General features: G+C 48.4%; 3 protein-coding genes across 12 annotated transcripts; 1 reads left to right on the top strand and 2 right to left on the bottom strand.

Annotated features, from left to right (window-relative positions):
- Positions 1-248: 248 nt before the first annotated feature.
- On the bottom strand, positions 249-31037 carry SLC25A42 (solute carrier family 25 member 42). The gene is made up of 8 exons (XM_045853370.1): positions 30949-31037; positions 9948-10060; positions 7035-7140; positions 5660-5685; positions 4895-5061; positions 4271-4387; positions 3584-3735; positions 249-2348 (listed from the first exon to the last, which is right to left on the bottom strand). The coding sequence occupies exons 2-8, from the start codon at positions 10026-10028 to the stop codon at positions 2041-2043; spliced, it is 957 nt and encodes a 318-aa protein (XP_045709326.1). The 5' UTR covers positions 10029-10060; positions 30949-31037; the 3' UTR covers positions 249-2040.
- A 155-nt stretch (positions 31038-31192) lies between these two features.
- SUGP2 (SURP and G-patch domain containing 2) lies at positions 31193-92720 on the top strand. 8 transcript variants are annotated; one of them, XR_006787467.1, is made up of 12 exons: positions 56544-56629; positions 58254-58385; positions 62484-64088; positions 67837-67957; positions 68729-69216; positions 70233-70344; positions 77461-77957; positions 79912-79973; positions 82426-82562; positions 83492-83612; positions 91890-91997; positions 92360-92720. XR_006787467.1 is itself a non-coding variant. In XM_045853507.1 (11 exons), the coding sequence occupies exons 2-10, from the start codon at positions 58265-58267 to the stop codon at positions 83610-83612; spliced, it is 3264 nt and encodes a 1087-aa protein (XP_045709463.1). In that variant the 5' UTR covers positions 31193-31680; positions 58254-58264; the 3' UTR covers positions 84163-86388. The 8 variants fall into 8 exon arrangements, 6 of the variants coding, with proteins under 6 accessions (XP_045709463.1, XP_045709465.1, XP_045709461.1 ...); XR_006787466.1 differs by lacking the exons at positions 91890-91997; positions 92360-92720 and adding exons at positions 84163-84265; positions 86138-86388; XM_045853507.1 differs by lacking the exons at positions 56544-56629; positions 91890-91997; positions 92360-92720 and adding exons at positions 31193-31680; positions 84163-86388.
- On the bottom strand, positions 34398-56595 carry ARMC6 (armadillo repeat containing 6). 3 transcript variants are annotated; one of them, XM_045853512.1, is made up of 9 exons: positions 56457-56595; positions 55431-55562; positions 49707-49872; positions 48501-48583; positions 40947-41520; positions 39162-39307; positions 38143-38274; positions 37659-37796; positions 34398-36754 (listed from the first exon to the last, which is right to left on the bottom strand). In XM_045853512.1, exons 3-9 carry the CDS (start codon positions 49831-49833, stop codon positions 36542-36544), a joined length of 1413 nt encoding a protein of 470 aa, XP_045709468.1. In that variant the 5' UTR covers positions 49834-49872; positions 55431-55562; positions 56457-56595; the 3' UTR covers positions 34398-36541. The 3 variants fall into 3 exon arrangements, with proteins under 3 accessions (XP_045709468.1, XP_045709467.1, XP_045709469.1); XM_045853511.1 differs by having other exon boundaries at positions 55431-55700; positions 56324-56462; XM_045853513.1 differs by having other exon boundaries at positions 56324-56460.
- Positions 92721-104672: the final 11952 nt, after the last annotated feature.

The following is a 104672-nucleotide window of genomic DNA, read 5'->3' as shown; positions in this document are numbered from 1 at the left end:
GGTCTCTGGAAGGACACGTGATGAACCGATAGCAGGGACGACCTTGCAGGCGGGCCTGGGAGACCCACTTACTCGGTAAAGGCTTTCATGCAGTTTTCGTGTTCCGGAAAACTGTAGTAGAATTAACAATTCAAACAATTGCATTTTTAAAAAGTTTTATTCACGACTTTATTCAAAAATCTGTCAAAATAAATTCAACCCTGTTTTTGGTGCCTGGTGGAGCCTAAGAAAAGAGACATGGGCAGGAGGAAAAGTCATTTTAATTTTTATTAAATATACTCTCTTGGCACAAATCTTTAAAATATATAAACATTATTTATAAACAAAGTGTCTTCATGGCATCAAAATAACTCCAGACCGGGACAGGCAGCCGGTGGGGAGGGGTATGACCATGGAGGGTGCCAGCCAGGCCCTGTGTGGGGGCTGGGGGAGTGGTGGTGGCGCTAGTGAGGCCCAGGGGCTGGGAGCCACCTTGGGGAGGCACATGGGAGACAGCAGGACCTGGAGGGCCGTCCTACTGCTGCCCACCCTGCAGCTCAAAGGAGGGTGCCGCCTAACCAGCCACCTGGTCTCACTTGCCTGGGGTGGACCCCCAGTTCCTGATGCTCTCTCTGGCCCAGGGCCCTTGGGCCTCCATCCTGTCTCCCTGTGAAGTGTGCCCCTGCCTCTCCTGAGCACTGGGCAAGACTGGGAGTGGTGAGACACCCAACAGGACAGGATCACAGGCTGCTTGGGCCCCTGGGGACAAGAGTCTGGGAATGATACTAGGGCTGGCCAGCGAACACATGCAAGAAAAGGCACCTCACAGGTCCAAGGCAAGAACAGACATGGAACAGAACGAAGAAGTCACAGTCACGACTGGAAATGCACGTGAGGCAAGCACACAGACCATTTCTCACATTGTGGGCTGGGCCAGCCTTGTCCTGACACCAGACTGGGCTGGTTAGGCACAGGGTCGGCCAAATTTTAAAACCAAAGTCAAGAATCTCCAAACATCATTAGGAAATGGGTGTTTCTGAGTCCCTGTGACACAGAGGGGGCCCAGGAACTTCTCTGCAAGACCAGATACTTGGGGGTGTCCTATGGTACCTCGAATCTCCTGAGCTTCCTACCACAGGCCACACACTGACATGGGCTTTCATTTGGGGAGGATTGCAGCTGCCAGCCACCACCATTCATTCCATTCATGGAAATCAGACAGCCCCGTAGTCCTTAAATTTCCCCATAACCAGGCCAAGCACCCGCTCAAGTGGGGAGCCAAGGATGTACCAGATGCTACAGGTCCCCCCAGACGCCCACGGGTGCTTATGGGCTGAGGGTCAGGGCCCGAGGCTCTGCCTCTGTGAGTGCAACTGTGGGGCATCCTACAGAGGGGAGGACTGGCCCCAGGGCCCACCACGGTGTGGAGTGAGGATCAGGGTAACACTCAGAGAAGGCTCCAAAGCAGAAGGCTGTGGGAAGTGGGGAGTCATGTCACCGGGGAAATAAAGGCAAGACAGTGGTGGGGAGGGGCAGGGCAGGCAACAGGCTGCATTTGTAGCCCACGCTGAGTAGGAGACTGGTCCCATCATGGACAGGCAAGGCAGACTCTCCCACATTCTCCAGCTCCTCTGCTCTGAGCACGGACGGGGCCAATGGGCAGGAGTCTGGCTTTGGGCCCAGGGGGCACAGGCTCACAAGAACCAGGAGCATGTCCAAGAGCACAGAATGCCAGGAGGCGGCACTGGTCACTCTGGTATCAGGGTGTTGGGGAGGCAACTCTGGGAGGCAGGGCCAGCCCCACAGGAGGAGGGAAGAGGAAAGGGGGGTGCTCACTTGTTCCAATACTGCACTTCAAGGGCCCCTGGCTTTCCTTGAGGACCCATGGGCGCTGATCCCAGGCCCCCTGGCCCACCTGCTTGTTCCACAAGGCGCTCCCATGTGGCTCTGGGTCAGAGCCAAGGGTTCCCTCACTCCCCAGTCTCCCAAACATTAGGGGTCAGCAGTCCTCTGTGTGCTGGAGCTTGGCTCCCTGACTCAAGAGCCGCCAAGTGTGAGTCCCTAGCTCTGCAGGCGCCGCAGCAGGATCTGCATGAGGTCAAAGGTGGTGAAGCTGATGCCCACGGCGATGGGGCCCTTGAGCCAGTTCATGCTCAGGCCCTTGTAGAGGCCACGCACCAAACCCTCCTCCTGCACGATGGCACGCAGAGTGCAGGCGATGGAGGTGCGCGGGTGGCCTGTGACGCCGGCTGTCTGCATGCGCCTCCGCACCACGTCCAGCGGATACGAGGCTGACTGCCCTATGATGCCTGCGCAGGCCCCGAAGATCATGCGCTCGAAGGGGTAGGGCTGCCGGTGGCCACTGTATTCTGTGGGGAGGGCCAGGGGGGTGCTGTGAGGGTGCCGCGGGACCGTATCCCACACCCACAGGCACACCCGGCACCAACACACACTGCTACTGTGTTCCCCCTGCACCTTCCCACTTGGCTGCTTCCTTACCTTCTGGTCATTTTGTTTTTTAAGTTGAAAAATATCAGTTGTTTTTTTTAAGACAGAAAAGCACAATGAATCATATAACCAAGTCCAAAGCCCCAGAACGAGCTCCCAACGAATCACTCTAGTTCCCCGATAGTGAAGACATCGTCCACCACCCTGCCGCTCCCGCCCTCCCCAGCACTCCCCGCGCAGGCCCCTGAGAACAAACCCAGGATGCTGAACACCCAGCACCGCCTCCTGGGCCCAAAGGCTCAGAGGATGTGAAACCTACCAACGGGATTTATCCAAACATGTGTTGTAAATTTATAACTAGGAATTAATATCAGAGAGACCCCATCGTTCACTCGCCACTTTGGAAAACCATTAAGCGCCCTGACGGTACCACCTGAGGTGAACATGGGGACAGGGCCCCAGGGCAAGAGCAGCGCCCAAAAGAATAAAACCAAAAATGGGGTCTTACACTCCCCACAAGGAGACACTTCTGCATGTCCACCGATAACAGAAAATCTGCCAACGGCCTAAATGCCCCTCCTTTACCTTGGAGTGCGGGGGGGAGGCCGACCCAGGGCTAAAGGGGGAGCCACAGGCCAGCGGACCTCCCACAGGATGGACTCAGTACCAGCAGAGGCAGAGCTGCACTACCCAGAGGTGTGGGAGGTGGCTCAGCTCTTTACTTTTTACAACCAGGAAACAAGAGGAGGCCTTGCTCCTGCCACGCAGAAGCGCCCAAGTATTGGTAACCACAGAGAGGAAGCAGGTGGGATGGGGGCAGTGGTTACAGTGCTCTCTCTAGTTTTCAAATCCCTCCGAATTATCAAAACACAAGAGGGCACTCCCATTGCACCTTGGTCCCCACAGGCTTTGTGCAGGTGTCTGTGCTTGCACAGGGGGCCGCCAACGCTCTGGACAGCACACTGGACTTTGCAAGGCTGCTCTTAAAACTCAGCATTAAAGGTCATGAGTCTGGGTTGCTCGGGTATGGTGTGACGTCATGTGTCTTCTCTTGATTTGGACCCTGAGCTGGTGTCCAGGTCCACATGACCCATGCCTCACCCTGTGTCTGGTGTGCGGGTCCATGTGACCCATGGTGCTGCCTGCCCCTCCTCACCTCTGTGCAGGCTCTTGAGTGTCTCATATGTGAAGAAGCTCAGCCCAGCATAGGGGATGACCCCCAGCACGGTGGGCGTGAAGCCATGGTAGAGGGTCTTCAGCCCCTCTTCCCGGGAGATGCGGATGAAGACTTGAAAGATGTTGCTGTACCTGCCAGGAGAGAGGGACGGTGGGTAGGCGGCAGACTCTGCCCAGGGAGCAGCTGCCAGCCTCAGTCACGAATTCTCTGCTCCTCCTTCTCGGGCGGCATGGGTGGGCAGGGTATGGGCACTGGTGAGTTCCTTCTTCGAGGAACATAACTGCCTCGGGAAAACTTTGGCATTAGAGGGGAAATGGGTGCCCAGGGCCATACTCTGCCATCACCACTGGGATCATCTGAGTGTTCAGCTCTCGCCTATTGTTTCTGTGTGTTTTTAACCCATCTATGACCAATTCAAAATGAAGACTCTAGTTTGATGGAAGCAGAACAGACACCCTGGCTTAGAGAACTTCTTGGACCAGCTACAGAACAGCATGCCTGGTACAGCAGGGTCCACATGGCAGGGGTTGACAATACAGCTTCCTTTGCAGGCTAGACACTGAGGCCCAGACCCAAACCTGGGGGCCTGACAGATGGATTCAACCTGCGGGCCCCACTGGCCACAGAGCCCCTAGTGCTGGTGAAGGTCACCATGGTAGGACTCACATTTCCTTTGGGGTCACGGCCATGCGGGCTCGGACCAGATCCAGGGGGTAAGTAATTGAAGCAGCTGTGGTTCCAGCGAGTGCCCCTGCGAGGAGGCGAGGCCAAGGGGGCAGGGCTCTGAAAGAGGGAAAGGGGTTAGGAGAGATGGTGAGACCTCAAGGCCCGAAGAAGGGAGGCCCAGCCCAAGGCCCACAGGTCTCAGTGTGGTAGAACCAAGGACAGGTGGGTTGGCTTCCTGGTAGCTGAGCTAGTGGGGCCTCTCGGACAATTTAATCAGTGAATGATAGGGACTTTCCCTTGCAGCCCTCCTGGGTTCAGACATGGTGAGCATGTGAAAAGAAGACAGGTGAGCAGGCCCTGACTAGTGTGGCTCAGTTGGTTGGTCACTATCCTGCAAAATGAAAGGTTGCCAGTTCGATGCCTAGTCAGGGCACGTGCCTAGGCTGTGGGCCAGGTCCCCAGTCAGGACACAAGAGGTAACCAATTGATGTTTCTCTCCCTCTCCTCTCTTTCTCCCTCCCTTCCCCTTTCTCTAAGAATAAATAAATAAATAAAGTAAAAAGACAGGAGAGCAGGGTGACAGGAGAGAGTTGAGAGAGTTGGGGGGTGGGTATACGTGCTCACTCTCCATGGAAGCCATAGTAGCGGCCCAGGACTCGCTTGTACTCTTCATGTGCGCTGAACTGGATGGCAGCGTAGGGCACCACGCGCACCATGGTGGCCGAGTTCCCACGCCACAGGCTGAGGAAGCCCTCGTGGAGGTAGGTGAAATAGAGCAGCCGGAGGGCCTCCTGGAGCGGGGGGGGGCGCAAGGTCAACGCCTCCACCTGCCTCTTTCCCACTCTGCCTGCCCTTTCCCCTCCCCACTCCGTGAACACCTGGCCTTATTTTGTCCAGCTTGTGTCTGGGAGCCCCACCTCACCCCCCACCTTCTCTGCCCATGCCCAGGCCCCCGGTTCTGGGAACTGTAAAGTAACCAGATTTGCAAAACAGGCTCAGAGTCCCACACAAAGGGTGTCTAGTTGATGTCTGTCTGGTAGCCTAGCTTTGAAAAATATTCTTTTCTTTATTAAGTAACACTTGCTCTGTGTTCAAATATAAATCAAACATGAAAACATTGGTTTAAAACGTCAAGTCCCCTCACCACCGCCCCAAGGGTAGGTGCTCTCCTGTCGGTTCCCAGGGTGGGCTTCATCCAGGCGGAGCTCGGAGTGCCAGGGCTGAGGGGGAGGCCTCGGTAGCCCAGGCTCCTGGGAACCAGCCTGGGGAGGACCAAAGGGGAAAAGCCTCTCCCAACTTCCCAACCCCGAGCCGCCACAGACACCTGCCAGCCCAGCAGGGCAGCTGCTGCCAGCCCCAGAGAGAAGAGTTGGTGACCTAGTGGCTCACCTTGGCAGAAAATCTTTTTGAAGACACTGGAAAAAATACAAAGGCACACACACACAACACAGACCATTAGATGCGAAGGATGCGACTCCCCCCGCCCCCGCCCCAAGTCTGGGTAATCCCATTGTAGGAAATTGGTCTGAGCTGGGCAGTGACCACAGCCCCCTGAGAATGCCCGCCCCACCAAAGAGCTGAGTGAACAGTGTCCTGAGCGGGGTCACTCCCCTCCCAGGAACCTCCTTGCCCTCTGTGCCTGGCCCCTCTGCTTGCCCACTCGGCCCCAGGAAGGGGGATGAGCCACCATCTCCTACCCTCCCAAGCTGCCTGGCTGCACTGTCACCAAGGGCCGGAGCTACGGTGGCCGCAAGGATCCAGAGACACAGGCCATGAGGGTGTTGGTCTTGCAGCCTCCCCCTCCTCACTTCCTGAGCCTCTGCTGTGTTCCCGGGACACCTCTGCACTTGCGTGTGCGCAGACGTGTGTGCACCTGTACTGCCTTTAGAGTTACACGCAGCTCCCCGCAGGGTGCTACACTTCAAGTTTGCCAGGTAAAGATGCACCCAACATGGGGGAACGAACATGGAACGAACACAGGGGGGCGCAGCCTCATGCTTGCCCTTCCCACAGCCCTTGAGTTGATGTTACTGTCCTCGTTGTATAGAAGGAAACTGAGGCACAGAGAGCTAGGGGCCAGCTCAAGGAACAGGGGAGGTCTTCTCTTCCCAAAGAGCTGAGAGAGGGGCCCAGGTGGTGACCATGCTCATGCCCGGCATGGAGCAGGGACTGGCCACCATCTGCAGGATGGAAAGGCCTCATTTTCAGGGCACCCTGGGCCTGCTTAACCCCAAGGACAGAGAGAGATGGTTTCTTCAACTGTGTTCCCCAAAAACACATATTCATATCTTTACTTCCAGTACCCACAACTGGCCTTAGGCAGAAACGGGGCCTTTGCAGATATCATTAAATTAAACTGAGGTTGTACTGGAGTGGGGTCAGCCCTCATCTAACGGGTGTCCTTGGAAGACGAGGAGAGGACCCGGGCATAGAGGGGAAGGCAGAGACTGGGGTGACACAGCCACAGCCAGGGATGCCTGGGGCCTCCAAAGCTGGACAAGGCAGGAAAGCTCTCGTCCTGACCTCCAGGGGGATCCAACCCTGCCAGCACCTTGAGTTCAGACTGCCGGCCTCTGGAAGTGTGAGAATAAACTCCTGGTAGGAGGTGCCTGGTGTGATGGCCACCCCAGGATGCCAACAGGGTTTCTAAGTGGATTTAGGAAGCACTTTAAAAACCAACTTGCAGTACAGTTTGGGGGTGCTGTGGAGGAGGAGGGTGACCGCCTGGCTGTATCTCTATCACAGATGGACAGACAGCATTTACCTTGAAAGATGATTTTGGTTCGGTCCAAGGGAGCTACTGCCGTTTTGGCAAGAGCGCCAGCCAGGGCCCCGGACAAGAGGGAGCTGAGCACTTGCCTGTGATCACTCTGCAAGAAACACACACACACGGTCTGTTGTGAGAGAGGGAGGGAGGGAGGATCTGTTCCACAGAGTCAGCACTGGGAGGCTCCCTTGCCTCGCCTCTCCACCACCCCCTACCCTGGTCCAGAGCTGACAAGTGTCCAGCAGCTTGAGTATCATGGCCCTACTGGGCCCCACACAATCTGTGGCCCTTGGACACCGTGAAAGCCTCCCAGATGACAGGGACCACCCACGTGAGAAGCAATACCCCGCCTGGGCCATCCAGTGAGGTCCTGCGTTCCCAGGGGCAGCCCACAATGAGAATAACTCCAAACACAAGAGTCACCCCTGACCCGGTCCACTTACAAACCTTGGTCCTGCCCACCCGGGTGTGCTGGACCCTTGCATCGCAGTGTTTCGGGACAAAGTCTCGAGGACCCTTGTGGTGGTGGGGGGACTGGCAGGGGTATTGGGCAAGAGGATGCCGCCTGTGTCAGGACTTCAGGAACCAGTGTCTGTGGCTATTCGGCCAAGGCTAGGGTGACGATGCCAGTGGCCAACCCATATCACATGCTCCCACAACCGCCTTGGGGCCAGCACTTCCCTTGCTTCTTTTCTTCCCTCACATGTCCATCTGCGCCCTAAGCATCTCATCGGGTTGGAGTCTCCATTCCTCCAGCTGATTCTCACAAGCAACCACAGGGAGCATCCTGGAACATTCCAGACTGGAGATGCCCCTATCTTGCCTCAGCCCACAATGAGCGAGAATGGCAAGGGTCAGGTCATTCAGTGATCCCAGGAATCCATGAAGTCCCATGCAGACCAGGTGCCCTGGGGACATGCAGTATAGGGTGGGGGTAGGCATGAGCCCCTTGGCCCGCATGGGGCCACCAGTCTACGGAGAGAGCAAGACATGAACTAAATCTCCGACAAAGGCACACAGTCACCAGTCCAGGTAGCAGCTCTGCAAGGAGGCTGGCTTCTGCCCAAAGAGACATGGGGAGCCCCCATAGTGAACAGGCCATTTCCACTGTGACCAGAGAAGAGGCGGCTCCTGTGGCAACCAGGATGGAGTGGCGAGGCTGAGACCAGAGAGGGTGCAGCCAGGGGAGACTGCCAGGCATTTGGGGGTAAAACTGGCAGCTAGCTCAGGGCAACCCTTCGCCAAGTTTGCTCAGCTCAGTGGTGGCCCAGGGGTGCGGGGCTGGGCCCTGAGTCTGTCTGCACTCCTAGCCTGATTCTGACTGCAGTGACCAAAGGATGGCCTCTCTGGCCTCCCCTTTGTCCTCTCTGACACACTGAGAGCTGTCTCCTGGTCCAGGAGACACCCACTCCCAGATCCTCTCCCCTGTGTCCCAGCTGCTCCCAAGGGATGTGTACCCTGCAACCTGGCCTCCACCCTGCATGGCTCCAGCTCCTTCCCGTCAACACCCTAGCATGCCTTCTGCCTGCCTAGCCCACCCCTCCCTAAAAGAACAACTTCTAGAGCGGCATTCTTCCTCCTGTTTCTGAGGCAGAGCTTCACCAGAGGTTCCACCTGCTCCTTGCTTGACATGGGCATCACTGGGGACTCCAGCCTTTCCTGGGTCACACAGCAAGGTCCTGCTCATTGGTCCCATTGGTTTTAAGAGATGTGGATGTCAGAAGGATCAGTGGTACTCCTAGCACCAGTTCCCTGGCTCAGTTTCCTCTCTGTGAACCAGTGAGCAATGCTCACCCCTACTGTGAGCAAAGGGAATAGCCCACAGCAGCCCACATGCCTGCCCGCACTGGAGGCAAAGCCAGCGTGTCCTTTTCGCCTCTTTCAGCGGGTTACTCCCGGTACAGTCTGAGGGTCTCACAACTCCAAGGCCAGCTCTGCGAGTCTGGAACATGTGTCCTTAAACCCTACTCTCAGGGTGGCTCTGGGATGCTCTGAATTCACTTCCTGGCTCAGCATAGAGGGCTCTTACTGCCCACAGTAGTTTATTCTTTGAAGAGCTCAGGATGGGCATCACAAAGTGGTCAGTGTGCCTGTGTCCTGCATGGAGGGATCCTGCAAATGAAGTACGAGGCAGATGGTCCGATGGAGAGAACGGGGCCATCACGGCCTGGCCGTGAGCTCCACGAGAAGACTCTGGGCTTCTTAAGCAAAGAAATAGGATTTCCAGGGTGAGCTCCCACGTCAGGTTGGCCAAGAGGATCAAGACTGATGTCAGGTGGGTGGCGGGCACAGAGGAGGATGTGCACTGGGTGTCCAGGCATGTGATGGAATGGACAGATCTCTTGCTGGCCAGCCGAGGGGATGTCTCCCTCATGCTCTGCTGGGAAGTTCACACAACTGGGAGGGACACGCACATCTACTGCAGGCTCACCCTCACTGCCCCACATGGTGTGGTGATGGTGGCCCGACCCACTGGCCCCTGAACCAGTCCTCCCACCTGCCTGACTCTTTGCAGGGCCGTCTGGCACCTGGGAAAGGTCGGGAAGGTCGGGAATATTCTGCTGCACTGCCCAACCTCTGAGCTGGTGGACTCTCAGACCTGCTTGAAAGCACCTGAGCTGCACCCAGAGCTGGGGTGGCCCATCCTCACGGCAGACCCTGAGTTGGCCGAATCTTTTGTGTGCACAGATCTGAATGAGAAGAGGGCTTCTGGGCATCTTCTGATGTCTCAGCTGGTTTGGGGCAAGGCTTTGGCTTCTGGCCCAGTGCTCAGGGGGGCTGAATTCACATCAAAAGTGGGACTGTCAGCATCCCCCCCCACCAGTGTGTGTGTGGGGCCTGATATGTGATGGGTGCATATGCACAGAAGAGGGACCCATGAGGACACACACGAGGAGGCCAGGTACTTGCCTTTGAAGAGATAGGTGGGGACAGGATGGCCTCGGCATCCTCCTGCAATCGCACCGCGCCTTCCTTCACACCATTACCCATTCCAGGCTTCTGGGGACAATGGAGACTTGGTCCTGTGGAGTGAGGTGGACACGAGACGTGGTGAGAAAGGGCCTCCCCCATCTGCCTCACGCCCTGGTCACTCGAAACCAGAACCATCTGAGTGTGATTTTCCTAACCTGGTGTCTGTCTCCCTACAGGGAAAAGATGCTGCACCAGCATCCAGATGCCACAGTCCCCTCCACTGATGGCACAATCATTTACAAAAGCCTTTCTATTTGATCATCACAAAAGGCCTCTGAGTCATCTGCCATTTTAATCTCACACATTGCAATGGGGCAGGTGGGCTCAGAGAAGTCAAGTGCTCCTGGGGAGGTCACACAGCAGGAGGCAGGGGCACGGAAGGCTGAGAGGCAGAGCAGTGGGACAGCCAAACACCCACCGGGCTCCAGACAGCTCAGACCCGAGCCTCTGCCCACAGAAACAATTTTAGAAAGTGAATCTTTTCTTACTGTATGGCTGCCTCTTCTTTGTAGCCGATTTATAGCAAAGGGCCCTAATGCTTGAGGATTCCTTGCTGGGAACCTACATTTATCCTCTGGGTGGAAGCACACACAAAGCTCAGCCAACCGCAGTGAGGGGACCCAGAGGACAAAAGGGTAAAGGACAGGTGACATCAAGAGGCTACCATGCACCAGTGTCCTTTGAGGTCTCTGTTCCTATGCTTTAAAATGATCCAATGAATCAATACATTTTCCTGTATAATGATGCAAATGATGCAGATGTGCCCTGAGCAGGCCGGGGAAGTCCCTCTTGCCTCTGGGTCCTTCCAGTGCCAGTGTGGAAGGTTCTAGAAAGCACAAGTGGGATTCTACTTCACTGACCCTCTGCCATTGTTTCCTACTCAAAACAGGCTCTGGAAGGAAGCAGACCCAGCTGCTTTCAGAATGGAGCAGGAAACACAGGGACGGGCCCAGAGCCACCTGAAGTGCCCAGGAGAAACCAACACCCAGGGGGTGTGATTACAGTGCGTGGGGGCCGAGGTGAGTCAGAGACTTCCCAGTGGCCAACTCGGGAACAATCTGAGCAACAGAACCAACAGAGCAGTGCTGGGTTACAGTCCAAAGAATAAAATATCCCCACGAGTCCACACTGGTATAAATGAATGATTGAATGAATGATTGAATAAATAAATAGGGAGACAACTATCCCATCAGAAGAATCCCAAATAATTTGTGCCTATGCCGCACCCTCAAGGAAAGGGAGCAGGACTTCCCACCCTTAGGTGTGTAAGTAGTGACTTCCTCCCAAAGGGACAGGAAAGAGGGAAGAGGGCAGCTTTACAGAGAACCTGACAGACACCACCTCAGTCAGGGGGTCAAGGCCAACATCACAGTGAAGAGCCATGTTGACGGCATGTGCCCTGGTGTCTGTGTGATGAGAAGAGCCCTTCACATCTGTGGTTCCCCTCCCCCCACCTGTCACCCCAGTCCAGCCGTGAGAGAAACACCGCACACATTCCAACTGAGGGCGCCCTACAAAACACCCCACCAGCTTCAACAATGTCAATGTCACCAACCAAGGAAGACTGAGAAATTGTCTCAGCCCAGAGGACCCTATAGCACATTAAGGAGCCATGATGCCTAAATATTGTATGAGCTCCTGGGACAGAAAAGGGACATTAGGGAAAACAAAGAACATCTGAATAAATTATGGACTTTAGTTAACAGTAATGCATCAGCATTTTGAAAAAAATACAAACAGAGCCACTTTAAAATGGACTCGGAGCTGCCATCCCAGAGCACTGCCGTGCATGTCTTATGCCTCAAACCTTTGGAATGTTGACACAGGGCAAAACAGCCCTCAGAAGAACACTGTGTGCCAGACAACTGTTTGCAAGGATACCAACAAAACCAGCTGGACTAAAAATTTAAAACATTGTTTATAATTAGTGTCACTATGTTAGCTTATCTGCACCAATAGAAATGCATTCCTGCTATTGATGTCACGGCTCCCCTTCCTTTCTCATCGATGCCCGTTGCCTTGTCTCCTAATTGGAACATGATTTGCGTTTCTGCCTGAATCAGTGCTTTCCTAATGGCTGTTCCTTTTGATCTTAAATACATGCTTGTTGCCTTTCACTTTGGTGCTTTTTTTTAGATTCACAACTTGTTCATTAGTTTTGATCTACGTACCATACTAAGGTAAGATGTTAAAAGGGAAGAAGCTGCGTGTGTGGGGTGTAGGGCCTGTGTTATGTGTTGTGTAATTTTTCTGTAAATCTGAAGCTGTTCACAAACATAAACCAGGCCTCAGTAGTGTTTTCAAGGCAACTGCTGGGGAGTTGGCCTGTGGGACGCACTGAGACTGCATCACCCCCACTCTAGCACCTCCAGCTGTGGCTCATACCACCTCAATGCTCGAGGCCCTGGGGATCGTCCTTGCGTCTAGGCGCAGATGGTGCTGCAGCTTGTGAGCACGATGAATGTGAACACATTCTGTAGAACCTTCCTGAGGAAGGAGCCAGCCCTTTGCGTACCTGCAGTGGGTGAGGAGCCTGTGGCTGGGCTCCCTCCCCAAGCTCCTGCTCCAAGTTCCCCAGGAAGGTAGGTACTCACGGGCTCAGACCCCTGAGCTGCTCCTGGAGCCCACTGGACCTGATGCAGGACCTGCCCTGGTAACTCAGTACAGACAGCTCATTTGGGCCTCAGTGGGGTGGAAACAGTCAGAAACAAAGTCTGCACACAAACTGGTGCAGACCTGTAAGAGCGTGTCACTGCAGGTGGCAGAGGTTTGAGGTTGGTCACGAGGAAGTCATCTGCAGGGAGCTGAATGGTGGCTTCCAAAAGACATATCCACACAGAACCTACGAATGTGATGTTCTATGGAAAAGGGTCTTTGCAGATGTAATTAAGGTAAGAATCTTGAGATGAGATCATCCTGGATTTAGGATGGGCCCTAAATTCAAGGACAAGTGATCTGTTAAGAGACGGAAAAGAAGCCTGGGTTGAGCCCTGTCCTATGAACCAAACAGTCACTGGTTCGATCCCCAGTCAGGGCACATGCCTGAGTTGTGGGCCAGGTCCCCATTTGGGAGCTTGTGAGGTTTCTATCACGTATCAATGTTCCTTTTCCTCTTTCTCCCTCCATTCCCTTCTCTCCGAAAGTAAATAAAATCTTAAACAAAAAGAAAGAGAGTGACAGAGAGAGAGGGAAAAGGAGACCTAGAAGGTGAGGCTGGAGTGCTGCCTCAAGTCCCTAGCTGCAGAACTCCTGTGGCTCACAGCAGCTGGAGCTGTGAGGGACGATGCTGATGCCACGATATTATTGACTACAGCCCCTCCCTCCCTGAGAGCCTCTGCAGGGAGTGGCCCACACAGACTTTGAACAATTTTGAACATCTAACCTCCAAAACTTAAGCCACACAATTTTGTGGTGATTTGTTATGGCAGCCACTGGAAACTAAGCTAGGGCCCTTGTTAGGAGAGAACCTGGGGGGTGCCAGGGCCCCCTATACCCGCAGAGCAGGCAGTCGCAGCCTGACAGCTACTTCTGCCAGGACCCCTATGCCACCCTGCTCAGCTCCCCAGGATTGCAGGGTAGAGAGAATGTTCTTGCCCTGGAGGATTGCAAAAATGGAGGGAGGGGGTATCTCAGGGTTTCATCCCTCAGGCCAAATGCTAATTTCTCTAAGAAATAAAGAGCTCTTTGCTCTTTCAAAACAGTTTTTAAAAAACAAACAAACAAAAAACAACCAACAAAGACAAAATAAGGCAAAGAAACAGCCAGGTCACCTGAATGAAACAACTTAAAAATATGACAGGTGCCCACCTGTGCATGTGATGGGAAAGGCAGGCGCCACCCTAGGGAGGGCTGTTCGCATGTCCAGGGCCACAGTGCAACCGTGCGGCATGACAGGGTGTGGAAGGAGGGATGCCCAGGGTGGCACCTCTTTGCCTTAGGACATGTGCTGAGCCCCAACACTTGAGTACAAAGACCTGCGAGCCAGTAAGGCCACCACTGGCTGCTGGCCCCAGTGAAGGGGAGGAGGGAGACATCCCTGTCTTGTATGCCCATGGGAGACTGCCACCTAGGTTTTTACTGATGGGCAAACCGACCTGGGTCTGGTGGGGCGCTGCCAAGGGGTGAAGCACAGGAGCAGACCAAGCATTTGCAGTGTGCTGTCAACGGCCATGGGGACGTGCCGGATGTGGCAGGGGCCGAGGTAGAGGGGACTGGACTTTTCCTCAGTTATAGCTGACATATGATATTATATTAGTTTCAGCTGTACAACATATTGATAAGACAGTTATATAATGACAAAATGATCCCCCAATAAGTCTGTGCCCATCTGACACTGCACACAGTTGTTACGATGTTATTGACTATATAGTCCTATGATGTAGTTTACATCCCTGTGACTTTTTATAACTGGCAATTGTACATGCACTCACCAGTAACAGAGAGAGGACATAACCCAGGTGTGACTACCGCCCCCCCCCCCCAGCCATAGTGCCCTTCTGTGGTCAGACCCTCTCCATGCTCTCCACTAGTCTCCCCCCACAAACAGCCACATGATTCTGAATTCACGCACACTGGCCCCAGGGAGGCCTCCCCGCACTGAATTGCACCTCCTACTGCCCTGCATGGCATCCGGGTTCAGGGCAGTCACCAGGTCCCTTTGCCGCTGGTGTGGGGACACCCTGGCTGGGTCTCCTGTGTATATGACCAGCACCCCCAAGTTGGGACCCCTCATCTATGCTCAAGAACGTGGGCTCCTTGGCCATCATTAGCTAAATAGTGACCAATGGCCCACGTGGCCCAGGCTGAGACCTGGAAGGTCTCAGATGACACAAGCAACCCACGTGCCAGAGCCACCTGCTCCTGCTCTGACTTCCTTCAGCCCCTGCAGCACCTGCTACCCTTCCTCTCCCTGGAGCAAAAGGCCAGGGATTTGCACCAAGGGAGGCAACTGGGCAAGGAGGGCTCTTAATGTTCTTTTGTTTCTCTTGTACCTCATTCCTTCTCTTATTGCTAGTAATACCAAATTTCTTTCTTTTGAAAAAATGTTTTCATATGTTTATTAGCTAACTAGTTATTTGTGTTAAGAAATCTTTTTAACAATAACCTACACTAAGAAATACATTTTACATCATGCATTCACTTATATTCACATATACTCATGCATGCATGCCATAAAGAAAACGTTTCAGGAAGTAAAAGATAGCTTTTATTTTGTTTAAAGTGCCATTTGCTCTCCTCTATTTAATTTCAGTAAACCTGATTACAACCAAGTAAATTTACTTCATGAATAATGGGTCTCAACCAGCAAACTCAAACCACTGTGTTACACATTGTGATGTAAGAAGTGATCTTCATCTCTTTGTTGTTAAAAAAAGAAACAATAAGAGACAAGCGACTCATCACATATCTAACTTAATTACAATTTCAGCCAATACCAGGAGTGGAATCTTAAATCAGTCAATCTGGAATCACCTGGTCAACAATGGTAAGATCACCTGCTTGATATACCCCTGCTGTCCTCTAAATGAAGGTGACCTTGCTACACAATCTACTCTTTGCTATTAACCTCCCTGTCCCACCCTTCCACCTATAAAATTATACAGGTTCTCAGAGCTCCTTTCTGTTAGATGGGATGCTGCCTGATTCATGAATCTCTGAATAAAGTCAATAACATCTTTAAAAGTTAGTTGGATTTTGTTTTGTTAACATTATATATTACATTATATATGAGTATACGTGTACACTCAAATACATGCACACATCTGGGAGGTACTGGGCCCAGGCGGTGCCCTCTTGTGTCTCCCATCACAGCAAAAAGGTGCTCTCTGGGGTCACAAGTGCCCTGAGTTCTCCAAGGTTGAGAAGTATGAGAGGGAGAAGCAAATCACAGCCCAGCTGTGGGGGGTGCAGGGTGAGATGGGGTGGCCACCTGCTCAGGGTAACATAGTCTTCCTTGACAAGCACTTGCACACCTGGCCAGGACTTTTAGGGTGAGGCAAAGCCCAGCTGGTACTCGTAGGCACCATTTTGAAGGGGACACAGATTTTGGTTTTGCTTCAAAACCCACAATTGGTCTTTTCAAAACAAGTCACTTGCAAACTCAAAGATGGATTCTTAATAAAGTGGTATCTGGGCAGGGGAGATGGGATGTTAGATCAGGCCAGTTATAAATGTTTGCTCCTAAAAAACGTTAACTCATACAACTCGATACTAAAAAAACAAGCAACCTGATTTAAAAATGGGAAAAGGATCTGAATAGACATTTTTCTAAAGATATACAAATAGCCAGCAGATAATGAGAAAGTGTTCATCACTAATCATCAGGGAAATGCAAATCAAAACCACAGTCAATTATACCTCAATTTAAAATATCAAAATTATAGTGAGATATCACCTCACACTTGTTAGAATGGCTATTATCAAAAAGACAAGAAATGCCCTGGCCAGGTGGCTCAGTTGGCTGGAGCACTGTCCCACGCACCAAAAGGTGGCGGGCAGGCTCACGGCACACACCTTGGTTGTGCACTCGGTCCCCAGTGGGGCCATGCGTGGGAGGCAGCCGATCAATGTTTCTCTCTATCTCTCTCTCTCCCGCCACTCCCCTAAAATCAATAAATGTATCTTAAAATTCTTTTTAAAAAGTTCAACTACACAATCCTGAATTCAGCGTGAAAGCTGAGGAACTTCTGAAGTGAGCCGCCTGCATGGCCTTGGATGGTTCACGGACGTGCAGAACAATGTGGGGGAATTGGGTTTATGTGAGGTTTGTGGTGGGGTCTGGGATTGTTCCTGAAAAGTACCTTTAGTGCAAGAAAAAAAAAAATCTGTAACTATGTGTGGTGATGGCTGTTAACTAGGCCTACTGTAATTATTTCTCAATGTACACAAATATAAAATGATTATGTTGTACACCTAAAAATACTATAATGTTATGTGTCAATTATATCTCAATAAAAATGCAAACCCCACCCCCACCCTTCAGGTAAGAAAGGCAATATACACAGGGACAAAGCACAGACTGCATGACAGCAGGACCTGACCACTACTTCTGCAGCAATCAGTCTAATCCGATGGGGACTTGGTCAGTGACTGCAGCCTTCCTAATTTTTGCTCCTGCTTTTAACTCCAAATATACCGCCCAACCCACAGGCAGCAAACACAAAGCCAAAGGGCCAAATCTGGCCCTCCACCTTGTTTTATCTGGCCCAGCACCTTGTTTCTACCCGGCAGCAGCACCGAGCTCTCGCTTAACAGTTAGGGAGTAGTTACATTTATACAGTGCTAAAACTACATTCGGCCCTTTGAAGGCAACTGAGAAGCTGATGTGGCCCCTGGTGAAATGAGTTTGACACCCCTGCCCTAACCAGTCACATAGGTTTCCCTATGCCAACAGCCTTTGGGGGAGCCCTGGACCCTCCCTTCTCCAGAAAGCCCCTTCTCCCCTGCCTGCCTTGAGTCTCTGCCAAATGCAGGGGTGGCAGCTGGCCCCCTGGCTCTGGCAAGCTCTGAATAGCAGGCTCTGTTCTCAGTTGGGTTGTCTTCCTTTATTTCCACAGGTAACTTATGAACAGGGAAATCCCACAGTAGCATGTTGGGGGCACTGGGAAGGATACAACATCGCTTCTGTGGGGTTCCTGCCAAAAGCACACAGCCTCCCTCTGATCATGAGGAAATACCGGACCACACTGAGGCATGCTACAATGGATTGAGACGTTCTCAGCAAATGTGTGAGGGCTGAGGAAAGACCGGGGAACGGTCACGGATCAGGGACGAAGTAAGAGATGGAGGACTGAGTGGGAGTGTGAGCCTGGACCAGAACGGGAGCATCATGGCAAAAACCGGGCAAATCTGAATTGGCTCTGGAGATGAGTCCGAGCGTTGCATCAGGGCGGATTTCCTGGCTCAGAAACTCATGTGGTGACAGAGATGCTAACACAGGGAGAAGCCAGGTTGAAGGCAATACGAGACTCTCAGTAACTTTTGTCACTCTTCTGTAAGTCTAAAATTTTTTCTGAAAAACCCTACTGGAAACAATGCATTGAGAAATCCAGTAGCTTCTGGGATGTGCCAAAGCATTCAGAGAAACACATTTCAGATGTCTGTGGCTTTTGAAGAGCTGGCCCAGTGACCTGGCTCCTGTCTGTCCACTCTGTGTCCGAGCCAGGGGCTCAGCATTGTGGGCAGGGTAGGGGGCACCAGCAGCTGTGGGAGCCCCTGAGAGCGATTCGAGCTGTGTGGTCTGTGGGGTGACCAGTGCTCTTCCTGGCAGGTACACCCTGACCCTGACGTCTCCTTGGAGGTGGGTGCTGGGGGTCGGCAAGTGCAGGGCCTCAAGCCAAGGCTCTCGCTGGGGCCCAACTCTGGCTCTGCCATGGGGTAAGAATGGGGCAAAGGGAGACGCTCTATACAATGGCAGCTATTGTTTATTAAACCCTTTGCTCTGTGCTCTCTGACCCAGTCGGCATCAACCCAGGCTGCTTCACAGATTGCAGAGGCTGAGGCACTGGGAGTCCTTGCCTGAAACCACTATGGTGGTAACCGCTGCTGCCGACCGCTGGGGCACTGCTGGCTTATCTCCCCACTTTGGCAGTGAGACTTGGAGAAGCATGACCAGAACAAGGGCCGAGGCAACCCCTGTCTTGATGCACATGTAAAACAAACACAAAAACAAAAACAAAAAACAAACAAAACCAAGCTTCAAAGCCACAGGGAGCCCAGCTCCCAAGCAGTCTCAATACTATTTCATCCTGAACAATTCCCGTTCTCCCGAAGGAGCTCCAGTGCAGGGGAGGCAGACAGGAGGCTCTGGTTGCACCCCGAGGGCCCCTGAAAGCACAGACAAAGCCCAAAGCACAGATCCCGACAGCTGCAGGAGCCAATCTGGTGAGCTTAAGGGATAGACATCAACGTGTGCCTGTGGGTCTGAAACCCCACTGTGTAGACAGAGGTGTAGAGTTGGTGCAGGGCACAGGGCCGTGGCAGTATGGGGCGGGGCGCCTGCTCTGCATCCTGGTCCCTGCAGCCCTCACACCTTCCCTCCACCCCAACGCTCACTGTGCTGCCCTCCCCCTACACCAGCCCAGCCCTCCACAGGGCACTCAGGGCCTGGAGCCTGGCCAGTGGGCACTGAGGGGAATGCACTCCTTCACTCCTGGTAAGAAGACCTGACAGCAGGAATGGTACCACCAGTAGGACCAGGTTGGGAGGCCCATGAGCAGGGGCCGGAGGTCCTACAATCCTCTTATCCTGACACTGAAGGAGATGGTTCTAGAAAGGGGAGCCATAAGGATCACCTTGGTTCAACATTTAAAGGGCTGTGGAGAGCTGAATAAAGGCCCCCAGAGGTGTCTATCTTAACGCCCTGGAACCTGTGAACATGCTACTTTATATGGCAAGGGGACTCTGCAGGTGTGATCAAGTTACGGATCCTGAGGTGGGGAAACCTTCCTGGATTATCAGCATGGCCCCCATGTCATCTCATGAGAGGGAGGCAGAAGGGTTAGAAGAGATGTGACGACTTCAGGAGCTGTGGAGATACTACAGCGCTGGCTCTGAAGTTGGAGGCAGGGCCATCAGCCAGAGCTCGGAGGTGCCTCTGGGAGCCAGAGAAGGCCGGCACAAGCTGCTTCCGAGAGTCTCTAGAAGTGTGGCCCTGCACACTCATTATGGGCTCTGACCTCAGAACTGAAAGACATAGGCCTGTGTGGCTCTCTGCCTCTGTATGTGTGACAGTCTGTTACAGCAGCCACAGGACACTGACACAGGATGTCACAGGAAGAGGTGCAGCTTTTGGGGGGTGGGGACCCTGCGGACAGCTCAAGGGAGTCACAGGGAGGCCGATTCCAGGCCAACGCAAGACAATGAGATACCAGAACAGCCAGCATTGCCTGAAGCCCAATAGCTGCCCAGGAAGATGGTCACTCAGTCTCGGTGCCAGGCCCTGCCAGCCCTGGGGGCATAGCAGTGAACAGGCACTTGGCCTGCCTTCATGAAGCAAGCAAGTCACTCAGGGAGTGACACAACTCTGAAGGAGGCAAGCAAGGAGCTGACCATGTGAAAGGGGCTCAGACTCAAGACTGGGTGGCTGGGCCAGCCTCCCTGAGAGACGGTGTTGGGGCAGAGGCCCCAATAAACAGAGAGTGGGCAGAGAGTTTGGTAGGTGCTGCATTCCAGGCAGTGAGACAGGAGGTACCCAGGCCCTGGGGCTGGAGCTAGCTGACCAGTGAGAGGGAGGGGAAAAGAGTTGGGTTGAGGGAGGCAAGGGTTACTCTGGGCTACAGTTGGGGAGGGCGCAGTGAGGCAGGGAAGCCCAGAGAGGACACCTATGGGGTCACTCAAGTGAGAAGGTAGGGTCTTAAGGAGGGACTCAGGAGCCCACCCAAGCTCTGCCTGAGACCTGGGGTTGGTGGAGCTGTTTTCCAGGAGGGGAAGCTCGGGTGGCACCAACGTGGGGGCAGGAGGCCCCTGTTTGAGGGCCTCACCCTCGACAGCATTGGCATTCACGTCCCTGTAAGGGACAAGTGGCCCTTCCCCACTCCCCCTCTCCAAGCTTCCCCAAGGAGAAGAGGCTGTCAGGATTTCCAGTCCCACCTGGTCCCACCACATCACCGGGGAGGGTATGAGAGAAAATCATACAAAGCACCTAAGTTTAATGAAAAATACTCTAAAAACCACCCATGTGGTCCTGTCCTGGTGTCGCTTCCCTCACCCACTCACCCCTGCTTCATCACCCCCTGATGGGCTGGTCATAATGGTCATCCCTGTGGTCCCCATGGGTCCAGTGGTAGAGGGTTGCACCCTGACCTCCCCCACTCACAGGTCAAGGAAGTATCTCCTTGCGCAATTGGGGAGGCAGAGTCACAGGGTCAAAGCTGGCTCTGCCCTTCACCAGGTAAGTGCCCTTCATCTGCTCCTGGGTGCCTTGTGGCACCATCGGGACCCAAACACAGGACCATGTTCTCTAGACTCATCCTGCCAAGGTCTGCCTGAACCTACCCCAGAGAACCCCGAGTCCTCCTCACACACAGGGAATATAGACGGGGCAGCCACTCTGCAAATCAGTCTGCAGGCTCCTTAACTAGCTGAATTTGGGGTTACCACATGACCCAGCAATTCTGCTGCTGGGCATGTGCAAAAATTGAAGCTAGGTCTTCTGCCAAATCCCTGTACACAAGGTTCACAGCAGCACTAGTGCCAAAAGGTGGAAAGAGTCCAAATGTCCATCAGCAGATAAATTGGTAAACAAAATGTGGTCCACCCATACAGTGGAATATTATTCAGCAATAACAAAGCATGAAGCACTAATCAGGCTGCAATAGAGATGAACCTCGAAAATATCACACTGAGGGCAAGAAGCCAGACACAAAAGACTGTGTGCCAAATGACCCCATCTACACACACAGCAACATGACGTGATCCGGCCACACAGTGGAATGATATTCATTCTTAAAATGGAGTGAAGCACAGACACAGGCTACTACATGGATGAACCTCGTGAGTCAGTCATGAAAGGACAAATACTGTGTGATTCCACTTATGTGAGGTCCCTAGAGTAGTCAGCTCATAGAGACAGAGAGTAGAAGCGTGGGTGCCTGAGGCTAGAGAAGAAGGATGGGGTGTTCGTGTTTAATGGGAACAGGGTTTCGGTTGGGAAGATGAAAAGTCCTGGAGATGGATGGTTGTGGTGGTTGTACAACAATGTGAATGCACTTAATGCCACTGAACTGTGCACTTTAAAATGGTTAAGACAGCCCTGACTGGTGTGGTTCAGTTGGCTGAGAGTCTTCCCCAAAAAGCAAAAGGCTCAGTTTGATTTCTGGTCAGGGCAGATGTTTGGGTTGCAGGGCCTCGTCTGCAACTGATCAGTGTTTCTCTCCCTCTTTCTCCCTCCCTTCTCTCTCTCTAAACGTAAATATAAAATCTTTTTTAAATCTTTAAAAAATAAAATGGTTAAGATGGTACATTTTATATTGTATACATTTCATCACAATTTTAAAAATTCAAGCACAGACAAAACTCTTCGGTGGTGATAAAGATCAGAATGGGGTTGCCTGTGCAGGGTATGACAGGCGGGGCACAGAGGAGCCAGTTGCAGGCTTGAAACGCTCTGTACAGGCAACACTCTGTACATGTGTGAACACATGTGTAACAATTCTTTGAGTTGTACACTCGGGAGTTATTCAGATTACTGTGTAAGTTCTATTACAAATAAAGAGGTTTTTAAACAGTAAATCAAATGAGCAAACAACCAAACACCAGACCTGCCCAGCCCCTTCTAGGCCCACTGAGCACTGTGTTCCTACACACCAGGGGACTCTAATAGGGCCAGAGGGACAGTGTGCCCTACTTGCTATCCTTTCCCTTCCCCTTCCCCTGTGGAGAACACCTGCTGACGACTTTGGCAACGACTGAAAGTCTGGAGAGCATTAAGCTGAAAGGTGGGCCACATGTGCAGTGGATGTCCAGCCCCCTTCTTGGAGACAGCACCCTGGGCAGCCACCCCCTCCACCCCCTGTCACCTTGGACAAGGGGAGCTTACCCTCCTCAACAACCTGAGGGACCCTGGCCAGGTCATGATCTCACACCCCTGGGTTCAAAGTGCAAGATCCAAAGAGATCTTTGAGGGTGTCCCTGGGCCAGGAGGTCCTCTTTCCCAGGGGAGGGGAAGTAGGTTGGCCTGAGGGCAGTGACTCAGAGTCAAAGCCAGGAGTGGGGAGGCAGTGTCTGCACACTGGGGATGTCCAGGGACCCAACGTGTGGGAAGAGCCTGGACTTTTCCAGCCTGGAGCCACAAAGCCCCCTTTCTGGTTCAGCCAGTTTGGGATGGGTTTCCAATCCCTGCATCTCCCAGAGCCCTGACCTGTGTATTTCCCTGACCCCTCCAGCCCTGGGGTGCATCTCCTACCAGACATAGCATCCTGTGGCTCCAGCGGGCCCAGCCTCAGCATGCTCTTCAGGGGCACCTTTAACCAGTACCATGAACTGGGATCAGGTGTGTCTTCCCCTGTAGTGGGGCAAGAACTGGGGCACAGGTGCAGTGGGGCTGACTCCCTCCGACCCCTGCCCGCCACAGGTGGGTGGCATTTCCAGACCAGCCCCAGTGAACAAATGTTCATCTTTTCACACAGTATTTCTGTTCAGGCAATCTTTCCACTTATCAAACAAACAAACAAAAAAAACCAAAGTGAAGTGGGGTGGAGTAGGTGGTCACGTCAGCAATATAACTGACTGAACACCATTGTCTAGAAACTGTGAACCTGGGGTCACAGGATCCTAGGGATCCCAGCCTGTGAGCCCCACACTGCAGCCCCACTCCTTGTGCATGGTTGTCCTAATCCGCAAATGCAAGCAGGTGCACACAAGCATAAATGTGCACACAGCCACACCCAACACCCTTGGAAGCTTCCTGCCCGGGGGACCATTCATGCCAGCACAGACATATTTGCACAAATGGGCAATCTCTTGGTCGATGGAGTGTACAAGCAGCCACAGAACAGATACCATAATGTCTTGGTAAATAGAAACCAATTAACATCCTATCTGGCTGTTGATAAATGTCTCTCCTTTTTCCAGTTAATGAGCATTAACTTCTGCTTAAGAGAACCAAAGCATCTTACATAACCACAGCTCCCTGTTAACCCGAACCCAGCCAGCAGCTGTGTGTTCCTCCCTGCTTCACTCACTTCTGTGTGTGCCTTTCATACAAACTCTGGTAACTACAACCCTGTGCTACAGCCTCTACAGGTCAGACACACAGGCATCCAGTACTGAAAGCTCCGGAACATTCTGTAGTTAATCATTCTCCTTAGTCCTTGCACACAGTGCTGCCACACCTGTTGCCAATTGCACTTGGTGTAACCTAAGACAACTGAGGCCCTCAATGGTACCAAAAGGGTGTACTTGTATAACATCCAAACCCCAAAAGCCTGTGTTCTCACTACACTGAGCCTGGCCTGGCACTGGCACCTACTTAATTATTTGCTGGATGAGTGAATCAATTCCCTGGACATGCTGAGTTCTGCTCTGGCTGCATTCCCTCCATGCCTAGCAAACCCCTTCAAATCCTTCAAAGCCTGTCCTAAACATCCTGGCCTCCCCTCCCCAAAGTTAGCTGTCCTGTCTTTCACTGAACACTCCATGGTTCTCTGCTGTGTTGAGAGGGGCCACTTTCCATTTGCTTCCCCTGCTAGGCTGGGGGTTCCCAGGAAGGTCAGGGCCTGGGTCATGCTCAGTGTTCACACCACTGCAAGGAGGCAGGTGCTTTTGCTCCTGCCTCCACGGTCTCTGCCTCATCCTCCAAGTGGGAACACATACAGGCTTCTTGCCACACCATGCTGGTGTTCTGAGGGTTTAGCATGTGACTTTGGACTAATCTCCCCAGACCTCAGTTTCCTCATCTGTTACTCTCTTCCCTGCCTGGTGCTGCTCAGATGGGTCACCGGTAATGGTTGAATATTGTTCGGCCTAACAAGGAGTCAGACAGGGCTGGGAGAAAGCCCACCTACCACCACTGACCTCCCGGCTCTCACCATTCAGCTGGCCACCTTCCATGCCAGGGCCTCTGAAATGGCTGAGCATGGACTTCTGGAATCCAGCCTCCCCACTCTCCCTCCTCCAGGTTCATGTCCCCACACTGTTGAATAAACTTGGATAGCAGTACCCCACTGCCCATCAAAGGTGGTCATTTAGGAAGCACCTGCCCCCCACCAAGCTCCCCACCACACCATCCTCACTGCCCAGCACAACAGTGGTTCAATCTCCAACTGTCAGGGCTGGCTGAGCATCATTTGGCTCTGGCCAATGTACTCCAGGAAAAGGGGCAATGAGAAGCCCCCCAACTGCCCATTCTTCAAGGCCTGGTTCTTATGCAACCCCTTGCCAGATCAATGATAGACCAGCCACAGGCTGAAGCCTGACCAGTAGTGGGTAGCATTTCCCCATAGTGCTACAAGCCAGGAGTACCACCCTGTCCCCTCCCAAGGCCACAGGGATCTGCCAACAACAGGCCAGGGGGAGAGTCTCACATACTCCCCTAGCTCTGAACTATTCTGACAGGTGTTTTCAGGAGCGCCTATCCCAGAATCTCTGGGGATACTCATGCAGGACTCCTAAGCCCTCACCCAAGACTTCAGTCAGAGCCACTAGAGTGAAGCTCAGGAATCAGCCCTTTAGACAGGACATGCTGCGCTGACAAATACTGGGGACCTTGTGGGTCTTGGGTCAGCATGGCTATAATTGAAATATACAGTCACTTTTCCAATTCATCCCATGGCAAAGGCAAGGGGCCTGGAGAGGAAGCGACAGCTCTGACATCTCCGGGGCACATTTCATCACAGAAGCCTGGAAACCCTTCTCAAGGCCTGTCTCCAGCTCAGGTCCCCATCTCACAGCTGGGAAGGCCACCAGAGGCTCTGAGCCCACGCCTGCTGACCATGCTGGCCCACAATGGCCTCAGTGTGAGCCGTCTCTTCCACTGGCCTTCCTGGAGTCTCTCACCAGTGCTACAGGTCAGGTCTCTTAGTATCCTCTTGGCTTTCTCTTGGGTCTCACATGTCCAGGCTCACTCATTCCCTCTGCTCACAATGCTTTGCCATTGAGCAAACTCCTTAATAGCTTCAGATCTTGGGGAACCTTCCCGGACCCCTGAATTAGCACCCTAGCCTCTGATCAGGACCAATCAATTACAGTGCCCTAATCACTCGGTGAGGGTCTAATCCACATCTGCATACCCTTCCCTTCTGAGCCCCTATGTTTCTGCCTCCTCTGAACCTGTCCCCAGGACTGGCACCCAAATGCTGTATTTAGATTGTAGAATGAGGCTGTGAGTTTATTCCACTCCTGGAGGCCCTACTGATGGGGGCATTCCAGGATGGTTTACAAACATCTGTGTTTAACAGCAACTGAAAGCACAGTGCTACAGCTACTTGTTTGGATTCAGACCAACCTACATTTGTCTGGGTTCCCCCATGTTTTCCTGGTGTGTCTTTGGGCAAAAGCCCCCTTGAGCCTTGGTCTCCTTTCTATAGAACCGGGAGAACCTAGGACCAAGCTCTCAGACCAGTAAGCACTTGCTAAGGGGTGACAAAGAGCAAAATTGACATATACACATTCACTTCTCTGGGTCCTTACTAGCTCAGGGCAGATGTCTCCACCCAAAGAAAGGGAGGCATGTGATCAAGGGAGCCCACAGGGGCTGTCCACGGGGCCATCTGGAGGGGCTGGGAAATGTACTCCATTCCACTGGCCTCATCTTGCCAAAAACAGCGGAGGCAGCTGGACAAGCACTTCTTCAAATAATGCCCTCAGGGGATTCTGGCTTCACAATTGTAGAGGTTAAATTGGGTCCTCCAAAGTTCCTATCTACCCAGAACTTCAGAAGGTGACCTTATTTGGAAATAGGGTCTTTGCCGCTGTAATTAGTTAAGGATATTGAGAAGAGATCCTCCTGGACTTAAGGTGGGCCCTAAATCCAATGACTGGTGTCCTGAGTAGAATATACAAACACAAAGGGAAGAGGGCCCATGGAGACGGAGGCAGAGAGCAAAGCAATGAGGCTGCAAACCAAAAGACCCAAGGGTTGCCAGCAGCCATCACAAGCCAGGATGGATTCTTCCTCAGGACCGTTGGCAGGACCAACCCTACTGCCTTAGTCTGTTCAGGCTGAGGTAACAAAATAGCACAGATGCAGTGGCTTATAGACAACAAAAAATGTATTTCTCATTGCTCTGGAGACTAGAAGTCCAAGATCAAGGCTCTGATAGCGCCTATCTTCTCACCACGTCCTCACATGGTGGAAGGGTCTAGGTAGCTCTCTGGGGTTTCTCTGTAATGGGCACTAATCCCACTCAGGAGAGCTCCACCCTCAAGACCTAATCACCTCCCACAGGGCCCACCTCCTGATAACACTGCATTGGGGATTAGGTTTCAACAGATGAATGTAAGCGTGAGACACAAACTTTCAGTCTACAGCACCTGCCAACACCTTGATTTTGGCCTTCAGTCCTCCACAACTATGACAGAATTTCTGTTGTTTTAAGCCAGCTAGTTTGCTATAATTTGTTACAGCTGCCCCAGGAAGCTAACATAGCAGGAGTCTGAGACCAAACCTGCCAGTGCTGGCCCATCTCTTGGCTAGTGGCCTGGCCTTGAGGTCACTGCTCTCCTTCTGGACTGAAAGGGCACTCTGCTGGCAGAGCTTCCGCAGAAAACCTGGCTTCTGGTGAACTCTGTTGAGACCCCGGAATCCTAGCACTCAGCTGCGGGAAAAGGTACTCAGTGAAGAAAACAAATGTTGACAAGCGCATTTTAAAAATAGCACAGTAACCAGGGAGGGGCTGCGGGAAGGGGAAGGTCGCTCTAATTTTTGAGCTGAGTATGAGTTTCATTATTCCTTCTACTTTGTTCTTTCATGTGCACACTATATACTTTTTGTTAAGCAGTAATAAAACCCAAACAAGCTAACAGCTCTGATCACCGCAGTATTCCTATAATGCCTAACAGCCAAAATAGAAAAGAATGAAAAAATGGGATGGCATGTGGGAAAAGGCCTGATCTCAGTCTGATGACGCCCTCTACCTGGCGCCAATAACAGGAAAACACCAGCGACTAAATCTTGAGATGGCTTCCCAAATTTAACATCTGACTTCTCTCAATCTCATCTGACACCCTCTTTCTTTTGCTAGATCCAAGTGGAAAAAATATTCAGCGGTAGCTGAATGGTTCTTCTAGCCAACTGTTCTTGCCAAGGTACCTTGTGCCAACACCTCAGGACGTGTCCTGGGACTCTGGGCGATGCCCCACCAAACCCAAGGCTTCCTTCAGAGCTTTGCAGAGGAGGAACTCGAATAATTCCTGGATTGAACTTTAATCTAACTTTGGAAGAGAAACAGAAATCTAACATTTAATTACCATCACATGGGCCAGAATCCCTAAGAGATGGACAGGAAGCAGGGAAGTGACATTCAAAAGGATCTCTTGGGTTGTTTTTTAACCTATCAGATTGGAGAGACCAGAATACTTGATTTAAAAAACTATCCTGGCTGCTGGAGGAGGAAACAAACATTCCAACTTCACAGCTGAGAGACACTTGACCACTGAACCTCTCTGGAGGAACATTCATCTTTCTAATAGACACATCCTTTGGCCTGGCCACTCCTAGGAAGTTGCTGCCTTGGATGTAAGCTCCATGAAGTCAGCGAGGTTTCAAAGTGCCTGCACCACACATGCTTACTACATATTCGCTCATGCATGAGTCTATCTATTCAGTACAGCTAAATTTATAAAAGAAAGTATGAGCGACAACTTAGTAAGAGGCTGCATATAAATCAACATATGTACTTGATAAAATCTGATGCAAATTTACCAGTGGTTTAAAAGGGGCAGGGGATATACTTCCCCCCATCTATGTCCCGCATCACCCAGGCACAGTCTATCTCTGAAGGAAACAGAAGAAATTAACCATGGTGCCTCTGAAGGGAGATGGGGAGCAGGTACAGGAACACCCACCTATTTCACTATATGCTTTTACAACTGTCTTTTTGTTTTTTTCATGTACATAAATTACCTTGTCAGTTTATATATAAGTTTATATATTTGCATATGTATATATAAAATATATGCATGCATGTATACATGTATATATAAAATGGGTACACAGTATATGTATGTATAAATCTGTATATATATCTGTATCTGTGTATGACATCTACATATATGCACACAAATACACACACATTTTTTAAATGATTCCTTTTGAATTCAGACAGAAAATTCCAATGGCTTCAGTTTCCATAGGAGAAGCTGAAAGTGACATGACCCTCCACCGTCCGGCACATTCCAGCATCATCTTCACAGGCAGAGATGGGGGCTGGTAGTGGTGGTGGGGTGGTCTTATAAGAGGCACTATGCAATGGGTCCAACCTGTGGCCTGCAGACCATGTGCAGACCAAAATGGCTATGAATGTGGCCCAACACAAAATCATAAATTTACTTAAAACCACTTTTTTGCTCATCAGTTTGCATTAGTGTGTATTTAACGTGGGACCCAAGACAACTCTTCTTCCAGTGTGGTCCAGAGATGCCAAAAGTTTGGACACCCCTGCCAGGAAAGGAAATGTTATTGCTTTTTTTTTTTTTTAAAGATTGTATGTATTTATTTTTAGAGAGAGGAAAAGGGAGGGAGAAAGAGAGGTAGAGAATTATCAGTTGGTTGCCTCTTACACGCCCCCAACTGGGGACCTGGCCCACAACCCAGCCATGTGCCCTGAATGGGAATTGAACAGGTGACCTTTTGGTTTACAGGCTGGTGCTCAATCCACTGAGTCACACCAGCTGGGATACATTATGCTTTTTAACAACAGAGCCACTTGTCTTCTGTGCTGCACACTTGCAAATCATACTCCCAGGATTGAAAAGTTTCAGAAAAAGTAGCTCCAACACCACACCAGGCTCCAGTTTCGCAGTTTAGGTCTAAGTGTCTGTTACATTAACTCCCTCACTCTGACAGTGTGTCCTTACTCTGGGTTCATCAACTTCAAGGGTCCAAGGACCTCCTATGGTTCAGCAAGGAGCCTCAGTCTGTGAGAGTGGGGACCAGAGGTCCCACAACTACCTTCTAAATGACCCTGCTAGGGGCAGCACCCCAGAAGTTAAAGCCCTGCTCTCCCAGCATTCCCACCCCTATCCCAGGGTTCAGAGACTGGTGCTCCAGCAGCAATCAGGGGCTGCCCTTCCAGCTCAATTTTCCCAGACCCAGTCAAAGTCATGATGCCTGAAGAACAGCTGCAAGGATGGCGGGGGTCCCCTACCTTGCCAAACTTTCAGAGATAAACACAACAGATGAGCAAAAATGGGGGTGGTCCACAGAGAAAGATAAGTAATGCTTATGTAAGGGTGAGCTCTGTCTCAATTCAAGTTACTTTAGGCTTGTTAAATTTAAATTAAAATGGAGATAATTCTGGTTTTGTCTGGGATGGGATTATTCTAAGCCCAGAAGGCACTTTATAGACTATTATAAATCAAAAGATAATATTGGGTGGGCTTTTATTTGGCAGGGGTGTTGTGCAGTGATCCTGAGATAGCAAGGTTTGGAATATTGGAGTGCCTTGGGGGCTGTTGAGGATTAAGAGGGCTGTAAGCACAGGTGCATGTAGAAGTACCAGCACATGCACTGATGATGGGATACGTGAGTAACTGGAGTGCTGCTAGGGCCACAGGGCAGGTGGTGGTAGTGGGAAGCACCAGAGGGCCCTGAACCAGGTTGCTGAAGGGAAGGGCAGGGAGAGGGACACAGACCTGGATGTCAGCAAAGTCGGTAAAGTGATATCAACAGGCCCAGATGTGAGTAGAGGGCTGTGAGTTTGGCGTCACAGGCTCAGGTGTTGGTGTGGGAATGCAGGCCCAGTTGGAGAGGCGAGGTGGGGTGAGATGAAGGGGGAGACAGCTCAGGGTGTGGGGTATCATCAAGAGGGACGGTCTCAGGCGATGTGGGGGTGTCCATGAGAGGGGGCGCGGCATCAGGTGTGTGAAGGGGACCATAAGTGGGGACACAGCCTCAGTTGCATGTAGGGGTGCAGATCCAAATGTGCGGGGCATCTAAGAACGTGGCCCTAGGGTATGTCAGCGAGGCGGACAGTCTCAGGTGTGTGTCAAGGAGAACGGACCAGGTGTCAGGTGCGCATGGACTGACAGTGAGAGGCTCAGATTTGGCTACGGTGGCCCCCAAGGAACACCAGACGCAGAGTGTGAGGGTCAGGGTGGGGGGGGAGCTTTGTCCTTTCCCTGCCCCCGAGACGCTGCTGTCATGTCTCGCCTTGTCCGCCCCCGCCCCAGGACCCATGACAGGGCCATGCCTGGTCCTGGCTTGGTCGGAAGGGCACTGGCCCCCCAACGCCTGTGGCTCCCCCCCCCCGCCCCGCCCGCGCCCCCCACGCTTGCTCACCGGCTGGGACTTGTCGCCTCCGCCGCCACAGCCACCTCCTTCAGCCGCCGGGGCTCCACCTCGAGCACCCCCCAGCGCGCGCCACGGGGGGAGGGGTCCATGATGCCCTCCTATTGGCTGAAAGACGACCAATCAGTGCTTGAGATGGCAATGACTGGTGAGCATAAAGAAGACGGGCAGCCCCTAATGCCAATCGCTAAGGGGTAGAGGCGGGGCTGTTGGGAGACATTCTGGGTCCCTGGGGTAGTCCCGCCTGGTGCGAGGTGCTGGAAGGTGAGGATCTGGAGACAAGCGAAAATTGGCAGAAGACAGGCATCACCGATGACCAATCGCTGGAGAACAAGAGTGGGGCTTTGAGGTGGCCGGAGCGACTGGTGCCAGAGGGACGGAGGGAGTCGCCCAGAGGGCGACGAGGACTGGTTGCGAAGCTGAAGATGGGCAGACACGGCGACCAGTCACAAGGGCCGTGGGCGTTATGCCATGGGCGGGGCTTGAATACGCAAGGTGCTGCGCTTGTCCCTGAGCATGGCGGCCAGAGGTGCTCTCTACACCCTCGTCAGGTGCCCTGAAGCTGTGCTGAGTGAACTTGAGCCATCACGGCTGCTGGACTTGTGGATAATGCTGGTCCCCTCCCCGCCATTCCCCTGCAAACAAGGCGGAGAGGGTCAACTCGCTGGAGGTCATTCAGGCTCACCTCTGCAGTTCTGGGTTGGTGTGAAGACGTGGAAAAAGGTGGGACCTTACGCACTTTGAGATCTTTCTGGAAGGGTGTGACTTCTTTGAGTTCCTGCTCTCTGTCCCGGGATCCAATGACACTTCAGTCTGGCCTCTTCCCTGATAAATCTTATTTGAATTGTAAGCCTTTCCTTATTCTTAACCATACTCCCTTTAGTTCAAAGCGAACTTTGACCCTTTTACAGAAACTGAAAGGAGCACAAAGAGGTTAAGCTCCTTGCCTGACATCACAAAGCTTTTCAGTGGCTGGATTTGGGTGTGAACCTAGAACAGTCTGCTTTTTGGAAGGGGGTAAGGCAAATGTCAAAGAACAGCCACTGGAGGCCTAGGAGACTTGGGTTCCAATTTCTGTTCGACCACTGACCCATGGCACAACCCTGGGCACATTGATCCTCCATTTCCTCATAGGACAGTGATTCCTATGCCTGGAGAACTTACATCCCAGCCCTTGCCTTGACCTTGTGGTGAAAGCATTTGACCCACAGCAGGTCACATCAGGTCTGTGAGCCTCAGCCCCTTTGAGATGTGGTTCATGGAATTCTTTGCAAACAGACACCAGCAGTTTAGGGAGCCATCTGTCATCTAGTGCTCTGTCATCACTGGCACCTCCCTCCAGCCTACCCTGTTCTCTGACTCCCTTAATCTCCCGGGCAGAGAGGGTTACAAATGTTCCCAGTTACTGGCTCTTACTACTCCAGGTGCAGACTTGGGGTTGGTGGAAATCCAGTTCACAACCAGAGAGGCCTGGGAAGTTAGCAAGGCTGAGCTAAGCGTTAACAAGGGTTCATATTTCAAGGCTGTACTAGTCCCTGGTAAGTGATTAATCCATGACGTCTCAAAGGGCCCTCTTGGAGGAAATGACTTGGGCTCACACCATGAAAGTCAGTATTCCAAGGCCACCCTGACTCCTGCTGGTCTCATGATATTCTTGCCTCCTCCTCCCATTCCTCCTAGTGTTGTCTTCCCTGAAACTTCAAGGTCCTGGTATCCATGTTCCCATCCAGAGAAGAGGAGGAACCAGAGTCTGCCTACTGACCACCTACTGAAAGTGTCAGTTCCTTGCCAGGCCTTGTGCTTCCCAAACACCCGTGTTATCATGTGACTTCCAGATGGGGGTGACGGTGCCCACTTTGCAGATGAGAAAACCTAGCCTCATGTGACTTCTGTTTCTTCCTGAAATAATCGAGGGCTAGGTTTGAATCCCTGCTCCTTTTGACTTGCTGGTCACAGGGCCTCCAGCAAGGGACTCAAACTCTCTGCCTCAGTTTCTCTAACTACCTCCCAGGATTGATGGAAGCATTAATTAATTGAATGGAAGTAAAACTCACAACTATATTGGTCTGTAACAAGTGCTCTCGAAGTGTCTGATGGACAAATTGTTCTTGGGGCCCTTTTGCAAATAGCACTTTATGGAATGTAGACAGAGACCAACTACGGGTCTGGCCTGTCATCCCAAGAGGGAGATATTAATGCCAGAGGAGGTCCTACTCACAGCACCCACCTGCCAGACACTGAAAGGGAAGCAGCAAGCTCCTGGAAAATCCCACAGTACCCCAAGGAGAGTGCCAACTGAGGCAAGGGTCAGGCAGTGGCCTAGCACCCAGCTGCCTATCCTGACGGTGCCAGAAACACTGGCTGGGCTCTGGATTCTGTGTGCTTATCAGCAGGCTGGTGTGAGCCAACCTTTCTATAGCCTTCCAACAATGTCGGCAAAGCTCCTTGGCATCAGCAAATGACACCCCCCCTCTGGGCACCCTGGATGTGCCTGGCCAGGGTGTGCAGGATCCTAGCTCTTCTGAGCTGGCCTGGCTGGCCCTGGGCAGGAAACTGCCTCTTTGCCCTCTAGTTTCCTCTACCTTTCTGGGTTCCCAGGAATCATCTCACACAACAGCAATGAGCCAGGCCTAGGCACAGTGACAGGGCTTAATCAACCAAGACCAGAGAGCCATTTGCCCAAGGTCAGATTAGCAATGTTGGCAACAGAGGAGGTGACAGAGGCAGAATGAGCTGGGTTCTCATCCTGCTGTGGCCCCACCAAATGTCAGTGAAGTCTATTTCTCATCTGGATGATGAAGTTCACAGGTCCTGCCTCTCTGAAATATGTTTGTAACCCCAGAGCCTAGGCCCTTCCCTGGCTGAAGGGACATATCCTAGATACAACAGGGACTAAGCCAAGCCCAGCTGGTCTCACTCAGTCTCCCAGAGGCTCTGAGAGGCCTGGCCACTCAATCAAGAGTACCCAGCAACAGAGGCACGGCCTGAATGTGCCGGCACCTCCCTTGCAGTGGTGTCCCCCTCATCCCACATTCTGATGTCATCAACAATGTTGATGAGAGCTCCTTACAGGGGTGCTGTGCTGGGCACCCCCCAGCCAGGCCTTGTAGGGAGCTATGGCCCAGTGCAGTGACACACACTTAGCCCATTTTCAGGTGAGGAGGCCAAGGCTAACCTGAGGTGGCAGAGCAGTGACTAGAACTCATACATGGGCAACTTCTATGAAATGTACGGAGTTCAGCTGGGTGTGGGATACCCAGCCTGAGGACATCCAAACAGGCCCTCAGCACACCCACTGAAGATGCCCATTTCTTCAGGCTAAGGTGGGAAGAACTGATAAACAGGAGTCACCCCTCCCTAAAACCCGCAGCTGTAGGAAGGCTGGCCAAGAGCCCAGGGGAGGGCCCTAGGCTGTGGAAGAGGCCTTCTCTCCAACTACCTTGTGTACTTATTAATTTATTCAGGTATACACTCAGAAACGTTTACAGGAAGCTGGAGCAGAATGGGGAGAGAGGAACCTACCCACATGGGCGGGGGGCAGACAAACAGGAAAGCATACAAAGGGACCTCAGATGGTGTCAGAGATCAGAGGCATAGCACAAGGGGTGATGGGATTGTAGTACTGAGGAACAGAAAGGGCAGAGGGAAGGGTGCTCCAAACAGAGGGCATAGCACATGCAAAGGCCCTGAGGCGGGGAGGCTGGTGTGACTGGAATTATGATTAAAGGAGAACACGGGGAAGATGATGGTGGGGAATGGGCAGGGCCTGCAGTCTAGTTTGGTTTTATGAGAAGAGTAACGGGCAGCCACGGGTGAATTGAGAACAGAGCTGGGGCAGGAATCACAGGATAGCACTTCAAGCTTCCTCAGAAACTGCCTGGCAGCATCCATGCCCCCATGTGACAGATGAAAAAAGACAAAGATCACAGGACCTGAGGGCTACCCCATGGTCATAGAACTGTTCCAAGGTTACACATGTTGCCAACCCAGAAGTCAAAGTCAGGACAGCCTAGCGTAAGCAAGGGGTCCTTCTCTGAAACGCTGGCCAAGTCCCTGGTGAGGGGAGTCAGGGCACAGTGAGTGGGGCAGAGGTCCATGTCAGTCCCACTGAGCTGGCAGCACACGCCCAGCTAGAAACAGGGGAGACATGGACACAACAGGGAGGTGGGACCAGGGTGATGCTTCAACAGATATTTGTATCAGCCAATATCCATGAAAACCAGGAACTTTCTGGGAAAGAGGCTTGAGCTGACATGAAGAGTGGAAATGGGGCCTTTCTCAGGCTAGAAGAAGTGAATGACCAGCACAGAAGCGGGGATTCCGAGAGAGGAAAGGGGTCAGATGCGATACCTGGAGCCCAAGGGTCTTGAGGCTGCTCTGACCCTGACTGGGCCATGTGAAATGCATGAGCTGCCAGGTGACCACAAGCTACCCCTGAGTGTGACTGCAGAGAAGGAGAGCTAATTCTGCCAGGCATAGCTGTCTGGGGACCCTAAGAACACTTGGGAAGTAATGTGGGCATCAGGAATAGTAACAGTGATGTTTATCCTACAGATGGGAAACTGAGGTTCAGAGAGAAAAGGCAGGCTGCCCGAGCCACCCAGCAAGCAAGGACCTCAATGTGGTCAGGAGAGAGAGTGCAAGAGGGTCCTCCTGGGGTGACCAACGTGAAACTAAGACAACCAGGCACCTTCCATGTCCTAGCTCTGCTCCAACACTGAGTGGGGCTATCTGTCCCTCCACTCCATTTTACAGATCAAATGGAAGCTCAGAGAGGCTAAGTCACTTACTGAAGGCCACATAGCTGAGTCGGGGCTGGATACTGAGCCCCCCCAGCTCCCCAAGACAATGTATGCTCAGGACAAGTAACAACTCTGGTGCTTGCAGACCCCAGACTCATGCCAACCATGGTCCCAGCCACCTGTCTGTCAGTAATATCAGTTCCTATATCCCAGGCTGTTCTCAAAACCTCTCCACTTTCCTCAGACTCCATGGTTTACCCAAACATCCACCCTTCCTATTCTCTGAGACCACTGGCTGAAGCATCCCCACAGCGCCATGGAAGAGAGCCCTCTATCCTTCAACTAACGGTCTTTTATTACCAGGCACTGTTGGCTGGCCTGGGGCCCCAGAGATGGACCAGCCTCAGTCCCTGCCCTCTGGCCAGGAGAGCAAGGTATCTTTGACCCAGGTCAAAAAGATACAGGTGAGAAAAACAGGAACAGGGAAAGAAATGGACTTGAAGAGGCCAGAGCAGGATCCCTGCCCCACTCTGAGACTGGCCAGTATGGCAGCCAAATTTTAGATAGCACTTTGCCCCAGGCAGTGCAAGGCCCTTCTGGTAGGAAAGAGCTGGAGGGATGGGTAGGATGGGTGATACCAATGCTGTTGGCTGGTGAGGGGAGCACAGGACCCAGTGTAGACACCTTACCATTGCTCCCTCAGCTTGTACCTGGTGCCAGTCAGAAAACACCTCTCGCTGAGTTGGGGGAGGAATCTGCAGGACAGATTGGCAGGACATGGATCTCCCCTTTTCCTGAGTCACATGACTCACCCAGAGTCTCAGGCCCAGACTGTGGCTGGGTCATGGTGCTAGGTTGCCCTTCTGGCCAGTCCACAGCTCTCGGAGCTCTACATGGCAGCCCAGGTCCCGCAGGGCAGCCTTGGCCACATCCTCGCAGTCTCGGTGGGCAACTCGGGCCTGAACAATGAGTGCTTCGGCCCCCAGGTCCAGGATGAGCTGTGAGAAGGCCTGGCTTCGGGCCACTAGGTTTCGGATCAGCATGCAGGCCTGTTTCTGGAAGGAAGAGCAGAAGGTAAAGGCTGTCAGCTGGTCTGTGGGGCCCTAGGGTGGCATCCACTCTGACCTTGAGGTTACTCCCATAACATACTAGTTCAACCATGACCACAGCCAGCATTCAGCAGGTGCTATGCTATGACTCATCAGGCCAAATGCATTCTTTCATTTCATCCTCTCAGCAGCTCAGGAGGCAGGGCAAATCCCCAATTTCCCAGGTGAAGAGACAGAAGTCAAGGGCTCAGTAGGCGGAGCTGACCCCTCAGGTATAGATCCTCAGTCTCAGAGTCTGGCAGGGGCCTCAGGGGAGGAGGCAGCAAGACAGAGAAGAGGGGCTATGCACAGGGCCCATCTGTCAATTACATCGGTACTCCTTCTGCTAACATTTGCACCCTGCATATCTGCTATGCATGGGTGCCTAGAAGTACCCCAATAAGGCTTCCACTACCAGTGGGAGAGCAGATGAGAAGCAGATGAGGTGTGAGGGTCTCCTGGCTAGGGCAGTCAGGAGAGGACAAGGTAATGGGCCAGCCAAGAGCATAGTGTCCTGGAAGAAGGACCAGGAAGGAGAAGCGTGGGTTTCAGCCAGGGCGTGCATATGGCTTTGCCTGCAGTTCAGCCCTGAAGACTCCCCAGTGAGGCATGGAAAGCAGTCCAAGGTAGGTGGAACCACCCCAAATCCTAGCAGAGCCCCATCTGTTCTCTCCCATTACCTCCTCCTCCCCAGAGCATTACAAAGGGCTGTTGGGGAAAATCAAATGCAGGAAGCACAGAGAAACAGGGACAGTATACTATGAAGGATGCTATGTAGCTGCAGGACTATAGGAGATGGGAAAGAATAAGAACCCACAAAGCTTGGGCCATAATGGGGATGGGGACAGGGACAAGGATGTCCAGCTCCCACCTGCACGCCAGCCTCCTTTGGATGTGCCTTCATTGCCTCCAGTGCAGCCAAAGCCCCTCCACCCTTCACGATGACCTGGCTGTTCTCTGGTTTGCGCAGGGCCAGGACACACATGGCTGCACAGCTCTGTTCACACACCTGCAGGGTGGGTCACAAGGATGGCTGAGACCAGGCCAACAGACCCCTGCCATTGCCAACTTCCCAGGTGAATGCCCCAAGGCCTCACCTGGATAGACCACTGTCAGTCCAGGTGTGTATAGGACCAGTAGTAACAGGAACAGTATCAGGGTGACAAAAACCAAGCTCTTCTGCTCCACTTCTACCCTGCTTGCCCAGCCTCTCATTTGCCAGGCCCCTCATCCACCCTCCTTCTCCCTGCTCCTCTCTTATCCCAACTTGAGGAAACAGAAGAGCATCACTCAGATATAGTGACTAAGCTGGGATTCCAGGCACAATGCCCCACCTCGTGTGCCCCGGGTGATACCTGGGGGCTGGTCAGATGCCGGGTCATGGCAGCCACAATGCACTCTGTCCCTCCTGCACGGACAATGGCATCCTTCACATCATCGTTGCCCGCAATGGCTCGTAGGGCACTCAGCACCTGCTTCACAAGGTCCTATATGGAGGGTACAAAGGGGGTCACCCCTGATGCAGCCAGCCTCCTTCCCATAGATCCAGGCCTAACTGTTTGGTAGCTGTATTGTGGAAGGGGTTATTTAATGAAGGTCTGGGGCTGTTCAGCAGTCTGAACAACAGCTGGGGCTGCTCTAGGGCACTCAAGCGGCATGTAATAGCAGGGTTACTACTCACTATATAGGGAAGGCAGCGAATGTGGACCCTGCAGTTACAATGACCTTGACTTCCCCCCACCAAAACACAAACACAAAGCGGGGTCATTGGCTCAGGTCAGCAATCAGAACAACAGGGCCCTCTGGCCTCAGCTGCAAGCTAAGGGTAGGCACTGACTAACCTGACTGGTTGTTGTCACTGGGAGGGGTCAGGGACAGCAGGACCATTGCTGCCAGCAACCAGGATGCCAGGCTCTAGTCTAGGCATGTGGAAAGGGAGTTGGTAAGTGACTGGTATATGAAGTAATGATGGGTCAGAATTCCTGCCCTGTTAAACAGATGGGAAAGGCCAGGTAGTGAGGGACAGGCCTCACTCAAGCATCACACAGTTGAGCTGAAGTCTGGGTCAGCTCCAGTGACACCCACTACTGCTCCTTCTAATCTTGGTAGAAAATATTGAATATAAAGGCGCTAAAGGATAGTTACAGAGGGCGGGGTGGGGAGGTTGTCTGCCCCAAAACTCTAGTTCCCACCTATGGGTCAATGAGAAGTGGAAACCACATTTTGGTTCTAAGATCAGCAGACAAGCCAGGTGACTCAGGCTGGGATGGCTGGCAGGGGCCCAAAAGGGCAGAGTTCCCTGGAAGGCTGGAGCCTTCCCTAAGCGTGGAGAAAAATGTCAAATCTGAATCCTAAGACAGTTCTGGATGCCCACCTGGTGGTCGATGCAGTCAGCCAACAGGGCCATCAGGACACCAAGGCCCCCAAGGTCTACGACCTCCTGGCAGAACTCATTGCGAACAGCCAGACGGGACAAAGTGCTGCAGAGCTCACTCAGGATGCTGGGGTTGTCAGGGAATGCTGCAGAGAGGAAGAGAGGGGAACTGGGAGGTTAGGATGGGGCAGAGGACCAGCCACAGCTCTGAGCTACCGGTCCTGGTTCAAATCCTGTTCCGCCCTCTGCCTGGGAGGGTGGCTGCCTATATCAGGAGAGCCTCAGCAAATACCAGGGGCTCTCTGGACCTGTAGCAGCCCCTGCTGGCTGCTGGAGAAGATACTAGATATCTCACGCCCCCAACCTCCTGCTCCCTCCACCTCCTCACCATGCCCTAGATAAATTCCGGACCAACTGATGGTGTCACCTAAAAAAAGAAAACCATAATAGTGCTATAATAAAACATCCAAGACTATTTTTATGATCTTGGGGTGGGAATGACCTTTCTAAGTGCAACAGGAAACCCAGAAACCATAGAGAGACATATGGATAGAGCTGACAAGGCAGAATTGAACAAAAACATGAAGACTGAGCTCAGAGGCACAGGGAGGAGAGGCTGCACTGAGGCCAATATGGGGTGGGGAAGGGATAGTGAGCCAAAATTTACAGAATTAACGTGATAGTTCGTCAGCTCTTGTGCCCCAGTGACTCCATGAGAGCTAATCTGGGTGTGCCATGGAGGTATTCTCTAAACATGGTGACATCCATCTGCCTTTAAGGAAAGTAAAGAACCCTGGATGGTCTGAGTGGGCCTCATCTAATCAGCTGAAGGCCTTACAGAGAAACTGAAGTCTCCCTGAGGAGAAAGAAGCACTCCTGTGGACTGTGGTGTCAGTTCCTGCCCCACGGATTTGACTTGAAAGCCCTATAACCATGTGAGCAAATTCCTTGGAATAACTGTCATTATATATCCACATATCCTACTGGTTGTGTCTCTCTGATAGAACCCTGACTGAAATGAGCTCCTGTAAATAAACGAGAAAGATGCAAATGACCCCTCGTAAAAGCAGCCTGACTTCCAAGATGATCAGGACCTGTTTCTGCAGTCAGCCAACAGGGCCATCAGGACACCTTCTCCAGGGGTGTGGAGGTGAAACTGAGGCAGGCCCACCTCCCTGGCAGACAGGGACAGAGTCCTGCACACAGACCTGGCTATGATGCCAGAGCCTCAGGCAGTCCAGGAAAGAAAACTCATTCTTCCACTACCTTCAGTACACTAAACCCGTCATGCCTTTTTTGGTGGGTGCACTGGACATGGGGCTGGAGCTTTGGGGTCTGAATGCCAGCTCTGTGACCTCCTGTGGCTTGCTTACTATGGTTACTCTGGAGTCAGGAACACGTACATGCACAAGAATTTGTGGCCAAGTTTGAACCAAAATGTAAAACCACTACCTGGAACCAATCATGGTGAATGCAGCAACACTTCCCCCATCTTTGGGAAACACCCTTGTTTTTCTCTTTGGGGAGCTCTCCCTTTCCCGCTCCCAATTTGGTTAGACAGAGCCAAGCCCCCTCCCCAAATGGCTTTAGACATGTTCATATGACTCAGTCATGGCCAATGAGCACTGGCCTGAAACTTTCCTGGAATAATTGGAAGTAAGGATACTGATCCACAAGGGCTATCATGTGGGTGGGATAGAGCCAAGACATGCAAGGTGAACCTAGATCCACATGCCTGAAGCAGTTCTAAGCCCTGACTCTAACTCTTGCCACATTTGCTCCTACCTTTGGCAGCCTCAATGAGCACCTTCAAGCCTTTGTTCTCCTGCACGATCATCTTGGCATGGTCGTGGGCATGGCCGAAGGGCACGCGAATGTCATCATCAAAAGTCATGATGCGGAGGCCCCAACAGGCCTCCCTGACCACATCAGCACAGTGGCTGTGCCGAGTGATGGCACCAGTCAACAGGGGCAGCACACCAGCCTTCACCAGATTCTGCCGATTCTGTTCGTGTTTCAAGCAGGCATGGCGAATGCAGCGGATCCCAGTGCAAATCAGATCAGTTGCGTCAGCATTCTGGGCCAAAGTAGCCACCAGCAGCTTTAGGCCCTGGGTGTCTAGGAGATCGGGTTGGCCATCGATCAGGGCTGACAGGGCGTTAAGGACCTGGAGCACAAGTCTCTGGTCACCTGCTGCAGCCAGCTTCCAGGCGGCAAGGACGATGGGGTAGGCACCCTTCTGAGCTGCCAGAAAGCGGCAGGCTCTGTGCTGTTTGCACTGCTCACAAAAGCGGGCAAGTTGCACTGACACCTCCTGGGGGCGACAGCAAGCCACGGACTCCTGCAGGTCTTCCAGAGCCTATGAAACACGGGAGAAACCTCAATGTCAGCTCAGCCCAAAGAGGGCCACAGTGATAGTGCTGCACTCCTGCAGGATCCCCTCCCCTGGGGTCTGGGCCTGCACTGGAAGTTCTGTGGGGTCAATTCCAGCCATGTTGGCTTCCACACCTGTGCTTTTAGGAGCCTTGGGCTCCAGCCCTCTCAGTATCCCTGCCAAGGAGCCATATACACAACTGTAGATGTATTAAATATTCTAATGGGAGAGGTTCCAAGCAAGACCAACAGAACTGTCCAGCTGAGCTCATCAACCGAGCAGAATCCTAAGAAACAATAAAATGGCTGTTGTTTGGGGTTGTTTGTTATGCACCCATAACTTAACCAACACACCCTCCAATGGCCAGCTCTCCAACGAAGCTGCAAGCTGCCTTTTCTAGACCTGCTCACACCACATTTCTCCTGTCTCTCTCATTCACTCCACAAATATTTACTGAGGATCTACAAAATAAAACCAGTGTACACATAGCTGATTCACTCAAATTCAGCTCTAAACCCCTCGGGGAAAAATAATAATGAAAGAAAGCAACCTAAACAGGACAGACAAGTCTAGCTGCTATTCAACTCCATGACCTCAATGCCTGCCTGATTAGGAGCGTTAAGATAAACCCATACCCCTGGAGCTTCTGAAATCACTTGTACCCTACCCAGTGAAAGGCAGTTCTATAGATACCATCAGCCCAAAGGGCTTTAATTTTGTTCAACTGTCCTGAAAGTCAAGGATGCCTGTCAGCCAATCTCACTAAACTAGATTTCTGGAGTTAACTGAGTATATGTTGCAATAAAGCAGAATATTAAGATAGGTTAAGATCAGAATAGTGTCTTGAATAGTTATTCCTCCAAAAAAAGATTCATGCATGGCCAAAAAGCACAGGAAAAGGTGCTCCACATCACTAATCACCAGGGAAATGCAAATCAAAACCATGAAATACCATCATACCCTTCAGGATGGCTACTCTCAGATCAACAGAAAAGAGGGGGGCATGACACCCAGAGGTTGGCAAATGCCCAGTTGCCACCAGGTACCCACAGTGGCTTCAGTGGCTCATGTGGAGGCCTGGCTGTGGCCTTGGCAGGAAGGCCTCCCTGATGCCAATTGGGGCTCTGTGGAACAGGAACAGAATAGAGGTTGGGCCCAGGACCATGGGCCAGGTAGTATGCTGATGGGCAGCTTGCCCATGCAGAATGGATGTGGCATTGGTGGAGATGGATGTCCTAGAGCAGCAATTTTCAACCACTGTGCTGCAGCACACTGGTGTGCTATGAAGAATTAAAACACAAGCCCTGGCTGGGCAGCTCAGTTAGTTAGAGCATCGTCCTGAGACGCCAAGGTTGCGGGTTCTATCCTTGGTCAGGATACATAAAAGTATCAACCAATGAATGCATCAATAAGTGAAACAACATATCGATGTTTCTCTCTTTCTCTCAAATCAATAAATAAAAAATAAAAAGATCCGTATTACATTCCTACAGATCATGGTCCATTAACCTATAACTGCTTCTGGAATGTTCTGAGAAGCTTCATCTTCCAGAGTGCTTAGGCTTCTGCTACTGCAAAGAACATTATTAAAAGAAAGAAAAAAGACCCTGGCTGGTGTGGCTCAATGGACTGAGTGCCAGCCTGGGAACCAAAGGGTCACTGGTTTGATTCCCAGTCTAGGGTACACACCTGGCTACAGGCCAGGCCCCCAGTAGGGGGCACATGAGAGGCACCCACACACTGATGTTTCTCTCCCTCTCTTCCCCTCTCTAAAAATACATAAAATCTTTTAAAGAAGAAAAAAAATAATTAAAACATGCAATACTTGAGTATTTAGTCAAGGGTACTGATCTCTTTTCCCTTAGATTGTCAAATAAAAAAATGAAATAAAAATAAAATTTTTAAAAAAGCAAAAAAAAAAAGTATTTAAAATAGGAGCTATTCTGTATGTAAAGAAAGGCAGGGTAATAATAAAAATTTTCAAAATGACAACAGCCAACACAACAATAGCCATCCAGTGTGAATGAATCAAAATTTTACCTATATTTTTGTAAGATCAGCAAAATATATATTTTTTGGTGTGCTGCAGAATTTTAGTATGTTATGTCTGCCATGAGATAAAAAAGGTTGAAAATTGCTACCCTAGAGGAACAGAGTTTCATGCTATTTTCCTCTTCTGCCTCTGATGCAGAATTTAGTACTGTGGTTGGATAATTAGAGAACATTATCATGGGTGAAAGTTTCAGTTATTACAGATAAATTTCATGGACAAGTACTACCAGGAGTTTGAAGACACAGAAGAGCATAAAATCACCTACACACCTATTTTGAACAAATATATTTCTTTAGTAGAAAAGTATATTGAAGAACAGGCAGGAGAGGATTCCTGGATTTAACATGTCAGCCTACACAACAACTTAGCACCATAAAGATGAAGTGGCTGGTGATATATTCAACATGCTGCTCACACTTACCAATTTTCTGGCTTTTAAAGAAATATTTCTGGACTTAAGCAGTGGCTTATTGGTAACTTCATTGAGCAAATCATCTTCTAGGCCAGAAACTCCCTAGCAGAATCTGCAGCACTAGGTTGCACCTCCAGAAAATAACATTTTTCTGGACATCAGTAGCACAGTGTACTGGGAGAGGCTCTGTTCTGCAACTCCTCACTAATGTCAAGTATTGATGGGTCAGAAAAAATTACCTGACCCTCCTGGCATCCATTTCTTCAGAAAACCTTGTGTTCAGTAACCCTTGTGTTCAGTACTCCTCTCTAAATGGACATCTCAGGGGCTTGAATCAGGCTCCTCTGGAGCAAGTCCATATCTAGCATTCCACCTGCAGGGACTTCCCCAGCATACATGTTGGTGTGTCAGCATGAAAGTTTTAGTCCTTCAGCCTCAATGGGGTTTTTACTGTTTGCCACATTTATCTGAAGTATTGCTCAAGCCAGCTGCCTGTCTTGAACTTTCTGGAGCTCCTACTGTTACAGTAAGTCTTAGCTGCAGGAATGAACTAAGAGAGATGTCCTTTACCTAAAAGCTACATGGTAAAGTCAATTATTAGTCTTACCACAGCAGAAGACACAGTGATACAAGGACTGTGTCTTTTGCTGGTTCTGATGTAGTACCACTGTTTCTAGTACTCTCTTTTAAGCATTTTTAAAAAAATATTTTTATAGATGAATATTCAAGCTAACTTGGAACTTCACGATGACCCACTTGAAGATCAAAGTATTATACGCTGTGTGCTTTTTAGTTGTTAGTGCTATGAAAGTGAAAATGCTTTCTGTGTTGGCACTCCTGTTTTACTGGGCACCACTGAATGTGTGCTTACGCTGGAAGTAAACTAAAGGTATCCTTCTCTCCTTTTCTTATAGCATGTTAAATGTGCAGGTTTGCTTAGATTTTTTTGCTTAGTTCATTAGGTTTTATACTGGGGTAGAGGGTCTGCAATTCCTTCTTCCTGTCAAAGCCTTCTTATTAAAACAGTGTTCTACTAGTTTAGCTCAGCAGGAATAGGAGAGGGCTTTACTGCTCATCTGTGTGCTTTGATTTAGTACATTTACTTAGTACAATGTTTGACAGGCTACCACTGACCAGAAAACATGGATCTCACATCCCTAGAAAGAAGAAATATAGTTCAGTTCTTAAGGTATATCTTAGATATTTTTTTTCAAGTAAAAATAAGAATCTGTACAGACTTTTCACTTGGGTGTTCTGGTTCTAAAGGATGAGCTATAGGCTATGTGTTTTCTGTACTGATGTGGCATTTATCGTACACAATACTTTTAATCAAAGTATTCTGTATCATGATTAAAATTTGAGGTGTTTTGCAAGAACCATGGTTCTAAAAAAACAAACAAACAAAGAAAAAAAAAAAGAAAGAAACCCAGAAAATAACAAGTGTTGGTGAGGACATGAGGAACTAGAGCCCTACACATTGGTGGGAATGTGAAATGATGTAGCCACTTTGGAAAACAGTCTAGTGGCTCCTCATAAAATTCAGTATAGAAATACCATATGATCCAGCAATCCCACTTCTGGGTATACACTCAAAAGAATTTACAGCAGGATCTTGAAGAGATGTGTGTATATCCATGTTCATAGCAGCATTACTCATAAGAGCCAAAAGGTGGAAGCAACTCAAGTATCTAGCAATGGATGAAGGAATAAACAAAATGTGGTCCATCCACACAACAGAATATTATTCAATTTTAAAAAGAAAATTCTGACACATGCTACAACATGGATAAACTTGACATTATGCTCTGTGAAATAAGCCAGACACAAAAGGACAAATACTGCAAAATTCCACTTACATGAAGTTCCAAAAGTAGTCAGACTCATAGAGACAGAAAGTAGAATGGTGAGTGCCAAAGGCTGGGGGAGGTGCGAATGGGGAGTTAGTATTTAAGATAGGCAGAGTTTCAGTTTGAGAAGATGAGGAAATTTTGGACATGGATGGTGGTGATGGTACACAATGATGTAAATGCACTTAATGCCACCAAACTATGTACTTGAACAGTTAAGATAATAGAGTTTATGTTGTATATATTTTGCTACAAAAAAACAAAAACAAAAGTTGCAACATTTTAGCAGGAACCCTACAAGAAACTTGAAAAGCATATACTGTGTTAAGTCATTGAGAACACATAACCAGAGTTATACTTACTCTATATTCAGTCTGCTAAGAGAGGAAAAGAAAATGAGCAATACTTGCACACTGGTATCCACCAAATTTATGGGAACTCCCTTCTTGTCCTGGATCTTATCATAATGCCAGGTCTCTGAGTCAACTGGTTAAGGTGGTTGTCTTCATGGTTCCTAGGTGCTGCCTGTGACCCCAAACCCCCACTGGTGGGCTTAGCAGAGGACAGTTGATAATGTGAAGGTGGCAGAGCCAGCTGTGTCCCACCTGTGACAACTCAACATGGTGACAGGGCTTTGTCCACCAACCATGGGGTCATTTTCTCTGTGACTGACGGATTTTATCCTGCAACTTCCCACATATAAAACTAGCCAGGCTCACTTTCTATTCAGAGAGTTCCAAGTTTCATCTTGGTTTTATTTCTACAAGCCTGTTTGCAATACTCCATAATTCTAGCAGATTCATTTCAAAAGGCATCACAAAGGTGACTTTTTCTCATGTATCAGAACCATGACACACAAACAGAGCTCAATGGTGCCATGGTGTAAGAAGGGTTTGGTTCAGCTGCAAGGTGAGAATAAGGGCTGAGAGATGCCAACCTCAATGTGTATGGCACCACCCCCAGGGAAGAGTGAGAAAGAGGCTGGTAAGATGTAAAGGACAGAGACTTTCAGATTTTACTATAAATGCTTGAGTATTGCTTCACTCTTTTATGCCAAGAATATATTCACATTCTTCTTCTGTAATGAATAAAATTTTCAAAGTGAAATTAAGAATAAAAGAGCAAAGGCTGTAAACAAACAAGAATCTCCTATACTGCTGGTAAAAGACCTCCTAGTCATTCTCTGAGCTTGGCTTCCCTGGGAGAGGGACCTGGGTCTGGGTCCCAGCTCTGCCCCTCATTGACTGTGACCATAGGTGAGTCATTTATTCTTGGGAAGCCTCAGATTCCTGATTAGCAAAATGGGCTAATCGCAGATTGTGATAACACGGTTTAAGTATTTAGCACAATGCTGAGCACTTCACAAATGCTGACCGCTAGAGATCATTGTTACTAAGATCCTTCATGTATAAAGGGCATCTACAAATCAATAAGAAAAGAAGATAAACCACTCAAAAGAAAAATTGCCAGAATACAAGCTTATTTTAAAATACATTCATCCTTGCCAGGCCAGTGTGTGGCTCAGTTGTTTGGAGCATCATCCCACAACTGCAAAATCGCAGGTTTGATTACTGTCAGAGCATATACCTAGGTTCCAGGTTCAATCCCCTGTCTGGGTGGGTACAATCCCCAGTCTGGGAGCGTACAGGAGGCAACCAACCGATGTTTCTCTCTTTCCCTGCCTCTCTCACTTTCTCTCTTTCTAAAAAAAGCAATTAAAAAAATTTCTTAAGCTGGGGATAAAAAAATAAAATAAAATACTTTCATCCTTACTAGTGAAGAAAGTCAAAAGAAAACAATAGGATGATTTTCACAAAACTTCTGCAAGGCAGGAGATGGTGAGTACTCTGAGGACAGGAAGAAGTAAGCATCTTGCCTTAGAGCTGGGATCACACCCAGGACTATCTCCTTCAACTTCTTTCATCACTACACTTCCTTGCTGCCAGGAGAGTCATTTTATTCTCTTTGGATCTCAATTTCCCCACCTGTAAAATGGGGATAATAATCCCAACCTTGCAGGTGGTCTTTGGGAGAATAATTGAGATAGCACAAGGAAAGCACCTTGCACAGAACTGAGTCCACTTTTGGTGGAACCTTCTGCTGTTTTATAACAGCCTACCACTGTTTGATGGATGACCTTAGGAAAAGGACTTAACCTCTGTGAGCTATACCTTCCTTGTTTGGATCACTGGAGGGTGAGGGCAGGCTCTGAGCCTTCATTTCCCTATCAGTAATTCTGGGATAACATCGCCTACTCTACAGGCCAGTTTAAGTGCTAAGGGGACAGGCTATAATGTGCTGGTAGATAGTCAATACTCAATAGGCAACAGCCTCACTATGATCTCACTCTCTCTGAGCAAACTTGGTGGTTGGAAAGTCAGAGAGAGGATCCTGCATGGTGCTGTCCACCCTCAAGAGACCTCAGACATGGATTCAGGGAGCCCTAGCTGCAAAGCAAACTCAGGACCACCTTCACATGCTGGGCAGGCCCTGATCTTCAGAGCCTATATCTGCCATCTGGGAACCAGGGAAAAGGTGCCCCTGACAGACCCTTACAAGATGACACATGTAGGACACTGGACAGGCACTAGAGAGGCACCCAGATGTAGGACCACACATGTAAGCCCTGCCCACATGGGTTGCCCCCTCCTACCTGCAGGATGTCATGTGTGAGCTCCTGAGGTCCATCTTCAGAGACTTTGGGTGCCATCTTTATAATGTTGCTCAGTTCAACCCCTGCAGGAGAGTGGAGGAGTTAGGAAGCACAAGTGATAACCATCATCCCTGTGGGCCTGCCAGGGTCACACCTCATGTCCCTTCCACTGGTTCCACTCACTCGGGACTTCTGGGATCTGCCCAGGTCCCCAATTCTCCCCCTCCTCACCCAGGCCAAACTCAGCAGCCAGGGCCACGTGGAGGTGTGGAATGAAGGGGGAGTATTTGCTCCTCAACCCTGTCCAACTGATGGGAGCAGAGCAATACTGAGGTTGCACACCATCACTGCAGTGAGAGGCACATTCTACCTAGTGGGCTGAGAGAGGAGGGGATCCCACAGTTTTCTCCCTTGGGGCTCCTTTTACTCCTCACCCTGCCTGTATCCCTTCCCTCAATGGCACTTCCAAAAGAAGCCCTCACCATGCAGAACACTTCTGGGTACCTCTCTAGTACCTGTCCAGTGTCCATATCCCACTCTATACCTGAGACACTAGCCCCTGACCTCTGAGCTTAAACCCCTGGGCTCCCTTGCCCTCTGGCATCTGATTGGGTTTGGCCAGTGGGAAGCTAGATTCTTGATCTGGAGTGGAAGGGCGGATATTCGTGCCCAACTCCCTGACTCTGCCTTTGTCAGATAATCCTCGTTCCCTCCTGTGGACTGTCCTGGGGTGGGAGAGGTCCCTACTGCTGCCGGCAGGGTCTCCTAACCCTGCCCACACCACTACAAAAAATCCCTTTTTAACCAGTCCTCTCCATGACCTGGAGAGACACCCACTTATGCCTTCTTAAGCTCAAGCCAGGGTATAGGTGGGGCAGGGAGGCAGGTGGTCCTGTTTCTTGGGATGTGGACAGAAAACACCTTTTCACATAAGTGACAATTAAAATGAGACCCAACTCGAAGGATCCAACCCTACAAATGACTGGGTAAGGTCCACACAAGTAGAGGGTGGAAGCCAGCAAAGTGGAAGCAGGTAGCCAGCCTGCCCAAGTCAGAGCATAGAGAGGGTACAGAGCCCAGGGATGCCATTCCAGGTGAGCTGGGGCCATAGCAAGAAAGCACTATCACATGTTAAGAGTGGTAGACTGGAGAGGACTATTCAGCAAAGACCTGGACCAGGCCTGGGATTGAGCCATGCCACCCTACCTTGTGATTCAAACTGTTCCACAGCCTCTTTCACTGCCTCCTCTGGCCCCATCTCAAATTCCTCAATGTTCTCACGAACAGCTGCATCAAAGGTCTCCTGGGTGATGCGCTTGGAGGCCATCTTCATCCCTTCCTGGTGGGGCTGATAGGTGCCCAACAGATGCTCCTGAGATGAGAAGTTAAAGTGAGAAGAAAGCTTCATTAAGAGCAAGAGGGCAGCTGGGAGCCTGCTCACCACTTAAGGAGCATTTACTGGGGCTGGGGCCATATGAACACCCTGGAAAAATTTTTATAACCTGGATCACAGAATAGAATGATATTCCAACATCACTATAGCTTCTAAAAGTGCAGAGTAAAATGGTTTACTACATTTTATAAGAAAAGGGAATATTAACATAGTATATATTCTCATAATAAAAAATAACAATAAGGATAAAATAGCTTAATATGTTAAAGAATTAAAGCATTACATAAAATAATAAAGTAGTATTATTATATGTAGTTATATACAAAAATGCCTTATATTATTACAATATTACATTATATATTATAACTACATATCATTATAGTTATGTCTATATAATCATAACAAGGCAATGTCATGTTATAATAGTATACTGTTATACTAATAAAAGTTTCTTTTTAAGATTTTATGTATTTATTTTAGAGAGAGAGGAAGGGAGGGAAAAAGAAAAGGAGAGAAACATTGATCGGTGCATCTCCTACATGCCCCCAATGGAGGACCTGGTCTGCAACTCAGGCCTGTGCCCTGACCAGGAATCAAACTGGCAACTTTTTGGTTTACAGTTTGACACCCAACCCACTCAGCCACACAAGTCAGGGTTTACTAATAAAAATTTTAAATAAAAATTAATAAAATAGACTAAAAAAGGGTTAAATCAAAAACTAATAGAAATAGTTACTTTGAGGGAAGACAGAGAAAAGAATGCTGAGGACAGGACTAGAAACTGGATTGTTCTCTGTGAACTTACCTTGTTCTCTTGAACTTAATCTTACCTTACAGGTTTGAATTTGGAGCACATGCAAATGCTTGATGTGGTTAGGAAAAGAAATAAACTAATATAAACCAAAATAAAAAAGGAGTCCTTAAAAAGCAAGAGTAAAATGAAGCCCACAAATCTAACAGTATATCTGCCCTGATCAGACCACTTCATGTGATTTTAAAATGCAGCGATATGACTGTACATTCTTACTAAGATATATGTTAAGGATAGTATAAAATACAAAAGAAAATCTTGAACAGTTTTCAGTAATCATGTTATTAAAATTATTATTTTTACCTGAAACTATTATATATGTAGCAAATAAGTAATACTGTTCATGTCTGTTGGGAACTGCCCTACCTGGTTTCAGGAGCTGTAACCCCCTCATGGCTAAGGCTGAGTGAGGGATCTTGGGGCCATAAGCCACTGCAGAGACAAAGCTTATCTCCCAGGCAGGGGCGCTGCCTCTGCTCCTTTTACTTCATGCTGCCTGGCTCCCAGTGCTTGATCTGTTAGTCAATGATGGGTAAGATTCCTCAAGGGAGGAACAATCTAAGACAGGCATAATAATGGGGGCCTCCAGGGAAGAACTTGGGGGGCTACAGCAAAAGGGGGTGAGGGACCCTCACCCCTCGGCTGTGACATAGCCTGAGTCCTCATTCTGTCTGTGAGAAGTCTCCTAATCTCTTGGCTGCCTTACTTCCCCTGCCTGACTTAAGTCTGAAACAATGCTGGAGATGGGTGCAGCCCTGTGCTGGAAAGGGCAGGTTCCCTAAGGTGATCAGGCCTAAGAAAGAATGCATAAAATCCTATGAAACCTACTTTGCTAATACCCTCAATTTAAATAAGGGACCAAGCAGGAAGTGAGTCTGTTCCTCAAAGTTTTATGGCCCTTTAACTATCTGACCCTGACTCAGAATAAGCCCTCTGAGTTCTTTGAATGTTATCTATTGTTTAATCATTTCTGCCTGACAATGATTGATGAGCTTTATTCCTGTGCAAATTGAACTCAATAAAAACCTGTCAAGGCAAGGGTCGGGGCACTCTCCCCTTGAGAGAGTGGCCACACCGTCCCTTTTCCTCCAAAGGACTCAGTAGTCCATGTGAATTTGTCTCATATCTCGTCCACAATGTCGTGGACCCCAGGAGCCGGGGTCCGTGTCAATGTCATTAGGTACCAGCATAAAAGAAAAAGATTCTAATGTAAGAAAACCAAATAAGTAAAAACTCAGAATTCCTAAATTTGAACTGGAAGTATCAATACAAACTTATGATATATATTCTCTGAAGCAAACAACTCCCCCCTCATTTTTATAGTTGTATCAACTGAAAATACCTAGAGGAAATGACACCACAGCAGCAATGAGCACTTCAAACACCAACTGTGGTCTCTAACCAGCATAACCAAAGCTCCTGGAGAACTGGCTGATTCCAGGTCTGAGCAGGAAATAGGCCAGATGAGCCAGGAGCATCTTGTGAGAGCAGAATGTAAGGAAGCTTCTAAAGACATTGAAGTCATGTCAAAGGACTTGAGCGCTCACTAGCTGAAGACGAGATATGGGAACATTAAAAGAAAATCCAATAGATATCAAAATCAAAATCTGCACATTCACAATAGTATTAAAATAAACCTAACTCATTCTTCTGAAAACTGGCAAATAAAGAAATCAGCATTTGCCCTGGAAAGTGTGGTTCAGTTGGCTGGAGCATCATCCCGTAACCGAAAGGCTGCAGGTTCAATTCCCTGTCAGGGCACATAACTAGGTCATAGGTTCAATCCCTAGCCCGGGCATGAGTAGGAGGCAACCAATGTTTCTCTCTTGCATTGATGTTTCCCCCCTGCCCACCTCCCTTCCTCTCTACTTAAAAGCAATGAAAAAATGTCCTTGGGTGAAGGTCAAAAAAAAAAAAAAAGAAAAAGAAAAATTCTGCTTCCCTCACACAAGTGGATGGATACCAGGTTATAATAAAAGGATATGGGTAAGTTCTGCCTTATAGATGAATTTCAGCTAATCGACCAAACAGGATAGATTTAGACAATGATTCTTGCGGGCTGCAAAACTATGAGGTATAAAATTGATGGGGAACCTGACATCAGGTGGACAGTGTGTGTGTCCACTGAATGATTTCCTGTTATCAAAAGAAAATCCCTATACCACTGCTTCCTGGCCAGAACGAAATGCACCTGTGAAGTCATCTCGCCAAAAACCTTGGACCTGAATCTGACCATGCATCCAGTGGAATTTTGTGCAATGACAAAGTGTTATTTATCTGTGTAGTCCATGTGAGGTTGAGCAATTGAAACATAGTGAGTGCAACCGAGGACCATGCACTATTACTTAATTGTAATTGAATTTAATGTAAATAGCTACAAACGATGAAGGAATATCATATTAAATAGCCCAGCTCTAGATCTGATGGTCCCTGATCAAATTCCTCCATTTTCTTAATGTGGTCTTATAATTTTTTTCTCCTGGTCCACACACCACAGAAAGTCTGTTAGGAGGAAAAAGGCACAGGAGTACTAGGACAGCGGTACTGGATTGTGGCAAGAATCCAAGTGCAAATTTGGGCCCTGAGGGAAAGGGATCACTCTAGCACATGCTCCTTTTTGCAGAGGTGGCACAGGGATGTGACTACTCCATCTGTGTTTGGGCACACACTCCAGGAAAGAGGAGGACAGGCTCTGGGGATGACAGGGGAAGCACACAAATCCCAAGCCTTCCACTTAACCTCATTGTTCTTCAACTGCCTCATGGATGACATGGGAATAAACACAGTGGAAATTCAAGTAGTTCATTCCTAAAAAGCACTTAGAACAGGATTTGGCATACATTAGGGGCTTAATAAACATTACTTATTAGTTCCTTTCATTTGTTGCTGTAGAGGTAAAATGTCCAATTTATTTGTGGAAGTGGGGGCATAAGGGCATCAAATGGCCTACTTGGCACCCTTGCAGACAATTGTCCACTCCTTTCTGCCCCAGAAGAGTCTGTTAAGGGGTTGTTAAGGATTCCAAAGTCAGAAGTGAAGGAAAACAATAAGGATTTTCTGTTTTGAGATAGTTTCTCAGCAGAGAGTCCAGGATGGTGATGGTGGGGTGTTCAATGGCCAGCTCCATGGGACAGAAACTTCCAAGCTGGTGCCACTCCTGGCTCTGCCACCTGACACTGCTTCCACCACACTGGCTATGCTTCAGGTCTGAGTGGGGCGACAGTGAGAGTTCACTGTCACAGAGGCAGTCTTGAAAGGGAATGCATACTTTACAGATGAGGAATCTGAAGACTAGAGAGGGAAGAACCCACCAGAGGTCATGCAAGTAGTAAGAGGCCTGGCCATTGTGCAATCCTGCCTCATTAACACCTCTCCTCCACATGGGTTCTCTGAGGAACTTCTAATATAGGAGAGGGGCATGAGAATTACATAAATTAACTAAAGTTAAACAAAGGTAAGGCAGAGGCCTGCTATGTGCTGCCTGACTACATACTGCCTGACACAGAACTCAGCTGCCTGGAGATGCAAGGAGACCACAAGGAGCCTCTGAAACAAAGATTCCTGCAAAGAGTGACTAATACCTGCTCACCCATACCTTATCATTTATCCATACCATTAAAAAAAAAACAAAAAAAAAACAGACCACAAAATATACCTTGTTAGGGTTAAAGTTAATCCCAACATTTTCTTCCCACTCTGTATTTCCCCATACCAGTAATTTTTCCTAGAAACTACAAACAGATATAAGCAACAACCTCTTGAGGCAGTTGGGGTCTCCCTTCTCTTGCAAGGGAAGTCTACCGCTCTGTCTGTGGAGTGGCTTTTCTTGCTTATGCTCTCTGCTCAATAAACTTGCTTCTGCTTTGACCCCTTGCCTGGTTCACATTCTGAATTCTTTCCTGTGAGAAGCCAAGAACCCTCTTGGCTCCGATTTCCCTTGGAGACTCACCCCTCCAGCATCTCTGTTACCAGGGAGGCCCAAGTTAAAGGGCTCCCACTCTTTTGTTCTTGTCTCGATTGCAAGAGATGAATTCAGGTGAAAGACAATATATAGTAGAAATGACATAGCAAGTTTATTTATGGAATACACTAGAGTATGAAGCTGCAAGCTGGCACCCAACTAGTCTAAGGATATCACCTATTGGGGTTTTATGCTTGTAGCCAGTTTTCCCTCTTCTTCCCTTCTCCAGATCTTGGAATTAACATTTTCAAAGGCTTCCTTTCCCAAATAATAGAAAGGACACACAGGGAATTTCAAAGGCTCCCCTCCTGTGCTCTCATGGTCTCTCCTGTGATCTTCGGAACACCTGAGAATCTTATCCGACTGAGCTCTAGACTGCAGAATGGGTGAGACATGTCTCCCTTACCCTTCCTGCCTTGGTTTGTTATCTATTCTGCCTAATATCTCCACCAGCTCTTCCAGGCCACCTACCTCTGGGAGCCTTCCCTAGTCACTTACATAGAGCCTGTGCACTCTGCCTTGCTCTGTACCCCATCCACCCCACCCTAAGAACCTCCCTCTGCCCAGCCTTGAGCTCCCTGAGCTGGGGAGATCAGTGTCTGGCTCTGGGACCACCCCTGGAGTCCTTCAGGATCTCCTTGGTCTGGCACTGGGTGGGAAACAAAAATATCCATCTGGAGCAAATGAGAAAGATGATGCCTGAGGATGGTCATCTGGGAGCTACCTGAGAAGAGCCCAGGCCAGAAGATGGGGGAAACTACTGACCTTCACAATGGGTTCAAGGTGTTAGGAGGAAAGAAGGGGATTAATAAGGCCTCCAAACTGACATCCAAGGTTCATCCACGAAAATGGTGTACTGTGCTCCGGCTGTTGTAGCTCAGTGGATTGAGGGTGCAACTGTAAAAGAAAGGGTCGCAGGTTTGCTTCCCACTCAGGGCACATGCCTGGGTTTCAGGCCAGGACCACAGTAGGGGGTGTTGGAGAGGCAACCACACATGGATGTTTCTCTCCCTCTCTTCTTTCCTTCTTCTTTCTCTAAAAATAAATAAATAAAATATTTAAAGAAAAAATGGTGCATGGAAACATCAGGGACTATGAATGACTCCTCATCTTTCTCCACCTGCCATACCCACTCTGGTTCAGGCACCATCCTCTCCAATAGGTGGCCTCGCTAGCTCCTCTCTGCCACACCCTAAGCATCTATTCTCCACAAAGACCACGTTACTCACCTGCTCAAAATCCTGCAGTGGTTTCCAACCCTCTCAGAACAAAACCTAGTCTCCTAACCAGCTCTTTTCCTACCTCAACCTTCTTACCTGTGTTACCCTACATCTTTCTCATCCTTCCCAGCTAGCAAGCGACAGCTTTCATAATCACTCTGGTTAAAGTAGCTCCCGTCTCCTCTCCCATCTCTCTTTTGTTATTTGGATATTACCTCTACCTAGAGCGACATGGTTCATTTACTTGTTTGTATTGTCTAACCTCTTCCCCAATGAAATTTAATCTCCATGACAGCTGAACCCAGGCCATTTTATTCTCCACCTTCTCCTCATTACCTAGGACGGGGCCGGGCACACAGCAGGCACTCACTACACAGGTAGTGAATGAATAACTGAATGAAAACACGCGAGGGCCAAGAAAGAGGAGGTTTGTATTACCGGGCGGCTTTTGTAAGAGTCTTTCATTCCTCAAAACCAAGTCCTCGAGGGTTGCCCACAGTCACCAGCCCGACCCGGCAGCGCCCGCTCCCCGTACTGCGCGCGAGGGGTTTCGGCGGCTGCAGCCTCTCACCAGGTCTTCACGGCCACGTGAGAAAAGGTGAGGCTCGCGTCTGGCACCCGCGGCACCGCCTCTGGCCCCTTCCGGCTGCCGTACGCGCGCAGGCGCGCCGATGCCGCCCCGCTTCGGCGTCCCACAGCCGGGCGAATCGCTCCGTGAGTGACCAAGGGCGATTGCTAGCGCAGGTAAAGCCGAAAAGGAAAACAGGTGCGCGGCAGTGGCGTCTCTGCTGCCTTTTTCGGGGTGCGGTTATCACCACCCACGGAAGGGAAATTTTTCGCCTTAGGAGCGTTCGCCTGAAGAAGCAGGTAGCGCGCCTGTGCGAGAGGGCGCGGCGGCGGCTGCCGCCTGCGCTTGCGCACCACGGCACAGCGTCGCCCTGCGCCTGCGCGGCACGGCTTTGCAGAGACCGTTGGCTCATTTGCATGTCCCCGCCTCCCGCGGCGGCGGCGAAGGCGGTGGCTGAGGGGTCTGAGGTGTCGGCGGGGGCGGCTCCGCGCGCGGTGGGCTCGGGGTGAGGCCCGGACCGGGCACGGTCGGTGGGTGGGCTCTGGGGTAAGGGACTAGGACTCGGCTTTTGGGGGCCAAGGGGCCCCGCGATTGCTCTGTGGGCTTGGCCCTTGGAGCTGCACAGCTGCTGCGTCTCCGACGGATCGGCCTGAGGGGGCGGTCTGCGGCCTCCTAGACCCGATGCCCCCTTTTCTTCGTCCTCGGAGGCTGGGAGCAGGCGGACCACAACCTGAGGGATTCATTCGTTCCCTCACTCATTCATTCCACCCGAGCCCGGATCGGCCTTTCTTATGAGGCGATCGGGGAGGCCGAGACCAGTATCCGGCCCTTTGCCATTTTGAATGGGTTCAATCCCTACAGCAGCCCCACCATTGCCCATTCTATAGATGGCAGAAAGGTTAGGTCGCTTGAATTTGATCCCTGGCCGCCTGCCCCGAAGACCCTTCCCTTCGCCGGTAGAGAACAAGGGGCGCCCTAGGAAAAGGGCTGAAGGATGGAAAAGGAGGTGATGGTTCTAAGGAAGACTGTAAGGCAGGCGCAGGCTTGGATCTTGGGTTGTAGGTTTCAAGTTGGAAGAAATATGGTTAAAAACAGGCCGCCACAGGATTCCCCAGTGTTCCTTCTTGCTCAGTCTTTTTCTACTTAATCTTCAGGCTTTGTCCCCAGGCTCTAGTCTTGGCTGGCTGACCTTGGGTGAGTCGCTTAGCCTGAGGCTCCCATTTCTTCTTTTTAATATTATTCATAACAGGACCCACTTTTTCACGGGGTTGTTTCAAGTAAATGAATTCTTCCCTACAACTGTCACTAGTTCATTGTCCCTAGTCAGGGATCCCTCCAAGAGGCTTCTCCCTGAGGGGAAGTCGGTTCTTAGAGTCCCTTGGCCGTTTTTTGAGAAATGGGAACAATCACATCTTTCCTAACCACCATGTGAGAGGTTTGTGCTCCCATTCCCCTACACTTTTCAGTGATGTTCAGTGATGTGTTCTGCTTCTTGCAGTCCAACAACCCCAGGAGATAAGGACTTCTTTTGTAGAGCTTTCAAAGGATTCTGAGGAAACAGGCTCAGAGAAGCAAAATAATAGGTCCAAGATCACCATGCTTGTCTTGTTCCTTCTCAGCCACCACACACCTGTGAACCTTGTGGGGGCAGAGGCCCCTTAAAATAATCCGACCTTTTTCTGAGGTACCAAGCTGGATTATGGATTACTGCCTCGTTACTTTGAGGATTAGGTGCAATAGAGAGCTGGCTCTCTGAGCATTGGTTGTCATTCTTAGTCTTTTTTTCCTATCTGACTACAGGTCAGAGAAACATGGCAGCAAGGCGAATTGCACAGGAGACTTTTGATGCTGTATTACAAGAAAAAGCTAACCGGTATCACATGGACCCCAGTGGTGAAGTTGTAGGTGAAGCTCTGCAATTTAAAGCTCAAGGTAAATTAAAGTGCTTGATTGGATGTGGGGAGGGGCCAAGGAATGGGGCATTTAGGGTCAGAGCAGGAGGATTTAAGTCCCTTGGGCAAACTATGTAAACTAAGTTCTCTGATCCTACATTCCTTATTTGTTAAGGGAGGATGAAGTTTTCTGTGGGTCTGCATGTTAAATCACTATGTAGAAGAAAGGATTGTCATCCTTGAAGCTTCTCCTCCCAGCAACCCTCCCCCATTTAAAGAAGGTTTTTTTTTAATTATTATTATTGTTATTTTATTATAGTCCCAATTTTTACCCCTTTGCCCTCTGCCCAACCCACCTCTCCTCCCACAGTCAGTCCACACACCGTTGGCCATGTCCCACCATTGCTCAGGTTTGAGCTCTTATCAGTGCTGGCCTGTATTATTTCAATAATCTCCTCCTGAATGGTCTCTCAGCTTCTGGCATCATTCCCCTCAAAGCCGCCCTGTTTACAGATCTGTTGGGTTGGCTAAAAAAATATGTATGGTTTTTCCATAAAATAAAAGACTTTTTTTTCATTTTCATCAATAACTTTATTTATTTGGATATATTGAGTATGTCGGCTATCTCCTGTGTGTTATAAGATTGATTGTTCTCAATTAATGTCTCGATTTGATAACTGTCAACTTCTGTTGGTCTACCTTACCTTGGAGCATTGTCCAGCGAGAAATCTCCAGCATGAAACTTCACAAACCACTTTTAAAAAAAATATTTATTTTTAGAGAGAGGGGAATGGAAGGAAAAAGAGGATGAGAAACATCCATGTGTGAAAGAAACATGGATTGATTGGTTGCCTCTCATGTGCCCCAACTGGACACCTGACCTGCAACATAGGCATGTGCCCTGACCGGGAATCAAAGCAGCAACTTTTTTGTTCACAGTGAGCCACATTAGCCAGGGCACAAACTACTTCTGACATGTTTTATCAGTCAGTCAGAGCACCTTCTCTATACACTGCACAAATCTTTTTTTGCGCTTCAGTTGCATTTTTACTTTTCTTGAAATAATAAAGCACAGTATGCTGAAAATGTTGTATATTTTCTTCTATCTTCAATATTAAAATGCCTGCACAAAAATTCACCCATTTTGAATACTTTTTAAAAAAATACATGCTGATATGACAGCTGTCACAATAGAATCTAACAAAATTGTTTCAAATGAAGTTACAGACAACTAAGTGCTACTAGAGCCATCTTACAGAAAAAACAAACAAACTTTTTGGCCAATCCAATATTAATGCCAACCTTGCTGGGCCAAAGCCCTGCTTTGACTCTTGGAACTTCCCACTTCTGGGTTACACCCTCAGATAACTGTGGGAGCAACAAGGTAATTGTGATGTGTGCAACACTGGAGGGTGAGGTGGAAGGCTATAGTGCTGGTAAGAGTAGATCCTGCCTGGAAACATTTTCCTTTGGAAAATTTTGAAACACCATGCCAACAGAATAAAAAATGGTGCCCACACAGATTACAGGATGACAAGGAGATTCCTTATCACCCCACACGAGGCTCCTAACCCTTACTCCTTGCCTTGGGCTTCATGTTTCAATGATACTGTGCCACCTGTTTTGAATCCCTCCTCATTGCAGCCCTTCCTGGTTGATTCCCTTGGGCACTAAGACCCAGCTCACAGATGACTTTGCCCAGGAAGCCTTAGCAGGCCTTGAGATTGATTTAGTTGCCTTTCACCACCCCAAGAAAGTAGACTGTGCACTCACTCCTCTGCTGTGGACTGGCCTCCTTCAGGCCTCATCCTTGGGGCTGTGCTTTTTGCTGCTGCACCAGCCGCTGAACCAGCCTTGGCATGGAAGAGGGTGGAAGAGGGTTTCTCAACATTGGATGTGTGAGTCTGAAGTGCTTGCTTTAGAGATAACTTGTTACATGCTTTGGACCTGGAGAAACTAATTGATGAATTTTCAAAAATTATGAGTAGTACACAGAAATGTACCTATTATAAAATATTAGAAGAATTAAGAAATAGTTAAGAGTAACTGTACTCTTCTTAGCTGCTTCCTTAACCCCCACAGTTCAGTTCTTTTACCAGTATGTAATACTAAATACTTATGTGCTTATATATACACACACATGCACACACACAAAGACACATATCTGTATGTACATATATATACATGTTTATGTGTATATAGAGACAAACATTGGTATCTTTAGAGACTCAAACACCAGTACATACCTTGTTACTTCAGGAATGTTTGGGGAGAAGTGAACTAGAAACCAAGCAGGCTGTTAGATGGTTCTGGAACCATCTCTATGTCCTAAGAGCTACATGGTTCATCTGTTAGACTTTCTCTGAATCTGTGCCTTTTCTGATGCCTTGGCATTGGGAAATTCTATTGGGCAGAAATCAGCCACCACTCTACCTCAAGTGCTGCCTCTCTCACCATGCCATCAGTAGCCATCAATAACCTAGATTATCCGAGTAGACTGTTATAACATCTACATTTACTCTTGTCCCTCTTGGTCTGTTTCCTTCACAATAGCCAGTGAGGTCACCTCTCTGCTCTGAGCCCTTCTGTAGCTTACTATCTTACTCAAAATACTCAAGCATCTCTTTGATAGCTTGACTTGATCTAATAGATCTGTCCGCATGTCCCTAAATTTGCTGCACATTAGTATTGTCTGGAGACCTTTTAAAAACCCTGATGCCCAGGTCACATCCCATGCTAATTAATTAAATCAGGATGCGTGGGGGTCCCTTGAGTCCAAGGGACTCCAATATGCAGCAGAGTTTAGGAGCTGCCTTCTTACCACTTTGCCTTTTGCTCCCTGTGGCATATTAGTCCCTTGCTGGTCCCACCTCAGGGGTTTGTCCCCACACTCCCTCTTCCTAAAAGGCTTCGCCCATAACTGCAAAGTGGTCTCTCATGCCAGGCCTCCACTTTTCAGTATATTGTCAGAGCTGCCCTCCTTGACTAGCCTATCTAGAAATGCTTTCCCTCTCAAGTTTCCACCTATGTGATATTTCTTACTGGCACTTCCTTTCACCTGATGAATTTTTGTTTATTGGTTGTTGGCTCCCTCAAGTGACAAGTCCCGGAGAGCAGGGACTTGGTTGTCTCCTTTCCTTGCTGTAACTTCAGTGCCTAGAGCAGTGCCCACACACAGTAGAAGCTCAGTAAGTACTGCTGAGCAGATAAACTTGGATTTTTATAAAATTTGGACTCCTTTGGCCTCACTCCATTACTACCTCATGGCATCTCTCACTTCCTTTTCTTTTCATTTGACTTTTTGACTAGGTAATAGATTTTGATTCAAAAGTTAGAAAGGCCCTTTATGTAAAGTTTCCCTGGGGCTCATAGTTACTTATGTTCATGTGTTCTTACAGAGTTTGTTTGTACGTGAATAAACAAATGCATATATAGATCCTGTTTTCCTCATTTCTACACAGAGGAGAACAAAAGTGCACACTATTCAGTTTCCATTTGTGGCCTCTCTTGATGGCTTGTTTAGCTTCTGCCTTCTCTTACATCTGCTTTAGCCTGTTTTTTTTCAGGGGATTGGTTGGTCCAGTGGACCTTTACCAGAGAGTGTATCAGCCAACTTTGGGTCAGATACTCAGCTGTGGACCCCGTCAGTTGGGGTGGGTACAGCATCAAATGTGGCTCCTGCCTCAGTGGCACTGTGGGCCAAGAGTTTTCAGGCAACCTTCAGAAAACCTGTGTGTTTTGTGCTAGAAGTAGAAATACACAAGTATTCCAGTCACAGTAAAGAAATCCAGGTTATTTGAGGACCAGACATTCTTCTCTGAATTTAAAAGAGGGCTTGTAAACTAGATGCTTGCTGAGTGAATGAGAGGCACTACTACTTAGCCTTGGTGCACTATCATTAGGGCAAATGCAGGCCTATTGCTTGTAGTCTTTTTTTTTTTTTTTTTTTTACTAAAAAGTAGTAAATTTGGGTGTTTAAGGGAAGCCACACACATTTTAAATGTTGGTGACAAATAGGAATTTGTAAAATGCACTCAGGCAAATAAAGCACTCCAGCTGGCTGGTAATCTGTGGACTGTTCATTTGTATCCTCTGGTCTAAAGTACCTTTGTGTTTCCTTTTGAATTGTTTATTTCAGATCTTATAAGGACACTCCCAAGAGTCAGAGCAGATATGTATGATGACATTCACAGTGACAGCAGATACACTCTGGGAGGATCTGTAGCTCACTCTCGAGATGCTGGGAGAGAAGGCCTGAGAAGTGATGTGTTTCCAGGACCCTCCTTCAGATCAAGCAACCCTTCTGTAAGCGAAGACAACTACTATCGCAAAGAATGTGGCCGCGATCTGGAATTTTCCCACCCTGACTCCCGAGACCAGGTCTTTGGCCACCGGAAATTGGGATATTTCCGTTCTCCAGACTGGAAATTTACACTTCGTGGCTCTTGGGAACAAGACTTTGGCCACCCACTTTCTCAAGAATTGTCTTGGTCACAGGAGTGTAATTTTGGTCCTTCTTCACTATTGGGAGACTTTGGGTCTTCCCGGCTGATTGAGAAAGAGTGTTTGGAGAAAGAGAGTCGGGATTACGATGTGGACCGTCCAGGAGAGGCAGACTCTGTGCTTAGGGGCAGCAGTCAAGTTCAGGGCAGAGGCCGAGGTCTAAACATCGTTGATCAGGAAGGTGCTCTCCTAGGAAAGGGGGAGTCTCAGGGCCTGCTCACACCTAAAGCGGGTCTCGGGAAACTTGTCACACTGAGAAATGTGAGCACAAAAAAATTACCCACTGTAAATCGTATTACACCCAAAACTCAGGGCACTAACCAAATCCAGAAAACCACCCCAAGTTCTGATGTGACCCTAGGGACAAACCCAGGAACGGAAGATATCCAATTTCCTACTCAGAAGATCCCTCTGGGTCTCAATCTGAAGGACGTTCGGCTCCCAAGAAGAAAGATGAGCTTTGACCTCATAGATAAGTCTGATGTTTTTTCAAGATTTGGGATAGAAATAATTAAATGGGCAGGATTCCACACCATAAAAGATGATGTTAAATTTTCCCAGCTTTTCCAAACTCTCTTTGAACTTGAAACTGAAACTTGTGCTAAAATGCTTGCCTCATTTAAATGCTCCTTAAAACCAGAGCACAGAGATTTTTGCTTTTTTACTATCAAATTTTTAAAGCACTCTGCTTTGAAAACACCTAGAGTCGATAATGAGTTTTTAAACATGCTTTTAGACAAAGGTGCTGTGAAGACCAAAAATTGCTTTTTTGAAATCATAAAGCCCTTTGACAAGTACATAATGAGGCTTCAAGACCGACTTCTAAAGAGTGTCACACCCCTACTCATGGCTTGCAATGCCTACGAACTGAGTATCAAAATGAAGACCCTCAGTAACCCCCTGGACTTGGCTGTTGCCCTGGAGACCACCAATTCTCTGTGCCGGAAGTCTTTGGCTCTTTTGGGACAGACATTCTCCTTAGCCTCTTCTTTCCGGCAAGAGAAAATCTTAGAAGCAGTTGGCCTCCAAGATATAGCTCCCTCTCCTGCTGCATTTCCAAACTTTGAGGACTCCACTCTGTTTGGGAGAGAGTACATAGATCACCTGAAGGCCTGGCTGGTCAGCAGTGGGTGTCCACTTCAGGTCAAGAAAGCCGAAACTGAGCCAACTCAAGATGAGAAAACGGTTTCTCCTAGCCAACCTGAAATTCAGGCCAAGGCTCTGAGTGGTCTGAGTGATGGTAAGGAAAGCAGCAAAAGTTTCTATTTGTTGTGATTTCTTTCTTTTCATGTTTTTTTTTTGTAATATCTCTTATTCTCTTGGAGGTTTTCACAAGAAGTTCTTTAGCCAACTGGAGATAAATCAGAAATTTTAGTAGAAAACTCTCATTGGCCAGTATACATGTCTGCCATTCATACCATAAGCATTTTGAAGAATCTTCCATTTACCAGAGAAGGCCTTAGACAATCCTTTGGAAATCTGATGAAAAGCTGCAGCCCTTGCCATGAAAAATGCACATATATTTTTCATAATTTTGCCTGCACATTTGGGGGGTTTGTACCATTCTACAGCCAAGGTTAAGAAACCCTGCTCCACCCCGGCTCGTGTGGCTCAGTGGATTGAGCATGAGCCTGTGAATGAAAGGGTTGCTGGTTCGATTCCTAGTCAGGGCATGTGCCTGTGTTGCAGACTAGGTGCCTAGTAAGTGACATGTGAAAGGAAACCACATATTGATGCTTCTGTCCCTCTCTTCCCTTCTCCTCTCTAAAAGTAAATAAATAAAATCTTTTAAAGAAAAGAAGAAGAAGAAACCTTGCTCCAACAGGGCCCTGCCTCGGGTATTCCTAGAAGGAAAAGTAAATGCTGGTTACTGTTTCTGAGGAGACAGATACCAGGCTCCTAAGAGAAAGAAATCACAAAAACTCTCCCCTCCTGTGTTGGGATTAAGGGGGACATAGGAGAGGTACCAGCTTAGCCCAGCCTGGGGAATTTGGGAGACCAAAGGGATGCCATATTTGAGCTGTGTTGAGGGATGGACAGGGATCAACCAGGTCGGTCCAGGTAACAGAGGCACCTGCTCACTTTTCTACACTGCTAAATGTTGACAGATCACTTAAGTGGTCTGTTAATGTGCAGATACCTGGTAATGTGCAGTTAACAGTTGGCTTATAGGGGAGGGGGCAGGCCAATAAGGAGGTAATAAACATGACTGGCTGATTAATGTTCCTTATCCCTCTGCCTTAGCTCCCAGGATGGCTGCTCTCAGCCCAAATATCCCAGAACTCGTGCATAGGTAGTGGGCATATACTCTTCCCTCCTGATGTGGTTTTCTGCTTCCATTGCCTCAACTCAGTGGGGAAGTCTCATTTGTCCCTGAATCTCCTCACTTCTCTGACACTGTTGTAGAGCCCCAACTGCACAAGCACTGAGGACCCCATCACAGATGAGTGGCCACACCTACTCCCAGAGAGCCTTCCAAAAGCAGACTCAGGGCCGAAGCAGCCCCTTCCTTTGCATACCCTCCAAAGTGGGTAGAGCAGAAAGTCTGTGATGATACTGGAAGAAAAAGTCACCTATAACCTAAGGTTGCCTGCTACGGCCCCCTTGTGATGCTGATAGGCCAGCAGGCCTGCCAATGTAGTGCTCCTGTACTGAAAACATTACCATGTACTCATCAATAGGATTGTTAAAAGTCCCTTCCTGTCTTTGTACAGCACTCGTTGCATCATGATATCAACCTAACATAAATTATCTCACTTTTCCCTTGATGTTGGAGTCACTGCCTTTTACTACAGGCTTCTGAGGTTGTGCAGAGCTGTTGCCTTATAATTGTTATCTGCAAGCCTTGGCTATCTGGACAGCACAGGCACTGCCCTGCCAGTATTTTTTTTTCCTCTTTTTAAAATGTTTATTGATTTTAGGGAGAGAAAGAAACATCAATTTGTTGTTCCACTTATTGATGCTTTCATTAGTTGCTTCTTGTATGTGCCCTGACTCAGGATCAAGCCTACAACCTTAGTATACTGGGACAATGCTCTAACCAACTGAGCTACCTGGCCAGGATTACGCCATTGTCTTGATTACAGTATATTAGGAATGCTGGAATGACATCTTTGGTTAAGTTTGATTACTACTATTTTTAAATCCTTTAAAAGGATATAGTCTCAGGAGAAGGATTGCTGGGACCACTTTCTGTCTTTTGCTATGGTCATCTTCTCTAGAGAAGGTTGTGTTGACCCACAAATTGCATTTGTTTCTGAAAACTGCTTATTTTAGACCTTTTTTTTTTTTTCTGTAAAATTGGCAGTTCTGTAAAATGAGAGCCAATAACAAAAAGAAAAGAAAGCAGTCCTGGCTGATGTGGCTCAGTGGATTGAGTGCCGGCCTGCAAACCAAAGGGTTGCTGGTTTGATTCCCACTCAGGGCACATGTGTGGATTGCAGGCCAGGTCCCCAGTAGGGGCACACAAGAGACAACCATACATTGATGTTTCTCTTTCCCCCTCCCTTCCCCTCTCTAAAAATAAAATATTTTTTTTAAAAAAGAAAGCAATTTCAAAAGGAAAATACTTACGATAACGAGAGAATTGAAAGACTGACTTATCCTGTGTAGAGTTCTCACTGATACTTCAGATTAGCTCAAAGCTACAATTCAGACATAGGCAAGAAAAGGGCAGTACAGTACTACACAGAACAAACTGGAAAACCTCTCCGTTTCAAGGATGGTTTTTATTGAATGAGTAAACAAATAAACCATTCTGTGCTATTAAAACTAGCAAATATCAGAAAACTAAACAGTCATTATTTCAGGACACACATGTTCTGGGTTCTAGTGGCATTGTAAGTTACAGACATATTAGAAGAAAGTCACACTAAAAACTGGTTTCATATACCCTGGCTGGTGTGGCTTAGAGAATTCAGTGCTGGCTTGTGAACCAGGGGTCGCGGGTTCTATTCCCAGTCAGGGCACATGCTTGGTTTGCAGGCCAGGTCCCCAGTGGGGGGTGTGTGAGAGGCAATCACACATTCATGTTTCTCTTCCTCTCTTCTCCCTCCCTTCCCCTCTCTAAAAATAAATAAAATCTTTAAAAATATATTTTCATACATTCAGTAGATAATTTACATGAACACCTACCTTGAGACCATTGACTTTTTTTTTCTTTTTATTTATTTTTAGAGATGGGAAGAGAGGGAGATAGGGGGAGAAACATCAACGTGTGGTTGCCTCTCACATGCCCCCTAGTGGGGATCTGGCATACATCTCAGGCATGTGCCCTAGACTGGGAATGGAACCAGCAACCCTTTGGTTCACAGGCCAGCGCTTGATCCACTGAACCACACCAGCCAGGGCCCATTGACTTTTTTAATTGGGAAATTTTACTTTGTAAATTTATATATGTGTGTTATCTGATTACAGAACACCTGTATGTTTATATTTTGTAGATAAAGCACAAAGAAAATCCTGATGAATCACCCATAGATAATATCTGTTAACCTTCTGGTATATTTCCTTCTTTTTTTTGGATGTTTCCATATTTATATATCTTTTCTTCCCTCCTTCCTATGTGGAATCACAACCTCAATAAATGTTTTATATATTTTATACCTAAATACATTTTATATTTTTATATTTTCCCCTTGATATTGTGAACACTCAAGTTAAGTGATACAGGAAAAGTGGTATCAAGCTACTGCATACCGTTTCCCTCTGTAGAACATATACATGCATTGCTCTGTACAGTCATGGTAAGCCTGTGACTATTTCTGTCCTGGTAGTTATGCTGTTACAGCTTTTGTGAAGATATTTTATATATTGATTTCTAGAATAACACTCCATTTTCCTCTTTTCAACACTGGTCTCTCCTGAAGGAGGATTTCAGTTGCTGGTGTGTGCTTAGGCTCCATTCTAAGCCTGTGACTTTGTCCTGGTCTTCCCAGGCCCTATGTGGTCCAGTATATTTCTCAGAAAAGCTCTTTTGTATGTTTTAGCCATCCCCCAGCGAGCAGATCATAAGATGGTGGACACCATCGACCAGCTGGTCACTCGTGTCATTGGAGGCAGCCTGTCTCCTAAAGAGAGAGCTCATCTCAAGGAGGACCCTGCTTACTGGTAGGTCTAAAAATATCAGCCCTCCAAATCCCTCCCATAGAGCACAAAGCAACATTTATATCTTTCTGATGGTGTCCAGAGCAGAGGGTGAGGTATTTATTTTGAGCACCAGCCCTACTGCAGACTTGACCTGTGGATTTTTCTTGGCCAGTCTTAGAAGTCCACATCCCTGCTGTGCTGGTTTAAGGATGAGCTGAGATGTGCATGCAAAGAGTGTGTAAGAGGAAGGATATGTCACAGCAGCTGTTTGTGATTTACTGTTACTATTTGTTAAACTGTCTTCCTTTTGCCTTATTGCCTCTTCACATGAATAGAACTTTTTAAAATTAAAGTTTTCATCATAAATATAGTACTTGCTTATTAGAGTAAGTGATACAGTTGAAAGGTTATCAAGCACTCACCATTTTGAAGGGTGTCACCTTCTGAAAATGGAGTCCAGGAACAACATCTGTCATGTGCTGGTAGCAGAATGTTTCCATGGTTCCAGGGTAACTGGTTTGTGTAGCTAACTCCCAGGAGCTATGAAGTCCTTTGTACCTGCTGATGAAATTGAGGAGGATTCCACCAGTGCTTAAAGCTCCTGATTGTCCTGTAGTCACTCTGGGCAAAATGGGTGACCTGGGCCCAGCTCTGGGTCTTTGGTGGAACCAGGTGGAGCCTCAGACAGTGGGGAAGCCATCGTGGAGAAAGGGTTTGCCAGTGTATTTGTGGCAGTGGTTTGGTGGTGCTGGTGTTTTAGCAATGTCTCACTGTGTCTGTCTTAATTTATAGGTTTTTGTCTGATGACAGTAGTCTGGAGTATAAATATTACAAGCTGAAATTGGCAGAAGCACAGCGGATAAGCCAGACCTCGCCAGGAATGGGTCAGAAGCCAATGGCAGCAGAATGTGCAGTTCGGGCTATGCTGTATGCCCGGGCAGTCCAGAGCCTCAAGAAGAGGCTCCTTCCAGGGCGGCGGCGGAAGCTACTCCGAGCTCAAGGTCTCCAAGGGTGGAAGATGAGAAGAGCAACCACCGGGACCCAGACCCTCCTCTCCTCGGGCACCAGGGTGAAACACCACACTCGGCAAGCTCTAGGCTCCTCACAAGGAAAGCAGCCCCAGCCAGATGCAAATGATGCTGCCAAGGACTGTCTGCCAGACCCAGCTGGGCCCTCTCCTCAGGACCTCAGCTCAGAAGCTGCAGGCCCATCTCCCAAGCCAACAGAAGTGGATGTATCCGAAGCCCCTCAGAGCTCCTCTCCCTGCCTGTCTGCTGACGGTGGGTGCTCACTCCTGTCTTCCTCCTCTAGGCCCTGAATCTCTAATCTCCAGGTCTCTGCAGTGGTCTGGGCAGTGGGCAGTAGCAACGGGGACCTGCTGAGGACGAGTGCGCAAGATGGTGATTTCTATCCTCTTGCTTCCTTAAGGGGGCAGCCCGTGAGTTCTGTGTTGTCTTTCCTCCTGTCCTGAAAGTGAAGCTAACCTGGATTGCTGCCCAGTGCCTGTGCCCCCCTGCAAGATCCTACTGTTGACCATCAGGTCATGTGCCTGGGGCTTTGAGCACCTTGATCCATTTCTCTTTGTTCTTTCATCCTTTATATTCCATAGGGCTGCGCTGTTCTCATTCTGTCTCCTCTCCCCAGGTCTCTGTGATCCCTCCTCAGGGTTAGGTGACCTGAAGTTCCTTCTGAAGTTACCAATTTAGCCCCTTCTGTGTCTTCTAGCCTTCTTCCTCTGCAACAGGTCTACCCCCTGACCAGTGCTTCCCACTCAACACTAGGTGGAAACAGAGAGGGGGGAAATCTACTCAGCTGCTGCATGTTCTAACTATTGCTACAGAACATGCAGCTCCAAACTGTAGCTTCACACAGGAGCTAAGCTTGGCTGGGCCTGCACAAGTGTTTGTAGGCAGTGGCTGGTTGTCTGAGGCTCTTTGAGGGTAATAAGTGACTGGGCCATGTGCCTATCACCTTCCAGCAGCCAGCCAGGTATGACTCACCTGAGGTTGGTGTCAGACCTCCAGGAGAGGCAGTGGAGGTGCTCAAAACCTCTGAGCCGCAGGCTTGGTACTTCTGCCTCATCCTTTGGCTAGCAAGAGTCTTGGGACCAGTCCCAGTTCAGGGTAGAGGAGAGTCTACCTCTGCTGGACAGAGCTGCAGAGTCACATGGCAAAGGGTGAATATGCAGAGGGGGGCATGAGGGGCTGTCTTTGTAATCAGCCTCCACAGCCCCATGATGTCCACATGGCATGTGGCAGCTCAGAACCGGATGTATAACAGTTGCTTTGTTTTGTAGTTGACACAAAGACCATGGAGACTGCAGAGAAACTGGCCAAATTTGTTGCTCAGGTGGGACCAGAGATTGAACAATTCAGCATAGAAAACAGCATTGACAACCCTGACCTGTGGTATGTATGCATCACACTCTTCTGCTTTGAGTGTGTTCACCCACAAGTTTCCTGAGAGCCCGAAGGGTGGTCAGGCAAGATGCACTCCTGCTGCAGGTGTCATGCCTGAATAAGTTGACTTTGCTTCTGCTGAGCTCAAGGCCATGAGAGAGGAGTGTCTGTTCTAGAGTATTGAGGGGATGAGGGGGATCATGCCTAACCTGGGGGATTGGGAAAAGCTCTCCATAGGGACATTTAAGCTGGATCTGACAGCCAAGTAGGACTTCTCCAGAGGAGGGGAGATAATTCCATGGGCAGAGGGATGGTGTCCCCAGGACCTGAGCAGAGACAGAACAGTGGTGGGAGAAAGGAGGGTGCATCCTCTTCCAAGAACCTGAGGAAGAGGGTACTGCCCCCTGGTTACACTGGCTGCTGTGGGCTGATGAGAATTGCTGCTCGTGGAGTGATGATGGTGGCCCTGGTCTAAGTGTGAGCAACAGGCACTTCCATGCAGTGACAGCCTGGCACCCCTCAGGCTAGGAGGGACATTATTATCCTCCCTGTTCCTCAGACTCAACACCATACAGTCTAGAAGCAGCTCTGCCTCTGAAGTACAGGTTCTCCACCAGAGTTCCCAGTACTAAGCCATAACTCTATTGGGCTTCCCCAGCTGGTGGGGAGTGTGTGGGGAGCAGGTGGTTTTGCATGCTATGTACATTGTATCCTACAGTCTGCTGGGGCTTTGGAAGGTTGCCCTGCTCCCAGTCTGCTTCAGAGTTGTGCTATAGTCTAATAAAGAATGCAGTTAAGACTTCTGGTCAAGATGGAGGCTTGGGTAGACATGTCTCACTTCCTTGCACAACCATAGGAAGGATCACAACTAACCTCAAAACAAAACACTCTCAGACTCCCAGGAAACAGAACTGTATGGAAGTCTGACAACCAAAGATTTAAAGAAGCCATATTCATCCAGACAGGTAGGAAGGATGGAGACAGGGAGCCAGAGTGGAGGATGCAGTGTAGTGGCAGTGAGGTGGTGGTGGCAACCAACCGACCAGGCAGTCCCACTTTCATGTGTGATAGATAAAAAGGGGGAGGGATACCTGGGGAGTGAACGATTCCAGCCCCAGGTCAGACCACACAGTCCAGGGTTCCAGCGCTGGGTAAGTAAAGCCTCATACCTTCTGGCTATAAAAACGAGTGGTAGTTGGAGCAGCAGAAGAAACTGCCAGTCTTTAGAAGAGTCTGTTTAAAGGGCCCACACAGTCCTAGAACATACTCAAACCCACCCACTCTGGGAACCACCATGAGAACAGCAGCTAGAGTGGTGCCAGTCGTATACTGGAAACAGGGTGAGTGCTGAGCAAGCCTCCAGCAGCCAGGCAGCAGCATTGTACCCTCTCTGACCCTTTCCCCACACACAGAGCCACAAAGCCGTGAGTGGGTTGCCCCGCCCTGATGGTTACCTAAGACTCCACCCCATACAATGTAACAGGTACACCAAGACAGGGAGTCAAAGCAGCTCTACCTAATACACAGAAACAGACACAGGGAGGCTGCCACATTGAGGACACAAAGAAATATGGCTCAAATGAAAGAACAGAATAAAACCCCAGAAAAAAAAACTAAACAAAACAGAGATAGCCAATCTATCAGATACAGAATTCAAAACACTGGTGATAAGGATGCTCATAGAATTCATTGAGTGTGGCGAAAGCAGGGGAAGAAATGAAGGCTACATTTATGAGAATTTGCTGCTCATGGAGTGATGATGGTGGTCCTGGTCTAAGTGTGGGCAACAGTTACTTCCATGCAGTGACAGTCTGGCACCTCCCCAGAATGGGTGGGACATCATTACCCTCCCTGTTCCTTAGACTCAACACCATACAGCCTAGAAGCAGCTCTGCCTCTGGGGAGCAGCCTTATACATGAAGGCTGAAATAAAGAAATTCACAGGGTACCAACAGTGAAGGGAAGGAAGCCGGGGTTCAAATCAATAATTTGGAACATAAGGAAGAAATAAGCAGTCAACCAGAACAAAATGAAGAAACAATACTTTTTTTAAAAAAATGAGAATAAGAAGACTCTGGGATATCTCCAAAAGTACCAACATCCATATCATAGGGATGCCAGAAGGGGAAGAAGAACTTATTTGTTCTTCTTCTTGAACTTATTTGAAAAAATAATGAAAGAAAACATCGCTAATTTCATGAAAGAAATAGACATACAAGTCCAGGAAGCACAGAGAGTCCCAAACAAGTTGAACCCAAGAGGATCACACCAAGACACATCATAATTAAAATACCAGAGGTTAAAAAGAAAGAGAGAATCTTAAAAGCAATAAGAGCAAAGCAGAGAGTTACCTACAAAGGACTTTCCATAAGACTATCAGCTGATTTCTCAAAAGAAGCTTTGCAAGTGAGAAGGGACTGGCAAGAAGTATTCAAGATCATGAAAAGCAAGGACCTATAGCCAACATTACTTTATCTAGCAAAGCTGTCATTTAGAATGGAAGGGTAAATAAAGTGCTTCTCAGACAAGGTAAAGCTAAAGGAGTTCATCATCACCAAGCCCATATTATATGGAATGTTAGAGGGACTTATTTAAGAAAAAGAAAATCATGTCCTGGCAGGTGTGGCTCAGTGGATTGAGTGCTGGCCTGAGAACCAAAAGGTAGTTGGTTCGATTCCTAGTCAGGGCACATGCCTGGGTTGTGGACCAAGTCCCAAGTTGGGGCATGCAAGAGGCAACCATACATTGATATTTCTCTCCTTTTCTCCCTCCCCTTCCCTCTCCAAAAATGAATAAATAAATATTAAGAAAATAAAAACTATGAACATTAAAATGACAACAAACTCACAACTATCAACAACTGAACCTGAAAAACAAAAACAAACTAAGCAAGCAACTAGAACAGGAAAAGAATCATACATATGGAGATCATCTGGAGGGTTATCAGCAGGAAGGGGGGAGGGGGAAAAGGTACAGGTATTAAGCAGCATAATTGGCCCTGGCTGATGTGTCTCAGTGGATTGAATGCTGGCCTGCAAACCAAAGGGTTCATCAGTTCAGCTCCCAGTCTAGGGCACATGCCTCGGTTGTGGGGCCAGGTCCTCAGTAAGAGGCGCACAAGAAGCAACCACATATTGATGTTTCTCTCCCTCCCCCTCTCTCTAAAAATAAATGAATAAATAAATTTTTGAAGCATAATTGGTAGGTACAAAATAGGGAGATGTTAAGAATAGTATAGGAAATGGAGAAGCTGAAGAACTTACATGCACAACCCATGGACATAAACTAAGGAGGGGGATTGCTGGAGGGAAGGAGAGTACTGAGCAGAGGGGGACAAAATGGAAAGAATTGGGACAACTATAATAGTATAAGCAGTAAAATCATATAAAAATGCAGTTAAAAACTTCACATTTCCTACTGCATTTCTGAGACCCAGTGGTAGTAGCCAAGTGTGCTTTTCTAGCTTGTTTGAGACCTTGACTGGGCACTGCACTGGAGGTACCTTCTGCTTCTTGGGAGAACCAGACCATGCCTAGAGCATTGATGGTTTTGCAAATGCTCTCCCTGGTCCTGCCTTTTACAGGCCTTGTGACCTTAGGGGCTGCCACCTGCAAGCCTCACAGTGGGGCTTCCTGTAGCTTTCCCTGGCAGGGCCAGTTGAAGGGTACAGCTCAGTGCAGGGAAAACCAAAGGTTGCAAGAAAAGTTTACATCGTCCAGGGCACTTAGTTCACCCAGGGCTTGGGGTTATTCCTCACCCTCTGTGCAGGCTTTTTTTTTTTTTTTTTAATAGAGGGAGAGAAACATCAATTGTTTGCCTCCTGCATGCCCCCAACAGGAGACCTGACGCACAACCCAGACATGTGCCTTTACCTGGAATCAAAGCATCAGCCTTTTGGTCCACGGGACAATGCCTAAATCACAGAGCCACATCAGTCTGGGCTGTGCGGCCCTTTGTCAGCAGTGTTCCTTGGAACATGCTGTTCCTTATCTACAGTGAGAATCCTGGATCCTATAGCAATATCAGATGGGGGGATGCAGCCTGTCTCCCAATGCTCATAAAAGAATTTGAAACTCACTATACAGGGTAGCACACCTATTTGGTAAAGGCCAATGTGCCTTCATGTTCCCTTTTTCTTTGAAAGAATTACATCTCTGATGTACTCAGTAGTCACTTGAGTTGATTCATTTTGTGTGTGTGGCTGTGTCATCAACTTGATATACAGTCAGTTTCATTTGTTTCTGTGGATATTCAGTTTTAGGACCTTTTTTTTCTATCCTTTTTTATTTTACTTTTAAAATAAATACAGCAGACCTGGCCGGGTTGCTCAGTTGGTTAGAACATTGTTCCTATATGTCAAGGTTATGGGTTCAATTCCCCAGTCAGGGCACGTAGAATTAACCAATGAATGCATAAATAAATGGAACAACAAATCCATGTTTCTCCCATGCTCTTTCTCTCTCTGAAAATCAATATATTAAGAAAAAATAATCAGTGGATTGAGCACAGGCCTCTGAACCAAAGGGTCACCAGTTTAATTCTCATCAAGGCACATGCCTGAGTTGCAGGTCAGGTCCCCAGTAGGGGGCATGCGAGAGGCAACCACACATGGATGTTTCTCTCCCTCCCTTCTTCTCTCTAAAAATAAGTAAAATCATAAAAAAAAAATAATAAGTACAGCCCTGACTGATATAGCTTAGTTGGCTGGCCATTGTCCTGCAAGGCAAAAGGTCACTGGTTCAATTCCTGGTCAGGTCAGGGCGCATGCCTGGGTTGTGGGCTTGGTCCCCAGTTGGGGCACATGTGAGAGACAACTAACTGATCAATGTTTCTCTCCCTCTTGTTCTTCCTCCCTCCCCCTCTCTTCACAAATAAATAAATTTTTAAAAAATAAGTACATTTGTATGGTTGTAAAGTAAAAATTATAAAAGGTAAGGAGAGAAATGGGACTATAGTATTTTATTCACCTGTTGACAGCATTTGGGATGTTTTCATTGTGATATTATTACAGATAAATCTGCTGTGAGCATTATTCATGTGTAAGGACCTCTGTGGACACTACTTCTATTTCTCAGATAAATACTGAGGAGGGGAAATGCTGGCTGCCATGGTGGGTCCACATTTACCTTGAGAAAACTGCCAAACTTCCTTTCCAAGTGACTGCATTATTTTTCCTTTTCAGCAGCCTGAATGAGAGTTCAGTTTCTCCCCTTCCTTGCCAGCACTTGTCTTTTCAATGTCCCAGTTCCAGGAAGGGGAGAGGGTATCCCACTGTGGTCTTGCTTCTCTGAGGACTGATGATGCTTAGCATCTTCCATTGTGCTTATATGCTTTCCATATTTCTTTAGTAAAGTGTCTCTTCATATCTTTGACCCTTTTTTGATTGTTATTTACTTAGTAATAAATTTTAAGAGTTAATTATGTATTTTTTGTTTTTAATTCTCATCTGAGTATATGTTAATTGATTTTAGAGAGAGAGGAAGTTGCGGGGGGAGAGTCACCATGTGAGAGAGAAGTATTGACTAGTTGCCTTCCATATGCTTCCTGACTGGGGATTGAATCCACAACATTTTGGTGCATGGGACAATGCTCCATCCAACTGAACACCTAGTTAGGACATGTGACTTGGTTTTTACATTTAGACCCCTAATTTGTGTGGAGTTAAGTTGGGCACAAGGGGTGCAGCATGGGTCCAATTTAAATATTTTTCTTAAAACTTTCAGTTGTCCCAGCACCATTTGTTAACAAGATTGTCTTTTTCAAAGTGGCTTGAGGGGCCCCCTTCATCAGATGCTGTGTTTCTGACTTTTCTTTTGGTTTGTCTGTCCATCTGTTCATGGACCAGTACCACACTTTTTTTTTTTATTACAGTTGACATTCAATATTATTAGTTTCAGGTATGCAGCATAGTGGTTAACATTTATATAGTTTATGAAGCGATCCCCCAGTAATTCTGGTACCTACCTGGCACCATACATAGTTATTACAAAACTATTCACTATATTTTCTATGCTGTACTTTACATCCCTGTGATTATTTTGCAACTACCAATTTGTACTTTTTTTTTCTCTTTTAAGATTTTTTTTATTTTTCGAGTGAGGGGAAGGGAGGGAGAAAGTGAGTGATAGAAACATTGATATGGGAGAGAAACATTGATCAGTTGCCTCTTGTACACACCCCAACTGGGCACTGAACTTGTAACCCAGGCATGTGCCCTGACTGCGAATCAAACCAGTGACCTTTTTTGGTGTATGGGATGATGCCCAACCAGCCAAGCCATACCAGTCAAGGCCCAATTTGTACTTCTTAATCCCACTACACTGTTTTAACTGTATAGGTGTCACACACCTTGTAATATCTGATGGGACTTGTTCAGAGCTCTCCCAGATGTCTTCTGCATAAACTTTAGAATCATCTTGTCTACATCCAGAAACAAATGATGCTTTTATTGGGATACTTTCTGACATTAATATATTAGCTAGGTGAGGACTAACATCTTTATGAGGTCAAGTTGTCCTGCCCGAGAACAAGGGCTGTCTTTTCTTTGGTTCAAATGTATTTTGTATCTTCAGGTGTGATTTGGTTTTTCACAATAGCCAAACTCCCAAGCTCTGACTATGTGTCTAGGTGGTCCTCAGACTTGGACACTAAGAGAGACTTTATCGCCACCATGTTTATGCAGCTTCTCTGCAGGATGTGAGGCAGAAGGTTCAGTGGGTGATGCACTTCCTCCATCTTGTACCTGGCAGTGTGAAAGGGACCCTAGAGTCACAGTGAGCACTAAAAGGTTCAGAGGGCCAGTGACATCACTAGAAAAGGATGAGTCAGGCCAGGTTGGATCTCCAGGCTGAGTGTTGGAGCTTATTCCAGCACATTGCTTAGTTGTCCCTGCATACCTTGTTTCTCCACTTCCCTCCCCTGAAAAGCAATTAGGCTTCACATTCTGGCTCCACAAATTTTATATCATTGCAAAGCTGAACCATCAGCCATAGCTGGTAGAAAGATATCAGGTTATTCCCTTCTTTTTCCCATCCCCAGATTCATTGGGTCCGTTCAGACAGTTTGAGCAAATAAGAATGTTCAGAGGACCGTCTGATTAACCAGTGTATATCATCTTTATCCCAGGTTTCTACATGACCAAAATAGCTCAGCTTTCAAATTCTATCGAAAGAAGGTATTTGAACTGTGCCCATCAATTTGTTTTACATCATCTCCATTGAACCTGCATGCTGGTGAAAGTTCCCTAGAACCCATGGAAGAGGAAGGAGAGTTTGCAGATGAGCCTCCTCAGCAGGAGGTTGAGCTGGAGAGTCTAGAGGTGATGCCTGAGGAGGAGGAGGAAGAGGAAGATGAGGAAGAGGAGGAGGGGGGCGAGGAGGCCCCCACTCCTGAAGGGTCCTCCAGGGCTATAGGAGAGGCTGCCAAGTCTGAGGGCTCTGAGGGCAGCCCCCGCACCGATGGCCTTCCAAGCGAGGCAGCCGAGGATGGCTCAGCTGGTACATCTGCCCTATCACAGTCCTCTTCGGGGGCCTGCTTTCCTCGGAAGAGAGTCAGCAGCAAGTCATTGAAGGTTGGCATGATTCCAGCTCCCAAGAGGCTGTGTCTCATTCAAGAGCCCAAAGGTGAGTGCCATCATCAGCGCAGCACCCTGCTTAGTCTTCTATTTAACGCTTGAGGAGGAGTTAGCAGTACTTGGTTGTGGAAATAGGTGGAAATGTTGCCTGCTTATTTTGAAGAATTTACTGACCCTCAGCCACAAGGTAACAAGCTGGCCCTTGTTACCTTCCCACCTCTGATTCTAGCTGCCAACCTGGACATTACCTCCCAAATCCTCTTAGCCCACTCAACATAGACTTCTTTGGTCTTGTGTTTTTAACCTAAAACAGTCCTTGTGGTTTTGCACACCACTCCAAATGTTCATGTGAAACTCATGTTTCCAGTTGATGTAATGTTTGTACTCTAAAGAGATGCTGCCATGTAGTCTGTGGTTTCTAGAGTCCCACATACTGCTCATGGTCTCCATTGTTCAGATTCCAGCAGGGTAGCCCTGGCTATGGAGAGGATAGGCCCAGGTCACCTGCCCATAGCCTTGGGGGTGCCTGGCCTTCTGAGCCAAGAAAGGCCTAGAGTAGTGACACTTGCCTAGTCACAGTGAGGTGGGAAGACATGAGATGGGACTGGTCTCATGCAGCCATTAGCGAGAGCCATGTGCTCTGTGGAAACCATCTCCTGCTCTCCTCTGTGGAGGGTTAAGGTGCTTGATATATAATTTACCAGCAATAAAATGTACCCCTTTCAAGTGGAGGGTTTGAGTTTTAACAAATGTGAACAGGCAGTGGAGCCTGTTCCCAGAAAGTGTCTGTAGTCCCCTCTCCTATCTGGTCCCAATAGCCACTGACTATTTTCTGGCCTTTTCTTTTTCTTTTTTAATTGTTATTATTTTTTAATGTATTAGTTGATTTTAGAGAGAGGGGAAGAAAACATTGATTTGTTGTGCCACTTATTTATGCATTCATTGGTTGATTCTTATATATACCCTAATTGGGAATCAAACCTGCAATGATGGTATATCTGGACAATGCTCTGACCAACTGAACTACCTGGCCAAGGCTGGCCTTGCCTTTTCTAGCCTCAATAAACAGAATTGTATTGTGTGGCCCTTTGACGGGCTGTTCTTGGCCCAGGCCACTACTCATGCCTCCTACCCACCCAAGTGTCCACACAACCAAGCCTCAGCCATGTCTTTGAGTGTGGAGCTGATGCTGTGAGGTGGTGGTGGTGAACAGTGCCGCATCATTTGTCACTCATGTTGTTTGATGTTACTGTAACTGTCACATTCACACCCAGCAGTGTCAATATAGTTTCCCACTAACAGAACTGTCCCATGATTTGTGCTTGGAAACTTTGGCGTAGCAATGGATCACTGTAACTGTTTTACTGAACTCTTATTGCAGCTGGTGGTAGCATATCAGAATACTTAAGTATGTCCTTCATGAGGGAAAGTGGAGTCCTTTGTATTTCAGAAGCTCTCAGTTCTTTGAGTGAGTAGTTGATGAGACAAAGCCAGGCCTGCTGATCTCTCCCCTTCCTCACCAACTAATAATAACAATAATGATCTGATTTGAAGCTTTGTAGAAGAAGCATGATTATTTTTACTAGAAAGTTCTATGTGGACATTAATTCTTTATCAGTGGGATAAACGCCGTGACACTGGAGGGCATACATAGCATTGCATATTGTTTGTGAAACAAAATGTATTCCTGTGGTCATGGAACATGATTCATGTATTTGGTCCTTCATCATGAACATGGGCGTCTTATATTTAAGGGTACTTTCCCACAATAAGGAGCCCTTAGTTAATCCCACATGTTCATCCTCTGGGCTCCATGGTCATGTGGTTCCTGGGAGTATGCTGGGCCAAGCAGCTGGCCTTGTACAAGTCATAGCCACCTTCTGTCAACAGAGGGGCTATTAGCCAAAAGTGCAGCATTCTCATTTTCTCTCTCAGAAATCTGGGGAAAGCATATATATACATATATAAGCATACACACAAACATATATGTTTTTGTCTTCCAGTTCACGAACCAGTTCGCATCGCCTATGACAGGCCTCGGGGTCGTCCCGTGTCCAAAAAGAAGGTGAGCATGACTATTTGTGAATCCTCCTGTGACATAGTCAGTTAGAATTTGTCTGAGTCTGAAAGGATACTGTGGCTTGTGGTTAAGCTGTATTTATACTTAAGACTGGGTATAAATGTACAAAAGCACAACTGTCTTTTCTCTCTGGCAACTTTTGAAAACTGTTTAGCTTAGTCCAAAGCACAAGAGAGTAGTCCATTTAAGAGATAGTTGACCCTGACTATGTGGCTCAGTTGGTTGGGGATCATCCCACAAAGCGAAAGGTCTCCAGTTCAACTCCTGGTTAGGGCTCATGCCTGGGTTGTGGGTTCAGTCCCTGGTAAGGGTGCATGTGGGAAGCAACCTATTGATATTTTTCTCTCGCCTCGATGTTTCTTTCCCTTTCTCCTCCCTTCCCTTCTTGCTAAAAATAAATAAATCTTTAAAACGTTAAAAAAACAGTAGAATGGAGAGATGAAAAAGTAATGTCTCAGTCCTCAAGAGGTTCAGATTTAGTGGACTGTAATGTAATGTGGTTTAAAAAGCAGTTAAGCCGAGCATGTGTGTTAATTAACTGGTTGGCACCTCCTATGCACCAGGTCTCTTGTGCCTACCCTGAGGCACTAGTGAGCAGGGCCGAAATGTGTGTGACCAGGTTGTGGCAGGGGGTATACTATGGGTACAGAGAAGCAGTTTGACAGGAAATAAGGTAGGATTGGGGTGCCATTTACGCAAGAAGCCCTAGAAGAGGCCTCAGGGTGGTCATGGGTCAACAGGGAGCTCTTTGAGCCTGAGTGGAGTGAAGAGGATAGGGAGGTGAGGAAGTAGAGGCAGCTGGGACTCAGGTCCTTCTCTGGGAGACCCAACTGGGGACCCATGGTGAGGTTTGAGCAGAAGACATATAGCCACTGGTTATTGTGTTAAGAACAGCCTGTGGGGTGGGAGCCAGCTAGAGCTGGGGACAGGAGGGGTAAAGGTGGACCTGGTAGGACTCAGATGAATTGGATGTGGGACAGCAAAAGCCAAGAGTGCAACGCAATCCCAGAGTTGTTGACCTGGGTAGTTAAGAGGATGGAGCTGCCATTGGCTGAATTAGGGAGCCCCTGGGGGTAACAGTTCATCAGAAGAAGATGGAAGTGCATTCCAGGTGGCCAGGTGAAGTCATCTGGAACACATGGAGACATCACAGGTCCCTAGAAGTCAAGGAGGTGAGCAGGTAACAAGGAGGTCTCTGCTGGTGAGGAAAGCCCATGCAGTGGCCACCCATGAGTCAGACTCATTTAGAGTACACCAGTTTCAGCAGCCAGATGAAGCGTCATTCTGACCCCAGCTATAGCAAGAGGAGGAGCCTTCCTGCACCCAGAGCTCATGGTCCTTCCACTACACTCAGATTTAAGCTGAACCAGCACCCAGGCACCCATCTGGTGGCGTGGGTTAAGGCACAGCCTGGATGAAGGGACAGCTTGGGTTCAGGCTCAGGCTGGCCACCTAATGGAAACTCCTGAGCTTCCATCTGTACATCTGTTATATGAGGCAGTCACAACTACCCTGCAAGTAGGACATACCTTGAGGATTAAATGAAATGCATGTTAACCCTCTGTGCATCGTGTGTCCTGCAGATGCAGTCTCTCCTTGGGGGGCTGCAGACGGGGAGGAAGACTTTCCTGCAGCTTTTCATGCACACCTCAGCCCAAGGAGACTGGTCAGGGTTACTCTTAGACCTAGATTTAATGCTTACAAGATCTGTCCATGCCGAGCTGACCCCTGTTCATCCCATTGCTCCCACCAAGGGCTTTCCTGAAGGGGGGCAGGCCTGCCATTTGGGAACCCTCAGCCAGCCTTTGACTTGCCTTCCCCACCATCCATTCACCTTAGCTGTTCTTTTCTGGGCCTGGGAGGGCATGATAGGCACCCTTGTCATCTCAGTGGCAGGTTCCATCTCCTCTATTCTCCAGGTCACTTTCCTGATGGTGGGGGCCCCATTAGGTCTAGCAACTCCTGCCCATTGTTCCCCTGGCTTTCCCCTGGCCTTCAGCCTGCACATATCTCTCTTGTACTACTGTTTGTCCCTTCTTCCTGCACCAGCCAATGACAAGTTCCTCCCTCCTTTGCATACGGCCTTAAATACCCTGAAGATGAAATTTCATCTGCCAAGACCCCTTGCCTTCCAGCTTCCCCAGATTTGCTCAGTGACTCAGATACACACACACACACACACACACACACACACACACACACTCACTCACTCACACACACTGCTTCATACCTCAGGGCATACTTCTTTTCCTGTCACTGGACTCTTGGTGCCTCTCTTAAGTTATTTTGTCCCTTCTAGGGTGAGAGCTGGGGAGGTGACCATGGCTTGATGGTGAATGTCTGGGGAGTCAGGGAGTGTCAGTGCTGGACCATGTTGGAGACCCTCGCTCTGGGTACTTTGCTGCAACCCACATGCTGCATTCTGCTCTTTCCTCAGAAACCCAAGGACTTTGACTTTGCCCAGCAAAAGCTGACCGACAAGAACCTGGGGTTCCAGATGCTACAGAAGATGGGCTGGAAGGAAGGCCATGGCCTGGGCTCCTGTGGAAAGGGCATCAGGGAGCCAGTTGGCATGTACGTAGCAGGCACTTAGGGCTGGGGGATAAGGGGGATGGTAGCGTGCCTCTGCCTGGAAGAAGAGGCTTTCTTTGGTATTCTGGTCCTAAATTCTTTCACCTACAGCCTAATTCTTGGTTCCCTTCATGGTGAACATGGTTTAAAGTTGGCAGGGTTTTTTATTTGGTGTATGGGGCAGGGGAGTGGTGTTTTTTTGTTTAGTGAAGGGAGTCTTCAGATGAGATGAGAAGCAGACCTTTCCATAGGCAGGTGTTCACCTGGCTCCTTGCTGTGCTTGTGTAGACTGTTTAAATGGCTTTTTGGCCCCTGGCATTTTGGTCACATTGTCATAAAAGCTGAGGGGTGATTCTGGATAGTTACAACAAGAAGCACTTTTCCTTTTCTGGGAATCCATATGCAACCCTTATAGCACAGGTGGAAAATACAAGGCCTGCAGGCCAAATTCAACCCTCCACCTTGTTTTATCCAGCCCGGCACCTTGTTTTTATCTGTTGGCAGTACCAAGTGCCTTGCCTCTAGTTAAGGAGTAGTTACATTTATACAGTCCTAAAATTACATTCAACCCTTTGAAGGCAACTGGAAGGCTGATGTGGCCCCCGATGAAAATGAGTTTGACACTCCTGCCTTACAGGGTGATCTGTCCCAGAATTGGTTAGGCCCATTAACATCCTGCAGACATTTCATTTACAACTGAGTCTAGCACCTATGGTGGGTGTGTGGGGGCGGGGGTGCTTCCTGCTATAATGGGGCTTCTGAGCACCTGTACAAGTGAGTGCCCTTGTTCCCCGTTGTGAATCAGCCATCACTGTGGTACATTCCACATACTTCTATCCACTCTAACTGTTCAAGCCATTTTCATTCAGGTCTGCTGCACTGGTGGTCAGGTTAGGGTGCTGATGTGGCTGACTCTCCATTTTGCTCCCTAGGGGAACGGCCTCGGAAGGGGAGGGGTTGGGTGCCGATGGGCAGGAGCACAAGGAAGACACGTTTGAAGTCTTCCGTCAGAGGATGATGCAGATGTACAGACACAAACGGGCCAACAAATAGGTATGTGCGGGGTCTGGCACGTTGGGCATCCTGCCTAAGCTGGCATTTCGATATGCAGCTATGGTTCCTCCAGAAAAGTTGGTGTTCCCCATTCCCCCAAACCAGGCATCAAAATACCACACACACACACACACACACACACACACACACACACACAAATCAAATTATTTGAGGGAAACAAAAGAAGTCTTTGGATGCAGATGTTGTCCCCCCTATCAACTTCCAGGTTTGGCTAAAGGAGTGGGTGTGTGATGTGGGCCTTAATGCCATATCACCTACGCCAAGCACAGCTGCATGTGGCCTGCTTGCAGTTCCTCTGTGCAGGGCTCCAGGCTGCCGCAGGAGTGGTCTCGTGTCCCCCAAGTGTAAGGGCAACCTGGAAGCTGGCCACAGAGGGTGGTCACTCTGTTTCCCTCTTTGAGGTTCTTCAGATCCTTTTCCCTCTGAAGGGTCTTGGCCTTATGAATCGCTTCATCTTTCTCCTTTCCTTTGCCCCTCCCTACCCATAATTTCCAACTAGTTTTGAACAAATCGTTCTCTCCTTGAATAGATGAAAACCATTGGTGAGAAAGATAAGCCTTGAAGCAACAATCACTCTAAAAACGCCACCTCTGCCCCGGATCCACCCTGGAGTCAGAGCCCAAGTCGGTTCGGTGTGTACGTGAAAAACAAATGTCTGCAGTTTCTGGTGCGGAGGTTCTGCTGTCTTTTCTTTTTCTTAAAGAAAAAAGAATGCACCATTTCCAGTCTGCTTTTACTTTTCCCCTTCTTCCAAATGCTTTGGGCAGTGTGTCCCCTCCGAATCTTTCCTGGTTCCCTCAGAAGCAGTGCTGCCATGGCAGCACCAGCACCTTTAGTGCCCAGGAACCAGCTCCTGTTGGCTTTCCCATCCAGGGCACATTGCTCTCCAGAAGTGCTCTGTTAGCAGACTTGATGCTGAAATGATTACTGATTGTGTCTTCTCTTTGCTTCTAGAATTTAAACGGGATATAATCTGTACTCTGGCAGCATAAGCTGTCAATGGGAGCACTGAAGCTCTGAACAAGTGGAGATACTTCTTTATGAGAATATTATTTATGGAGTCTCATTTCTTAAATGCATCCCAAGAGGCTTAACAAAATTTAGCAACAATATAATATAGCTGTATTCAGTGGAGAGTGGTCACTGATGAAACTTTCCCCGAATTTATACTTCTCTTTAGAATCCACAAAGAAAGCTATAGTTTGGTTTTTCTTTTTAAACCACATATGGAGTCTCCTGGAAAGGCATAGGGATAAACTCTTCAAGACTATTTTTTGCCTATGTGGCAGTGGAGAGAATTGTTTTGTTAGGGCCCTTTCACAGAACAGAAAGCAACCTCTTAGGGTGGGCTCCACAGCTGTTTGCTATTTCAAGGCCTATGATTGCCCGCCTCCCCCCCGCACCCCCTTATAGCTTCTCCCAGCACTTTTCAACTACGTGGTAAATTCTCAGGCTGTGGAAATTTCAACCCTTCTTCCTAAGACAGCAGTGTTGAAGCTTTAAATATGTTAAAATGTGGACAATTTGGTCATACTAATACTGCAAACTTGAGGAACACAGCAGTGAGTTACCTTGCTGGTTGCTTTTATTGGCTGTTAAGAAATCCTTGCTTTCTCAGAACAAAGACCCAGCTGTAATGCTGCCCCTCTGGTCTGTCTTGTCTGTCTGTCCTGCTATTCACTGTGACATCTCACCTGCCTGGTGCCATCTCTCTTCATGTCAAGTGTAGCCCTCAGATATCTCTGTCTGCTTCTGATCATTTCTATTGCCATAGCATCTGGCAGGTCTTTATGGCCATGGCAACACTGGCAGTCTTTCAGCAAGTGAACCAGCCTGCAAGCATGGTGTGTCTGGGGAGACCCACACCTGTGGAAGTCCATCTTCTGCTCCTCTCTTTCCTAATCCTTCCATCAGCCTCCCATATTGGCTGTGGTTTGGACCACAAGATGGAACTCTGAGAACAGGGTCTTGGTTGCTCATGGCCTTTCACAGAGTACTTGTTGGCCTAAGTGAGACATGCACCCCCCACACATTTTCTCTCTCTTTTAGCATAGCTCTGACCGTCATGTCCACTCTGTCCTAGTGTGCTTATTCTTGGCTTTCTCTGCTTTAATTCACAAATAAAATGCTTCAGGAATTCCTGGGATGTGAGCCCTATCCCCATAGCCTCCTGGCACTCCTCCTTCTAGGCACATCCCACTTTGAGCTGTCACTGTTTGTGAGACTTTAGCAAATATTAAAGGAAACACCTATTTCTTGAGCCTGTTTAGTCCTCTGAGCACTTAAGTGACATTTCTGTGGAGTCAACAATTGAGGCGTTGCGGGCGCCAGGGTGGAGCATAGTGGCGTGTCCTGTGCCAGCTGCCAGCAGAGGACAAGTGCATGCTGGCCCTCTGTGCCGCCTTGCTCTCTCAGCAAAGGCCGCTTACTCTACCGGGAACTTGCAAGTGTGTGTGTGAGTGTGTGGCCTTGTCAAAGTCACAGCATCTTTTCTGTCATTCTAGTTCCAGGGTCTCTCCCGTGAGGACGACAGGCATCCGGAAAGTGCTAACTCGCCACTTTGGGTGCTTATTGTCTCTGGCTTGTTTCCATCACTGGAAATCAGATAGAGAATTTTAGTGTTTTTGGTCCTTCGTAAAACCTAGAAGACATTTGTGATGTTACAAAATGGAAATTCTTTGTTTTTCTTTTTTTTAATCTAAGAAGTTGTGAATGTTAATCATTTAGCAGTTGCAATAAATGTAGAGGAACCCAATCTTCCATGGTCTCTGTTGATGTATTTATAAAAGCAGGCCAGTTAGGGACACATGGTAGATGCAGTGCCTACATGGAAACAGATCATAAACTCCCTACCTCAGGGCACTTCCTCTGCCTGCCAGGGTGGGAGCCTGTTCAATCACCGGGAAAAGCCCAGGTATGGAGAGCAGGCATGCAGCCCAGCACGGGGGGTGGGCAGGCTGTCTTCTAAGGGAGAAGTAATGCTAGGAGAAGAAACCCGCCTTTGAGAGGATGTCATGATGTGGGAGCCCTACCTTAGCTGCCTGTGACTGCCTACATGCCCCCTCAAGGCCTTATCTGCTTCCAGGGTTGGGGTTGTATCTGTCAGAGATAGACAAAGCTGCCCTTGGGCTTTCTCCTGACCTAGAAGCCAACCAGTGGGTATCTTCAAAGCTCCCTGATGCTCCCATGTGCTGTCAGCTTGTGTCTGATTCCTCTACCTGCTGCCCTTGGCCCTTAGGGTTGGAGGAGAGAGCAAAGAGCACAACAGGTAGGAGAGCTCAGCATGTGTGGGCCTGCAGGGGCCTCCGCCTAATGGTGTGATGGGCAGGAACCAGGCTACGAGCATACCCAGGGCAGCAGGGAACCTGGGGAGAGTTGGGGTGGGGTCTGTTGGCAGATAAGAGGGGGACAGATGAGACAGGGCTCATTAGGAAGCTGATGTGGGACCCTGAGCTTCCCTTTTCCCCATTGTATCCTGGAAGAATCTCAGAAGTGGTGGAAGGATTTCTTCCAGCTCAGAAGGTAAAATTTACTCTGCTACCTTATAATTTAGGGCTAACTGGGACATAAATATGCCACTCCTCCCCCTTCTCCCCAGCTTCTCCTCCTCCTGGAAGCCTTTTGGATGTCCCAGACCCCTGTGAGAGGGAGAGAGTACTACTGGAGAGGCTCTAGTCTTCAGTTTTGCTTTGAGGCTTTTTTGGTTTGTGGGGGGCCACAGAAGACCCTGCCAGCCTCTCAGTGGAGGTACTCAGTTTCTTAAGCCACTGCAGGTTTGGACCCTGGGGGTGGTTGGGCATGTTCCCATAATCTCAGACTGGGACAGGGTAGTTGTGGGTAGTTGTAGGGTGTGACCTGGTTAATCATGGCGGCATGCTTAGTGTAGGGGCTGAAGGAGGGCAGAATTACACTAAGGCCCCCAATGGTAAAGGACGCAACTAGCACCGGCTCCTTGGCCCAGGAGTTCTTGAAGAAGGCACCGAGTCTTGATCTCGGTGGCAGCTCCAGCCTTTAGTTTTAAAGTAGGCTTTTGTTTTACGTATGTGTGCACATGTACATGCATGTGTGCAATACACACAAGCATAAGTGCAAACATGCATGGTCAAGCAATGTGAGTACATTTTCTTAGTAAAAGATAAAAAAAAACCCAGACATATCCAGAATGAAGCACAGGTTTCCCCTCCTTCCATTCTCACATACCAATAAAATTAAACATAAAATTAAATAAGTCTTAAATAACAAGACACACTTCCCATGCTGTCTAGAAACTCGTTTCCTCACACGACTGGAGGTCTCAGCAACTTTTCCATGTGAGTAAACATTCCAAGTGATATTTGTGAATAAGTAACACTGGCCAGAATCCAACAGTGCTAACCTGTCTTCTGAGGAGGTCCCAACCTGCAGGCACATACTACTCTGCCTATTGAGTTTATTTACTTAAAAATTTACCCCGCAAAATATAAGTATGTTTTGCAATGGACTGTTCTTTGTCTCACAAATCCCCACCTGCAGCCATTGGGGTTATTCTCAAGGATTGGTCCCTACACCCTACAATGCTCTTCTTTGTGAATAAAGCCCTAGAAATGGCTTTCTGGGACCAAAGGGCCCTCCACAGCGTGTCTGTGCAATCTAACTCTGCTGGGGTTGGGGATGGTAATGACCCTATCAACACTCCTGTTTCCCCAACAGTGCCTGCCTAGCTAGGACATGGTGAGGATCACTCTGTCGTGAACCACAGTCTCAACCCCTCCAGACCATGTCCCTGAGCTGTACTTGGACACGGCTCAGCTGCCACCCCTCTACTTCCTCCACATGTCCCCTCTCAGCCTCTCATCCTCACCCTGACCACCCCAAACCTTGAGTGTCCTGGGTGACGAAGTTCCCAGAAGAAGCTATGGGCTTGGGCAGGAGTTCTGGCCCTCCAGACCTTGATTTCCCCTTCTATCTAATGGCTGCTGATGCCAACTTATGGGGTGATAATCATGAGGGCTGGAGATACCCTACCTGTGGCCATGGGATTGTGGCACTCTAAGCCTCAATTTCTTTGTGAAATGGGGTAGTGGGCTGGCAGGGTTAAATACGGTAACCTATGACTGCTCTTAGAAAGTTTAGAGGACTAATCTTGTTATTGATCCTTCCATATCTCCCCCTCCTGGGCCTCAATTTCCCTACCTGTGAAGCAGACCTTGTGTGTGAGAATCCCCAAGCTCTGTTACAGTGCACCCTACCCCACCCTTCCCCTACCAGTTCAAAGATGGGGCAGCACCCCCAAATTGTCCCCACCTTTGACAGAGGAAGGGGCCAAGACCAAGTGGCCAAAAGGGTGATACATGGTAAAATTCCATGTGGTTCAGAGATTGGAGGATGATTAGTGCTGGGGCTGGAGCCAAATTCCCACATAGCTACCGCTCTGCCAGCTGTTCTCTTCAATTGTATAGATGGTGAAACTGAGGCCCAGAAAGAGGAGGAGCCATTCCTAGGCTGCACAATGAGTTCTTCAAAGCTCTCTTTCGCCATGCTGATGTAGCTCAGTGGATTGAGTACTGGCCTGCGAACCAAAGGCTTGCTAGTTTGATTCCCAGTCAGGGCATGTGCCTGGGTTGCCGGCCAGGTCCCCAGTAATGGGCATGCAAGAGGCAACCACACATTGATGTTTCTCTCCCTTCCTCCCTCCCTTCTCCTCTCGAAAAATAAATAAAATCTTTAAAAAAGAAAAAGAATTGCAGCTCTGTGATGAATCTGGCACCATCCACTTCCCTCATACTCCAGGAGGAGGACCTCATGAGCTGAGCCTTCCTTTGCTTGTTTTCTCCGGAGATTTCTCAGGTTGTATTGGGAGCAGTCTCATAGTTCCTGGAATTCGTGGCCCAGAAGTAAGGTATCACTTGGAGATTTCAGCGTTTATACTTTGATGACTTGTTTTTGCCCAGAGGTAGCTCAAAGCAAAGCAGAATTTGAGGATTTGAATCCTTAGTCTTTACGTGTCCTCACTGTGCTGTGTGACCTAGAGCACGTGATCCACCTCCATGAACCTCAATTTCCTCGTTTGTAAAATGGGAGAGTAGTAGTATCTACTGCCATAGTTTTAAGAGACAGCCCCAGCACTCCACGAAGCTCACAGATGTCAGCTGTCCCATTTCCACCATTCTCCATCACTGGGGAACTGTCATTGAGGTTTCCTGTCAGCTCAATTGTCCTCCAAAAAATAGTTTCCAAGTTCTTACCTAAACCCCATGATGTGCTGGAAGGGCCACCATGGGTAATCTTACAAATTCGTCTCACTTTCAAAGCTTCAGTTTCTTGATTTGTAGAATATGGATGTTCTTCCTGTCCAAAGCATCAGCTGAGAAGAGTGTATGTGAACGGGATTTGGAGGAAAGCAATGCAGAGAACCAATAAAAAACCCAAGTAGAGGCATCCCCTCACTGACAAGAACCCAGCGACTTGTCAAAATTGCTAACACCCAGTGCTGACCTGTGTTGGAAGGACAGCACCCATCTCCTTACTGGCCTCCGTGAGGATCACCTCAACCTTTTTGTTTCTTACTGATATAAAATTCACATAACATAGCCCTGGCTGGTGTGGCTCAGTGGATTGAGTACTGGCCTGCAAACCAGGGGATCACCAGTTCAATTCCCAGTCAGGGAACATGCCTGGGTTGTAGGCCAGGTCCCCAGCAGAGGGTGTAAAAGAGACAAGCACACATGATTCTCTCTTTTTCTCCCTCCCTTCTCTGTCTATAAATAAATAGATAGATAGATAGATAGATAGATAGATAAATAAATAAATCTTTTTAAAAAGATTCACATTACATAAAGTTCACCATTTTAAAGTGAACAATTCACTGGCATTTAGCACACTCACAATGTTGTACAACCGGTACCTCTATCTAGTCGAGAACATTCCATCACCCCAAAAGGAGACCTCACCCCCATAAGCAGTCACTCCCCATCCTTCCTCCCCAGACCCTGACAATCACTAATCTGTTTCCTGTCTCTATGGATTTGCCTGTTCTGGACATTTCATATAAATGGGATCAGATATGTGGTCTTTTGTATCTGGCTCCTTTTACTCAGCAAGATGTTTCAAGGTTCATTTACATTGTAGCCTGTGTCGGTGCTTCAGTCCTTTTTATAGATGAATAATATTCAACTGTGTGTATGGACCATGTTTTGTTCATTCATTTGTTGATGGGCATTTTAGATGGTTTTACCTTTTGGTGATTATGGATAAAGCTGCTCCAAATATTAGTGTACAAGTTTTTATTTTTACCCTATTTTAAATTCTTTGGGGTCTATACCTAAGAGTGGAATTACTGGATAATGTGATAACTACGTTTAACCTTTCGAGGAATCACCAAGCTGTTTTCTATAGGGATTGCACCAGGCACTAGCCTTTTTGCCAACCTACCTGGGCTGGTACCTTTCAACACTGGTACCCCTCTGCTCCATGGGCAAACCACTGGGATCTACCCAGGGTCTGAGTTTTAATGTCCACAGATGTCAGGAGTCTTGCTGTGCTGGCAGATACTGGGGACAAAGCAAATAGAGGTAAGGGAGGGACAATTCAAGGAGGCTTTGAGTGTGAAATATAATGGAGCTTTGGAAAAAGGAGTTCAATCTTAGGAGGAGGATAAAGGCCAAAGTAGGATGTGATTTTTGTAGAAATGTAAAATGTAGACAGATGCCCATGTACAGGGACAATCAGCTGTATTTGAGCACAGAGAAGGCAGGTCTACTCCAAAATGTCTGCCCTGGGAAAGGCGGAGCAGGGTGCTAGCCCCTCCCCCAGCCATGTGCCTCATTACACAGAAAGGGTTCGCCTGTGCAGTTTTAAAAGAAAATTCATTGAAAATTATTCAAAGAAAGTAAAAATGACAAAGCACATGTTGGCAGCAATAGTCAGTTTTTGTTTGAGGCAACTGTGGTCTTAGGGGGGAAAAAGCACCAGATTTGAATGGAGACTGTCTCTTCCCATTGCTTCCTCCCAGGTCTCAGTTTGCAGGCTACCATGAGTCCCTCTAGCATTTCCCTGACAGTCTCTCAGTAGCTTCTGTCCATCTATCAGTTGGTTTACTCATTCATTCACTGGATGACCTCCCTGAGAGGGGAGAGGGTCAGCCCTGTACACACCAAGATGCTTTTCCCAGAAGGAGAAGGAACAGATCTACAGGTGACCAGAGCCAGGACCCACAGCCAAACCATCCTTGAGCTATACATATCTCAGCTGCTTTTGACCAAGACATTCACCCTTCAGGCACATCCTTTTTGAAATCACCATCACTCGGGCCTGAAGAGGACTGCTGGAGCCCCCACTGAGTCCCAGTCCTGCCCTCTCCCCTTCTCTCTGTGAAATGGATCATGGGTAAGGAACATCTTGCAGTCAACGAACAGTCAAAGGCCACACTGGGTTTACAAAAAGCAATATTCACATTAAGAGTGAAAAGAAGGGACTTCTCTGAGTGATAATGGGGTCCACATTGGGAGAGTCTCAGGGATCAGGACAGTTGCAAAGGTACAGTGGGTACCAGGCACTTGGAAACAGCTCAGGGCACAGCATAGGCAGAGCACAGGGCTGCGGGCCCAGTGCAGGGAGGCCAGCTTCGAAAGGCTGCATTCATCTTCCCAGGAAAGGCAGTTCTCTTTTCCCTCAGCCCTCCCTACCCCATGCCCCCTCCTCCACCCTAGTTTCTTGTTTACCCATTCAGGGTCATGATTTATTTTCAGATGAGAACGTCGTCCTCCTCACTCTCGGTAGCAACCCACGCGCTGGCCACACTGGGAGAAGAGAGGCCAGAATGAGCCCAGCCTAACTGAGAGAAGGCAGGTCTTTGGGAAACGTTCTCAGTCAGGCCTGGCCTTTGACCTTCTGTTCATCCTCACGGACATCAATTAGGAGTGCAGGTGGCCAGAATTTTCCAATTTCTCCATACTCCTGATGAATAAAGAGACTGACATGCTATTATAGCACTTTCTTTGTGGTGGACATGAACAACATCATTCGGGAGTTGGCCTGGGTGAGCCAGGCATGGTTCAGAGTGGGTTGCAAAGTGTCCAAAAATAAACACTCCTTCAGATCATGCAGACAAATGAGGATGCATTCATTTTCTTTCTTTCTTTCTTTTTTTTTTTTGATTATTTATTTTTAAAGAGAGGGAAAGGAAGGGAGAAAGAGAGGGAAAGAAACATCGATGTGTGGTTACCTCTCATGTGCCCCCCCACAGGGAACCTGGCATACAACCCCAACTGATAGGCACATGCCCCAACTGGGAATTGAACCGACGACCCTTTGGTTCGTAGGCTGGCACTCAATCCACTGAGCCACACCAGCCAGGACATTTCATTTTTAAAACTATGTTTATTTTATTGTTTATTAGATTTTAAAAAGTTGAGTTCACTGTCAGCTCCCACCTTCAACTTGGCAAACTCCTATTCATCCTTCAAAATCCAACACACACACTCCCTCCTTCATTCACACATCCACATAAATGCTACTCTTTCTGCTCTCTCTACTGTGAGTGAGAGAGGAATCTGATGGTACCATGGTCATCTGTTTATAACTTTTTCCCTCACTAGACTCTGTTCCTGCACCCAGCTCAGTGTCTGGTACACAGTGGGTATTCAGTACATGTGAGGTTTGGAGAACATTTTTAAAAACAGCTTTATTAAGCTATAATTCACATACCAATCATTATACCTAAAGTACAAAGTTTAATGGTTTTTTAAGAGATTTACAGATATATACAACTATCACCACAGTCTATTTTAAACACTTTAATCACCCCCCAAAATAAACCCCTTTTCCATTAGCAATCACTTCCACTTCCCCTCTCCCCACCCCTGGCAACCACAACCTCCTTTCTGTCTCTATGGATTTTCTTACTCTGGACATTTCATATAGATGGAACCACACACCATGTGGGCTTTTGTGTCTGGCTTTTTTTATTTAGCATCATGTTTTCAAGGGTCATCCATGTTGTAGCACACATCAGTGCTTTGTTCCTTTTATGCATGAATAATATTCCATTGTGTGGATGGGCCACATTTTGTTTGTCCTTCATCCATTGATGGGTACTTGGGTTGTTTCCACCTTTTGGCGATTATGAATTGTGATGCCCTGAACATGCATGTCCAAGTGTTTATGTGGATGTATGTTTCACTTCCCTTGGATACATAATGAAGACTATCAGTAAATATTTAGTGGTTATTTTTTTTTACAATTTAAAAAAAGATTTTATTTACTTATTTTTAGAGAGAGGAAGGGAGGGAGAAAGAGATAGAAACATATATGTACATTATATACAGTGATGATGTGAGAGATACATTAATCCGTTGCCTTTTGCACACTCCCAACTGGGGACCTGGCCTGCAACCCAGGCATATGCCCTGAATGGGAATCGAACCAGCAACCGTTCAGTTCCCAGACCAGCACTCGATTGACTGAGCCACACCAGCCAGGGCTAATGGTTATTTTTATCCCCATTCAACAGTCACCTGGATTGGGTAGACCAAAGATCCACTGCCACAGGCTTTCAAATCAGAAATGTAGGTTGGAGTCTGCCCACACTGACATCTGTGAAGGAGGCCACCAAGGCCCTAGATTACTCTGATTTCCTCCATGGGACTGAGGGTCCCACAAAGAGAAAAAGCCATTTTATTGTCAGCTGCTGTACTTGGGTCTCTCCAAAATGAAATTTTTGTCCATCAAGGCCAGCTGGTCCACCTCTCAGGCTTTTTGGGTCCCAGAATGGCCCTGTCCATGGGTCCAGCAACACTCAGATCTGTGACCTGAATCAGGCCATAGGGTTTTGGGGTGGCTAATCTTGCAGGTTCTTGCCCTGGGTTTATTTTGGTCAAGGGTGGCAGGGTAGGTCAGCACCTTGGAGCGGTCTCTGCCCAGGACTGAAACCTGAGGGATCCAAAGTGTTTTTGGCCTGCGCATGTCTTGAAACAGTGTCTGAGGCTGAGAGTTTGGCCTGGGTCCCACTGAGAAAGACCAAGGTAAGCGGCTGAGGTTCTGCAGCTGGACGCTCTCACTTTGTCCAGGAAATCTTGTCTCGAACAAGCAAGCCCTGCCTGCCACCACTGCCAGGCCTCTAGGTGCCTGTAGCAGTCCAGGCTCTCCAGAGAAACAATTAACAGGATATACTGTATATATGTACATTATATACAGTGTAAGAGATTCGTTTTACGGAATTGACTGGTGGTTGTAGGATAGTAAGTCTGAAATTTATGTTCAGCACACTGGAAACTCAGGATTTCTGTGTTGCGGTCTTGAGGAGAGTTCCTTTTTCCCCAAGAAACCTGTTTTTGCTCTTAAGGCCTTCAACTAATTAGATAAAGCCCATCCAGAGTATCAAGAATAACTTCCTTTCCTTAAGGTCAACTGATTGTAGATGTTAACCACATCTAAAGAGTATTTTCTCAGCAACATCTAGAATAGCATTTGGCCAAAGAACTGGGCACCATTGCCTGACCAAGTTGACACTAAATTTTAACCATCAGTGTATGCTTCCCTGTCCCCTGCCCCTACAAACCCACTCAATAAAATGGCAACTCCTCTGAGAAGTTTTCTGTGACATGCCCACTGCAAAGGAGAGAACACAGAGGCATGTTGACTAGCAGCATCTGGGCAGAGGGAGCCAGAAAGGGAGCGAGCTAGGCAGGCATGCGGGGTACCTATGGGAGGACAGTAGAGATGTCAACAAGTGCTAGTGCTCCAAGGAGAGCCAAGGAATTTGACTTTGCTGCAAGGTGATAGGGAGCGATAGTAGGTGTTGGGGTAGGAGAGGAGTATGGTTAGGTACACCAATGACTGCAAGACTTCTCCTTGGCTGTCATGGGTCTGTCAGCACCCCCAGGTGAAGGACTGTGGAAGTCAGAGCCCAGTCCAGTCAGAAAATAGCAAGGCCTGAGCTAAGGGTTGTTCCACAATCTTCACAGAGGTTGTCCCCACTTGACAAAAATATTTATTGTTTTCCATTATTTTCAACATGTGATCTTTTTTAAAAAAAGATTTTATTTATTTATTTTTAGAGATAGGGGAAGGGAGGGAGAAAGACAGGGAGAGAAACATCAATGTGTGGTTGCCTCTCATGTGGCCCCCACTGGGGACCTGGCCCAGCAACCCAGGCATGTGCCCTGACTGGGAATCGAATGGGCGACTCCCTGGTTCTCAGCCCACACTCAATCCACTGAGCCACACCAGCCAGGGCTCACATGTGATCTTAATCCTCAGCATTGCAGGTCTTTTCACCTCTTTCGTTAAAGTTTTTATTTTGAAATAATTCTATATTTGCATGCAATTGTAAAAAATAAGACAGAGAATTGAAAGCAGATGTTCATACAAAAACTTCTACGTAAATACAAAATAGTCAAAAGTGGAAATAATCCAAAGTTCTACCAACTGATAAATGAATGAATAAAATATGAAATATTGATACAATGGAATATTATTCTGCCACAAAAAGGAATGAAAAGTGATACAGGCTACAACATGGATGAAACTGAAAAACATAATGCCAAGGGAAAGAAGCCAGACATAAAAGGCCATATATATGGTTCCACTTATATGAAATGCCTAGAATAGGCAAGTCAATAGAGACAGAAAGTACATCAGTAACTGACACAAGGCAGAGGGAAGAGGAGAATGAGAAGTGATTGCTCCCTGGCACAGAGTTTCTTTTGGGGGGTGATGAAGATATTCCAGAGGTAGACAGTAATAATGGTTGTACAGTTTGGTGAATGTACTAAATACTGCATTGTACCCTTCCACCGGGGAAAATGTCCTGCATGAATACAGGACATTATCGTAACTGGTAAATTGACATCGATACAATTGACAGGTCTTATTCAGATTTCTTCAGTTTTACATGCACTCATGTATGTGCCTCATAGAATTTTAAAGAAATAATAATAATGTCAGAAGCTGTTTGAGTGCCAGCTACACAATAGGCTTACTCACAACAGCTCTGGGAGGTGGGGACCATCTTCCAAAAGAGGCTCAGAGTAAGAAAGGCTTTACCCAAGATTGAATTTCTGTGGATGGCGTGAAGTAGAGACCACTTGTTTTGTTCCACAGGGAATCTGGTAGCTCCAGAATGACTTCTGGAGAAGCCTATCCAGGTCCAGGCTCATACAGGTAACCAGGGGTGTGGCAGAGATTCCAATCCAGAAACGGCTGACTCCTCTACCCAGAAGAGTCACCACATCCCTATGGGCCTAAGCCGAGCCAGCTCTGCCTTGTCAGCACAATGCAGTGACTTTTGAGAGAGTTTGTCAAAAGAAGCAGGGCAGGAAGGCACAGGCTAGCTCTAACTTGCTTCCTTCCCACAGGACCATGAAACGTCTCACTCAGCCTTCTGCCTACCCTGACCCCACCTTTTTTTATTTTTTCCTTTTCCTGCCTTCTTCTGGGGGGAAGGTGGACATCTGGCCATGTATGTGTTCCCCATACACATCTATGCCAAAGAAGTTCAAGGTCATGGGAGATGTGATCTTGAGGCCCCCAGTCTACCCTCAGACCTACCTGGGGCCCCCCAAGTCTCCCCAAATCACAGAGAAGCTCTGTCAACATCTAGACCTGCAGGAGCCTCCTACACTCCTCTCCTCCTTCAGCCTCCAGAACACCCTCCTCCAACCCTTGACCAGCTTCTCATGATCATGGCCCTCACTCAGTCAGGCCATGTCTCCCCCAGCGGCTGCCCCAGCTCATCTTCGGTCTCCCTGACACGACAGTCCCTGCAGACCATTCTCTGGACAGCAGCCACAGGAAGTTTTTCAGAACCTATAAACCACACCAAGCTACTCCCCAGTTCAAAACTCTCCTATGATTCCCATAATCCTAGAGTAGAACCTACCCTTTGCGATCCTTGGCCTCCTCACCACCTCTCTCCCCCACACTCACCCTGTTCCAGCTTCAGCATCCTCCTTGATGTTCCTCAGGCACACCCAGCCCCTTTCCACCTCAGGACCTTTGCGTGTCCTGTGCCCTCCACCTGGGATGCCCTTCCTCCTGATATCACTGTGCCTGACTCCTCCTCTTTGCAGTCTCAGCTCAAATATTACCTCCCTGCACATGCAGGAGACAGTAGCTCAGCCCCCACTTTACTCCCCCACCCCCACCCTCATTTGCATGTTCTCCAGGCCATATCCTGCTTCCTGTTTAATTTCCTTCTCGGTATATATTGCCACATGACCTCTCCTTGTTTATATGTTTGCCTTTTATGATTATTGTAACCCCCAAACCCAGCGCAGGGCCCAGAACATGGCTAGGACTCAAAATATCTTTGTGAAATGAATGAGTGAACAGATGAACAAGTGAGTCTACTGAAATGATTAAAGGACCAGAAGTCATAAGAACCCCTTCTGAGGTCCAGCTACTGATTACACAGTAACAGTATAAGAGCAACTGTGGGGAACTGTTTATACCTCCTCTGATTTGGAAAAGACCCCAACCGTGACCACTGGGCATCTCTGGAAGGGACCAGGGCAGATTGGTGATGGGGGTGCAGCCCAGCCCCACATTCACATGGCTTGGTGCCCTGGGGCATCCCCAATGCTCTGAGCCTCAGTTTCCTTCTCTGGAAAGTGGGTATAATGATCATTGTGAACTCCTCTGCCAAATGAATGAATGAATGAGTGGATGAATGAAACTATGCCAGGGAATGATGAGAGCTTTGAAGACAAACAAGAGGACAGATGGAAAGTGCTGGAAGGGGCATGGTGGGTTGACATAGTAATGAAGGGAGGCTTCCTGGAGGAGATGACACTGAGCAGAGTTTTGGAGACCTTCTGAAAGCCAGAGGCCAGAGACCACCCCCACCCCAGGTTGGGGGCTCTGATTTTTTTAACTGAAGTAAAATTCACATAACACAAATTAATTATTTTAAAGTTCATAACTCAGTGGCATTTAGTACACTTACAATGTTGTGCAACCACCACCTGTATCTAGTTCCAGAACATTTCATGCCCCCAAAAGGAAACCCTGTACCTATTAAGAAGTCATTACTCAATCCCCCTTTGGGAGCCTCTGATTTTAATCCATTTGTTGCAATGCCAATGTCTCTAACATGTATTTGCAAATATCAATTGTTCAGAGAAATGGACACACAGAGTGAGATATGGCACATGTGATATGGAAGGTGGTGTGGCCATAGGTGTCCATCAAAAGCCTTGAAAATGTATGGTTCCACTTTCAGTTATGCCCTAAAAGCACTTCTTGGGAAGCACCATAGATGCCCAACCACAGGGGATCGGTTTAACAAATCATAGAAGAGTCCTGATAAAATCTCTCAACACAAGAGGGCAGACTGGTATCTACTGGTGTGGAAAGTGGGCCTCCACTGAGAAGTCCTGGGTACAGTGTGGTTGCACTGTGGCTGAGAAAAGGAAAAAAAAATCTGGAATGAAAGAGACCCCCACGTTGCAACAGTGATTTCTACACATTCACTTTTTTTTTAACTTTTCAAATAAAATATTTTTTATTTAATCTTTATTGTATTTTTTAAAAGATTTTATGTATTTACTTTTAGAGAGGGAAAGCAAGGGAGGAAAAAGGGAGAGAAACAATGTGTGGTTGCCTTTCACGCATCCCCCTATCAGGGATCTGGTCCACAACGCAGGCATGTGCCCTGACTGGGAATCAAACCGACAACCCTTTGATTCACAGGCACTCAGTCCACTGAGCCACACAAGCCAGGACTCTTTATTGTATTTTTTCCCTATTACTCCCCTTATACCTCCCTCCCCCTTCCCCACATTCACTTTATTTTTATAATTTCATTCACTCAACAGATTTTTACTGAGCACCTGGTGGGTGCCAGCCCACACCCACCAAGCGCAGCGATGGCATCTGAATTTAGTTTGTTTCCTGTGCCAGTGTGTTTTACCTCACCAGTGAACACCAGGCACATTGTAAGTTCGTAATAGAAATGTATTCAAAAAATTAAATGCTATGACAATGGATCTATTTGCATCATTTACTTTACACTTGTCTGTTTTTCCTTTAAAACAGATTTTACACTGAGTATCACTTTGGCAATCAGAAGAGAAAATACATAAAACACATAATAGAGAAAATACATTTTCTGTTAGAAAATGTATGTATGTATGTCCCTACCCTCTTCCACTCCCTATGCCTCAGAGGCCACACCTACTCCTGGCCTCTCACCAAGAATGAGGTTGGTACATCTCAGCTCCTTGGGTTTACTCACCAGCCCACCAGCCACTCAACACACCTGCCACTAACTCAGGAGGGGGAGGATCCCATGGCTTCCCCAGCTCTTGGCATTCCCCACCCTCTCTCAGGCTCAGTTTCTGCAGCTGTAGAAGGTAGCCACGACAGCTCCCACCAGGGCCAACTTCTGAGTTTAACTCTCTGATGTCACTGTCTTGAAGTTCTGAATAATTTTTTAACAAGGGGCTCTAAATATTCCTTTTGTGCTGGGTCCTGCAAGTCAGTCAGGAAATGCCCTTGCTGGATCTGTCAACAAGCACTTACCCTGTGCCTGGCAGTGATTCCCTGCCTGGGAAGTGTGTGGCTACTGCTTTCAGGCCTCCCAGGCAGTATAAGACAGGACAGGACTTGAACCCAGGCCCCTGCTTGCAGCCTGGACATACTTGCCCCACCACCCCATCCCGTGAATGCAATCAGTGCCTATTGTGTGACTCTTTCTCTGAATGGTCCTCCTCCCCCAGGCTGGGGGACAACTGGCTCCTCTGCAGGAAGCAGATGTTTCCATCCAGTTGGAGGCCTGGAATGTCAGTTAAGAGAGAGAGGGAGAGGGATAGAGAGACAGACAGACAGAGAGAAAGGCCCAACAAGGCAGAAAGGGGGTTACTGAGACAGGCTTCTTCCCTAGGGTTCGAGCTCAGAGCTTGTGGCCATCTCTGAAGATATAATAGTGCTGACAACAATGTCATTTGTTTATTAGGCACAACCTAGTGATAACCAAAAAGATAGTCTTAGAATCACCCTCCTCAGTCCATTTGTCATGTGGCACTCTGGTGAATCTTATCTGAAACATGTAAAAGTAGATCATTTCCCTTTCTTGCTCAAAAGCCTTTCATGGCTGCCCAGGTCTGTGAGTATAAAATCTACAGTCTTTGCTGGGGCCCACAGGCTCCTTGTAACCCAGCTTGTGGAGCTTCCAGCCCACCTGGCTCTCCACTATCCTCCTAAGTCACCCTGTTCTGGCCACACCTGCCTTTCTGATGCTGCTGCAAGGGACTGAGCACATACCCACCTCAGGTTCTTTACACATGCCACTCTCCTGAATGCCACCACCTCCTCTGAGCAGCCTTTACCAACCACCTGTCATTGCCTGATACTTTGTATGGTTTTTCTCTCCTTTGCAAAAAGCTGTCAGAAGTCATCCTACTTGGTCCTCTATTTGTCATCCATCTTGTCCACCAGATAGCTGTGCTCTTCCTCAGGGCAGGAGCTCCCACAGTGCTGAGGAACCCGAGTCTTACAGAGGAGGAAACAAGCCCAGGGAGGCCCCCAGTGCATCCGTGGAGATGGGCTGTCACACTCCTGGAGTCCGAGCCCAGATTGTACCAAATGCCCCTCCTGTGGGTAAACAAGGCTCCAAAGGCTGCAGGGAGCAGGCCACACTTTCCACCTGACCAGCTTTTGATTTGGGGAATAGATATAAGCCCCCTGAGCCTCAGGTGTCTCTTTTATAAAACAAGTTAGAAGTCAGGTCCATGGGGTCCTGTCTTGGGCTGCCACAGCAAGTGTCTACCCCAGTGCCTCCTTTGTGCCTTCCCATACTGAGTGACAATGGCACTCTCAGAGGCCTTGGTCTATGCCTAAACACTAAAGAGCCCCAGACTTTGGTGGAAGCACAGCTGGACACAGACCCCTATGGGGTCAGGGTTGGAGGACAGGAGGGAGTCTGGGAAAGCTTCCTGGAGGAGGAGGTGTTGGAACTGAGTTCAGAGGCTCAGATGTGGGGTCTAACAGCATGGCCAATGGTGAAGAGGAGCTGGATTCACCCTCTGAAGCCTTCAGGAGAGCCATGGAGGGTGTCAGAACAGGAAAGTGAGCAGTGCAACCAGTTAAATGAATCCTGGGGAGCAGAGGGAGGGCTATTTGGGGGGTGGCCCAGAGAAGAAAATCCTGACTCCATCCTGCACCTGGAGACAAGGAATGGCTTCTCCGAGCAGATCGAGAGAAGAGGCTGCCACATCTGAGTCACCCAGTTCCTGCAAGAACATTCGGCACCGGGCAGCCCCATGTGGGCCGTCACCAAGCAGGAACACAGCCCCCTCCACATTGGAGCCCCTCCTTGCTGCCTTCCCTGAGGCCTCCTGCTCTGTTCCCACAGCTGTTCCTCCAAGGCCACAGAAGGAGAGTAGGAGGAGAGGGCAGGCAAAGGAGAGGCCATGTAGGCTGCTCAGCCAGAATTCAGGAGTTTTGGGGGAAAGGAACTCCTCTGGCTAAATGTCCAGTGTGTGCTGGGGTTGCCTGAGCCTCAGGATGCTGTCCAAGATGGGGAAACTGAGGCTCAGAGAAAGGGAGGGTCTGCCTTCGTTCTGTACATGTACACATAACCAGTTCTCTCCTAAGAGCTAAAACAGCTTGGAGCTAACAATGTAAATCTGATCACACCGTGCCTGCCTGCCCCCTAGCCCCCCCACACACACAGCTTCACACTCTCCCAAGACTCCCCAGTACCCTTGAAACAAAACCCACACACCTCATCAGGGCCCATGAGGCCTGACCTGGCCCCTCAGCCCTCAGAATCCCCTACTCCTCCTACTCACACTGCTCTGGCCACTTGTCCTGCCCATTGTTCCTCCAATGCACCCAGCCTATCCCTAACTCAGGGCCTTTGCACATGCTGTGCCCTCTGCCCAGAGTATTCTTTGTGAGTTATTATCCCTGATTAATCCCTCAGGAAAGGTGCAAAGAGAGGAGGTCAATGCCCAGAAATACATAGCAAGTCAGTAGTGGCCACTGTTCCCACCCATGCCCATCCGACCAGCTCCCCACCCCTAGCTCTCTCCCACCAATGGTACCACATTTAAAACAGACCTCCAGAACAGTCCACCTCAGAGCTGATTCTCAGCCCCTCCAGGTCTTGCCCCCTCCAGCTGTGTTCTGAAGACCCTCAGGCCTCAGGTCCAAAGGCCCTACTCAGGGAGCTCCCGGCCCAACCCGACACCCACATGTCCTAGTGTCCCTCCTGAAGAGGCTGTAATTTCTCCGCCCCACTTTCTGTCCTTCAAGCGGGCATATGCCAGAGCCTTCAAGGACGGCACAGCCAAAAATAATCAGGCCGACCTACCTCTCAAAAGTGGAGCAGCCCCTCCCAGCCACCTGGCACCATGGAGGTAATTAGTGCACGTGGCAATGCGGGTAATTAGGTCTGTGGGATCCAGACCACAGATCCAGGTTTGGAGCTCAGAGGGGGTGCAAGGGCACCACACCCCACCCCACTCCCGACCCTTCCTGGTCCTGAGAGCTTGAGTCCATAACCCAGTGCTTGACCCCATCCCAGAGCCCCTTTGTTCCTCGGCCTGAGGTTGCCTGGCTCCATTTCTTCCTGGGTGCTGTTTGTTTAATGAATTAACCTTGGCCTTTGGTAGAGTTGAGTTGGATCTAAATTTAAGTTAGGGTCACTTTCACCAATATTGAGTAATCAAACTCCCCCTGCAATGATCCCCATACATTCACCTAATGCCAGGGGTCGGAAAACCCAAGGGACACCTCAGCCCAGCCCTTGAGGTGCACTCAGGCTGCAGGAGTCAGAGTTAGACACAAACACCCCCAGCCCTGTGGGGTCAGGATTGGACCAGAATGAGAGAGGGTGTTGTGGAGAACTGGAGAAAGAGGAGGGAGGGCCTCTCAGAGAAAAGAGCCGTGGAGATGGCCTTCGAAGGATGAATAGGGGTTTTCCCCCAAACTAGGTTGTGGTGGGTAGCCCAACTAGCATGGCTATGGGGGAATGGGGAGGAGGAGGAGGATTGGAGGGGCATGTAGGTGTTCAGAGTGAAAGATTTAGAGGGTATCACACCAGGTAGGAACTGAGTTCACACTGGGTTGGGACCTTTCAACACCTAAAAGAGAAAATCTTAAGAATTCGGCTCAGGATCAAAATCACATGCCCAAACCACCAAGAATGAATATAATGTTTATAACACTGAGCATTTATTAAGCTCCTAGGATTGTGACCTCTTCACTCAAGGACTCTTACAGGAAACCTCAGAAGTGGGCAGCATTCTTATGCATATTTTATAACTAGGGAAACTAAGGCACAGAGAAGGCAACTGGCTTCTTTAAAGTCACATTGCTGACTTTGCTATGTAAGAGGCAGCAGGGCTGGGGGTCACTTTCTGGCTCACGTGACTCTGGAGACCACCAAGGATCAAGGTGGGAGCCTAAGGATCCCTTCCTTCTGGAAGCGTTCACACAGTCCTGCTGCAGGCCAGGCTTGCTCTAGGTGCTGAGCCAAAGCTATAGAAGAGATGGACAGCAATCAAATCATGCCATAACAGATTGAGGTGGCCACAGTGATCCACACCACATGGTTGGGCATGACACTTTGGGGGAGAATGACAGATTTCCTCTGGTCTACTGGGATAGGAGCCTTCCAGGGAGCAGGAAGGATTTAGCTTTAGTTCAAAACTTGGGTCAGATTTAACTAGGCAGAGGTCATAAGTGCCATTCTGCAAAGTGCTTCCCTAGAGTCAAACAAACCATTCTAGTTTCTGTTTGGTCCCTCCTATGATAGGTTGCTCACTCCCTCATTTCCTTTTTCAATCTGAAGGGAAAGCTCTTATTTCTAGTCAGCCACCCTGGGGTATTGGCCTCTGCCAGCCCTGCAAAGATGACCCTAAGGAGAAGAGGGCTCAGTCCATGGTTGGGGACAGCCCCCCACCTGTCTATATCCAGGGGACAGTGAGGAGCTACTGGTGTCACCTGGATCCTCCCTGCCTCCTCCTCCACCTCAGCCTTGTGAGCATCAGCCCACTCTCCAGTTAAGAAACCCGAAGTCCAAACTGGCAAAGCCGCTTCTCTGTTTGGACTTGA

Source organism: Phyllostomus hastatus, unplaced genomic scaffold (assembly GCF_019186645.2).
Source record: "Phyllostomus hastatus isolate PE091 unplaced genomic scaffold, TTU_PhHast_1.1 phas_contig_98, whole genome shotgun sequence".
Taxonomy (NCBI): domain Eukaryota; kingdom Metazoa; phylum Chordata; class Mammalia; order Chiroptera; family Phyllostomidae; genus Phyllostomus; species Phyllostomus hastatus.
Note: the sequence above shows the minus strand (reverse complement) of the source record. Positions and strands in the feature narration are given on the sequence as shown.

What these genes read in the sequence shown, in the direction of transcription:
- ARMC6 (XM_045853512.1), bottom strand. Translation starts at nt 49,833, where the DNA reads ATGAAGATGGCCTCCAAGCGCATCACCCAGGAGACCTTTGATGCAGCT. An exon ending in GGAACAGTTTGAATCACAAG is followed by an intron (nt 48,584 to 49,706) that starts GTAGGGTGGCAT and finishes ACTCTCCTGCAG; the next exon opens with GGGTTGAACTGAGCAACATT. An exon ending in GGCATCTGACCAGCCCCCAG is followed by an intron (nt 37,797 to 38,142) that starts GTATCACCCGGG and finishes CCCACCCTGCAG; the next exon opens with GTGTGTGAACAGAGCTGTGC.
- SLC25A42 (XM_045853370.1), bottom strand. Translation starts at nt 10,028, where the DNA reads ATGGGTAATGGTGTGAAGGAAGGCGCGGTGCGATTGCAGGAGGATGCC. An exon ending in CCCCACCTATCTCTTCAAAG is followed by an intron (nt 7,141 to 9,947) that starts GCAAGTACCTGG and finishes TGTTTCTTGCAG; the next exon opens with AGTGATCACAGGCAAGTGCT. An exon ending in ACTCAAGAGCCTGCACAGAG is followed by an intron (nt 2,349 to 3,583) that starts GTGAGGAGGGGC and finishes CCCTCCCCACAG; the next exon opens with AATACAGTGGCCACCGGCAG.
- SUGP2 (XM_045853509.1), top strand. Translation starts at nt 58,265, where the DNA reads ATGGCAGCAAGGCGAATTGCACAGGAGACTTTTGATGCTGTATTACAA. An exon ending in TCTGAGTGGTCTGAGTGATG is followed by an intron (nt 64,089 to 67,836) that starts GTAAGGAAAGCA and finishes TGTATGTTTTAG; the next exon opens with CCATCCCCCAGCGAGCAGAT. An exon ending in TCCCTGCCTGTCTGCTGACG is followed by an intron (nt 69,217 to 70,232) that starts GTGGGTGCTCAC and finishes TTTGTTTTGTAG; the next exon opens with TTGACACAAAGACCATGGAG.